Source organism: Elephas maximus, chromosome 13 (genome assembly GCF_024166365.1).
Source record: "Elephas maximus indicus isolate mEleMax1 chromosome 13, mEleMax1 primary haplotype, whole genome shotgun sequence".
Lineage (NCBI taxonomy): Eukaryota > Metazoa > Chordata > Mammalia > Proboscidea > Elephantidae > Elephas > Elephas maximus.
Genome location: NC_064831.1, coordinates 27,267,583 through 27,411,761, shown reverse-complemented (window position 1 = coordinate 27,411,761; position 144,179 = coordinate 27,267,583). Strand labels below are relative to the sequence as shown.

Genomic DNA, 144,179 nt, shown 5'->3' with positions numbered 1-144,179 from the left:
GCAGAAAATTAAAATACAAACAGAAAAATTTAAATTATTACCATGTGTAGAACTGATGGAAATCAAAATTAATTTACACTTCTCAGAGCAGAAGGGAAATAAATCATACTATTTTAAGAGTATGATTTATTCTACTAATAATATGAAATATTTTCAAAAACAATATTTTTATAAAGAAATACCCTGTATCATCTTAATGAGAGCTGGAATAGAAGACCAAAATGAAATTATTATGAATGATATTATTTTTGGTTAACACATAGTATTACATACTCTACAATCGGAATTTAATTTATGTAAAAAGTTGAACTGCAGAACTAAAACATGAAGCAAAACTCTATTTTTTTCTGTCAAAACTGAAAGCGAAACAGAGAAAATATTTTTAGCGCTATTCGAATCATTATAAAAGTAACATTAAAAATATTTAAAACACACTGAAACAAATGTGCTTGTACAATATATACAAAGATATTAGATTCCATTCACACTAAAACTGATGTTGGTTATTATTTATTCATTCTTGCATCCATTCAACAACTGATATTGCCTATAGTGTGTTAGACATGGTGGTATACACTAAAAGAAAGTGAAAATTGACCTGAATTCCATTTCCAATCATGTAAATAATTAACTGAGGACAATCAAAAAGTGCAGAACTAAGAAAATGACCTAAGAGTTATAGTTCTTTACTTATTAATTTATTCTTTCATTATGTTGTCAGTGTGAAAATGGCTTGAAGGAGGTGTCTGACCTCCTCCAACCCCACAAGGGGGAAGGAAAACCAAGATCAATAGCCCAAGGCCTGTTCCTATGAGGTGAAAATCAGACAAGCCTCCTCTTCCCATCATCTCTACCAATTCTGACACCAGCTGGTCCTCCCACAGCATTCTCTACTGGGTTTGATAATTCGTTGCAATGGCCACACAGAACTCACAGACCATACAATTATGGGGTTTATTAGGGAAGTAATAGTTACAATTCAGGCTCAAGAACACTCAGTATACAGTTCTTCCATCCAAATAGGCTCTCCCCAGCTGTGCTCACAGGTGCGCCTCTCTCTGGTCTTCAGCCTCTGCCCAAAGGCACTCAGCTTTCTCTTTCCATAGGCCAGGAAGCCCACAGCACTGTCTCCTGCTGCTAGATCTCTGCTTCATGTCTTTCCTTCCTTGTCAGTGGTGGGCTCCTCCTCTTTCCTCTGGAATTGGCTCTCTTTTAAGGCAAAACTGACCAATCCCCTTGGTAGGTCTCAATTACCCTATCACACAATCACCTGGGTGGGAGTTACAAGACCATGGCTATAAATACCACACAGAAAGTAATTAATCAGCACCACAGTCAGCATGTGTTATATGTCCATTGTCTTAGTTATCAAGTACTGCTATAACAGAAATACAAGTAGATGGCTTTAACAAACAGAAATTCATTCTCTCACAGCTTAGAAGGCTAGAAGTCCAAACTCAGGGAGCCAGCTCTCTGGGAAGGCTTTGTTTCTCTGTTGGTTCTGGACGAAGGTCATTGTCATCAGTCTTACCCTAGGTGTTTTTCAGTGCAGTGACCCGGGGTCCAAAGGATACGCTCCACTCCCAGCACTTCTTTTTTGGTGGTATGAGGCCCCCCTACTCTTTGCCTGCTTCTTTCTCCTTTTATCTCTTGGAAGATAAAAGGTGATGCAGGCCACACGCCAGGGTAACTCTCCTTATACCTGATCAGGGCTGCGACCTGAGTAAGGGTATTGCAACCCACCCTAATCCTCTTTAACATAACCTAATCTTGCCCCATTAACCACAGGCAGAGATTGGAATTTACAACACGTAAGACAATTATATCAGATCACAAAATGGAGCAGAATCACATAACACTGGGAATTGTGGCCTAGCCAGATTGACACATATTTTGGGAGGACGTAATTCAATCCATGACAGTCCACTTTACTGGAATACAGTACAAAATATGAAGTCACTTTCCTGCCATCATGAAGCTTACAATCATTGCAAGAAGAAGCATTATCCAACCCTGCAGGTACCACTGAGAATCTAAGCATATAATGTCTTAGATACATCACCCTGCACCGGTAAATGGAATGAAGCAATTATATTACGACTAATGAATCTGAAAAAAGAAGTTCAGCTTCACAGAGCATCCAAGAAATGAATGTGATAACAAGAGTTATCTTTGCCCACCAAATAGGAGGAACTAGGAAATGTTGGAGCAACTGACTGAGAATGTGGAGATACAGGCATGGTTATAAAAGCTACCTATGACTATCTGTCATAAGTGCAATTGTGCAGAATAATCAGAAATGTGGATGTATTTTAACCTGTCAATTCCACTGCTAGGAGTTGATCATGAAAAAATAGATTAATCTGAAGATGACTGAAATAAAACAAGACTCATCAATGAGACTAAAAGGGTACAGCAGCCCAGGACCAAGGATGAGAAGGCAGGGGGAGACAGGAAAGCTGACAATGGAGAACCCAAGGATGAGAAGGGGAGAGTGCTGACATGTCATGGGGTTGGCAACCAATGTCACAAAACAATACGTGTATTAATTGTTGAATGAGAAACTAATTTGCTCTGTAAACCTTCATATAAAGCACAATTTAAAAAAATTGTAAAATTTAATTAAAAAAGAAAAAAACAAGATTCATCATACTCGTAGCAGTCATAGCCTGAAAAACAGTCTGTCATCTGCTACAGGGTTTTTAGCTAGGGGACAACTAAACTGTAGGGAACTGCCCAACTTAACTAAGGCAAATTTCTAAATGGAATACATTGAAAACAATATTATAAGAAAATATTTATTTACATGGTAAGATAGTATGATATATCACTGAAAAGTAAAAGCTGGCTACAAACAATATTTAGGTATGGTGTTGTTGAGCAGAAAAATATATCAGTAAATAGGAATGGGTTTGAAAAGAAGTTTGAAATGCTACCAGTAGTTAACTTTTGTTGGGTATAATAGCTATATTTATATTTTTATTTTTCTGTGTTTTTCAAGTGGGTTACAATATATTTGGTTGCAATTGGTTACAATATATAAATGTATGTCTGTATGGAGCCCTGGTGGCACAGTGGGTTAAGAGCTTGGCTGCTAATCAAAAGGTCAGCAGTTCAAACCAACCAGCAGCTCCTTGGAAACCCTATGGGGCAATTCTCCTCTGTCTATAGGGTCGCAAGAAGTAGGAATAGACTTGACAGCAATGAGTTTTTTTTGTGTGTGTGTGTTTTTAATTTTATGTATATATATATATACACATACAGAGAGTTTTTTTTAATTAGTAGAAAAAAGTACTAAGTAAGCAAATAAAACTGTCTTACCCCATACTAAGGGTATATGACAAAACTGCTAGAGTTCCCTAGCACATGTTATTTTTCTCTTTCTTAGTGATAAAATGCCTGCCCTTTTTTTTTTTTTAACTGGGCATTAAAACTCAGAATAAATACTTTATTGCTGGAGGCGGAGCCAAGATGGCGGACTAGGCAGATGCTACCTCGGAGCCCTCTTACAACAAAGACACGGAAAAACAAGTGAATCGATCACATACATAACAATCTACGAACCCTGAACAACAAACACAGATTTAGAGACAGAGAACGAACTAATACGGGGAAGCAGCGATTGTTTTCAGAGCCTGGAGCCAGCGTACCAGTCAGGTACGGCACAAGCACAGAGAACTGCTCCACCCCCCTGAACTAACCCCGGGAGGGGGACCAGCCGGTTCCGCAGGCGGCGTGGGACGCAGCCGGTAGGAGAAGTCCCCGGGAGGCAGTGACTGGTCTTGCAACGGGGAGAGCAGCGTCCCAGCCGGGAAACCGTCCCGCCGGGATTTGGACTGGACGCAGGTACGGCATAAACACGGAGAGCTGCTCCACCCCCCTGAACTAACCCTGGAGGGGGTCCAGCTGGTTCGGGAGGGCAGCGTGGGACGCAGCCGGTAGGAGAAGTCCCCGGGAGGCAACGACTGGTATTGGAGCGGGGAGAACAGCGTCCCAGCCGGGACACTCGGTCATGGCACAAGCATGGAGAGCTGCTCCACCCACCTGAACTAACCCCGGGAGGGGGCCCAACCGGTTCTCGGAGGCGGCACGGCAACGCGGCTGGAGGGACGAGAAGTCCCTGGGAGGCAGCGAATGATTTTGGAGTCAAGAGTGCACCATCCCAGCAGGGGAGCCTTGACGCTGGGAGTGGTGCTGGAAGTGGAGGATCTGACCGTGACTCCAGTGGGCCAGACGCCCCGGGGGCAATCTCCACACAGCCAGCATACATAGGCGACGCGCCCCACGGGAATCTCAGATATAATAGTCATTCCAAGCAAGACAAGCAACTCTGGCTATATTCTGAGGTGCTACTCTCCTATCTCTCTGTTCCCTCCCCCACCCTCCCCAGGCGGCTTCATTAACATCTGAATAGCCTGAGCCAGAGGGAGAACTCTGATAGGGATCTGACTGCATTTTTTTTTAGCGGATTTTCTGGAAAAACTAGTTTCCCAGTGATGGCTCGGAGACAACAATCCACATCTAACCACTTAAAGAAGCAGACCATGACAGCTTCTCCAACCCCCCAAACAAAAGAATCAAAATCTTTCCCAAATGAAGATACGATCCTGGAATTATCAGATACAGAATATAAAAAACTAATTTACAGAATGCTTCAAGACATCACAAATGAAATAAGGCAAACCGCAGAAAAAGCCAAAGAACACACTGATAAAACTGTTGAAGAACTCAAAAGATTATTCAAGAACATAGTGGAAAAATTAATAAGTTGCAAGAATCCATAGAGAGACAGCATGTAGAAATCCAAAAGATTAACAATAAAATTACAGAATTAGACAATGCAATAGGAAGTCAGAGGAGCAGACTCGAGCAATTAGAATGCAGACTGGGACATCTGGAGGACCAGGGAATCAACACCAACATAGCTGAAAAAAAATTAGATAAAAGAATTAAAAAAAATGAAGAAACCCTAAGAATCATGTGGGACTCTATCAAGAAGGACAACCTGCGGGTGATTGGAGTCCCAGAACAGGGAGGGGGGACAGGAAACACAGAGAAAATAGTTGAAGAACTCCTGACAGAAAACTTCCCTGACATCATGAAAGACGAAAGGATATCTATCCAAGATGCTCATCGAACCCCATTTAAGATTGATCCAAAAAGAAAAACTCCAAGACATATTATCATCAAACTCACCAAAACCAAAGGTAAACAGAAAATTTTAAAAGCAGCCAGGGAGAAAAGAAAGGTTTCCTTCAAGGGAGAATCAATAAGAATAAGTTCAGACTACTCAGCAGAAACCATGCAGGCAAGAAGGGAATGGGACAACATATACAGAGCACTGAAGGAGAAAAACTGCCAGCCAAGGATCATTTATCCAGCAAAACTCTCTCTGAAATATGAAGGTGAAATTAAGATATTTTCAGATAAACACAAGTTTAGAGAATTTGCAAAAACCAAACCAAAGCTACAAGAAATACTAAAGGATATTGTTTGGTCAGAGAACCAATAATATCAGATATCAGCACAACACAAGGTCACAAAACAGAACGTCCTGATATCAACTCAAATAGGGAAATCACAAAAACAAACAAATTAAGATTAATTAAAAAAAAAATACACACAACAGGGAATCATGGATGTCAATAGGTAAAAGATCACAATAATCAAAAAGAGGGACTAAATACAGGAGGCATTGAACTCCCATATGGAGAGTGATACAAGGCGATATAGAACAATACAAGTTAGGTTTTTACTTAGAAAAATACGGGTAAATAATAAGGTAACCACAAAAAGGTATAACAACTCTATAACTCAAGATAAAAGCCAAGAAAAATGTAACGACTCAACTAACATAAAGTCAAACACTATGAAAATGAGGATCTCACAATTTACTAAGAAAAACGCCTCAGCACAAAAAAGTATGTGGAAAAATGAAATTGTTAACAACACACATAAAAAGGCATCAAAATGACAGCACTAAAAACTTATTTATCTATAATTACGCTGAATGTAAATGGACTAAATGCACCAATAAAGAGACAGAGAGTCACAGACTGGATAAAGAAACACGATCCATCTATATGCTGACTACAAGAGACACACCTTAGACTTAGAGACACAAACAAACTAAAACTCAAAGGATGGAAAAAAATATATCAAGCAAACAATAAGCAAAAAAGAAGAGTAGCAATATTAATTTCTGACAAAATAGACTTTAGACTTAAATCCACCACAAAGGATAAAGAAGGACACTATATAATGATAAAAGGGACAATTGATCAGGAAGACATAACCATATTAAATATTTATGCACCCAATGACAGGGCTGCAAGATACATAAATCAAATTTTAACAGAATTGAAAAGTGAGATAGATACCTCCACAATTATAGTAGGAGACTTCAACACACCACTTTCGGAGAAGGACAGGACATCCAGTAAGAAGCTCAATAGAGACACGGAAGATCTAATCACAACAATCAACCAACTTGACCTCATTGACTTATACAGAACTCTCCACCCAACTGCTGCAAAGTATACTTTTTTTTCTAGCGCACATGGAACATTCTCTAGAATAGAACACATATTAGGTCATAAAACAAACCTTTGCAGAGTCCAAAACATCGAAATATTACAAAGCATCTTCTCAGACCACAAGGCAATAAAACTAGAGAAAAGAAATCAAATACTTGGATAATGAACAATACCCTCCTGAAAAAAGACTGGGTTATAGAAGACATCAAGGAGGGAATAAGGAAACTCATAGAAAGCAACGAGAATGAAAATACTTTCTATCAAAACCTATGGGACACAGCAAAAGGAGTGCTCAGAGGCCAATTTATATCGATAAATGCACACATACAAAAAGAAGAAAGAGCCAAAATCAGAGAACTGTCCCTACAACTTGAACAAATAGAAAGTGAGCAACAAAAGAATCCATCAGGCACCAGAAGAAAACAAATAATAAAAATTAGAGCTGAACTAAATGAATTAGAGAACAGAAAAACAATTGAAAGAATTAACAAAGCCAAAAGCTGGTTCTTTGAAAAAATCAACAAAATTGATAAACCATTGGCCAGACTGACTAAAGAAATAAAGGAAAGGAAACAAATAACCCGAATAAGAAACGAGAAGGACCACATCACAACAGAACCAAAAGAAATTAAAAGAATCATTTCAGATTACTACGAAAAATTGTACTCTAACAAATTTGAAAACCTAGAAGAAATGGATTAATTCCTGGAAAAACACTACCTACCTAAACTAAGACATTCAGAAGTAGAACAACTAAATAGACCCATAACAAAAAAGAGATTGAAACGGTAATCAAAAAACTCCCAACAAAAAAAAGCCCTGGCCCGGACGGCTTCACTGCAGAGTTCTACCAAACTTTCAGAGAAGAATTAACACCACTACTTCTGAAGGTATTCCAAAGCATAGAAAATGACGGAATACTACCCAACTCATTCTATGAAGCCACCATCTCCCTGATACCAAAACCAGGTAAAGACATTACAAAAAAAGAAAATTATAGACGTATATCCCTCATGAACATAGATGCAAAAATCCTCAACAAAATTCTAGCCAATAGAATCCAACAACACATCAAAAAAATAATTCACCCTGATCAAGTGGGATTTATACCAGGTATGCAAGGCTGGTTTAATATCAGAAAAACCATTAATGTAATCCATCACATAAATAAAACAAAAGACAAAAACCACATGATCTTATCAATTGATGCAGAAAAGGCATTTGACAAAGTCTAACACCCATTTATGATAAAAACTCTTACCAAAATAGGAATTGAAGGAAAATTCCTCAACATAATAAAGGGCATCTATGCAAAGCCAACAGCCAATATCACTCTAAATGGAGAGAACCTGAAAGCATTTCCCTTGAGAACGGGAACCAGACAAGGATGCCCTTTATCACCGCTCTTATTCAACATCGTGCTGGAAGTCCTAGCCAGGGCAATTAGGCTAGACAAAGAAATAAAAGGTATCCGGATTGGCAAGGAGGAAGTAAAGTTATCACTATTTGCAGATGACATGATCTTATACACAGAAAACCCTAAGGAATCCTCCAGAAAACTACTGAAACTAATAGAAGAGTTTGGCAGAGTCTCAGGTTATAAAATAAACATACAAAAATCACTTGGATTCCTCTACATCAACAAAAAGAACATCAAAGAGGAAATAACCAAATCAATACCATTCACAGTAGCCCCCAAGAAGATAAGATACTTAGGAATGAATCTTACCAAGGATGTAAAAGACCTATACAAAGAAAACTACAAAGCTCTACTACAAGAAATTCAAAAGGACATACTTAAGTGGAAAAACATACCCTGCTCATGGATAGGAAGACTTAACATAGTAAAAATGTCTATTCTACCAAAAGCCATCTATACATTTAACGCACTTCCGATCCAAATTCCAATGTCATATTTTAAGGGGATAGAGAAACAAATCACCAATTTCATACGGAAGGGAAAGAAGCCCCGGATAAGCAAAGCACTACCGAAAAAGAAGAAGAAAGTGGGAGGCCTCACTCTACCTGATTTCAGAACGTATTATACAGCCACAGTAGTCAAAACAGCCTGGTACTGGTACAACAACAGGCACATAGACCAATGGAACAGAATTGAGAACCCAGACATAGATCTATCCACGTATGAGCAGCTGATATTTGACAAAGGACCAGTGTCAATTAATTGGGGAAAATATAGCCTTTTTAACAAATGGTGCTGGCATAATTGGATATCCATTTGCAAAAAAATGAAACAGGACCCATACCTCACACCATGCACAAAAACTAACTCCAAGTGGATCAAAGACCTAAACATAAAGACTAAAACGATAAAGATCATGGAAGAAAAAATAGGGACAACCCTAGGAGCCCTAATACAAGGCATAAACAGAATACAAAACATTACCAAAAATGATGAAGAGAAACCCGATAACTGGGAGTTCCTAAAAATCAAACACCTATGCTCATCTAAAGACTTCACCAAAAGAGTAAAAAGACCACCTACAGACTGGGAAAGAATTTTCAGCTATGACATCTCAGACCAGCGCCTGATCTCCAAAATCTACATGATTCTGTCAAAAGTCAACCACAAAAAGACAAACAACCCAATCAAAAAGTGGGCAAAGGATATGAACACACATTTCACTAAAGAAGATATTCAGGCAGCCAACAGATACATGAGAAAATGCTCTCGATCATTAGCCATTAGAGAAATGCAAATTGAAACTACGATGAGATTCCATCTCACACCAGCAAGGCTGGCATTAATCCAAAAAACAGAAAATGATAAATGTTGGAGAGGCTGCGGAGAGATTGGAACTCTTATACACTGCTGGTGGGAATGTAAAATGGTACAACCACTTTGGAAATCTATCTGGCGTTATCTTAAACAGTTAGAAATAGAACTACCATACAACCCAGAAATCCCATTCCTCGGAATATACCCTAGAGATACAAGAGCCTTCACACAAACAGATATATGCACACCCATGTTTATTGCAGCTCTGTTTCCAATAGCAAAAAGCTGGAAGCAACCAAGGTGTCCATCAACGGATGAATGGGTAAATAAATTGTGGTATATTCACACAATGGAATACTACGCATCGATAAAGAACAGTGACGAATCTGTGAAACATTTCATAACATGGAGGAACCTGGAAGGCATTATGCTGAGCGAAATTAGTCAGAGGCAAAAGGACAAATATTGTATAAGACCACTATTATAAGATCTTGAGAAATAGTAAACCTGAGAAGAACACATACTTTTGTGGTTACGAGGGGGGGAGGGAGGGAGGGTGGGAGAGGGTTTTTTATTGATTAATCAGTAGATAAGAACTGCTTTAGGTGAACGGAAAGACAACACTCAATACTTGGAAGGTCAGCTCAATTGGACTGGACCAAAAGCAAAGAAGTTTCCGGGATAAAATGAATGCTTCAAAGGTCAGCGGAGCAAGGGCGGGGGTCTGGGGACATGGTTTGCGGGGACTTCTAAGTCAATTAGCAAAATAATTCTATTATGAAATCATTCTGCATCTCACTTTGAAATGTGGCATCTGGGGTCTTAAATGCTAACAAACGGCCATCTAAGATGCATCAATTGGTCTCAACCCACCTGGAGCAAAGGATAACGAAGAACACCAAGGCCACATGACAACTAAGAGCCCAAGAGACAGAAAGGGCCACATGAACCAGAGACCTACATCATCCTGAGACCAGAAGAACTAGTTGGTGCCCGGCCACAATAGATGACTGCCCTGACAGGGAGCACAGCAGATCAGTGGGATACAGACCCCAAATTCTCATAAAAAGACCAAACTGAATGGTCTGACTGAGACTAGAGGAATCCTGGCGGCCATGGTCCCCAGACCTTCTGTTGGCACAGGACAGGAACCATCCCCGAAGAAACTCATCAGACATGAAAGGGACTGGTCAGCGGGTGGGAGAGAGACGCTGATGAAGAGTGAGCTAATTATATCAGGTGGATACTTGAGATTGTGTTGGCAACTCTTGTCTGGAGGGGGGATGGGAGGATAGAGAGAGACGGAAGCAGGCAAAATTGTCAAGAAAGGAGAGACTGAAAGGGCTGACTCAAGAGGGGGAGAGCAAGTGGGAGTAGGGAGTGAGATGTATGTAAACTTATATGTGACAGACTGATTGGATTTGTAAACGTTCACTTGAAGCTTAATAAATGTTAATTAAAAAAAAAATACTTTATTGCCCAATTTTGCTTGAAGCAAGTGGCCATGTGACAAAATTATGGCCAATGAAATATAAGCAGAAGAATCGTATACAACTTCCAGAAAAATTGTGGAGTCTTGTAATATTAATGTTAGTAATCATTTAGGATATCAGAAGACATTTTTAAGAATAGAGAGGAAATGATTAGAAGAAAGTGGCTTAAGCTATAGAATTTTTTTATACAACTAGCTAGAGAATCTGAAGCATTTGTATCTGGAAAGGTACATTTCCTATGCTGTTTCTTTTGTTAAATAATGTAAAAGTCTCCAATAGCATTTTGTTTATAAAGACAAATATGAAATGTTGGCACTGTCGAACACTGATCTCAGGCCCACCTTTAGACACTACAGAACTTGTACTGAGTTCTCCCGAGTCCCTGGCTGCCTAAGGACAACAGGGGAAGGGCATAGAAATTCTAATGATGCTTTTAGCTGCTCATTATGGAAAATCTTACCCAAAGTATTTTAACCAATAAGAATATATGTTATTTCATATAACAGAAGGTCTGGAAGTAGGTGGTTCCAAGGTTGGTTAAAACATTAGCTCAATACAGCCAAAGATCTAGCTAAAAATTCTGTGATACTATTGGCTTTTCCCTCTTGGTCTCAAGATGGCTGCAACTGCTCTAATTATCAGAGCCTCACATAGCAATGTCCAAAGGCAGGAACAAAAAAAAAAAAAGTTTTTTTTTTTTTGAACAGGAATCTTTAAATTCTACTGTCCAGGACACCCATGCCTAAACCAATCATTGGTGAGCACAGTAGAATGATCTTAATTGGCTTAGATCAACCTACATTCCACCTGGAAAACTGGGGTGGGGCCTGAAATGTATAGGGATGCCCAATATCTTTTAAAATTGTTGGACTAAAATAAGGATGGGACATCTAACTGTGGGGTTGGTTATGCTCACTGAACATCGATATAAAGAACAGAAATTGGCCCATCTAAGTTTCTCCCCAGTCCATGTACCCAACTGCTGTTGAGTTGATTCTGACTCATAGCAACCCTATAGGACAGAGCAGAACTGCCTCATAGGGTTTCCAAGCCTGTAAATCTTTACAGAAGTAGACCAACACATCTTTCTCTCACAGAGCAGCTGATGGGCTTGAACTGCCAACTTTTCAGTTAGCAGCCAAGTGCTTTAACCACTGTGTCACCACAGCTCCTCCAAGTCCATGTAAGTATCTTCTAAGTATAATTATTGAAAAGATTTATTAGGAGATTCACAGAGAGGGCAGAGCCAACATGGCTCTATAGACAGTAACACCACACCATTCCTCCACAGCAAAGACCCAAAAAACTAAATAAAATAGACACAAATGTCAGTCCTGGAACGCTAAGTGTCAAATGCAGAGATAAAGAACTCAGCCAAGCACTGAATGTAATAAGAAACTGACAGAGAACAGAGGGCAGGGAGAGATACATGCAGAGGTCCCCTAATGCAGCAGGGATTGGCCATCTTGAACTTTTGTCGGAGATCAGTGGACAGGAAGTATGGGAAAGCAGCTTCACAGAGCTGCCAGCAGGAGACAGAGCACCCAGTAACCAGCAATACACGCTTTTCCATCCCCCATCTTTCTCCCCCCTGCTCTACCTCCACTGCTTTCTAGCTGGCTGTGGTTGCTCAGTCGGCCAGGAAGTGCAAGGTCTGTGCCACTTGGATTTGCCCTGCCCACATCAGATTTCTGCATACAGGTAGTACGGGAAAGCAGTTTCACAAAGCTCCCAGCAGGAGACAGAGCACCCAGTAACCAGCCATATATGCTTTCCCACCCCTCACCCTCCTTCCCCCCACCACTTGGGCTCTTCTGCTTCCTGCTGGCTGCAGTCTCTTGGCTAGGAGGCACTGGCTTCGGCCCTGTGTCTCTTGGATTCACCCTGCCCACACTGGCCGACTCCCTGAGTGCCATTTGTTTGTTACCGATGTTGCTTTTTCCCACTTCTTATGGTTTCTTCCATGCTTCTCACCACCTCCCCCTCCTTTCTCTTGAATACCTGGCTCTGTGTGACATCTTTGCTTCTTGAAATGCTGTGAAATGCTGCTGAACTGGGGAACTGCTACCTTGGCCTGCAAATCCATGTTGGTGGGGTCCCTGGGGCTTTTTTGTGTTGTTTCGTTTCTTGTTTTGTTTTGTTCTGTTTCTCCATTTGTTTGTTTTCTTTTTCTTTTCATGGCTTGGGAGCCCCTTCTAGCCGGGCTGCACTACACAGCTTTGGAGCCACTTCCCTGGTCTGCACAGCTGCATCGGTAGGATCCCTGGGGGCATTTCTTTTTTTCTTTTTGCCTTTTTGTCTTTCTTATTTTTCTCAGATTCTCGTCTCTCTACACTTACCTTCTTTTCCTGTCTCTTGAATACCCGGCACTGTGTGACATCTCTACCCCTTCTAGCAAGGCTATGCTGCATGGCCTGGGAGCAGCTGCCCCAGTATTCGCAGCCGCACAAATGAAATCCTTGGGGGCTTTTCTTTTTTCTAATTTGTATTTATTTATTTTTCTTTTTCCCCTTTTGTTTTTTTCTCCATTTCTCAGTTTCTTATTATTCACTCCAACGCCAAGCTCCCTTAGCACTAGTTTTTTGTTTGTTTTTTATTTCTGATTCTCTCTCCTCTTTCCCATACCCATCTTAGCTCCACACATCACAATCTCACCTCTCCTTCCAGCGTACCTGCACCATGCACTGAATATAACACCCCCGAGAAGCACAAGCACAGCCTACTGGAATTGCCCTACACTGAATCCCAGCCCGCCCTTTCAACCCTAGTGCATGCCACAAACAACTCATCCCAATCCCTCTCCTTCTGCTGGACCTGCCCTGCTGCACCATAACTGAGCAACTGGCCCTCCCATTGGACAAATAGGTGAAAAGTGTCATGCTCAAGGATGAGCAAACAACAAAGAGTGCACAGCCTGCCTGCTCAGTCACAACCAAATAAAACAAAAACGCAGGACAAAACAAATAAATCTACAGTCCATAAATGAAGGGAATAACTACTGAATGTCCTGAAGACAGCAGACGATATCAAAACATTTTTTTTTTAAAAAGGACAGGATGGTTCCATTAGGCATACAAAATAAAAAACCAGATGATTTTCTGGTGGAAGAAAAGGCACCAGAACTACCTGATAGGGAATTCATATCTCAAATATTCAGAGCTATCCACGGGTTTTGAAGCAAAAAACAGACAAAAATCAGAAGAAAAAAAATAGACAAATTCATGGAAAATACAGACAAAAAATGGAAGGACTCAGGAAAATAATACAAGAACTAAGTGCCAAAATAAATACACAACTAGGACAATCATACAAAAACAACAATTAGAAATCCCAAAGATAAACAGCAAGATTTCAGAAACGGACAGTGTCATAGAAAGGCTGAGGAGCAGGTTTAAAATGATGGAAGACAAGATCTGTGAAATTGAAGGCAAACACTTGGATACAACTGTGTTTGAGGAAAAATCTGAAAAAAAAGAATGAGGAAATCCTGAGAATTGTGTGGGACATAATCTTAAGAAAAAAATTGCAAGTGAGTGGAGCTCAGAACAGGGGAGAAAACAGAAAACACAGAAAATTTTGAAGAATTGTTGACAGAAAACTTCCATAATATCATGAAAGATGAAAAGCTGACCATCCAAGACTCAATGAATCCCATATAGGATAGACCCCCAAAAGAAAATCTCAAACGCATATCATAATCACACTCACTAAAACCAAAGAAAGAATCCTGAGAGCAGCTCGAAAAAAACAAAAAGTCACATACATAGGGGAAATAATAAGACTAATTTCTGATTATTTGGCAGAGACCATGCAGGCAAGAAGGTAGTGGGATGACATATATAAAAACTTGAATGAAAAAAATTGCCAACCAAGAATAATATATTTTGCGTAACTCTTATTCAAGCATGATGGTAAAATTAGGACATTTCCAGGTTAAAAAAACTAAGGAAATATGTAAAAACCAAACCAAATTTACAAGAATTATTAAAGGGAGTCCTTCGGTCTGCAGACAAACAACATTGGACCACAGCCTGAATCTAGGACGCAAGATTGTACCAGCCAGGTACCAAACTAGGAAATGAATTCTCAGGGACTATCCAAAACCAAAAGAACTACAACAGGGAACCAGAAAGTTTAATCTATAAATGACAACAATGTCAAAACAATAAAAGAGGGAATAAACAGTATAAGTATAGAACTTTATAATGGAGAGGAAGGAAAGGTAACACCAGGTAATAGTAGACTGGTTCAGTCTATCTACCCTGGAAGATAAGGGTAACTTTCAAGGTAACCACAAAGATAGTTAACAAACCTACTCACCAAAATAAAGAAGAAAACATAAAGTCTCAGTAAAAACAAAAGAAATGAAAAAAAAAATCCACAAACAAAATGAATTCACCACAGAAGAATAAGAGGAACAAAGAAAGTGTCAGCAGCACACACACAAAAAAATAAACCTTTTTTTCAAAAGCACTACAAAATGACAGCAATAAACTCACATCTATCAATAATTACACTAAATATACATGGCCTAAATGCCCCCATAAAAAGAAAGTGACAAAATGGATAAAAATAAAAAACAGGATCAATCAATATGTTGTCTGCAAGAGACACACCTTAGAAACAAAGATGAAATTTATTAAAAATCAAAGAATGGAAACAAATACATCAAGCCAACAGCAACCAAAGAGCAGGAGTAGCAATACTAATCTCAAATGAAATACACTTTAAAACAAAATCCACCATAAAAGACAAAGAAGGGCACTATATAAGGATTAAAGGGATGACCCATCACAAAGACTTAACCATAATAAACATCTATGCACTGTATGACAGGGCTCCAAAATACACAGAACAAACTCTAACAGCACTGAAAAGAGAAATTGACAATTCCACAATAATAGGAGGAGATTTCAACACACCGTTCTCAGTAAAGGACAGAACATCTAGAAAGAAACTCAGCAAAGATACAGAAGAGCTAAAGGGCACAATCAGCCAAATCGACCTCATAGACATATATAGTACACTCCACCAAACAGCTGCAAAGTACACATTCCTTTCCAACACACATGGAATGTTCTCCAGAATAGACCACATCTTAGGCCACAGAGCAATCTCAACAAATTCCAAAACATTGAGATAATACAAAGTATCTTCTCTGACCACAGTGCTATCAAAGTAGAAACTAACAAGAGGAAGAACAAGGAAAAAAAATCAATTACATGGAAACTGAACAACACCTGCTTAAAAACCACTGGGTAATAGAAGATATCAGAGATGGAATGAAAGAATTCTTAGAATCAAACGAGAATGAAAATACATCATACCAAAACCTTTGGGTCACAGCAAAAGCAGTGCTCAGAGGTCAATTCATAGCAATAGATGCACACATCAAAAAGAAAAGAAAGGGACAAAATCAAAATATTAGCTACACAAGTTGAAAAAATAGAAAGAGAAAAGCAAAAGAAGCCCGCAAACACTAGAAGAAAGGAAATAATAAAGATCAGAGCAGAAATAAATGAGACATACTTTTCACAATATTGAGACATACTTTTCACAATAGAAAGAATCAACAAAGCTAAAAGTCTGTTCTTTGAAACGATCAACAAAATCCACAAACCACTGGCCGAACCATCAAGAGAAAAACAGAAGAGGATGCAAATAACCCAAATAAGAAATGCAATGGGGGACATTACAATAGACTCAACAGAAATAAAAAGAATCATAACAGTATTACAAAACACTATACTCTAACAAATTTGAAAACCTAGAGGAAATAGACAAATTTCTAGAAACACACTACCTACCCAAACTAACACAAACTGAAGTAGAAAATCTGATCAGATTCATAATAAGAGAAGAAATTTAAAAGGTAACTAAAAAAAAACTCCCAACAACAAAAAAAACCCTGACTCAGATGGCTTCACTGGAGAATTCTACCAAACATTCAGAAAAGAGCTTTCACCAGTACTAATCAAAATATTTCAGAACATAGAAAAGGAAGGGATACTTCCAAATTCGTTCTATGAAGCTTGCATAACCCTGATACCAAAACCAGGCAAAGACACCAAAAAAAAGAAAACTACAGTCCAATACCTCTCAAGAATATAGACGAAAAAATTCACAATGAAATTCTAACCAATAGAATTCAGCATCATATCAAAAAATAATATAACACGACCAAGTAGGATTCATACCAGGTATGGAAAGATGTTTCAACTTCAGAAAATCAATCAATGTAATCCACCACAAAAATAAAAGGAAAGAAAAGAACCACATGATCATCTCAATCGACACAGAAAAGGCATTCAACAAAGTCCAACACCCATTCCTGAAAAAAACTATAATAGGTATAGAAGGTAAATTTCTCAACATAAAAAAGGGCATCTATGCAAAACCAGCTTCTCGGATTATTTGCTCAGCATACAGATTAAATAGGTATGGTGAAAGAATACAACCCTGACGCACACCTTTCCTGACTTTAAACCAATCAGTATCCCTGCCTCTTGATCTATGTAAAGGTTCCTCATGAGCACAATTAAGTGTTCTGGAATTCCCATTCTTCGCAGTGTCATCCATAATTTGCTATGATCCACACAGTCGAATGCCTTGGCATAGTCAATAAAACACAGGTAAACATCCTTCTGGTATTCTCTGCTTTCAGCCAGGATCCATCTGACATCAACAATGATATCCCTGGTTCCACATCCTCTGCTGAAACTGGCCTGAATTTCTGGCTATGCCCTGTCGATATACTGCTGCAGCCGTTTTTGAATGATCTTCAGCAAGATTTTGCTTGCATGTGATATTAATGATATTGTTCTATAATTTCCACATTCGTTTGGATCACCTTTCTTGGGAATAGGCATAAATATGGATCTCTTCCAGTCAGTTGGCCAGGAAGCTGTCTTCCATATTTCTTGGCATAGACGAGTGAGCACCTCCAGCGCTGCATCTGTTTGTTGAAACATCTCAGTTGATATTTCATCAATTCCTGGAGCCTTGTTTTTCGCCAATGCCTTCAGAGCAGCTTGGACTTCTTCCTTCAGTAACATTGGTTCCTGATCATATGCTACTTCTTGAAATGGTTGAACATCAACTAATTCTTTTTGGTATAATGACTCTGTGTATTCCTTCCAACTTCTTTTGATACTTCCTGCATCATTTAATATTTTCCCCATAGAATCCTTCACTATTGAATTTTTCTTCAGTTCTTTCAGCTTGAGAAACACCAAGCGTGTTCTTCCCTTTTGGTTTTCCATTTCCAGCTCTTTGCAAATGTCATTATAATACTTCACTTTGTTTTCTCAAGCTGCCCTTTGAAATCTTCTGTTCAGTTCTATTACTTCATCAATTCTTCCTTTTGCTTTAGCTGCTCGACTTTCAAGAACGAGTTCCAGAGTCTCCTCCAACATTCATCTTGGTCTTTTCTTTCTTTCCTGTCTTTTCAACGACCTCTTGCTTTCTTCATGTATGATATCCTTGATGTCATTCCACAACTTGTCTGGTCTTCGGTCACTAGTGTTCAATATGTCAAATCTATTCTTCAGATGGTCTCTAAATTCAGGTGGGGTATACTCAAGGTCATATTTTGGCTCTTGTGGACTTGCTCTGATTTTCTTCAGTTTCAGCTTGAACTTGCATATGAGCAATTGATGGTCTGTTCCACAGTCGGCCCATGGCCTTGTTCTGACTGATGATATTGAGCTTTTCCATTGTCTTTTTCCACAGATGTAGTCAATTTGATTTCTATGTGTTCCATCTGGCGAGGTCCATGTGTATAGTCACCGTTTATGTTGGTGAAAGAAGGTATTTGCAAAGAAGAAGTTGTTGGTTTTGCAAAATTCTATCATTCGATCTCTGGCATTGTTTCTATCACCAAGGCCATATTTTCCAACTACTGATCCTTCTTCTTTGTTTCCAGCTTTTGCATTAAAATCACCAGTTATTATCAATGTATCTTGGTTGCATGTTCAATCAATTTCAGAAAGCTGGACTATATGAAGAAGAACGGGGCATCAGGATTGGAGGAAGACTCGTTAACAACCTGCGTTATGCAGATGACACAACCTTGGTTGCTGAAAGTGAAGAGGATTTGAAGCACTTACTAATGAAGATCAAAGACCACAGCCTTCAGTAAGGATGCACCTCAACATAAAGAAAACAAAAATCCTCACAACTGGACCAATGGGCAACATCATGATAAGCGGAGAAAAGATTGAAGTTGTCAAGGATTTCATTTTACTTGGATCCACAATTGACAGCCATGGAAGCAGCAGTCAAGAAATCAAAAGACACATTGCATTGGGTAAATCTGCTGCAAAGGACCTCTTTAAAGTTTTGAAGAGCAAAGATGTCACCTTGAAGACTAAAGTGTGCCTGACCCAAGCCATGGTATTTTCAATCACGTCATATGTGTGTGAAAGCTGGACAATGAATAAGGAAGACCGAAGAAGAATTAATGCCTTTGAATTGTGGTGTTGGCGAAGAATATTGAATACACCATGGACTGCCAGAAGAAGGAATAAATCTGTCTTGGAAGAAGTACAACCAGAATGCTCCTTAGAGGCAAGGATGGCGAGACTTCATCTTACATACTTTGGACATGTTGTCAGGAGGGATCAGTCTCTGGAGAAGGACTTCATGCTTGGCAAAGTACAGGGTCAGTGGAAAAGAGGAAGACTCTCAATGAGGTGGATTGACACAGTGGCTGCAACAATGGGGTCAAGCATAACAACGATTGTAAGGATGGCGCAGGACCAGGCAGTGTTTCATTCTGTTGTGCATAGGGTCGCTATGAGTTGGAACCAACTCGACGGCACCTAACAACAACAGCATGCAAAACCCAAGACTGACATCATTCTTAATGAAGAGAGACTGAAACCTTTCCCTCTGAGGACAGGAACAAGACAAGGATGCCCTTTATCACAACTCCTATTTAACATTGTGCTGGAAGTCCTAGCTAGAGCAATAAGGCAAGAAACAGAAATAAAGGGTATCCAAATTTGGTAATGAAGAAGTTAAACTCCCCCTATTTGTGGATGATATAATACTATACACAGAAAACCCAAAAGACTCCACGAGAAAATTACAGGAACTAATAGAAAGATTCAGCAGTGTCAGGATACAAGTTAAACATACAAAAATCAGTTGGATTCCTATAGACCTATAAAGAGAATGATGAAAAGGAAATTACAAAAACAATGCCATTTAAAATAGCCCCTAGAAAAATAAAATACTTAGGAACAAATCTAACCAGGAATGCAAAAGACCTATACAAAGAAAACTACAAAACACTACTGCAAGAAACCAAATGTGACGTACATAATTGGAAAAACACACCATGCCCATGGACAGGTAGACTCAACATCATGAAAATGACAATTCTACCCAAAGTGTTTTACAATACAGTGCAATCCCGATCCAAATACCACAACACTCTTCAAAGAGATGGAAAAGGGAAGAAGCCCCAGATAAGTAAAATGCTACTGAAGAAGAAGAACAAAGTAAGAGGACTCACACTGCTTGACCTCACAGCTAAGGTAGCCAAAACAGCCTGGTACTGGTACAAAGACAGATACTTTGGCCAGTGGAAGAGAAATGAAAACCTAGTTAATAAATCCATCCAACTATGGTTGTCTTATCTTCAACAAGGGCCCAAAGTCCATTAAATTAGGAAAAGACAGTCTTTTTAACAAATTGTACCAGCTAAACTGGATGTCTATCTGCAAAAAAATGAAATAGGACCCATACCTCACACCTTATACAAAAACTAATTCAAAATGGATAAAAGATCTAAATATAAAGCCAAAAACTATAAAGTTCATAGAAGAAAAAACAGGATCAATGCTAGAGGCCCTAATACACAGCATTAACAGGATACAAACTATAACAGATGACACACAAACTCCAGAAGATAAGCAAGATAACTGGGATCTTCTAAAAGTTAAACACTTATGCTCATCAAAAACATTACCAAAAGAGTAAAAAGAGCGAAAATTTTTTTTGGCTATTACAAATGAGACAAAGGTCTAATCTCCAAAAGCTACACGAAAGTCCAACACCTCTACAATAAAAAGACAAATAATCCAATTAAAAAATGGGCAAAGGAAATGAACAGACATTTCACCAAAGAAGACATTCAAACAGCTAACAGACACATGAGGAAATGCTCACGATCGCTAGCCATTAGAGAAATGCAAATCAAAACCATAATGAGATACCATCTCACCCCGGCATTACTGGCACTAATCAAAAAAAAAAAACAGAAAATAACAAATGTTGGAGAGGCTGTGGGGAGATCAGAACTCTTATGCACACTGGTGGAAATGTAAAATGATACAATCATTTTGCAAAACAATATAGTTCTTCCTTAGAAAGCTAGAAATAGAAATACTATATGATCCAGCAATTCCACTCCTAGGGACATATATCAGAGAAAGAAGAACCATCACACAAATAGATATATGCACACCCATGTTCACTGAAGCATTATTCACAACAGCAAAAAGATGGAAACAACCCAGATGCCCATCAACAGATGAATGGATAAACAAACTATGGTACATACATGCAATGGTACATACACACAATGATAAAGAACAAGGATGAATCTGCAAAGCATCTCATAACATGGATGAATCTGGAGGGCATTATGCTGAGTGAAATAAGCCAATCCCAAAAAGACAAATATTGTATGAGACCACTACTGTACAAATTCATGAAAGGTTTACACACAAAAAGAAACCACCTTTGTTTCTTTGTTTAGGAGGGATTGGAGGGGTAGGGATGGAAAAATAAGAGATAAGTGGTAACTTTGGTGAAGGGTAGGACAGTACACAATAGTGGGGAAGCCAGCATAACTTGTACAAGGCAAGGTCATGGAAACACCATAGACATATCCAAGCTCCCCGAGGGGCTGAATTGCTGACCTGAGGGGTGAGGGGACCATGGTCTCAGGGAACATCTAGCTCAACTGACATAACATAGTTCATAAATAAAATTTTCTGCATTCTTTTTTGGTGAATAGCGTCTGGGGCCTTAAAAGCCTGTGAGTGGCCATCTAAGATACTCCACTGGTCTCACCCCTTTGGGAGCAAGGGAGAATTAAAAAAAAACTAAAGATTCAAGGAATAGATCAGTCCAAAGGACTAATGAACCACATCTACCACAGCCTCCACCAGATTGAGTCCAGTACAAGTAGATGGTGCCCATCTACACCACTGACTGCTCTGACAGGGATCACAATAGAGGGTTCCAGACAGAGCTGGGGAAAAATGTAGAACAGAATTCCAACTCGAAAAGAAAGACCAGACTTGGTGGCCTGGCAGAGACTGGAGAAACCCTGAGAGTATGGCCCCCAGGCTCCCTTTTAGCTGAGTAATGAAGTCACTCCCAAGGTTCACCCTTCATCCAAAGATTAGACAGCTCCACAAAACAAAATGGGACTAAAGAGGCACACCAGCCCAAGGGCAAGGACTAGAAGACAAGAGGGGAAAGGAAAGCTAGTAATAAGGAGCCCAAGGTCAAGAAGGGAGCGTGTTGACATGTCGTGAGGTTGTTAATCAATGTCATAAAACAATATGTGTACTGTTTAATGAGAAGCTAGTTTGTTCTGTCAACCTTCACCTAAAGTACAATTAAAAAAAAAAAAGAAAATGTGATTCACAAAATTTAAAAAAAAGATTTATTTTTTCTAAGATGGAAAAAAAATACACACATTTACAGACTAAAATGTGTGTAATACACAATGAATATAAATAAATTGTCACTATACAAAATGTTTTATAGTATGACAGAAATATAGAAAACAACAATTATTCTTGAAAGTAATGACAGTTTTAATGATATTTATGTAATGGAAAACAAAATCACAAAGACTTTTAGATAGACCTTTTTGAAAATCCGTGCCATAAACCTGACCTCTCTTAATGCTATCACTTTTGTGTTGTTTTGCTTTGTAAAGTACAACTAAAAGCAAAATGTTCAGCTAAGTGACATTTTATGGGTGCTGTCCCTGCCAGGGCCTAAGTTTGATCCCCTGGGAGCAAGTAATGATGTCTGGGAATTCAATAAGTTGCACTGGGCCAAGCCTGTACTTTTCCCTCAGTGCTCCATTCCAGTGAGAGACTTCAGTGCTAGGAGCAGTCTCAACTTTGTCTGAAGTTTTCTACAATAATAAGTACAACAGGATCTACAAAAACAGTTAATAATCAAAATGTTACAAAGGTTTTTCCATCTGTTTTTAATAATATAAAATAATGTGTGGCCTTATGAGGGTTCATTTGAAAGATTTTTTTTTTAACTCGTAAGCTTTCATGTCTGAAAGATGTCTTAGAAATGACCCAGTCAATCTCCTCAATTTATAGATGAATAACTTGAGGACCAGAAATCTCAAAGACCACACAGTAAGTGCAAGAGGCAAGAAGCACACCGGGTCTTCTGGTTCGGCATTCTTTCCACTTCTGCCTGCTATTTCAATCATTTTAGTAATTTTATTTATACATGTTAGCAATGCCAAACTTTAGAATGGCAAAATCTAAATGGTATTGTATTACAAATAAATCACTCTTTGTTTTCAAAGAAAAGCAACCATAAATGATTTTTGGAAACAAGAAAAATTATATTTTATGTAGGTACTTTATCTGTTACAATAAAGCTTAGGGCAGAGGGAACCAACGCCTTCATGAATGTTGAGAAATTTAAGAAAAATTAAGTTTTATTACTCAGAATATTTATGCACATATTAAATAAAATTTAAATACATATATTTGAATTTTATTTTATAATCTTTTAAATTTTAATTACTTAATAGTATCTATATTCTAAATTTCACAATTCTATGAAACTCTCCTTTCTGTCAATAATAGTGGTGGCCATCAAATAGCTGAGTTCCAACCAGGTGCCAGGTGCTTTATAATGAAGTCATATCACGAGTATATTTACTTTACATGCACTCGACTTTTAGCTAAGACTTAAATAACATTTCCAGGTACTTTTCTATATATGCTAATTTACTGCTCACAAACCCTTCGGAGACTGGTATTGTTACTATCCCTATGGATGCTAATGGTTACAAGGTGGCTTCAGCAGCATGGAGCTTCATATCCTTCAAAAAAAAGCTCATAACATGGAGGAAGAGAGAAACTTCTTGTGAGAAGTTCCCAGAAGTCTTTCCTTGAAGCCCCACAGAACAGCACTGGGTTATACACCCTGAGAAAGCAAATGTATGGGAAGTGGGCCCTGCCAAAAAGGAAGGCCGAGGGATGGAAGAGCCTTTGTACAAGAAGAACTCTATCACTAGCTATGGCTTCATAACAAATCGCTCCAGAACCCTGTGGCTTCAAATACATATTATTTCTAAAGAATGCATGATCTGTGCCAGATTCAACTTCTCTAGGCTCAGTTCACTAATGCATTCACAGTTCACTGTACATCAGCTTTTGCAAAATTAGTAGAGAACCACTGAGAATCCTGGGTCAATTTCCTTTGGAGCATTTCTCCTTATTCTTCTTTTTCATTTCCATCATTTAGGTCTGGAACCAGATATTGACCTATGTTTTGTGAAGTTCAGAATCCTGGCCACCTCGTAGTACCAGTCCCAGGTGAAGTACATGTTCAGGAATGATTTCGGCTTCAGTTCTAGCACCTGGCATTTGGTTGTAGGAGTAACTCATTTTCTGGGTAGAGTAACCATGGATCCAGTTCACTGCCAAGTTGCAGCTCCATTTCTGATCATTTTGATGGGTGAATGAGAAGAGCTCCTTTGAGAGTTTTCTATCGACTGACCTAGTTCGCCTAAGGAATTGGAGCATGTAAGTACATTACTGTTCAAGTGGAGGCATGCTACGCTAATCACAATAGACAGTGTATTCCTATGAAATATATATTATTTTAAAGAACAAAAATAGGTCAGTAACTGTAGTTCTACAAAATTTTTTGTTTGTAGAACTTCTCACTTCTTCAGTACATCATACTTGCCATGTTTTAGAAGGTAGTTACGGTTCTTTCCTTACTAATGTAATCCACAATTTAATTCCTGCCTTTGGTAGCCCTATTTCTATTAGATTGATGTAGTTTTGGTTAATTTTTACCACTGAACATGGAAATAATATGAAGGTGAAGGTATTGTCAAATCCCTACACAGATGCTCATTTAATCTCCCTTCTTTGATGATATAAGAAAACTGAGACTGAAAAAGGCTAAGTGACATATCTAAGACTGAACAACTAACAACGAGAACATGAAACCAGATTCCAGAAATGTCCTGCCTTTTGCAAACATTAGGAAAGGAAAACAGCCCTTAATGAACATATATGTCTTCACTGATATCCATATTAACGCTATGGCCACATACCCCTGTCTGTGGAGAGAAGAAAGAAAGAAGGGGCTGTAAGTTTATTAACTCTAACAAGTTGGAATAAGTAAAAGTCTTATAGCTTCTTAACTTGCTTTATCATGTGTGAGGAAAAACACTGGAAATCCTGGTGGCGTAGTGGTTAAGTGCTATGGCTACTAACCAAAGGGTCAGCAGTTTGAATCCGCCAGGTGCATCTTAGAAACTCTATGGGACAGTTCTACTCTGTCCTATAGTGTCGCTATGAGTCAGAATCAACTCGACAGCACTGGGTTTGGTTTTTTGTTTTGGGGGGGTTTTTTTTGGAAAAACATGGAGTATGCTGGAAGAGGTGGGAGTTTGGTGGGGAGAATGAGTAAGTTGCACCACAGGAAGCTTGTTGTTAAGTGCTATCAAGTCAATTTCAACCCATAATGACACCATGTCACAAATTTGAATTGCCTTATAGGGTTTTTTAGGTTCTAATCTTTACAGGAGCACATAGCCAGGTCTTTCTCCCTTGGAGCCCCTGAGTGGGTTTGAACCACCAATCTTTCAATTAGCAGCCCAGAGCTTAATTGCTTGTGCCACCAAGGCTCCTTACAGGAAGCTTAGTCATGGATATACAGTGCTCAGACCAGAATATCTATTTTCTCCATCTAGTAGCCATCCTAGTAACTGCTTACCTATCTATAAGGAGGAATAGCTAGAGGAAGAAGTGTCGGAGAGATTTTTGTTTGTTTGTGTATTAGGGATGACAGAAAAACATAGCACACAGTTATAATTGTGGGAATAATGTAGTAAAGAGGATTATATTGATGCCACGGGATAAAGAAAGAGAAAGGAAAACTGCCAGACTGATACAGTGCTGTCCCTGAGCAGGTGAGATGAAGAGAATATAGGATCTAGTGTACAAGTGGGGGATTGGCCAGTTGAAGTACATGCTTCATCTCTGTATCTGGTGGGAAGGCAGGCATTTCATCTCAGTAACGGGAAGGGAGGAAGAATACATGGGTACAAATGCTGGCATGGGTGGTAGATGTGGTAAATGGAGTTTACAGAAAGTCTCTTCTGATTCTATTTAAATTCTGTTTTATGATTTTTTTTTAAATCCATAAAACTGTAATGTTTTCAGACAGCAAATAGTTAGGGAGGGTTTCGGATATGGATCTTCTCTCATCTATAATTAATGTGAATTATAGATCACATTGCAGAGTCCTTCCAAGACCCTCCCCAAAGATAATTAAGTATTCACTTAATTTTAATGACGCATCTGTGACTTATTAGTCCTGGGTGGGTGACTTATTAGGGGAGCTCTCTTCTCCATGTAATAGAAAAACAGCCATCATGAAATTTAGGTATTATTTCCCACCATTTCCATTTATTATCTTTGTTCTACTTGCATTTTTACTGTTACCCTTTATGCTCAGTGATGAAAAGAAGCTGTTCTCTAAAGCCATTGATTAAATCATTTTAATTAATCTGAAAAATATTATAGTGATGTCTTTGAAATGGCAACCCTGGTGGTGTAGTGGTTAAGTGCTACAGCACTTCAAATCAGCCATTCAAATCCACTCCTTGGAAACTCTATGGGGCAGTTCTACTCTGTCCTGTAGGGTCACTATGAATCGGAATCGACTCGACGACAGTGGGTTTTGGTGTTTTTTGGGGGGGGGGTCTTTGAAAAAGAATCAGTTTAATTTAATAATAATAATAGTAACAATAGCAACAGAATTAATCGTGTACTTATATACTGCTTAACACTTTACATGGGTTACATTAATCTTCACAATAACTCTGTGAGTTAGGTACTGTGGTACAATGGGTTTCTCTTACATGGTCTTTCTGGCCCAGTTTGCAATTACCCCAAAACAATTGGTTAGGCCACAATCAACCAAGTGATTGGTTAGTGTGCTATCCACATAAGGGGCTTGCAAGATTGGTCAGTTTACCATCACCTGTATAAGAATTGGCTGGGGGAGGCAGCACCCAGTGGTAGATCTTTACAAGGATTGGCTGGGGAGCCCCACTTAGCAGCTGACTTTTACCTGGATAGGAGTCAGAGTTAGGGAGCCCACCTTGTAATTGGCAAGGAGTACATGGGGTAGCCTGTAAGAACCCTGGAACCTGAGGGCAGAGCTATCCTGATCAAGAAGAGAGCTGCCCTAGCGTTGCCCTAAGGAAGACCTGTTTCAGTTTCACATAAGCTGCCCTGGTTGGCAAAGGGAGAGATGCACTTTATTCTTCAGGGACCTTCCCAGACCTTGCCCTCAGACCTTTCCCTGAGTTGTATCCTGAGTTTCCTGACATTTACCTTAAGTTGCATCCTGAATTGTGTCCTGTTACTTCTGCATTGGCACCCTAATAAACCATGTAACTGTGAGTATAGTTTCTGAGTTCTTTGTGGTTGCTGCAGCAAACCCAGGAGAAAAATAGAAAAAGCGAAATAATAGAGAAGTGGGAAGTTGGACGGCAATGGGTTTCGTGTTTTTGGGTTTTGGAGAAAGTGGAGGTCTATTTCACCTCTGCTAACAGGGATCAGCTTTATGCTGATTCTGGTTCACAATGTTGTCCTCATAGGTACTTTATAACACTCATTAGGGAGTGAGGTTTTAAATGGCTACATAACTTGATCAAGTTCACACCTATTAAGTCATGGAGCTGGAATTCAAATGTAGGTGGTCTGAGTACTCTGTATAACCACTTTAGCTTAAGGAGAGACCCAATGAAGGGATCTACCCTTTGAAACTGGTAAAATCTAGGTGGATTGTTGGTGGCAGTGATATTGTCAGGTGTGTGTATACATGCTTGTGGAAAGTGGCTAAGAATGCTCTCATATGTAGGTTTCTATTTTTTTGCAAGTGCATATCTAATGGTTTGGAAAAAACAGCCTCCCCTTTTGTTTGATCCTGAAATCTAGTTCTTTTTATTAACACTTTGTCTACTTAACAACTGGTCCTTGGAGAGTTAGAGGGGTTATCTATGAAAATATTTCTATCCAACTATCCAGACATCTATTTTAGTGGGTAGAGAAGGAAATCATATTCACGGGTATTTGTTGTGATGTGATAAATAATTCCTAGATCACTGCAGAGAAAATATACTGAGTGTTGGAGATAAGACAGTATGAGTTACTCTTAAATGCCGCTACATGGGGATATTTGTTCAGGGCAACAATAACCCTTCATGTATTTTGTTTAATATGACTCCTATGTTTGACATGTATGGAAATTCATGGTCTTAAAAACTTAGGCTTCGTATCTACATAGAGAGAGCCTTGTTGGCACAATTGTTAAGTGTTTGGTTGCTAACCAAAATGTCAGCAATTGGAACCCACCCAGCAGCTCTGCAGGAGAAAGACCTGGCTGTCTGCTTCCATAAAGACTACAACCTAGGAAACCCTATGGGGCAGTCCTACTCTGTCACATGGGGTTACTATGAGTCGAATAAGCTTGACAGCACCTAACAACATATATGTATGTATGTATGTGTGTATATGTGTGTGTGTGTGTGTATATATATATATATATATATATATATATATATATACCATTATTTTTCTAGAGAAGCCTAAGACACTTCCCCTGTGTGGCACCAGTGCTGGTCACCATGAATGTATATGTTCTCTAGACCAGTAGATTATAAGCTCCTCTTTTACTTATCTTTATATCCCCTAGAAAATGTTTTGCATGTAGTAGGTTGTTGTTAGGTGCTGTCAAGTCTATTCTGACCCATAGTAACCCTATGTACAACAGAACGAAACACTGCCCAGTTGTGCACCATCCTCACAATTGTTGCTATGTTTGGCCCCATTGTTGTGCCACTGTGTCAATCCATCTCATTAAGGGCCTTCCTCATATAGTAGGTGCTCATTCTTTATTCGTTTAATTGAAACTGCAATGAAAAAAACATTATTATCTTTAAGGAAAGATATTTTCTGCCTTTTTACATTCTATAGTACACTGAGTATACAAGCAATATACACTTCAGTTAAATTGTGCCTAATTAGTGCCACTATTTAATGGGTTAAGGGAACCCTTCCTGAAACTTTTAAATTCTGATAAGGAATGTAATCTATACTACTCATCCATTTACACATGATATGAAAATTTATTTAATATCTATAATGTAGCATAAAATACACTGATTGCTAGGGATTTCTGAAAAAAATACATAGTCACTGATTGTAAAGAACTCACCATCTAATGACGCCAATAGATAAGCAGAGCAATGATTACAACATAGTATAATAAATACTGTAACAGATACAAGCACATGGGCTGGATGGGCACGGAGTCAGAGCACCCAGTCTGAAGCCTTCCTGGAAGAGTGTTGCCTAAACTCAATTCCAGTGGGCCATTAGATATTATAAAATAAAAAATGTAGGGAAGTGCTATTTGAGTAGAGAAAACAGCACAAGAAAATGTTTAGAAGAATAAGAAACATGACTTTCTTAAGGTATGGAAGTTATTCAGTATGGATGGAGTATAGGGATAAAGAGAAAAATGAAGAGAGATGAGGCTGGTGTCTTAGGCTGGGTTCTCTAGAGAAGCAAAACCAGTAAAGCATATAAATATATATACAGAGAGATTTATATCAAGGAAACAGATCATGCAATTGTAGAGGCTGGAAAGTCCTAAGTCCTTGGATCAGGATAGAGACTTCTCTCGATTCACACAGCCGCAGGGGCTGGCGAACCCAAGATCGGTAGGTTGGAGGGCAGGGCTCCCCCTCAGAGACTGTGAAAATTGACGAATCCCAATATCAGCAGATAAGTTGATAGCTCAAGTCCCAAGAAACTGAGGTCAGACAAACAGGAGGCAGCCACAGGATACAGAGCGAGCAAAAAGCCAGAACAACTGCTTATATTTGGATGCAGGACACACCCCAAAGGAAACTCCCCTTCAGCTGACTGGCTACTCACAGCAGATTCCATCAGGGGAATAATCACATATAAATGCTGAGAATCATGGCTCAGTCAAGTTGATACACAATCTTAACCATCACAGCTGGATAGATGACCAAATTATGATGTACTCTGCCAAGAAATTTAGAACTTATTCTAAACCTATGGTGAAACTCTGCTGCTAACCAAAGGTCAACCGTTCAAATCTGCCAGCCACTCCTTGAAAACCCTATGGGGCAGTTCTTCTATGTCCTATAGGATCACTATGAGTCAGAATCAACAGCAATGGGGTTGATTGGTTTTTATGGTGAAACACTGAATAATTTTAACCATGGAATAACACAATCAAACTTACATCTAGAGAATTTTTTTTTTTTTTTATGGGGAGGTGAGGAGAATAGAGTCAGTGACAGAAAATTCTCAATATTTCCATTCACAGTTCATAATTTAGGTAGACCTCTTCATGTCTTTCTGGAAACCTTCTCTTTTCTATGCCTGCCTATACAGAACTATATATTTTGGTCCTCCATGGATTTCCCTCTTCAATATGTTCTCTGCTAACTGCTCATGGATAGCTTGTTTCTGCTATGCAAAGAGGACCATGTGCTCCACCTCTCTCTCAAATACATAAATTTCTCTCCACAGTATGTCATATTTCTCTTTGCCATGGTTCAGAAGTGGGAAGGAGGAAAGTTTACTTCTCTCTTTTTGGTTGGGGAAAGATATTCAGAGCAAGTCAGAGCTAAAACTGGCTTCCCAGTTGTATGTTGTTGTTAAGTGCTGTCAAGTCGGTTCTGACTAATAGTGCTCCTCTGTAAAACAGAATGAAACACTGCCCAGTCCTGCTCAATCCTCACAATCATTGCTGTGCTTGGGTCCAAGCTGCAGCCACTGTGTCCATACATCTCATTGAGGGTCTTCCTTTTTTTTTTTTTTTGCTTTTTGCTGACCCTCTACTTTACCAAGCATTATGCCCTTCTCCAGGGACTGGTCCCTCCCGATAATATGTCCAAAGTACGGGGGAGACAAAGTCTCACCATCCTCACCTCTAAGGGACATTCTGGCTATACTTCTTCTAATACGGATATATGTATTCTTTGGGTAGCCCATGGTATAGTCAATATCCTTCACCAACACCATACTGCAAATGCATCAATTCTTCCTCAGCCTTCCTTATTCATTGTCCAGATTTTGCACATGTATGAGGTGATGGGAAATACCATGGCTGGGTTAGACTTGCCTTAGTAGTCAAAGTGACATCTTTGATTTTAATGCTTTAAAGAGATCTTTTGCAGCAGATTTGCTTATTGCAATACCTTGTTTGATTTCTGGACTGCTGCTTCCATGGGTGTTCATTGTGGATCCAAGTAAAATGAAACCCTTGACAACTTCCATATTTTCTCTGTTTAGCATGTTGTTATTTACTGGTTCAGTTTTGAGGATTTTTGTTTTCTTTATATTGAGGTGTAACCCATACCAAAGGCTGTAGTCCTTGATCTTCTTCAGTAAGTGCTTCAAGTCTGCTTCACTTCCAGCAAGCTAGGTTGTGTCATCTGCATATCACAGGTTGTTAGTGAGTCTTCCTCCACCTGATGCTGCATTCTTCTTCATATAGTCCAGCTCCTCAGAAGATTCGCTCAGCATACAGATTGAATAAGTAAGACACACATCTTTCTTGACTTTAAACCACACAGTACTCCTTTGTTCTATTCAAACAACTGCCTCTTGGTCTAAGTACAGGTTCCTCATGAACACAATTACCAAACCCAGTAACCCAGTGCCTTCGTGAACACAATTAAGTGTTCTGAAATTCCCATTCTTCACAATGTTATCCATAATTTGTTAGGATGCACGCAGACTTATACCTTTGCATAGTCAATAAAACACAGGTAAACATCTTTCTGGTATTTGCTGCTTTCAGCCAAGATCTGACTTCACCAATAATACCCTTCATTTCATGTCCTCTTCTGAATCGGCTTGAATTTCTGGCAGTTTCCTGTTGATGTACTGCGGCAACTGTTTTTTTAATTATCTTCAGCAGAATTTTACTTGTATGTGATATTGATATTGTTCAATATTTCTGCATTCCATTGAATCACCTTTCTTTGGAACGAGCATATATATGAATGTCTTCCAGTCAGTTGGCCAGGTAGCTGTCTTCCAAATTTCTTGGCAAAGACAAGTGAGCACTGCTTCTATTTGTTCAAAGATCTCAACTAATATTCTGTCAATTCCTGGAGACTTGTTTTTCACCAATGTCTGAGGTGAAGCTTGGACTTCTTCCTTCAGTACCATCTGTTCTTAATCATGTGCTACCTCTTGAAATGGTTGAACATTGACCAATTCTTTTTGGTACAGTGACTCTGAGTATTCCTTTCATCTTGTTTTGATGCTTCCTGAATCTTTCAATGTTTTGCCATTGTGGTTATTGTTAGGTACTATTGAGTCAGTTCCAACTCGTATGTACAACGGAACAAAACACTGCCTATGTACAACAGAACAAAACACTACCTGGTCCAGTGCCATCCTCACAATCAATCCATCTCATTGAGGGTCCTCTTCTTGCACATAGAATCCTTCAATATTGCAACTCAAGAGTTGATTTTTTTCTTCAGTTTTTTTAGCTTGAGAAATCCCATAGGTGTTTGTCCCTTTAGGTTTTCTAACTCCAGGTTTTTGTACATTTCATTATAAAACTTTACGTTGTTTTCTCAAGCTGCCCTTAGAAATATTCTATTCAGTTCTTTTACTTCATCATCCCTTCTGTTCTCTTTAACTACATTCAAGAGCAAGGCTCAGAGTCACTTTTGAGATCCATTTTGGTCTTTCTTTCCTGTCTCTTTAATGACCTTTTGGTTTCTTCTCATATGATGACCTTGATGTTATCCCATGACTGATCTGATCTGTGGCCATTAGTGTTCAATGTGTCAAACCTATTCTTGAGATTGTCTCTAAGTTCATGTGTTGTATACTCAAGGTCATACTTTGGATGGCATAGAACAAAAATAACAATACCACAGATATGGACAATCATATGTTTTACTATGCTGGGAATAACAAATTGAAGAGGAACATCATCACATGCATCATCAAAAAGAACATTTCAAGATCTATCCTGAAGCACAACGCTGTCAGTGATAGGACAATAGCCACACATCCACAAGGAAAACCAGTTAATATGACTATTATTCAAATTTACACACCTACCTCTAATGACGAAGACGAAGAGATTTAGGATTTTTACCAACTTCTGCAGTCTGAAATTGATCCAAACATGAAATCAAGATGCATTGATAATTACTGGTGATTGGAATGCAAAAATTAGAAACAAAGAAGAATGATCAGTAGTTGGAAAATATGGCATTGGTGATAGAAATGATACCAGAGATCATGGGATAGAATTTTGCAAGACCAGCAACTTCTTCATTGCAAATGCCTTTTTTCAACAACATGAACTGTGACTACACAAGGGTCTCACTGGATGGAGTACACAGGAATCAAATCAACTGCATATGTGCAAAGAGATGATAGAGAAGCTCAATATCATCAGTCATGACAAGGCCAGGGGCTGGCTGGAACAGACCGTCAATTGGTCATATGCAAGTCATGCTGAAGCTGAAGAAAATTAAAACAAGTCCACGAGAGCCAAAGTACAACTTTGAGTATATCCTAATTGCATACTTCACTAATAAAAAGATTCTTCTTTTATAATACCATAAACCCTCGCCCCTGGCTGCAGCACAGTGTTTACTATTTAAACATGCACTTAAACATGAATTCTCTCTTTCAAGTTGTTGTTGTTGGGTGTCCTTGAGTAAATTCCAACTCCTAAACAACCCCATGTGACAGAGTAAAACTGCCCCATAGGGTTTTCTTGGCTCTAACCTTTCTGGAAACAGATCCCCATGTCTTTCTTATGCAGAGCCACTGGCAGTGGCATCACTGGGGGGTGCAGGGGGTGCAGACTGCACTGTGGGAAACTGTTAGAGGGGATGACACCAAAATGACTGTTCTTAAAATTCTGTGCACTGTTTCAGCAGAAAAATATATATCTGTAGTTAGTTATAACAACAAAAACATTTTTCGTAAGCCCAGCTTACATGTTCAATATACCTACAAAGCTAAAACTCCATGCAAATTTACTTTTTGAACCTACTAATGCCCTCCAGTCAGAGCTGTCATTATAACCAATTACAATGATGCTTCGAACCATGAGGTTTCATCCGCATGTGCTACAAGCACATGCTTTTTTTTGTTGTTGCTGCTGGTGTTTTCATAGTCTCTGATTTTGTCATATTTTCTGGTGTTTAGCTGAAATACTGTGGTAATTAGTATTTGTGAAGCTATATCAATAACTTTTTTGAGAATGAAGTAAGAATTAAAGGAAAAGAAGGAGTGATATTCTGGAATTACAATTTATGATTAACATTAGTGCAAAACCACTACTGAGGATTCTGTAGGGTCTGGCCCAGGAGGAGGTCCATGGAGGGTGGGGGTGAAACAATGAGTTATTCCACTTGTTGACACCAACCCTAGTGACACCACTGGCTGCTGGGTAGGGTTAAACCACCAACCTTTCAGTTAGCTGCCAAGTTCTTAACCATTATGCCACCAGGGCTCCTTCTCTTTCATGTAGGATATGTTATTTCCTTGATATCTAGAGTACTAAATGTTGGTAGTAGGGGTAAAAGGAAAAAAACCTGTTCCTGTTGAGTCAATTCCAACTCATAGTAACCCTATAGGACAGAGTAGGTCTGCCCCATAGGGTTTCCAAGGAGCGGATGGTGGATTCCAACTGCTGACCTTTTGGTTAGCAGCCAAGCTTAAACACTATGCCACCAGGGCTCCAGTGGAGCAGCAGTACTCCATTATTGTGATGGGTCCCAGGCAGATGACCCTGTAAAGACATTATTGAGTCACTCAGAAGGCACAACCTAAAGAGGCTATTCTTCTGGGAAAGTAGCCAAACCTCTTCATGAGATACAGTTCTAACCCAAGGAAGCAATTTGCATGCAGGCACACAGTCCCATTCTACCTACAAAACAAGCACAATGGAGCTGTAGAAATCCACTTAATCAGTTCTATTGCACACTCTCTGGTTTGTTTTCCTGAAAATCCTTTTCAAAAATTTCTAATTTCAGCTTCTGTGTTGTTTTTCTTTTCCTGGACTTTCTCAGTTCTCCCTTCTTGCTTTTATAAAAGCACAGACTTTTAAAATGTCCACATACTAATGCACCAATAAAGAGACAAAGAGTTGCAGAATGGATAAAAAAAGTATGATCCGTCTATATGCTGCCTACAAGAGACACATTTTAGACTTAAAGACACAAACAAACTAAAACTCAAAGAATGGAAAAAATATATCAAGCAAACAAAAATCAAAAAATACCAGGAGTATCTATACTAATTTCTGACAAAACAGACTTCAAACTTAAATCTATCACAAAGGAGAGGTGGGGCCAAGATGGTGGAATAGCTAGAAGCTTCCTGTGATCCCTCTTACGACAAAGACCTGAAAACTCAAGGGAAACAATTATATTTATGACAAGCTAAGAGACCTGAACATCAAATGCAAAGCTAGAAAATGGACTGAGCAGCAGGCTGACAGAGATACGGTTCAGAAGTGGAGAGGATTTGCTGGACCTGAATCACCGAAATCCCTCAAGCACCATTCCTGGGAGTGGCTGTGGTGGGCTTGTAGTAGTGTTCTGCCACAGTTTCCTCAGGGAGAAGCAGCCAGCCATGCAGCCTACTCACGCCTCTGGAACCAGAGAAGAATGGTGCTCTCGGCAAAAGCTAAGTACTTGCATATATTTTACCGCTCTCTCTGCCACCAAGCCAGCTTCAGAGGCAGTTGATTTCCCTGAGCCTGAGATAGGCCTTATTGAGCACCTGGAGCCATCCTCCCGGCCTTAGAGTAGGAATAAATTCACAGTTGGGGGAAAAGACACTTTGCCAGCTCCACTAACTGGGGAACCTCAGGACAGAAGCGGCTCCTGTCCAGGGATAAATGGTCCGTGAACATTGAGTACCTTCTCCCCCCTGCTTGGACCTGTGTTGGCCTACTTCAGGAGAATAGGCCCTTGTTGGCAGACTGCAACTGTTTCAGCTGTGCAGTGAAGAGGTGGGTGTTTGATATTTGACACCACTTTGCCTATTAAACAGGGTCCTCACCTATCCACATCAGGGGCCTAAGAACTGATGGCTCCAAGCAGGTCACCCATCCACACATGACAGGGGTCCAAGGATAACTGGTACCTCCCAGTCATTACAACCAAAAGTACTGGGTGCCCATGGTCCGTCAGCAAAACCCACCCACCTGTACACTGTAGAGAACAGGGACATGCTTTGCTCACAGACACTCGGGGGACAGTTCTCAGCCCCCTGCTTGTTCAGGGCATGGCCCCCTGCTGCAACAAGATACTGCTGCCTATGCCAATCATCCCTCCCCCTCTAAGACTGTAGGAAAGAGCCTGTGCCACTCACTTGATGACCAGCTACTTGGACACCTGAGCTGAATTCATACAAGAAAAGTGAATGGACTCCTAGACTGATATACCTGATAACAACTCCAGCCAGCTGGTGACAGGACATCAGGGCTTCAAAGGTGAAAATAATCAAGCTAGCTCACTCAAGGAAACCATTTGGGGCCTATCAAAACAAAACAAAGCAATAAGCTAGGATACAGTAAGCAAACATAAAATAAACTAATACAATAACATATAGATGGCTCAGAGACAAGAGTCAATATCAAATCACATAAAGAAAGAGACCATGATTGACTCAGCAAGCTCTCAAAACAAAGAATCAATGGATCTTCTGGATGAAGGGGCCTTCCTGGAATTACCGGATGCAGAATTCCCAGAAGATTAATACACAGAACTCTTCAAGACATCAGGAATGGGATTCGGAAGGAAATAAGGCAATACGCAGAACAAGCCAAGGAACACACAGATAAAGTAGCTGAAGAAATTAAAAAGGTTATTCAAGAACATAATAAAAAAAAAAAATTTTTAATTTTTATCGAGCTTCAAGTGAACGTTTACAAATCAAGTCAGTCTGTCACATATACGTTTATATACACCTTACTCCGTACTCCCACTTGCTCTCCCCCTAATGAGTCAGCCCTTCCAGTCTCTCGTGACAATTTTGCCAGCTTCCAACTCTATCCTCCCAACCCCCCTCCAGACAGGAGATGCCAACACAGTCTCAAGTGTCCACCTGATACAAATAGCTCACTCTTCATCAGCATCTCTCTCCTACCCACTGTCCAGTCCTTTCCATGTCTGATGAGTTGTCTTCGGGAATGTTCCTGTCCTGAGCCAACAGAAGGTTTGGGGACCATGACCGCCGGGATTCCTCTAGTCTCAGTCAGACCATTAAGTATGGTCTTTCTGTGAGAATTTGGGGTCTGCATCCCACTGATCTCCTGCTCCCTCAGGGGTTCACTGTTGTGCTCCCTGTCAGGGCAGTCATTGGTTCTGGCCGGGCACCAACTAGTTCTTCTGGTCTCAGGATGATGTAGGTCTCTGGTTCATGTGGCCCTTTCTGTCTCTTGGGCTCTTAGTTGTCGTGTGACCTTGGTGTTCTTCATTCTCCTTTGATCCAGGTGGGTTGAGACCAATTGATGCATCTTAGATGGCCACTTTGTTAGCATTTAAGACCCCAGACGCCACATTTCAAAGTGGGATGCAGAATGTTTTCATAATAGAATTATTTTGCCAATTGACTTAGAAGTCCCCTTAAACCATGGTCCCCAAACCCCCGCCCTTGCTCCGCTGACCTTTGGAGCATTCATTTTATCCCGGAAACTTCTTTCCTTTTGGTCCAGTCCAGTTGAGCTGACCTTACATGTATTGAGTATTGTCCTTTCCTTCACCTAAAGTAGTTCTTATCTACTAACTAATCAGTAAAAAACCCTCTCCCACCCTCCCTGCCTCCCCCCCTCATAACCACAAAAGTAGGTGTTCTTCTCAGTTTATACTACTTCTCAAGATCTTATAATAGTGGTCTTATACAATATTTGTCCTTTTACCTCTGACTAATTTCACTCAGCATAATGCCTTCCAGGTTCCTCCATGTTATGAAATGTTTCACAGATTCATCACTGTTCTTTATCGATGCGTAGTATTACATTGTGTGAATATACCACAATTTATTTACCCATTCATCCGTTGATGGACACCTTGGTTGCTTCCAGCTTTTTGCTATTGGAAACAGAGCTGCAATAAACATGGGTGTGCATATATCTGTTTGTGTGAAGGCTCTTGTATCTCTAGAGTATATTCCGAGGAGTGGGATTTCTGGGTTGTATGGTAGTTCTATTTCTAACTGTTTAAGATAACACCAGATAGATTTCCAAAGTGGTTGTACCATTTTACATTCCCACCAGCAGTGTATAAGAGTTCCAATCCCTCCGTAGCCTCTCCAACATTTATTATTTTGTGTTTTTTGGATTAATGCCAGCCTTGTTGGAGTGCGATGGAATCTCATCGTAGTTTTAATTTGCATTTCTCTAATGGCTGATGATCGAGAGCATTTTCTCATGTATCTGTTAGCTGCCTGAATATCTTCTTTAGTGAAGTGCGTGTTCATATCCTTTGCCCACTTCTTGATTGGGCTGTTTGTCTTTTTGTGGTTGAGTTTTGACAGAATCATATAGATTTTAGAGATCAGGCGCTGGTCGGAGATGTCATAGCTGAAAATTCTTTCCCCGTCTGTAGGTGGTCTTTTTACTCTTTTGGTGAAGTCTTTAGATGAGCATAGGTGTTTGATTTTTAGGATCTCCCAGTTATCTGGTTTCTCTTCGTCACTTTTGGTAATGTTTTGTATTCTGTTTATGCCTTGTATTAAGGCTCCTAACATTGTCCCTATCTTTTCTTCCATGATCTTTATTGTTTTAGTCTTTATGTTTAGGTCCTTGATCCACTTGGAGTTAGTTTTTGTGCATGGTGTGAGGTATGGGTCCTGTTTCATTTTTTTGCAAATGGATATCCAGTTATGCCAGCACCATTTGTTAAAAAGACTATCTTTTCCCCAATTAACTGACACCGGGCCTTTGTCAAATATCAGCTGCTCATATGTGGATGGATTTGTATCTGGATTCTCAATTCTGTTCCATTGGTCTGTGTGCCTGTTGTTGTACCAATACCAGGCTGTTTTGACTACTGTGGCTGTATAATAGGTTCTGAAATCAGGTAGAGTGAGGCCTCCCACTTTATTCTTCTTTTTCAGTAATGCTTTACTTATCCGAGGCTTCTTTCCCTTCCATATGAAGTTTGTGATTTGTTTCTCCATCACTTTAAAAAATGACATTGGAATTTGGATCGGAAGTGCATTGCATGTATAGATGGCTTTTGGTAGAATAGACATTTTTACTATGTTAAGTCTTCCTATCCATGAGCAAGGTATGTTTTTCCACTTAAGTAGGTCCTTTTTAGTTTCTTGTAGTAGTACTTTGTAGTTTTCTTGTATAGGTCTTCTACACCGTTGGTAAGATTTATTCCTAGGTATTTTATCTTCTTGGGGGCTACTGTGAATGGTATTGATTTGGTGATTTCCTCTTCGATGTTCTTTTTGTTGATGTAGAGGAATCCAAGTGATTTTTGTATGTTTATCTTATAATCTGAGACTCTGCCAAACTCTTCTATTAGTTTCAGTAGTTTTCTAGAGGATTCCCTAGGGTTTTCTGTGTATAAGATCATGTCATCTGCAAATAGAGATAATTTTACTTCCTCCTTGCCAATCCGGATGCCCTTTATTTCTTTGTCTAGCCTAATTGCTCTGGCTAGGACTTCTAGCATAATCTTGAATAAGAGCAGTGATAAAGGGCATCCCTGTCTGGTTCCCGTTCTTAAATGTAATGCTTTCAGGTTCTCTCTATTTAGAGTGATGTTGGCTGTTGGCTTTGCATAGATGCCCTTTATTATGTTGAGGAATTTTCCTTCAATTCCTATTTTGGTAAGAGTTTTTATCATAAATGGGTGTTGGACTTTGTCAAATGCCTTTTCTGCATCAATTGATAAGATCATGTGGTTTTTGTCTTTTGTTTTATTTATATGGTGGATTACATTAATGGTTTTTCTAATATTAAACCAGCCTTGCATACCTGGTATAAATCCCACTTGGTCATGGTGGATTAATTTTTTGATATGTTGTTGAATTCTACTGGCTAGAATCTTTTTGAGGATTTTTGCATCTGTGTTCATGAGGGATATAGGTCTGTAATTTTCTTTTTTTGTGATGTCTTTACCTGGTTTTGGTATCAGGGAAATGGTGGCTTCACAGAATGAGTTAGGTAGTATTCCGACATTTTCTATGCTTTGAAATATCTTTGGTAGTAGCGGTGTTAACTGTTCTCTGAAACTTTTGTAGAACTCTACAGTGAAGCCATCCGGGCCAGGGCTTTTTTTTGTTGGGAGTTTTTTGATTACCATTTCAATCTCTTTTTTTGTTACAGGTCTATTTAGTTGTTCTACTTCTGATTGTGTTAGTTTAGGTAGGTAGTGTTTTTCTAGGAATTCATCCATTTCTTCTAGGTTTGCAAATTTGTTAGAGTACAATTTTTTGTAATAATCTGATTTGATTCTTTTAATTTCAGTTGGGTCTGTTGTGATGTGGCCCATCTCGTTTCTTATTCGGGTTATTTGTTTCCTTTCTTGTATTTCTTTAGTCAGTCTAGCCAATGGTTTATCAATTTTGTTACTTTTTTCAAAGAACCAGCTTTTGGCTTTGTTAATTCTTTCAATTGTTTTTCTGTTCTCTAATTCATTTAGTTCAGCTCTAATTTTTATTGTTTGTTTTCTTCTGGTGCCTGATGGATTCTTTTGTTGCTCACTTTCTATTTGTTCAAGTTGTAGGGACAGTTCTCTGATTTTGGCTCTTTCTTCTTTTTGTATGTGTGCATTTATCGATATAAATTGGCCTCTGAGCACTGCTTTTTCTGTGTCCCAGAGGTTTTGATAGGAAGTATTTTCATTCTGGTTGCATTCTATGAATTTCTTTATTCCCTCCTTAATGTCTTCTATAACCCAGTCTTTTTTCAGCAGGGTATTGTTCAGTTTCCAAGTATTTGATTTCTTTTCCCTAATTTTTCTGTTATTGATTTCCACTTTTATGGCCTTGTCGTCTGAGAAGATGCTTTGTAATATTTCGATGTTTTGGATTCTGCAAATGTTTGTTTTATGACCTAATATGTGGTCTATTCTAGAGAATGTTCCATGTGCACTAGAAAAAAAAGTATACTTCGCAGCAGTTGAGCGGAGAGTCCTGTAAAAGTCAATGAGCGCAAGTTGCTTGATTGTAGTAATTAGGTCTTCCATGTCTCTATTGAGCTTCTTACTGGATGTCCTGTCCTTCTCCGAAAGTGGTGTGTTGAAGTCTCCTACTATAATTGTGGAGGTGTCTATCTCACTTTTCAGTTCTGTTAAAATTTGATTTATGTATCTTGCGGCCCCGTCACTGGGTGCATAAATATTTAATATGGTTATATGTTCCTGGTCAATTGTCCCTTTTATCATTATGTAGTGTCCTTCTTTATCCTTTGTGGTGGATTTAACTTTGAAGTCTATTTTGTCAGAAATTAATATTGGTACTCCTGCTCTTTTTTGCTTATTGTTTGCTTGATATATTTTTTCCATCCTTTGAGTTTTAGTTTGTTTGTGTCTCTAAGTCTAAGGTGTGTCTCTTGTAGGCAGCATATAGATGGATCGTGTTTCTTTATCCAGTCTGAGACTCTCTGTCTCTTTATTGGTGCATTTAGTCCATTTACATTCAGCGTAATTATAGGTAAGAACGTGTTTACTGTTGTCATTTTGATGCCTTTTTATGTGTGTGGTTGACAATTTCATTTTTCCACATACTTTTTCGTGCTGAGACATTTTTCTTTGTAAATTGTGTGTTCCTCATTTTCATAGTATTTGACTTTATGTTTGCTGAGTCGTTACGTCTTTCTTGGTTTTTATTTTGAGTTATGGAGTTGTTACACCTCTTTGTGGTTACCTTAATATTTACCCCTATTTTTCTAAGTAAAAACCTAACTTGTATTGTCCTATATCGCCTTGTATCCCTCTCCATATGACAGTTCTATGCCACCTGTATTTAGTCCCTCTTTTTGATTATTGTGATCTTTTACATATTGACTTCAATGATTCCCTGTTTTGAGCATTTTTTTTTTAATTAATCTTAATTTGTTTTTGTGATTTTCCTATTTGAGTTGATATCAGGATGTTCTGTTCTGTGACCTTGTGTTGTGCTGGTATCTGATATTATTCGTTTTCTGACCAAACAATTTCCTTTAGTATTTCTTGTAGCTTTGGTTTGGTTTTTGCAAATTCTCTATGCTTGTGTTTATCTGTAAATATCTTAATTTCGCCTTCATATTTCAGAGAGAATTTTGCTGGATATATGATCCGTGGCTGGCAGTTTTTCTCCTTCAGTGCTCTGTATATGTCATCCCATTGCCTTCTTGCCTGCACGGTTTCTGCTGAGTAGCCTGAACTTATTGATTCTCCCTTGTAGGAAACCTTTCTTTTCTCCCTGGCTGCTTTTAAAATTTTCTCTTTATGTTTGGTTTTGGCAAGTTTGAGGATAATATGTCTTGGTGTTTTTCTTTTTGGATCAATCTTAAATGGGGTTCGATGAGCATCTTGGATAGATATCCTTTCATCTTTGATGATGTCAGGGAAGTTTTCTGCCAGCAGATCTTCAACTATTCTCTCTGTGTTTTCTGTTATCCCTCCCTGTTCTGGGACTACAATCACATGCAAGTTATCCTTCTTCATAGAGTCTCACATGATTCTTAGGGTTTCTTCATTTAATTCTTTTATCTGATTTTTTTTTCAGCTATGTTGGTGTTAATTCCCTGGTCCTCCAGATTTCCCACTCTGCATTCCAATTGCTCGAGTCTGCTCCTCTGACTTCCTATTTCGTTGTCTAATTCTGTAATTTTATTGTTAAACTTTTGGATTTCTGAATGCTCTCTATGGATTCTTGCAACTTACTAATTTTTCCACTACGTTCTTGAATAATCTTTTTGAGTTCTTCAAGTGCTTTATCAGTGTGTTCCTTGGCTTTTTCTGTAGCTTGCCTTATTTCATTTCTGAGGTCATCCCTGATGTCTTGAAGCATTCTGTAAATTAGTTTTTTATATTCTGTATCTGGTAATTCCAGGATTGTATCTTCATTTGGGAAAGATTTTGATTTTTTAGTTTGGGGGGTTGTAGAAGCAGTCATGGTCTGCTTCTTTTTGTGGTTTGATATCGACTGCTGTCTCGGAGCCATCACTAAGATATTGTAGTGATTTATTCTATATTTGCTCACTGAGTCTTATCTTGTTTTGTTTTCTTTCAGTATACATAGATGGGCTACTAGATTGTGCTGTCTTGATTGTTGTAGCCCTTGACTCACTTATGACCTATTACCAGCTGGTTTGGGCTGTTACCAGATATATATGCCTGAGTCCATTCACTATTCTTGAGTAGAATCTGATTTGGGGTCATCAAGTGTGTGATGCACACTGTCACCTATCCACCTTGAGAAATAGTGGTGATAGTTGTGTGCACCAGATTCTAGTAGCAGCTGGGGTTCACACTCCAGGGGGTGCAGGATGCTGACAGGCTTCCCCCAAGTGTCAGTGAGGTAGGTGTGTCTCTATTCCTAAAGCACCTTGGTGGGTGGGCTCTGCAGCTGTACCTTAGGCCCCCAATGCAAGTACCTCTACAGATTGGTAGGTGTCACCCTCCTTAGACCCCTAAGGCAGGAGGCTAGGTGGTCTGGGGGGAGCTTCAGCCCTCAGTTTCCTGTTGCGGGTCAATGAGGGCTCTGTTGAATACGCAGAGATATCAGACCTGGGAAACTTGTCTTTCCAGTAAATCCACTAAAACAAATGCAGTCAGATCCCTATCAGAAAGGCCTTTGCATTATAATAGCCACCTTGTTCCCTGTAGAGATGAAAGCCCGAGACTGTGGATCACATATGCTTGGCTCGAGCTCGTTCTGTGTTTTTAGTCCAATTAGGGAAGGATTTTTGGTCCCTGGGTTTTTTGTGGTTGCTTCTTTCAGGCCAGAAGAGTGGGTTAGGAAAAGACCAAAAAAAGGAAGAGAAAAACCGTGGAGCAGTTCTCCCTCTGGCTCAGGAAATTCCATTGTTAATGAAGCCGCCTGGGAAGGTCAGGGGAGGGTTCAGAAAAACAGGAGAGAGTAGCACCCTTGAATATAGACAAAGTTACTTATCTTGCTTGGGATGACTGTTTTATCTGAGATTCTGTGCACTGGCTGGGTAGAGATTGCCCCCGAGGGTCAGGCCCATGTCCCGTGTTTGTGCTGTCTCAGAAGCTGCGGTTAGTTCCTCCGCTCCCAGTCCAAAGCCCAGCGTCAAGGTTCCCCAGCTGGGACGCTGCACTCCCGGCTCCAAAAATGGTCGCTGCCTCCCGGTGACTTCTCCTCCTGTCAGCCGTGTTGCTGCACTGCCTGTGTGCACTGGCTGGGCTTCCCCCGAGGTCAGTTCAGGGGGCTGGGGCTGTGCCCTGTGTTTGCACCGTCACAGGATGTCGTGCTCAGCTCCCCCAAGCCCAGTCCAAAGCCCCGTGCCAAGGTTTCCTGACTGGGACGCTGGCTCCAGGCTCCGAAAACAGTCACTGCTTCCCTGTAGTTGTTCGTTCTCGGTCTCTGTCACTCAGGTCAACTCTTTAAATCTGTGTTTGTTGGTCAGGGTTCGTAGATTGTCATGTATGTGATCGATTCACTTGTTTTTCCGAGTCTTTGTTGCAAGAGGGATCCGAGGTAGCATCTACTTAGTCATCCATCTTGTCCCCCTCCCTGCCATAATAAAAATTTTAATAAGCTGCAAGAATCCATAGAGAGACAGCAATGAGAAATTCAGATGTTTAACAATAAAATTACAGAATTACACAACTCAGTAGAAAGTCAGAGGAGTAGGATTGAGCAAGAGGAAGGCAGAACTAGTGAGCTTCAAGATAAAGCACTTGGCACCAATATATTTGAAGAAAAATCAGATAAAAGAATTTAAAAAAATGAAGAAGCCTTAAGAATCATTTGGGACTCTATCAAGAGAAATAACCTATGAGCGATTGGATTATGAGAACAGGGAGGGACAACAGAAAACACAGAAGATTTGTTGGCAGGAAACTTCCCTGATATTGTGAAAGATGAGAAGATATCTCTCCAAGATGGTCATCGAACTCCACATAAGGTAGATTTTAAAAGGAAGTCACCAAGATATAATCAAACTTACCAAAACCAAAGACAAAGAGAGAATTTGAAGAGCAGCTGGGATAAATGAAAAGTCACTTACAAAGGAGAGTCAACAAGAATAAGCTCAGACTACTCGGCAGAAACCATGCAGGCAAGAAGACAATGGGATGACTTATAAAAAGCACTGAAGGAAAAAATTGCCAGCCAAGAATCATATACCCAGCAAAACTGTCTCTCAAATATAAAGGTGAAATTAGCTCATTTCCAGATAAACAGAAGTTTAGGGAAATTCGTAAAAATCAAACCAAAACTACAAGAAATACTAAAGGGAGTTCTTTGGTTAGAAAACCAATAATATTAGGTGTCAACCCAAGACTAGAACACTGGACAAAGCATACAGATGTCAACCCAGACAGAGAAATCACAAAAATAAATCAAGATAAAAAAAAAAAAACACACTCACAACAGGGAAACAACGATGTTATTATATAAAAGAAGACAACACTAAAACAATAAAGAGGAACTAAAAAATGTAGTCATAGATTTTCATATGGAGAGGAAGACAAGGCATTATAAAGAAATAAAACATAGGTTTAAACATAGAAAAATAGGGGTAAATATTAAGGTAACCACAAAAGAGACTAACTATTCTACTCATCAAAATAAAATACAAGAAAAAAATACAGACTCAGCAAAAACAAAATCAACAACAACGAATAAGAGGAAAAGACAATATATAAAAATAAACTACTCAGCACAAAAAATTAAGTGGGAAAAAGAAACTGTCAACAACACACAAAAGAAGGCATCAAAATTACAGCACTAAGCTCATACTTATCTATAATTACACTGAATGTAAATGGACTAAATGCATCAATAAAGAGACAGAGAGTGGAAGAATGGATGAAAAAACACGATCCGTCTATATGCTGCCTACAAGAAACACACCCTACACTTAGAGACACAAACAAACTAAAACTCAAAGGATGGAAAAAAATACATATCAAGCAAAAAACAACCAAAAAAGAGCAAGAGTGGCAGTATTAATTTCCAACAAAACAGACTTTAAAGTTAAATCCACCACAAAGGAAAAGGAAGGACACTGTATAATGATTAAAGGACAAGACACCAGAAGGATATTACCATATTAAATACTTATGCACCCAATGACAGGGCTGCAAGATACATAAAACAAACTCTAACAGCATTAAAAAGTGAGATAGACAGCTACATAATTATAGTAGGAGACTTCCACTTTCGGTGAAGGACAGGACATCCAGAAAGAAGTTCAATAAAGACAAAGAAGATATAAATGCCATAATCAACCAACTGGACCTCATAGACATATACAGAAAACTCCACCCAACAGCAGCCAAGTACACTTTCTTTTCTAGTGCACATGGAACATTCTCTAGACTAGACCACATATTAGGTCATAAAGCAAGCCTTAGCAGAATCCAAAACATCTAAACATTACAAAGCATCTTCTCTGATCATAAGGCCATAAAAGTAGAAATCAACAACAGAAAAAGCAAAGAAAAGAAATCAAACACTTAGTAACTGAATGATGCCCTCCTCAAAAATGACTGGGTTATAGAAGACATTAAGTGTGGAATAAAGAAATTCATAGAATCCAATGAGAATGAAAACACTTCCTATCAGAGCCTTTCGGACAAAGCGAAAGCAGCGCTCAGAGGTCAATTTATATCAATAAATGCACACATCCAAAAAGAAGAAAGGGCCAAAATCAAAGAATTATCCCTACAACTTGAACAAATAGAAAGAGAGCAACAAAAGAAACTCTCAGGAGCCAGAAGAAACCAAATAATAAAAATTAGAGCAGAATTAAATGCAATAGAAAACAGAAAAACAGTTAACAACACCAAAAGATGGTTCTTCGAAAAAGCAAGAAAATTGATAAACCATTGGCCAAACTGAGAAAGAAAAACAAGAAAGGAAGCAAATAATCTGAATAAGAAATGAGATAGGCGATATTTCAATAGACCCAGCTGAAATTAAAAGAATCATATCAGCTTACTATGAAAATTGTACTCTACCTAATTTGAAAACCTAGAAGAAATGGATGAATTTCTAGAAACACACTACCTACCTAAACTAACACAAACAGAGGTAGAACAACTAAATAGACCCATAACAAAAGAAGAGATTGAAAAGGTAATCAAAAAACTCCCAACAAAAAAAAGCCCTGGTCCGGACAGCTTCACCGCAGAGTTCAACCAAAGTTTCAAAGAGTTAACACCATTACTACTAAAGATACTTCAGAGCATAGAAAATGACGGAATACTCCCAAATTCACTCTATGAAGGTAGCATATCCCTAATACAAAAACCAGGTTAAAAAAAAAAAAAAGGTAAAGACGCCACAAAAAAAAAAAAAAAAAGAAAAGAAAATTACAGACGTATATCCCTCATGAACTTACATGCAAAAATCCTTAACAAAATTATATCCAATAGAATTAAAAAAATATACATCAAAAAAATAATTCACCATGAACAAGTGGGATTCATACCAGGTACACAGGGATCATTCAACGTTAGAAAAACAATTACTGTAATCCATCATAGACATAAAACAAAAAAACAAGAACCACATGATTTTATCAATTGATGCAGAAAAGGCATTTGACAAAGTCCAACACCCATTCATGATAAAAACTCTAAGCAAAATAGAAATAGAAGGAAAATTCTTCAACATAATAAGGGGCATTTACACAAAGCCAACAGCCAACATCATCCTAAATGGAGAAAGTCTGTAAGCATTCCCCCTGAGATCGGGAACCAGACAAGGATGCCCTTTATCACCACTCTTACTCAACATTGCACTGGAGGTCCTAGCCAGAGCGATTAGCCCATATAAAGAAATTAAAGTGCATCCAGATTGGTAAGGAAGAAGCAAAAGTATCTCTATTTGAAGATGACATGATCTTATACACAGAAAACCCTAAAGAATCCTCAAGAAAACTACTGAAACTAATAGAAGAGTTCAGCAGAGTATCACGATACAAGATAAACATACAAAAATCGGTTGGATTCCTCTACACCAACAAAAAGAACATCGAGAAGGAATCATCAAATCAATACCATTTACAGTAGTTCCCAAGAAGACAAAATACTTAGGAATGAATCTTACCAGAGATGTGAAAGGTCTACAAAGAAAACTACAAGGCACTACTGCAAGAAACCAAAAGAGACCTACATAAGTGGAAAAACATGCCTTGCTCACGGATAGGAAGAATTAACATAGTAAAAATGTCTATTCTACCAAAACCGATATACAGATACAATGCAATTCCGATTCAAATTCCAACGACATTTTTTAATGAGATGGAGAAACAAATCACCAACTTCATATGGAAGGGAAAGAGGCCCCAGAAAAGTAAACCATTACTGAAAAAGAGAAACGAAGTGGGAGGCCTCAATTATACTGCCACAGTAGTCAAAACAGCCTGGCACTGGTACAACAACAGGTATGTAGAACAATGGAACATAATTGAGAAACCAGACATAAATCCATCCACATATAAGCAGCTGATGTTTGACAAAGGCGCAAAGTCGCTTAAATGGGGAAAAAACAGTCTTTTTAATAAATGGTGCTGGCATAACTGGATATCCATCTGCAAAAAAATGAAACAAGACCCATACCTCACACCATGCACAAAAACAAAGTCAAAATGGATCAAAGAACTAAATGTAAAATCTAAACGGATAAAGATCATGGAAGAAAAACTAGGGACAATGTTAGGAGCCCTAATACATGGCATAAACAGTATACAAAACATTACTAACAATGCAGGAGAGAAACTAGATAACTGGGAGCTCCTAAAAATCAAACACCTGTGCTCATCCAAAGACTTCACCAAAAGAGTAAACAGATTACCTACAGACTGGGAAAAAGTTTTAGCTATGACATTGCTGCTCAGTGTCTGATCTCTAAAATTGACATGATACTGTAAAAACTCAATGACAAAAAGACAAATAACCTAGTTAAAAAATGGGCAAAGGATATGAACAGGTGCTTCACTAAAGAAGACATTCAGGTAGCTAGCAGATACATAAGGAAATGCTCACGATCATCAGCCATTACAGAAATGCAAATCAAAACTACAATGAGATTCCATCTCACTCAACAAGGCTGGCATTTAATTCAAAAAAACACAAAATAATCAATGTTGGAGAGGTTGTGGCGAGGCTGGAACACTTCTACACTGCTGGTGGGAATGTAAAATGGTACAGTCGCTTTGGAAATCAATTTGGCGCTTCCTTAAAAAGCTAGAAATAGAACTACCATAAGACCCAGCAATCCCACTCCTTGGAATATATCCTAAAGAAGTAAGAGCCTTCACACGAATGGCTATACGCACACCTGGGTTGATTGCAGCACTGTTTACAATAGCAAAAAGATGGAAGCAACCAAGGTGCCCATCAACAAATGAATGGATAAATTGTGGTATATTCACACAGTGGAATAGTATGCAACAATTAAGAAAAACGATGAATCTGTGATTGATCCAATAAGCAGGTATCCCACAGAAGTGACCAAAACTAACCAAGTCTGTGTCCTGATGGAACTTAAGTTCAAGGGAATGAGACAAAAATATACAAAAACACATCAGGAATTCATAAGTCTTATATAACGCAAAGTAAGAGAATAAAGAATACTGGGGTGGGGGAGATGATATTTTACATGTTCTTTATGATTCGGGATCAGATCATATCTAAAATAGAGGTCTCAGGATCCCTGTTTTTGACTTATGGAGTAGCTAGTTAGAATTAGGGATAAATATTTCCTACTGAGAAATGTTAACAGCTGACTTGGTCTTTACTAGGGAAAAATATTGCAAAACTGGGTCTTCTGGTTTAGCTCCTGATCCCAGTTTTTTTTTCTGCCATCATTTATCAGTGCACATCATTAATTTCAGGGCCATAGTTTGGGCTCAGCAAATAGGCTGTTGACCATCCTGGTCAGCCTCCCTGTACACCAGACTTTCTGGACCTTCAAACCCAAAGACTTGATGATAACCATTTCCTGGATTACACTGCTATCTTCCCATTCTCCTGAAGGAAAAAAGTACTGGGTAACTTCAGTCTCTGGAGTCCCTGGGTGGTGCAAAAAGTTAGTGCTCACAGGGTTTTTTTCAAGTCATATGCCTTGAGTCCACCCAGAGGCATCTATGAAGAAAGGCCTGGTGATCTACTTTTGAAAAACCAGCCATTGAAAACCCTGTGGAGTACAGTTCTACTCTGACACACATAGGGTTCCCATAAGTCAGAAGCAACTCTATGGCAACTGTGTTTTTTTTTTTTTTTTTAGTCTCTTCCTGTAGTGAATTCAAGGTCGTCCAGAATTGAGCAAGGAAAAAGATATGACCACTAGATGGCAGTGTTGCACAATCTTTATATTGGGTCCAACCTTGTTGACAATTTGCAACCCCTCTCAGCCTGAAACCATCCGTAGGCTAGTTGCTAGGAGATACCAGAAGGGGAAGAGGGCAGGCGATGGAACTCCGGAACTCAGGAAAAAAAAAAAAAAGAGGAAGAAATTGGAAGGGGGATTTACAGGTCTAGGTGTTGTCCCTTAACACGAAGGTGGGGAGCAGGGGCGGATTAACTGGTAAACACAACACGGTATGCACGGGTTTACAGTAAGCAAGGTACAAGAGAGCTTAATTGGGTTTACTTACTAACTTGTAGTGAACAATTTCGTCTGGTGAAAAGCAAAGTTGTAATGAAACCGAGGTGGAATTTTTCAGTACAGATGAGTAAGTGAGCACAATCAAGCTCATGCCTACCTTGCTTATTGGGTAATTGGTCCCTGGGGGGGAGTCTCTGGGTCAGAGAGTGCCATTTAAGGGTAGCGGTGGCTTGGGGTCCTTATAACTACAGAATCATAAGGAACCGTGGTTGCGTAACGGTTAAAGTGCTTGGCTGCTAACTGAAAGGTCAGTGGTTCAAATTCACCACTGGCTGGAGGGAGAAAAGCCTTGGCTGTCTGCTCCCTTCCCTTAAAGATCACGGCATTGGAAACCCTACGGGCAGTTCTACAACAACACAATAGCAGACAGTTGGTTACAATTCTGCAGAGTATGCAAGGCAGGCAGGCTCTGAGTGACTTGAAATCTGCTTATTTGGCTATTTTTCAAACAATTGGGTATGTAAAAATTTGATTTTGGCAGCATAATGGCCTAAGCCTATTATGGAGAAGTAAACTGGGAGAACACACATAAGCAGTCTTTGACTCATTTATACAGCACCTCCCCATGCCCCTTTCCAAATCTGGCAGATTTTCCTAATAAACCCAAATACAACGTTCACACACTTTGCATCCTGGACAATAGCATAATTCATGCAGTCTACAAGAGACAGTAAAGGCACTTCAGCCCCTCAGAAGTGATCTCTGCCTGGGGCAACCAAAGACTTTACAGCGGCCCTTTCACTAGCTAATGCAGGAAAATCAGCCAGAGGAACTTAATCTCCCAGGACACCTCTGTGCCATTATAATAACCAAACCAAAACCTGTTGGTGTCGACTCGACTCCTAGTGACCCAATCAGACAGAGCAGAGCTGCCCCATAGAGTTTCCAAGGAGTGGCTAGTGGATTCGAACTGCCGACTTTTTAGTTAGCAGCCGCAGCTTGCTGTAGTTCCTAACCACTGCGCCACCAGGGCTCCTCACCATTATAATAGCCCTACTATTTTCACATTCTCGCATCTTACCAAAATGTTACAAAGCCTCTACATTTTACAGATAAGAAAACTGAGGCTCACAGATTTTTCAAGTCGTGTGACTATTAAGTAGAACTGTGCTTTAAATCTAAGTTATTCTGATTCCAAAACCTGTATTCTTTGCAATTTGTGTTTACATTATTACATGCTAGTACCAATCACCTTTTCTTCATGGGGATAGAGGGGTAAAACCTAAATGCTTTGACTTTTATTTTTTCATGGAAAATGCAGTCATCTGTAGTGATATCAGAATGAAATACATAAGGAATATAAATATGATCTAATGTAGGTTTTCGGGGGGGTTAAGTAATTATTACAGTTTTTTATTCAAATGTTCCTTTCAGAGAGAGATCATTAGGGAAAAGGCTAAATGGCATCAATTATTCATTTTTATTTCAACATTAAGAGGAACTATTTTACTAGTTTATTATTTCCCTTTCTGGTTTTATACGCTTGATCAGTTCAGTTCGCTTCAGAGATAAGACCATTGTAGATAGAAAATAAGTCAAATTCCAATTTACTTTGTAGAATATTAACTATTTTACCTTGTTTCAGTTGCTCGATTAAGAGGTTTCTTTTTGTTGTTTGTTTTTTCTGATTAAAGGATTATAATTTCAAATGCAAAAATAAAGTTTCCTTCCACATTATTTCACAATCCATCTCTCTTCTCATCCACATACATCATGAGGCTGCTCTAACCCTGGGTTTGGGGAACAGTAGTTGGTACATCGCTTTGGAAAACTAAGCCATGCCTCAAGGCACTTCTGTCCCCGACCTTCTCAACCTAGAATTTATCCTGAGTATTTCAGAAAATTCAGACTAGGTATTTGTTATGGATTGAATTGTGTCCCCAAAAAGGATATATTAAAGTCCTATAACCCCTGGTAACTGTGAATGTGACCCTGTTTGGAAATAAGGTTTTCGAAGATGTCATCAGTTAAAATGGGTCATACCAGAGAAGGATGGGTCCTAATCCCGTCTGAGTGGTGTCTTTATAAAAGAGAAGAAGAGACACGGAGACAAACACAGCCAGAGGGATGATGGCCAAGTGAAACTGCAGCTACACAGCAAGGAACACCTGGGCTACCAGAAGCTGAGAGAGACAAGGGTGGGTCTTCCACTAGAGCCTTGTAGAGCACATGGCCCAGCCAACACCCTGAATTCAGACTACTAGCCTCCAGAACTGTGCGACAATACATTTGTTTTTATAAATTATCCTATCTGTGATCATTTGTCATGGCAGCCCTAATAAACTAATACAATCTTCTATAGAAGAGTGGGGTTTGAAGGCAGAACCGAAAACCCCTGTATAAACTCAAGTTCATCCAAGGTGCACTCATGCAGATTGGCCTGTGGTTGCTGTATTCTGGTGGTTCCTTATCATGTGACTGCCATGAGCCTACTGAAGCTGTGAGCCCCTCTGGTTGTCACTGGGTCACCCCTGCTCAGGTGGGAGGAGAGAAATGGGAGATCCTTATGGCACCCTATCTAGTGCGGTTATAACAGAAAAACCACAAGTGGGTGGATTTAACAAACAGAATTTTATTTTCTCACAGTTAGAAGGCTAGAGGTCCAAACTCAGGGTGCTGGCTCTAGGCAAAGGCTTTATATCTCTGTTGGCTCTAGAGGAAGGTCTTTGTCTCTTTTGAGCTTCTGTTTTTGAGCTTCACATCAACGATCGATTGCCAAGGAACAGATCTTCTTTGGTGTATTTCCCCATCTCTGATTGCTTGCTCCTCCCTGCTTAATCTGCTCACTTATATCACTGATTTAAGACACACCTGTACTGATACTACCTCATTAACATAACAAAGAAAACCCGTTCCCAAATGGGATTATAATCACAGCTATAAAAACCCAAAACAAAACCCATCGCCAATGAAGTCGATTCAGACTCATGGCAACCTTCTAAGACAAAGTAGAACTGCCCCAGAGTTTCCAAGGAGTGGCTGGGAGATTCAAACTGCGGACCTTTTGGTTAGCAGCCACAGCTATAGGGGTTCAAATTTACAGCACATATTTTGGGGGGATACAATTCAATCCATAACACACCCTACTGCAGCACTGCCACCTAGCAGCAGGATTCAGCTTCACAGCAACAAATTAGAAGGTAAAGTTTAAAATTCTCTATCTCAAGAAAGGTTCAAATGTAAATAATTTTTTTTTTTTTTTTAACTAGAACTGTATATTTGAGAGGCTGGTCTCTGAGGTAGTTCAGGAGTGGTTGGTTGACATGATAGAATTTTACAGAGGAAGGGATCATATAAGACCACATAGTACAATTATTTTTAAACTTCAAAAATACCTAAGAATTACTCAAAGATGCTCATTAAACATGCAGATTCCTACGTCATATTCCAGTGACAATAAGTTTCTCTTATGGTAACAGGATCTGCTTAGTTAACAAACTTCCTAACTATCTGAGTAGGTGGTAAAATGATGTAATGAACCTCTAAGGCCATAGAATTCAAAGATGACAGCAAATAATTCCTGAATGATAGTTATAGTAATAGTAGCCTAGGTACAGCCTAACCAACGAATGACTCCAATTCTTTTACAGATTAAAAGTCTATTCTGCTTTCTCCTAAATGAATGGGTTGTGACCAAATTGTGACCTGATTTGATTTTGCCTTTTGCAGACAAGCTGTGGCTGTGACCTGGGGAACAGACAAAAAGACATGGGGAAAACATCATTCTAGATGACGGCTTCCATCGTGGTGAAAGTTGCCTCTTCTCATCTGATTTCATGCAAGCAGAACCGTATTCAGGAGACAATGAAAGATCTGCTTCTAGGGTCACTACTCCCCAGTTCTTGACAGATTGCATCTAAAAAGTCAAAGAACTGCTTCCCTCATGATTCTAGTACAAATGAAGAGGGATGACTTTTCATCATTAATTTATCCTAATGTGCCTATTCTAGTATCCAATTACTGCAGTAACTGGCACCATATAAATATGCAGACAGCTTGAGAGAAATCACTTTATTCAGATAATCTAATTTCTCCTTGGTCCACCCAATGTTAGCAGTGCCTAAAGCTCTCATTCATTATTTAGACCAATAATATTGTGATAGTTGAGGTTGTGTGTCAACTTGGCTGGGCTATGATTCTCAGTGGTTTGTCAGTAATGATATAATTTGGCAGTTACTTAATGATGTAATCAATTCCATGATGAGATCTGCTATGGGAATTTCCTTGGGAGTGTGGCCTGCCTTAGGTATATAAATCAAAGTTCCAATAAGGCTTTCACTCTGGATCCTGCATCCAGCTCATCATCATCTGACCTCTGGTTCTTGGTACTTGAGCTAGCAGCTTACCTTCTGATCTTGGGATTTGTCAGCCTGTGTGAGCCAGTGCCCTGCTATCTGAACTTCCAGTCTTGGGTTCATCAGCCCCTGCAGCTACGTGAGTCAGGAGAAGCCTCCAGCCCGACGCCTGATGCCTAACCCACAGACTTGAGGCTTGCCAGCCTCTACAAACCACTTGAGTAATTTCCTTTAGATAAATTTCTCTCTCTCTCTCTTTCTATACATACATACATATATGTGTATGTATCTTTTACTAGTTTTGCTTCTCTAGGCAACCCAGGAGAGGTCAGAGTCTGGGTTCAAATGCAAGCTTAGAGACACTAAATCTAGTTCTCTTTAAAGGATGTAAGGGCATATGCAATCAGTTTTTTCCACCCCCAATTCCAGCTGTTATAGGGGAAATCCAAATCTCTGATTACAATAATAGTGTTATTTAGCTCTAACCCTTGCCGGAATTTGGAGAGGCTATAAAGTCACTCTTACTTCTCATCAATGCTTAGATCTTCCTGAAAAACACCCTACGATCTCCTTTGTCTGTCTAGAGGTTGGGGCAAATCATTTAATGTGGAACTAAAGCCCAGAGTCTGCATATGATTCATTCCTTTATTAAGTCCCTTATTCAGAAAAAATATGTATTTAGCATATACTAGGAGTTGGACAGCATTCCTAGGTGGTGTAAAAAGTTAAAATGCTCAGTTGCTAACCAAAGGATTGATGGTTCACATCCACCCAGAGAGAAGAAAGGCCTGGTGATTCACTTCTGAAAAATCAGCCATTAAGAGCCCTATGGAGCAGAGTTATACTCTGACACATACGGGATTGTCATGAGGCAGAAATGACTCTATGACAATTGGTGGGAACTGAGCACTCTGCTAAGAACAGAGAATGTAATCAGGAAAAAGAAGACTTCTGTGCCTTTTTTAAGCATAGAGTAGGGGGTACAGAAAAGTTAAACAACATGTTACGTCTTGGTTATAGTGGTGTAGGACAGCTCAGGAGGACACAGAAGTACAGATATAAATGGCCAGTTCAGACTGGCATGATCAGAGAAAGCTTTCTGGAGGAAGAAATCTCTAAGCTGACCCGTATAGGATAAGTAGGAGTTGGGTAGGTAAATGGGGATGGAGAAAACCTTCCAGTGAGACTAGCACACTCTATGAAGACCTGGAGCTAGGCAGTGTGGTGAGAGCTAGAAACTGAAAGTATTTTTGTACAGTTTATATGCAGGTCCCTGATGTAATGCCACCACAGACCCCCACACTTGTGTGCATCCTTTCCCCATTCTGGCCCTACTCCTTCCTTCTGGTTGCTGCCGTTTCTTACCCCTGCTATGTTCCCTGATACAAGTCTTATACAAACGGCTTTTTACATCTACTTCTACCCTTCATTTCAAGCAAATCTGTGATAGGCAGGATAACTCACCCTCCTTTGGAGAGGTGTCCTTGCACTAATTCCCAGAGCCTGTGAATATATTAGGTTACATGGCAAATGGGATTTAAGGTTGCAGATAGAAATAAGGTTGTTAATCAACTGACTTTGTGATAGGAAGATTATTTTGAATTTTGGGGGTAGAACTAATCTAATCACATGAACTTGCTTACTCTCTTTAAAAATAGTAATCAGTTTTTATTACTCTTTTCCATTTATTTATTGTTGTAAATATATAAGTGACACATTTGCCAGTTCAATGTTTTTCATGTATAAAATTCAGTAACACCAATTACATCAATTATGTTGTGCAACCATTACCATATCCATTGCCAAACTTTCCATCACCATAAACAGAAACTCAATAGTTCCTAAATAATAATTTCCCCTTTCAACTTCCCTCTCACCTCTGGTAATCACTATCAAACTCTGATCTCCAAATATTTACCTATTGTAGTTATTTTGTATTAGTGAGATGAAACAATATTTGCCTTTTTGTGATTTACTTACTTCACTCAGCATAAAAGCTAAACAGGGAGGCAGAAATGTGAGTAGGACTCCACCTACCATTGCTGGCTTTTAAGATGGAAGAAATGGACCAGAAGCCAAAGAATGTGGTGCTCTCTGGAAGCTGGGAATGGCCCTCATCTTACAACCAGCAATTTAATTGGGACTTTGATCCTACAAGCACAAAGAGATGAATTCTGTGAACAACCTGAATGAGCAGGAAATGGATTCTCTTCTGGAGCTTCCAAAAACAAAGGCAGCCTACCAAAATCTTGATTTTAGGCTGATGAGATCCATACTGGACTTCTGATTCACAAAACTGTAAGATAATGAATGCGTGTTGTTTTAAGCTAAGTTCATGGGAATTTATTAGAGCAGTAACAGAAAACAAATACAAAGACCTTATCTTGGAAAATGACGTATCTTCTAGCAGACACGGGATTGCCTAGATTTCAGGGTCACTTCATAGTTCATATGAACTGCACCCCTAGGCACGAGTAGTGTGCAAATTCTGAAGCTGTGCATAGCTACCTTGCTATATGCAAATGATATCAGAGCACTTTTAGACACGCAAAAGTTATTATTTCTTTTTAATATCCTTGTTTTAGGAATGGTCTCCAGGAATTTCAAGGGAAAGTCATTGGTGTGGTTCTAAAATATGCTTCACCCCTAAAATACTGGGTGTGCTCCCAAATTAGGCCCATTTCTTTTAGGTTTCTCCCTTACAGCAGGATGCATTCTCTGCCTTTCTAGAGCATTCTCCCCAAGACTTTGTGAGGAAGCTTCTATCTCTCCTCTTTAACACTGTGGTGTTAACCTTCATGCCTTGAAACCTAAATACAGTCTCCAATATCCTCTATTTTCTCGACTTTGGGGAGAGCAGGAGTGGGGGGACCAGTAAAAGTGATAGAATCTTAACTAGCTAGGTTGTCTGGTGGTATCCTGTGACCTCTTAATGTTTCCTATAAGTGATTCACATTAGGATTTCTTCCCATCCTGCCTTACACACTTATGGAGGAGATGGGAAAGGAAGAAAGTCTTTAAGATAAAAAACATGTTTGTGTACTTCAAATTTTAATATGATGTCTTAAAGACACCTCTGTCATTTTCTTCTTCTTGTGGAAATCATTCCAAAATGACAAAAATTCAAAGGGGGAAAAAAAAATCTTTGATGACTCTAGGAATCATTTGTGCTCCAAACAACAAACAAAGAAAGAATAACAAATACAGCAAAGATTACATTACAGTATAAGAAGACTCAGAGTTTTCTTCATGCCACTGGGGTACATGCTGCCCTAGAGCTCAAATAAAGCTGGAAAACCACCACAATTTTCCAATGTAAATGGTATACAATAAGGCAAAACCATTTAGTCTTTTAGATCACAGGGACTAAACAGAACAGGGTCCTTTCAAAAGATGGGGATTACCCCTGAACATTTAGTGGTTTCACAGAGTATTGGAGAGTTAGATTTAAGTAAGAAAATATGAAAATGACACCATTGCACAAAGTAGTATATCAATGACACAGAAAGGTGAAGAGAAACTCTATATTATGAGCATCTTACAAATGTCAATCTCTGGAGTGCAGTGGGAAAATGTGCTTTAAAAAAAAACCCACACATATATGTGCAGCTCTTTAGCATAAAATATTTCACTCTGAACAGGAGTGAAATCCTGCTAGCTTTGTATTCTGTAGGCCCTCTCATACACTAAATTCCTAAAACATCTGAATTAGGTTTGGCTGAGACCATTTAAATCGAACAGTAATAAGTAAAAATAATCACTACAGATCTACACATGGTACCACTACTAGGAGAAAGAAAGGAAAGAAATAGGAACAAGAAAGACGGTAGACAAAAATATCACTACTGAGGATATAACAGTGTATAAAAATCCGAACTCTAAAGGCTTAGTGAAATTAATTTTTAAAAACTCAAAAAAAAAAAACTAAGAGCTTAGGGAATATATGGCAAGATTAGAGGAGAAGATAAAACTGTGATAGAGCTCAGGATAGAAATGGAACAAAAGCATTACAAAAATAAAGACCACATTGGAACCAACTCAAAGGAGAATAAAATAGATAATACTAAAGCACAGTAAATGATACAGAGCACAGGACTGAGAAAAGTGGGGATAATAATATGTAGTGAGAAAGGATAAATAGGATTAGAGAAAAATAATAGATATGAAGACAGACAGGAAATACAACACGTGCATAATTGGTGTCACTGAAGAAGAAACCTAAACAAATGGAAGACAAAAATATTCAAATATACAATTCAAGAAAACTTTCTAAAACTAAATCTAATTAGAGTCCATATATTGCAACAAAGTATTCTGTTCCAGAAAAAACTTATATAGAATGACCAAGGCAACACATATCCAAATACCTTATTGGAGTCAAACAACAAGGAAATAATCCTTGTAGTATTTGGCTAAAGGAAAAATATGTAAGGAATGAAAATTCTGTTCAACCACTTACTTCTCCGTTGATATTAGAAGACAGCAGGCAATACTATACAGTCCTAAAGAAAAGAATTAAAAACCCATTAATTTTATAAGCAAAAAAATCACCATTTAGGTGTTAAGGCCATAACCCTACATCTTTTTAAACATATAACTCAAGGAATATAGCTGGCATCAACTTTTTGTCAAATGTACTACAGGATAAACTTCATAAAACCAAGTAGTAGATGGTTAAACCATGGCAAAAATGATCAGCTCTGAATCCATTTAACTATAGGATTAACACTAAAACTGTGTTATAGTTAAAGAATAGAACATAAATGTTTCAAATAATGACAATGTAGAACTAACATAACACAAATTGGGAGTGGAAGAAATAATGTATGAGGTAATGGTGAAGACTGTATTTTTCTGATTATAAACGAAAAAAGACACTGCCAATAAAACAACACTGAAAATACTGAGTGGATCACATATTTTACAACCTGATCACTGGGTGTTAGAGAAACAAAACTGAAATAATTTAAACAATTTTTGTCTTAGACAAAAGATGACCACATTTCAAATTAACCTTTTAAAAAACATTCCGCGTTGGAGGAGACTAGATAAATCTCTGGCACTCGTTCTGTTGTTATGTGCCATAAAGTCTGGTCCAGCCCATAGAGACCCCCATGTACAACAGAATGAAACACTGCCCATCTCTGCACCATCCTCACCACCCTTGTATGTTTGAGCCTATTGTTGCCACCACTGTGTCAGTCCACTTCATTGAGGGTCTTCCTCTTTTTCACTGACCCTCTACTTTACCAAGCATGATATCTTTTTAAATTCTTCCTGGGACAAGGCAAAAATATTAGTGAATCAATGAAAACCTTAAAAAAATCAATATTTATTTAAAACTTTTTTTTTTTTTCCCTTATTGACACTTCAACTTTCCTCCAAACACCCTCATTTGGTTAAAGAATTGAGTCCAATTTTTAATTACTTCCAATGTTATTATCTTTAAAAAATAGTGCACATATTTTTGTAAAGAATTACTTCTTTTTTGGCAAACTGTGTCTGGTAATGCACACTGATAGAACTCATAAAAGACTGCATACTAATTTTGCATTGAGCACTCATATACGTAGTTACACACTTTGATAGACTGTGGAATAATCCCACACTTTAAAGAAGTGTTTCTTGTTAAACAAAGCTAGCATAAGAATTTTTGCAAAATTCACTGCATTCTCGTCCTGTGTGGTTGATATTTTAAATAGCTAGCAATAGTCTATTCACGGTGGCTACAGGCAATGGTATTTATGAAATGACAGGTTAATATTCATAGCTACCTAATTGGTTTAAATATGATTTGTGATAGAAGCTAAGTCATCCGCATTTACTTTGGGACACACTCTGTGAAAGCAAAAAAGAAAAGAAAAATATGCCAAGGATCTCTTTCTGGTAAAAAAAAAAAAAAAGTCATCTATAAAATACACATATGATTCAAAGCTTAAAGGCTGATAATGTGGTGGTAAATTTATTTTAAATTGGTTGACACATGTCAAGTATTATTCCTTTTTTTAGTTCTAATAGAGTATGTATATAACTTTATTATGAGCCTCATGGACACAAAATTCAATAATAAAAACATAAATAATAAAGTAAAAATGGCAAAAAAAAAAAGTTGAATAGACACTTCACAAGAGAAAAGATACAAATGAGCCATAAGCACATGAAAAAAAAAAGTGCTTTCCCATTGTTAGTCATCAGGGAAACGCAAATGAAAACAGAAATGGGCAACACTATGAATCCACTGAAACGGCTGTAACGAAAAAGACCGATAATGCCAAATCTCGGAAGGGCGATGGAGCAACCAGAACACTTACACACTACTGGTGGGGTGTAAAATGGGACAATCATTTTGGAAAATTCTTTGGCAGTGTTTAAATAGTTAAATACACATCCACTTTACAATCTAGCAATTACAGACATAGGTATTTATTCAAGAAAGAAGAAACTATATGTCCACAAAAACAATGAACAAGATGCTTATGTAAGCTCACTAGCAAGCTGCCATCTAAGATGTATCAGTTGGTCTCAACCCATGTGGAACAAGGAAGAATGAAGGACATCAAAGACACAAAATAATTACAAGCCTAAGAGACAAATAGGACCACATAAACCGGAGACTACATCAGCCTGAGACCTGAAGAACTAGATGGTGCCTGGCCACGACCGGTGACTGCCCTGACAGGGAACTCAACAGAGAAACCCTGAGGGAGCAGGACAGCAGTGGGATGCAGACCCCAAGTTCTCGTAAAAAGACCAGACTTAATGGTCAGACTGGGACGGGAGGTACCCCAGGGGCCATGGACCCCAGACTTTGTTACCCCAGGGTAGGAACCATTCCCAAACCCAACTCTTCAGACAGGGATTGGACTGGAATAGGGGATGGAAAATGAGACTGGTGAAGAACGAGCTTCTTGGATCAAGTTTACATATGGGACTATGTTGGCATCTCCTGTCTGGAGGGGAGATGAGAGGACAGAGGGGGCCAGAAGCTACCCAAATGGACACGAGGAAGGGAGGGAAGTACTGTGCTATCTCATCAGAGGGAGAGCAATTAGAAGTATATAGCAAGGCATATGTAAATTTTTGTATGAGAGACTGACCTGATTTGTAAGCTTTCACTTAAAGCACAATAAAAAATTAATTAAAAAAAAAAAGAATGCTTATGTAAGCTTTACTCATAATCACCAAAAAATAGAAACAGCTGGATGTCCATCGACAGGAGAATGAACAAAGCACTATGTATCCATACAGTACTCAGCAGCATTCTACTCAGCAATAAAAAGAGAACCAAACTGATGACACGTGTAACGACACAGATGAGTCTCTTTCCTGAATCAAAGAAACAAGAAGCAAAAAGGTGTATACAGCACGTTTCCATTTATATCTAATTCTATAATGGGCAAAGCTAACCACGATGCTAGAAATCATATTGGTGATTTGGGAGGGGTTTTGACCTGGGAGGTACACAAGGGAACTCTCTGGCATGATGGAAATATTCTAGTTTAAGTGTCGAGAATGTGTACATTTCTCAAACTGATTGAATGGTATTCTTAAGACCTGAACATTTTACTGTATATAAATTATACTGCAATAGAAAACACATTTTTTTTTAATGCACTGACAATTACCCCCTGTAAATTTCACCTGACTTGGTTACCAATTTTTAAAATGCATGCATGAATTATAAGTATCCACGACTTGAAATCATTAAAATTAAGAGGTTAAGCCCTGGTTTTATAAGCTGAAATTCTAGACTACCAATAACCTGAATATCTCTAAGTAATTCAGTGTCAGTTTCACTCAGGTCAGACATGTATGAAGCTGAGATGCTAACATTTACCAAATTCATTGGAATGTCTGGAGAATAGATTAATTAAAGATGTCTAAAACAGTAATAAAGGCAAATTATTCTTCATAAACTATATAGTATAACTTGACAGGCCAAATGAAAAGTCATTACTCATTTCCACAGTGTGGCCTAATTTATGCTACATTTTAACTTTAGAGAAGTGAGACTAAGTAAGATGTATGTAAAAGAGAACAGATCATTGTAATTTTGCAGATAATTGATTTTTTGGTAAGCAGAGAACCTTTCTGGAGGTCAATCTGCGTAAACAGCATAGCATTTCGGATAACATAAAGAAGAGGCCAATTTATTGAATTAGACAGCTAAGGGAAGGGGAAGGTGCTTCACCAACCAGGCAGCAGATTGGCTTTAATTGGTAGTTTATGGAATCATTACTGCATTTGGCTGAGTTCCATTTCATATAGGACTCAAGTAGAGTGCTATCTCCAAGGGCAATAATACTTATCAGGATCAGGTATGATGTAAACCATCAAGTTACTGCCTAATTCCTTATGAAATAAATTCAAATAAAGCAGAAACATCTGAGTCTAACTGTAGAACCAAGTATTTAGAAATAAAAACATTTTCATCTATAATAACCCTGAAAACTACCTCAGTTTCTAGAAGTACATACAAGACAGTGGGCAGATGGATATAGGGAAGAGACACTTGGGAGGAAGAACCTGACAGTGTCTATGGTACCCATACCATACCCATTGCCGTGGAGTCAATTCTGACTCATAGCAACCCTATACGACAGAGTAGAACTGCCCCGCAGAGTTTCCAAGGAGCACCTGGTAGATTTGAACTGCCAACATTTTGGTCAGCAGCCACAGCTCTTAACCACTACGCCACCAAGGTTTCCATTTATTGTACAGGTGAAATCGATCCATATTGTCTAGTCTTTCTATGAAGATGACACTTAATCAGCCTCCACAGTGCTCTTGAAAAATAGAGATGTTTCAGGGCAAAGAAAGATTCCTATCTTCAACACTTGTTGACTCTGTTTTCTTGGACAAGTTACTTAAACTCTCTGAGCTTTAGTATCTCTATCAGGAAAATATAGACAATGACAGTACCTACATCATAAGATGTTTAAGAGGATTAATAACAAATGCATGCAAAGCATTTAACACAATGCTTAGAACAAAATGATGCCCAACAGATGCTAAAATATATAGTTGATTAGATAGATAGATGTATAAACAGTTGGATGGCTGGGTGGGTGGATGGACGGACGGACGGACAGACGGACGGATGTGCAGACAGATACACAGTGAGATATTTAGCAAAAGAAAAAGTTGACAGACACATCAAAACTCTACTTGTTACTTATGACAGAAATTGGCTATTTACCAAACAAATGTTTCCTTTTCCTCCTGTGTCCACATCTAGCTTACATGCCCTAAACCCGTTGCTGTAGAGTCAATTCCAACTCATAGCGACCCTATAGGACAGAGTAGAACTGCCCCATAGAGTTTTCAAGGAGCGGCTGGTGGATTCGAACTGCAGATCTTTTGGTTAGCAGCATGAGCTCTTAACCACTGTGCTACCAGGGCTCCTTACATGCCCTCCTTCAAAGTGAGGTGGTTCCAGGTACTGGGTTCCTGCTGCTGGAGAGGGCAGAAGCAATGTGTGCCGCCACTTGCAGGATAGCATGTGAAATCCTCTCATGAGTTATATTCTCTACACGTTCTCTTCCCCTCTGCTACCTGAATGTTAGAAGTCACTTGCTGAAGGCTGGCAGGTCCTGAATCTCTGACTGCAGGAGCTGAGGCCACCATCACCACTATTTGCACTCCCTCGTCACACTTCACAGAGCTTTAAGGGCATGAAAACTAAACTTCTTTTGAGCTAAGGTCACTGAAATTTGGGACGTCACTTACTGCAGTAACTAGCATTACCTTGACTCATACACTACTGAATCTAAATATTTCATATTACAGAACGCCAGTTTCACACTTCTGCTGTATTAATAGCAGGAGAGCGTGTCAGTCAGAATTTCTTTGGTCCCAAGTAACAGAAAACTTTTTCCAGCAGCTTCAACCTAGAGGTATTTGTTCTATTTACAAAAAAAGAAAAGTCCATAAGTAGCGGTTATTCTCATATTTAAGCATGCAGTTTCTCTGGGAGGCTCTTGGTCATTCCCTCATGATTGCAGAATGGCTGCTGTGGCTCCCACCCTCATCTTCATATTCAAGGCAGGCAGAAAGTAGAGAAGCTCATTGCATCTGTCTCCTTTTATCAGGAAAGTTAAAGTTTTTCTCAACCTCTCAGCAGAAATCAACACAAATATCAAACTGGCAGAAGTGTATCATTTTTAGCCCCAAGGGATGAGAGGAAAATGAGCACTTAAATGGACACATGTCGCCCCACACAAAACTATGGTCCTATTACCAAGGAAGAATTGAGGAATGGATATTGGCTAGGTAATCGGCAATGTCAGTTTGGAGCCCTGGTGGTGCAGTTGTTAAGAGCTACGGCTGCTAACCAAAAGGCTGGCCATTCAAATCCACCAGCTGCTCCTTGGAAACGGAAAGTTCTACAATGTCCTATAGGGTCACTGTGAATTGGAATAGACTCAACAGCAACAGATTTTTTTTGTTGTTGTTTAATTGACAATGTCTGTCACACATAGGGGTAACACTGAAGCCTGTCCTGGGTGTTCTTCTGTACAGGGGATATGCAAATCCAGGAAAAATCAACAGAGAGAATATTTTTTACTGAATACCTAAAGTTAGCAGAAATAATCATCTCTCTGAAAAGGCTCTGTATTTTTACCTATTTATAACTTCTGCTTCCACATGGAAGGCTACTTGCCAACTGAAAACCCAGCTCTTTCTTGTGTGCTTTTTTCCTTGTTTCCCATACAATGAGAAAGAAACAAAAACATCTGATATCTATATGAAGGCTTTTCAAGTTATGGGGAAAAAGAAAGCGAGATTGTGTATAAAAGTTTTCTGGTTTAAAGCCTCAGAATTTCCCATATGCCAGTTTATTTAATCAGATTTTTACACTTCCATTTAACTTTTAATTTTAATTAGATAATTATCTTCTCATTGAGTTTTGAGTGCATAATAGCAATGAAGAATACACTGACATCTTTTCTGATTTATCTTACCTGGAGTTTCTAATTAAGCAACTCTCCTGTGTGAATCATATATAAAATAGATTTTTGCCCTGGCAAAAACAATTGGAAACTACTTTTATATATTGCATTTATGATAGATTTCATTTGTTCTGTCATGACTCATGGATGATAATAATTATCATTTATTTGAAGGCTAACTTTTTTTTTTTCTTTTTTTGATATGGGGGTAGTTCAAGCAGAGAAGTTCAACAACTAAAATTTTTTTTATACATGTATTCACAGTATTTATGTATTCTATTTATTTTCCTTGCAAATGTTACCTTCAAAACAAAAAATAAGTGTGTGAAGGTTTATGTTATGGATTGAACTGTGTCCCCCAAAAATATGTGCCAAGTTGGTAGGGCCATGATTTCCGGTGTTGTGTGGTTGTCCTCCATTTCATGATTGATGTAATTTTCCCATGTGTTGTAAACCCTACTCTCTGCCTGTGGTTAATGGGGCAAGATTGGGTTATATTAAAAAGGATTAAGGTGGGATGTAACACCCTTACTCAGGTCACATCCCTGAGCCAATGTTAGGGGAGTTTCCCTGGGGTGTGGCCTGCATCACCCTTTATCTTACAAGAGATAAAAGAGAGAAGCAAGCAGAGAGACAGGGGAACCTCATACCACCAGAAAAGCAGTGCTGGAAGCACGGCATGTCCTTTGGACCCAGGGTTCTGGGGGAAGAAGCTCCCTGTTGAGGATGATTGATGAGGAGGACCTTCCTCCAGAGCCGACATAGAAAGCCTTCGCCTGGGACTGATGTCCTGAATTTGGACTTCTAGTGTCCCAGACTGTGAGAGAGTAAACTTCTGTTTATTGAAGTCACTCACCTGTAGTATTTCTGGTCTAGCAGCACTAGATAACCAAGACAGTATATTTTCATAACACATTTTCTGTGATTACATGTTAATACTTAGTGAAATTTCCACATAAATGTATTTGTTACTTAGGGAAATATATCAAAAGCCTTGCATTTATTTTCTGTAAATATTTCAAATAAACATTTATTAATGCTGACTTTTATAGCTGGCTAATACAATATTTTGTGTGTGTGTCTATTTTAGCAAGAGCAGAAATGTGTACTGTTGACCTGAAAGAACCACGACAGATATCAAATAATCTCCATGATATATAGGCATTGCATTTTAATTTTATTACTCAAGATATTTTTTCCTTATTAGATTGTGCTTGATAAAGAGGAGAGCATTCACAGTAGTACCGGAACGGCAGAGATAATTTTAATCTAAATTAATTTATTTCTGCAATACTAAAATATGTACTCCCTGCAACTCATATAAGGTGCAATTCTGTTTCGTTTTGCTAAGTAATTATTACAAGCAAGCTATAAATTCTCCCATTTTAAAAACAAACAAATGAACCCTCCCTTGATCTCACATCCCCTTCAACTATGCCCCCACTCTGCGTTTCTCTGTTTCTGGCTGCAGCAAAGCATCTGCAATTTTCTTCTGATTTCTCTTGAAAACACTTTAATCAGGTCTTCATTTCCATAAATAAAAAAAAAATCATTTCCGTAGTTCTGTTGAAATCTTTTTTCTTAGGTCACCACTGCACTCTGTATTACCAAATAGGTCGATCATCAGTTCCCTGATTACTTGATCTCTCATTTGGCACTGTTGGTCATTCCCCTTCTTGAGATACTTTATGTCATTGACTTCCAGGGAGCCCACCTCTCCTGGATTTCCTCTTGCTACACAGGCCAGTCTTTCTCAGACTCATGTGCTGTGTCTTTCCTCCTCCTTAACTCCAAAGATTAGGTTGCCCTAGGGTATAGTTTAGGACTCCCTATTTTTCTTAATCTATATTCACTCATAGGTGATCTCCTTTATCCCATGACTTCACATGCCATCCGTATGTTAATGACTCCCACATTTATATTTCTGGAGCTACTCTCCCATCACGTGACTATCCAAACTAGTTACATTATATCTCCCTGTAGAATTAATATTTCCACGAAAAAAAGAAATTGGTTTTCCTTTTCAAACCTGACTTCCCAGTGCTCCCCATTTTGGTAAATGGCACCACATTCAGTCAGTTGCAAGTCTGTTAATGCCTGTATTTCTTCTATACCCTCATTCAACCCATGAGTAAATCCTAGAGCTTCTACCTCAAACACATCTGGAATTTGACAGCATGGCACCTCCTTCAACCACTATCTTTCTCCGGAACAACTGCAACTTTTCAGTTTCCAAGGTTTTCACTTTGGCCTTCTAAAGTCTATTTTATACTCAACAATCAAAGAAAACCTTCTAAGTAATAAGATCTTTTGAGGCCTCTGCTCTCAATTCTCCGATTTTATACCATAATACTTAGAACGTAACCAAAGCCTGTGTCACGCCCTATGAGGTCCTACTGGTCCAAATGCTATTTCCCTAGGGTTGTGCACTGAATTGTGTCCCCCCAAAAGATTCTGAAGTCCTAATCCCTATACCTGTGAATGTGGCTTGTTTGGAAATAGGGATTTTCTTTTGTAATCAGTTAAATTACACAAGGTCATACAGGAGTAGGGTGGGTCCCAATCCTAATCCTTTCTGAATGGTGTTTTCAAAAAGGGGAGGACAGGACTGAATCAGACAGAGGGAAGATGCCATGTCAGGACAGAGGTAACCAATACCCAAACCCAAACCCATTGCAATCAAGTCAATTTAACTCATAGTGACCCTGCAGGATGGAGCAGAACTGCCCCCATAGAGTTTCCAAGGATGTAATCCTTACGGAAGCAGACTGCCACATCATTCTCCCGTGGAGCAGCTGGTGGATTCAAGCTGCAGATCTTTAGGTTAGCAGCCCATCACTTAACCACTGTGCCACAAGAGCTCCTTGAAGGCAGAGGTAGATGCATCTATAATCAACAAAGAATGCCAAGGATTGCCAGCAGCCACCAGAAACTAAGAGAGAGGCACAGAACAATTTCTTTCTCAAAGCCCTCAAAAGGAATTGACCTGGCCGATGTGCTAAAGTCTGAGTTCTAGCCTCCAGAACTATGAGAGAGAAAGTCTGCTCTTTAAAGTCACTCAATTGTAGTGTTTCAGTTACAGCAGCACTAAGTAATTAAGACATACCTCCATAGCTAGTGTGTGAAGAAAATAAGTATAGTTGGATAGATCTCCTTGGAGAAGAGTAACTTCGTCGTTGTTGTTAGGTGCCTTGGAGTCGATTCCGACTCATAACGACCCTATGTACCACAGAACATCAAGCAGCTAAAGCAAAAGGATGAGAAACTTTAGGATTCCCTTTTGGTTATGCATGTCGAAGAAACGAGGTAGCCACTGTTTCGGAGAAGGGCTGAGCTGAGTGTTCCGAGATTTTTCATATGGCATCAGAGAACACAATATTATCATTGATGACACTGATTGCTTAAGGTATTTGTATCAGGCTTGGTTAAAGAAAAATATTATTATTTTCCGATTTAAAAGTAAAAAATACAAACTATTAGGAAATTATTTTAAAATTAGAAACTTGAATTTGCTTTTAAGGGCTTGAGTTTTTCATATCAGGTTTTATATTTGAGATGTCACTATAAATTGCTATTGAAATTTTTAATAGTAGTCTCATCAAATTCCTGGACACTCCTGTAGACGAGATATTTGGTTAGCATGTTGTTAGTTGCCGTTGAGTCAGTTCATAAATGGGAGATAAACTTTTGAAAGCATATTTTGCACCATTAAAACCTTGTAATTGGCATTATATTTAAAGAATCAAATAGCTTTCTTATATTTTATTAACAGTCATAATGTTGAAATTTCTTATGACAAAGCAAATGGACTTCAAATCATATAGAATATTTTCATCTCAAATAGCATATATCAAATGAATTGTGAAGCTCTGCTTTGCAAAATGGCATACATATGGTTAGAGCAGTCACTCTGCAGCTAGCTTGAAGGCTACAGAAAGTGCACACAAGCTTCAAAGGGCAGCACATACTTGAAGACAGAGAAATGTGCTCTGTAGGAGAATCCACCTAGCCTCCAGGCACCACCCGTCTTCCACTGGTCCTACAGGGGCTGCCCACTGTCACTGTGCTTTTTAGGCACCTGAGATATAAGCTCCTCCAGCAACTCATGATGGGAAGTGGCCTACTATGCAGCTGGCTAGTGAAATAGACTCCAGGTGATTGAGGCTCCTTATGACTCACTGGGGCAGAGCAATGAGTGCCAGGTGTTCCACATTGTGTAGCAATCAGTAGTATGCCATTAGACTCATGTCCCCCTGTGGCACCCTCCTCAGAGCCTAGGTGAAGCAGCTTACAGCAGAGATGACTCAGTGGGGGCTCTTCCCCAAGCCTCCCCTGACTGCCTTGACAAAGAACAACATGCCCATAGCCATTAGTAGCACGAGTGTGCTTTGGCACATGTACACGTCTTGCCACACTAGTTTGGAATTTCTGGAGTACAGAATGCAACCAGGAAGCTTGTGGGCTAATTTACGGATCTGTTTTATGTGGGCCTCACAGTGTTAACTGTAAGAGTTTTGTTTGTTTAGTTAAAATAGCTGTGTATTGTTTTAAATACAAATTCTGTCAAGGCAACCACTGGCTGTTGCTAAGGAAGAGCTAGGTTCAGTATCCCAATTTAGAGTTATCCTAATCCCTCGTTTTTGTTTCTTCCATAATGGGTCACATGTCAGTTACATTTACCATCATACTTTTCAATGATTTTTCTTGTGGTAGAGTCAGAAAGAAAGTCATATATTTCTTTTAATTATGTCTGCTAAAACTGGAAATCTGAAGATAGAGACAGCTCCATGCTTTAAGAAAAATAGGAGCAATCATATTTCTAGGTGGAAGTGAAAATATTCCTATGTGTTCTAAGTGAAGTGAGAATGTACTGAAAGAATAAAAATTAAAAGTGATTTAGAGGTAAAGAGAAAATGTTTGGTAACATTGTGTAGGCAAGTCTGTGCTGCCTAGTCAACACTGCTGGTATAATATGGTGATATTTCTCAATATTAAAAGTGCACGTATCTTTTGATCCAGAAATTCCATTTGTCAACACTTATGCTACACATATACTCTCCCACGTGTAATATGATATGCACAAGATGATCCCCTGTGACACTGTGAGAAATGATGATAAAGGAAATATTGCAGACTTGGTCTGATTAAGACAAAAGTGTTAACCAAAGATGCTGACAGTGGTTCTTTTTAGAAGTAGCTTGTCATGTATACTTTACAGTTAAACTCTCAAGGTTTTTCACCTTAGGAAACTCAAAAAGAGAGAACAAATTAAATCCAAAGTACGAACCATGAAAGGAATAATAGAAATTAGAGCAGAAATCAGTGAAATTGAAAGAAAAAAATTAATAGAGAAAATCAGTGAAACCAAAAGCTGGTTCTTTGAAAAGGTCAATAAAATTGATAAACTTCTAGTCAGGCTCAAGCTAATCAGGAAAAAAAGAGAGAAAACATATATTACTAATATCAGAAATAAAAGAGGTACTATCACAACCAAACCCATGGACATGAGACGGATAGCAAAGGAATGCAGACTCAGACTGACTAGAAAGAAGAGCTCAAAATAATAAACTTTATAGTAAAAAGATTAAAATATTCATAATAGTTACAATATTCACAATTTGTAATACCATTTTAAAAATATTTATAATCAAATTATTTACATATCAAATAACATTGTCCTTCATATGCATTATACGTAATATATATTCATTGTATCCTTCTTCATATGCATTATATGTAGATATGTATATACGTGTCTGTATATATATATAGCATCCTTTTCATAAAACATCTCAATTGGTATTCTATCAATTCCTGAAGCCTCGCTTTTTGCCAATGCCTTCAGTGCAGCTTGAACTTCTTCCTTCAGTATCATCAGTTCTTGATCATACTCTACCTCCTGAAATGGTTGAATGTCAACAAATTCTTTTTGGTACAGTGACTTTGTATATTCCTTCCAGGTTCTTTTGATGTTTCCAGGACCTGACAGAATACCAGTTAAGATGTTTCAACAAACAGATGCAACCCTGGAAGCACTCACTTTTCTATGTCAAGAAATTTGGAAGACAGCTAACTGGCCAATCAACTGGAAGAGATCCATATTTATGCCCATTCCAAAGAAAGATGATCCAACAGAATGCAGAAATTATTGAACAATATCATTAATATCACACACAAGTAAAATCTTGCTGGAGATAATTCAAAAATGATCACTGCAGTACATTGACAGGGAACTGCCAGAAATTCAAGCCAGATTCAGAAGAGGACATGGAATGAGGGATATCATTGCTGATGTCAGATGGATCTTGGCTGAAAGCAGAGAATACCAGAAAGATGTTTACCTGTGTTTTATGGACTATGCAAAGGCATTCAATGGTATGGATGCTAAAAAGTTATGGATAACACTGCAAAGGATAGGAATTCCAGAACACTTAACTGCACTCATGCACATCGAACCTGTACATAAACAAAGAGGCAGTTGTTCAAATAGAACAAGGGGACACTACGTGGTTCAGGGATCAGGAATGATGTGTGTCAGGGTTATATCCTTTTACTGTACTTATTCAATCTGTATGCTGAGCAAATAATCTGAGAAGCTGGGCTATATGAAGAAGAATGCATCAAGGATTTGAGGAAAACTCATTAATAACCTGCAATATGCAGATAACAAAAACTTGCTTGCTGAAAGTGAAGAAGGCTTGAATCATTTACTAATGAAAATTAAAGCCTTCAGTATGGATTATACCTCAACATAAAGAAAACAAAAATCTCCACAAATGGACCAATAAGCAACATCATGATAAACAGAGAAAATATCAAAGTTGTCAAGGATTTCATTTTACTTGGATCCACAACCAATGCCCATGGAAGCAGCAGTCAAGAAATCAAATAAGGAGGAGCCAACATGGCACTATAGACAGAAGCACCATGCTGTCCCTCTAAAGCAAAGACCCAAACACTAAGTAAAACAGATAGAAACATCAATCCTGGAACCCTAAGCACCAAAAGAAGGAATAAAGAACTCGATCAAGCACCAAATGAGATAAGAAACTGACAGAGAACAAGAAGAGCTACAGAATGGAGGTTCCCTACCAGGTAATAAGGCATAGATTCGCCATCTTGGACTACAACCACCAAGGAATGCAGACAGGGAGTACAGAAAGGCAACTTCACGGAGCTCCCAATAGGATATAACCAGGGATACATGCTTTCCCAACCCCCATCCCTTCTTCCCTGTATGGGGCCTCTGCAACTTTCCAGTGGGCCATGGTCACTCAGCTGGAGAAGACACCAGCTCACCACTGCCCAGATTCACCATCTTAGACCTCAGTCACCCAGGACTATGAACAGGGAGTACAGGAAGACAACTCCACAGAGCTCCCAACAGGACACAGAGCATCTAGTAACCAGGGATAAATGCTGTCCCACCACCCCACCCCCGACCCCACACTTCTTCCTTATACTTGGCCTCTGCTGCTTTCCGATGTGACATGGTCACTCAGCCAGAGAGACACAAGCTCACTGCCACCTGGGTCCACCCCACCCCCATCAGCTGGGCCTTTCAGTGACATTTTTGTCTGTTTATTTTGTTTGTTGTGGGTTTTTTTTGTTGCTTCTCTCTCTTTCCCTTCCTTCCTTTCCTTTCTCTCACCCAACTAGCCCTGTGTATCATCCCCTCCCTCTCGACAGACTGTGATTTTTCGGTTTGTTTGCTTTCTTCTTTTTTTTTTCTGTTTCTTTTTCCTTTCCTTCCTCTTGCCCACCCAGCCCTGTGCATCAACCCTGCCCCTTATCGAGGAGCCATTCTGTACCACTCAGCTGGAGAGTCACTGCACGCGGCCTCCCCAGGTCTGTATCACCATCACCAACTGGCTCCCTCAGTGCCATTTTATTTATTTATTTCTTGTTTGTTCTTGTTTTTGTGTTTTTTTCTTTTTCTTCTTTTGTTGTTTTTGTTGTTTCTTCTCTCTCCCTTCCTTCCTTTCCTTCTTCCCACCCACCTAGCCCCATGCAATGGCCCCCTCCCTTCTTGGTGGGCTGTACTGTACCACTTGGCTGGACAATCTCTGGCACGTGGCTACCCCAGTGACCTTCCCCCAGAGCTGACAGAGAAAGCCTTACCCTGTGGGACATTACAACAGACGCAACTGAAATAAAAAGGATCATAACAGAGTACTATGAAAAACTATACTCCAACAAATTTGAAAACCTAGAGGAAATGGACAAATTTCTAGAATCCCTCTACCTACCTAAACTTACACAAACTGAGGTAAAAAATCTGAACAGACCCTTAACAAGAGATTAAAAAGGTAATTAAAAAAAAAACTCTCAAAAACAACAAAAAAACAGGCCAGATGGCTTCACCACAGAATTCTACCAAACATTCAGAGAAGAGCTTGCACTAGTACTACTCAAATTATTTCAGAACATAGAAAAAGGGATATTTCTGAATTCACTCTATGAAGCCAGCATAACCCTGATATCAAAGCCTGACAAAGACATCAAAAAATAACGAAATTGCAGCCCAATATCTCTCATGAATATAGATGCAAAAACTCTCAACAAAATACTAGTGAATAGAATTCAGCATCATATAAAATAAAATAACACACCCCGACCAACTGGGATTCATATCAGGTGTGCAAGTATGGTTCAACATTAGAAAATCAATCAACATTCTCCACCACAAAAATAGAACAAAAGAAAAGAGTCACATGATCATCTCAGTTGATGCAGAAAAGGCATTCAATAAAGTCCGACACCCATTCCTGATAAAATTAACTCTCAAGAAAATAAGAATAGGCAGGAAATTCTTCAACATGATAAAGGGCATCTATACAAAACGAACAGCCAACATCATTCTCAATGGGGAGAAGCTGAAAGCATTCCCTCTGAGAACATGTACAAGTATGACCTTTATCACTACTCCTATCTAGAGCAACAAGGCAAGAAAAAGAAATAAAGTGCATCCAAACTGAAAAGGAAGAAGTAAAACTATCCCTATTCACACATATGATCCTATCCTTATTCATTACTGTTGAGTCAGTTCTGACACATAGTGACCCTTTAGGACAGAGCAGAACTGCCCCATAAGGTTTCCAAGGAGCAGTTGTTGGATTTGAACTGCTGACCTTTTGGTTAGCAACTGAGACTTACCCGGTTTTGCCAATGTTGTTTGTTAAAAAGACTGCCTTTTCCCTTTTTAGTGTACTTGATTCCTTTGTCAAAGATCAGATGATCATAGGTGGATAAATTTACATCTGAGTTCTTGATTCTGTTCCATTGGTCTATAGGCTGTTTTGACTGCCATGGCTGTATAGTAGGTTCTGAGATCAGGTAGTATTTTATTTTTTAAGGGCTATTACATATGATATTTTATATATATACATACACACACACATACATATATGACACACATATATGTATATATGTATATGTATTTATACATATATATATCATATGTAACATATACACACACATGTATATAATAGCCCCTAAAAAAAATAAAATACTTAGCAATAAATCTAACCAGGGATGTAAAAGAACTATACAAGGAAAACTACAAAATACTACTGGAAGAAACCAAAGGAGACCTACATAAATGGAAAAACATACAATGCTCATGGATAGGAAGACTCAACATTGTGAAAATGTCAATGCTACCCTAAGTGATCTACAGATATAATCCAATCTCCATCCAAATACCAACAGCAGTCTTTAAAGAGATGGAAAATCTAATTACCAACTTTATATGGAAAGGAAAGAGGCACCAGATAAGCAAAGCATTGTTGTTGTTAAGTGCCATAAGTTGGTTCCAACTCATAGCAACCCTATGTATAACAGAACAAACTGCCCGGTCCTGTGCCATCCTCACAATTTTTGTTATGCTTGAGCCCCTTGTTGCAGCCACTGTGTCTATCTCCTTGGGGGGTCTTCCTCTTTTTTGCCAGCCTTCTACTTTACCAAGCATGATGTCCTTCTCCAGGGACTGATCCCTCCTGATAACACGTCCAAAGTATGTGAGATGAAGTCTTGCCATCCTTGGTACCAAGGAGCATTCTGGCTGTACTTCTTCCAAGAAAGATTTGTTTGTTCTTCTGGCAGTCCATGGTATATTCAATATTCTTCGCCAACACCATAATTCAAATATATCAATTCTCCTTCAGTCTTCTTTATTCATTGTCCAGCTTGCACATACATATGAAGTGATTGAAAACACGATGGCTTGGGTCAGGCGCACCTTAGTCCTTAAAGTGACATCTTTGCTAACATTTTAAAGAGGTCTTTTGCAGCAGACTTGCCCAATGTAATACGTCGTTTAATTTCTTGACTGCTGCTTCCATAGACATTGATTGTGGATGCAAGTAAAATGAAATCCTTGACAACTTTAATATTTTCTCCATTTATCATGATGTTGCTTACTGGTCCAGTTGTGAGGACTTTTGTTTTCTTTATGTTGAGGTGTAATCCATACTTGAAGCCTGCAGCATTTGCTCTTCATCAATAAGTGCTTCAAAGCCTCTTCACTCTCAGCAAGCAAGGTTGTGTCATTTGCATATTGCAGGTCGTTAATGAGTCTTCCTCCAATCTTGATGCTGCATTCTTCTTCATATAGTCCAGTTTCTTGGATTATTTCCTCAGCATACAGGTTGAATAAGTATGGTGAAAGATACAACCCTGACACACACCTTTTCTGCTTTTAAACCATGCAGTATCCCCCTGTTCTGTTAGAGTTACTGCCTCTTCATGTATGTACAGGTTCTGCAGGAGCACAATTAAGTGTCCTGAAATTTCCATTCTTTGTAATCTTATCCATAATTTGTTATGATCCACACAATTGAATGCCTTTGCATAGTCAATAAAACACAAGTAAATATCTTTCTGGTAGTCTCTGCTTTCAGTCAAGATTCATCTGACATCAGAAATGATATCCTTCATTCCACATCCTCTGAATCCAGCTTGAATTTCTGGCAGTTTCCTGTCAGTGTTCTGCTGCAACTGCTTTTGAACGATCTTCAGCAAAAATTTACTTGCATGTGATATTAATGATATTGTTGGATAATTTCCTCATTCTGTTGAATCATCTTTCCTTGGAAAGGGCACAAATATGGATCTAAAATCTATAGTATACTTCAACACCTCAACAACAAAAAGATAAAAAATCCAATTAAAATATGGGCACAGGATATGAACAGACACTTCACCAAAGAAGACATTCAGGTAGCTGACAGACACATAAGAAAATGCTTGTGATCATTAGCCATTAAAGAAATGCAAATCAAAACCACAATGAGATACCATCTCACCCTAACATTACTGGCACAAATAAGAAAAACAGAAAATAACAAATGTTGGATAGGCTGCCCTGATTGTGGAAATATAAAATGGTACAACCACTAGGAAAACAATATGGCACCTCCTTAAAAAGCTAGATATAGAAATCCCACTCCTGGAAATATATTCTAGAGAAATAAGAGCCATCACACAAATAGAAATATGCACACCCATGTTTATTGCAGCATTATTCACAAAAGCAAAAAGATGAAAATAACCTAAGTGCCCATCAACAGTTGGATGGTAAGCAAATTGTGGTACATACAGACAACGGAATACTATGCAATGATAAAGAACAATGATGAATCCTCGAAACATCTCACAACATGGGTGAATCTGAAGGGCATTATGCTGAGTGAAATAAGTCAGTCACAAGAGGACAAATAATGTATGAGACCACTAATATGAAAACTCAAGAAAAGGTTTATACACAGAAAAGAAAAAAAAAAACTTTTGATGTTTACTGGGGAAGGCGTGGGTAGAAAGGTGAAATCACTAACTAGATAGTAGACAAGTGTTACCTTTGGTGAAGGGAAAAACAATACACAATGGGGGAAGTCAGCACAACTTGACCAAGTCAAAGTCATATAGGCTTCCTAGACACATCCAAACACCTGGAAGGACCAAGTTACTGGGGTTGAGGTCTGGGGACCATGGTCTCGGGGGACATCTAGGTCAATTGGCATAACATAGCTCATAAAAAAATGTTCTACCATCTACTTTGATGAGTAGCATCAAGGTCTAAAAAGCTTGCAAACAGCTATCTAAAATACATCTAGTGGTCCCATCCCATCCGGGGCAAAGAATAAAGAAAACCAGCCACAAGGAAAATATTAGTTCCAAGGACTAATGGACCATTCGAACTTCAACATCCACCAGCCTAAGCACAGAAGAGCTAGATGGTGCCTGGCTACCAGCACTGACCTCTCTGACAGGAATCAAAGTAGTGGATCCCAGACAGAGCATGAAAATAATGTAGAAGAAAATACAAATTCACAAAACAAGACCAGGCTTTCTGGTCTGACAGGGACTGGAGGAACACCCGCTTCTATGGCCCCAAGCACCATGCTAACTCAGAACTAAAGTTCACCTTTCTACCAAAGATTAAACAGGCCTATAAAACAAATAATAACACACATAAGGAATGTGCTTCTTAGTTCAATCAAGTATACAAGACCAAATGGGTAACACCTGCTCAAAAGTAAACACACGAAGGCAGGAAGGGACAGGAAAACTGGATAAATCAACACGGAGAACCCAAGGTGGAAAGGGGGTGATTGCTGACACATTGAAGGGATTGCAATCAATGTCATAAACAAATTTGTTTAAGATTTTTGAACGAGAAACTAATTCGCACTGTAAACTTTTACCTAAAAACCAAAAACCCATTAATGCTGAGTCAATTTCAACTTATAAGGACCTATAGGGCAGAGTAGAGCTGCCCCATAAGTGTTTCCGAGGATTGCTCAGGGATTCAAGCTCCCAACATTTGCGTTAGCAGCGGAGCTCTTAACCATTTCTCCATGAGGGCTCCCTAACACGGATTAAAACCAAAAAAAACCAAACCCAGTGCCATTGAGTCGGTTCTGACTCAGCGACCCTATAGGACAGAGTAGAACTGCCCCCATAGAGTTTCCAGGGAGTGCCTGGTGGATTCAAACTGCTGACTCTTCGGTTAGCAGCCGTAGCACTTAACCCCTATGCCACCAGGGTTTCCTAACACGGATTAGATGGGGAAATTAAGGCCAGGATTCTTGAGGAATTTGCACGTCAGCCCGGTGATCCCTCAGGCTGATTTGGGATACAAAGCATTGTTTCACAGAGGAGTGCCCGGCTCAGGCACAAAATAATTACAATAATATCCAAGAAAATAGAATCCATAACGAGTTATTAGAAGATTTAGGTGGCAATGTTGCTTTCTTACTCTGCATCCAACCATGGTTTATGCTCATCAGCAAATGGCATTTTTCCAGGAAACATTATTGGATCAATGATTAGTCACCTGGGATGAGCAAGTTGGTCAGACCAAAAGAAAAGGCAAATTCTATGAGCAGGGGAAAATCTTTCTTGATATCTCCGTGTATGAACAAAGAAGCACTATTCCCAATTACTGTGGGCAGCTGTGTTGCCTCCAGGAGGCAACTCAGTCTTAGGATGGAGGCACGTGCTGTGGATGACAGTATGAGAGCCAAAAATAAACTTGGTCAATGACGACACCACTGTACTGAATCATTCAACCCCAGGCCCCCTCCATTACCCTCACTTAAGAGATTTCCTCTCTTGTGAGAAAATACTTCTGTCTTATTGTTCATACTTGTTTGAGTTAGAGCTAGCTACATACTGGTTCCTTCTGAAGATAATTTGCAATTCTAACCAGTTTCCAGGTGATGATAATGCTGCTGCTTAGGAATCACTAGTAGACCAGTGGGTCTTGAAATTTATTATACATAAGAGTCACCTTGGGATCTTGTTAAAATGTAGATTCTCATTCAGTATATCTGTGGTGGAAATGCAAATTCTCAGCAGGGGTTTGAACCAAAATGAAAGGCTTGAAGTCCTGAGTTAAAAGTCTTATGGAATTTGTCAGTAAAACATCCTATTAGAGGAGGATCAGCCCCTTCCATGCATTAAAGTCAGTGCTCTGAGTTCTTTCCTTATGTCTAATCATTTCTGTTTGATTCTATCCAGTTGTTTGCTAAAATATTTTTACCGTTCTATGTGATCTTTAAAGTAATACATACTAAAGTAGAAACCTTGAAAAATGCCGAAATATATTAAAAAGTCATAAAAACTCCCATAATTCAAAAATAACTGTCCTTAATATTTTTGCATATCTTTTATTATATGCATATTTTTGTATCTTTATAGTTTTAATAATTGGCACAATCTTGTATATATACTTTAAATGTTTCTCATTAAATCATGACCCTTTCAATGTAAAAATAATTTATCTAGAGCCTAACCTTTAAAAACTCTAATTATTCTATGAATATACCAAATTTTATATCGTGATTACACCACTATTGAACTTTTCGTTTATCTCCAAATTGTTTTGCCTTCCTTGTACACAGATCTCTGAAAAAATTCTGGATTATTTAATTAGAATTGATTCTAAGTAAAATTACCAAATCTAAATGCATTTTTAAAAATTTTAATAGTCCAGCTGGATGCATTTCAGTTGTATTTCTTTCATAACAGGACAACACATCTTTGTTCATATTTTTATTTTAATTTTTTCTAATTTTTGATCCTTTTAAATTTTTGCAAAACGTTTTCATCTTATTTTTAAGGTAATTAATTGGACTTTTAAATGGAAAATTACACAACTGAATTTTAATTTTTGATCCAGATTGAAAGCGAACATTTTAATCAGTGATATTTGAATTTACATGGGGGAAGTATGTAGGTTAAATCTTCTTGTATTACAGTTTACTTTTTTTTCTTTTTATTATTTTCTTCATGTTGCCTGACTTAATCACATTTTTCTTCTTTTATCTTTCCCCTCCATTCTGATCTTTTTGATTATCTATGTCTCTTTTCTACTTGTGGTCATCTTCATAAATTTACCAATTACTAAGCTTGTATTTTTCTCTGATAACTAGTACTAAATCTACCCTCATTCACTCTCCTTCCAACACTAAAGACATTTTAAAATAATTTGTAATTATATTCTAAGCTATTTTATTTCTAAAAATTATAGCCACTAATTATATATAAGGATCCCTGGTGGCACAGTGGTTAAGGGCTAGGCTGCTAACAAAAAGGCCAGCAGTTGGAATCCACCAGCCACTCCTTGGAAACCCTATGGGGCAGTTCTACCCTGTCCTATAGGGTCGATGTGAGTCGTAATCAACTCAATGGCAACTTTTTTTTTTTTTAATAATATATAAAACCACTATATACATAATAATACAAAGGCTTTAATTAAGATACAATTATGAACAAATTGCTTGTATTGGACTTTTGGGGGACAGCCCCAGCAAGGAAAGACCCTCGCTGTGCATCCTGGCAGATAATCTGAAGAACTGACACATAGCCCTTTCCAGATTCATACGTTTATTCAGGCAAACTTACTAACATGGGCAAGCAGCTGCTCTCCAGTGGCGGCCAGCTGGAGTACTTTTCGCAACCATCTAGCAAGGGGCCCAAGCTTAGATGCTGTTCCAGTTGGAACCAAGGCTCATTGTTTCCTCCCACATCCTTGGGCAGTCATTGCTCCCAGGGACTTCACATCCAGGCCCAGATGTTTTCCTTTGTGTTGCTAAGACATTCTTCAGCCTTGGCCGCTGGCCCAGTCATGCCACTCCTGGCCTTGTACCTTAGCCCAAGTCCATCCTGAATTTATCCCCAGCATGCTTCCGGGAAGAGCAAAGCTGATTCCATTAGGGAGGGGATGCATATAGCTGAATAGCATTACCCTACAGGACTAACAGGAAATAAATATAAATGCTAGACATAACACATAAAACAATTGTTTCAAGATATGGAGGCAGTAGATGCAGGAAGGACTTGAAAGGCTCTTAGCCCCAAGAGACGGGATGTACAACAGGGTTGGCTCCACATTCACCCCTGCTTTTCCCCTACAAGAATTTACCAATTTGTAGCATGTGGGAAGGAAGTCCTATTAGAAAACAGTAAGAGAGATTAAGTGCTGGCTTCCTCTGGTTAAGAGAGTGGTGAAATGTTGAAAGGTGTGGTGACAAGGTCTAACCTATGGTAATTAGATTTCATACCAATATTAACCAACTGTTCGGATTACCCAGGACTGAGATGGTGTCCAAGAATGTGGTATTTTGGATTTTAAAACTGAGACAGTCCCAGGCAAACCACCCCATTCTGCCTGGGACTATGGAAGTTTCTGGTCATGGGAGTTTCAGTGATAAAACCAGGAAAGTCTCAGAAAAACAGGGATGAGTTAGTTCCCCTACAAGGAGGAGAAGAAGAGAATGGGATAGAAGCAATAACAACATCTGCTTTTTTTCTAAAACAAATGAAAGATACACTGCTCAGATTCAAAAAGCTAAATGAATCCCAAGTAGAATAAACACCAAGAAAATCACCAAGGAGGTAGGAAGCTAAAGTAGACAGCAAAGGAAAAAAAGTGCTTTTAACACTTCCTGGATGATGCAAAAAACCTTAATACAGTTTAAATTCATTTATCCCTTCCTAATTTTTGAGCAACTGTTGTCTTATAGCTTTTTGTTGTTGCTATCTGCTGTCTAGTCAGCCCTTGGCTCATGGTAACTCCATGCACAACAAAACGAAAAGGTGCTTGGTCCTGTACCATTCCTATAATCAGCTGGGGATCCATGTGTGATCCCTTAAAGTGTTAAAAAGCAAAGGTGTCACCTTGAGGACTAAGGTGCACCTGACCCAAGTCATGGTACTTTCAATCACTTCATAAGCACATGAAAGCTGGACAATGAATAAGGAAAATTGAAGAATTGATGCTTTCGAATTTAGTGTTGGGGAAGAGCATCGAATATACCATGGACTGAACAAACAAACCTGTCGTGGAAGAAGTGCAGCCAGAATGCTCCTTGGAAGCCAGGAGCTACTTTCAACATTGTCTTAGTCATCTAGTGCTGCTGTAACAGAAATACTACAAGTGGATGGCTTTACAAAGAAAAATTTATTCTCTCACAGTCTAGGAGGCCAGAAGTCTGAATTCAGGGTGCCAGCTCCAGGGGAAGTCTTTCTCTCTCTGCTGGCTCTGGAGGAAGGCCCTTGTCATCAATCTTCTCCTGGCCTAGAAGCTTCTCAGCCCAGGGACCCCAAGTCCAAAGGACCTGCTCACCTCCTGGTTCTTCGTTCTTGGTGGGATGAGATTCCCCTCTCTCTCTCCTCACTTCTCTCTTTTATATCTCAAAAGAGATTGATGCAAAACACAACCTAACTCTTATAGATTGAGTCCTGCTTCATTACCATAACTGCCTCTAATCCTGCTTCATGAACATCATAGAAGTAAGATTTACAACACATAGGAAAATCACATCAGATGACAGCATGGTGAATAATCACATGACACTGGGAATCATGCACTGGGAATCATGGCCTAGCCAAGTTGACCTACATAATTCAATTCATAAAATTCCACATTTTGGCTTCCAAAAATTCATGTCCTTGCCACATGTAAATACATTCACCCTATCATATCATAGCAAAAGTCTTGACTCAACTCCAAGTCCCAAATTAAAAAAATTCCCCTTCATCTGTGAAATCTAGAATACAAGTTATCTGGTTCCAAAGTATGATGGTGGAACAGAACAAGCTAGACATTTCCATTACAAGTGCAAGAAACTGGAGGGAAAGAGGAGATAACAGGCACCAAACTAGTCAGCTGAACACATTACATTAGCTCTCAAGGCTTGAAAATAATCCTCCGTTCCCTGGAAGCATTTAGGCAATGGCCCTGCCCTCCAGATTCTGGGTGTTGGCCACACTCTCTGGATTCTCGCTGGAGGCCCCTCAGCCCTGGGTTTCAGCTCCACCTTCCAGACCCAGTGGAACAGCAACTCTGCTCCCTCAGCTTTGGGTGGCCCCATTCTCCTATTCCACCTGATTGGCAACCATACCCCCTTTGCCCTGGCAGGCTCCATTCTTCTGCCCATTGGGTATGGCAGCCCTGCCTCCACAGCTTTGGGCAGATTTGGCCCCATCCCACTGGTACTTGTGAAAGACAGTCCCACACTCCGGAACTCAGTTGGTGAAAATGTGACTCTTCAAAACCTAGGAGGCTGTGGCCCCACTCCTTGAAACCCCAGAGGCCATGGCTCCACTCTTTGAAACCCCAGAGGCCATGGCTCCACCCTTACAAACTCCAGAGGTCATGGTCCTGCCCTTTGAGACTGAGGCAGCTCTGCTTCCTGTGTTCCTTGTCTCTTCAGCTTCTTTTTCCTGGTTCTTTGGCCTCTTGGCCCCTCAGGCCTTGCTGCCCACATCTGCCCTGCTGGGGCAAGTGTTCCAAAGCTCTTTAGCTCCACCAATAAGTGCCTAGAGGCACCCCATTCCACCAATAAACTTCAACCAGAAGGCACTCAGCTCTCTTGCTCCATAGCTCAGCAAGCCTAGACACCAATAAGTGCTTGGAGGCACCCCACTCAACCAGGAAGCCTCACGTACAAAGGCACTCAGCTCTCTTGCTCCGTGTGTTGGCTCTAGCGCTGTCTCACACTGGTCTCCTAGTGCTGTTGCTGCCATTTCTCTGCTGCTGCTTCTCACTGTCTGGGCCATCTCCAGAGTTACAGCTATCCTCACTTCCTTCTGAGTCCTCAACAGAATTGTCTTTGATGTCCATAATTCCACCAACAGGCTCCTTAAGATGATATTCTAGGCTTTTACTATCACGCATTTTAAAACACTTCCAGCCTCTATTCATTCACAGTTTCAAATCTGTTTCCACATTTTAGGTATCTGTTAGAGCAGCACCCCACTCTCAGTACCAAATTCTGTCTTACTTATCTAGTGCTGCTATAACAGAAATACCACAAATGGATGGCTTTAACAAAGAGAAATTTATTCTCTCACAGAATAGGAGGCCAGAGGTCTGATTTCAGGGTGCCAGCTCCAGGGAAAGGCTTTCTCTCTGTCAGCTCTGGGGAAGGTCTTTGTCATCAATCTTCCCCTTTCTAAGCACGGGGACACACTCCCCTCTTAGTTCTTCATTCTTGGTGGCATAAGGTTCCTCTGTCTCTCTTTTTGCTTCTCTCTTTTATATCTCAAAAGAGATTGACTCAAGATACAACATAATCTTGTAGACTGAGTCCTTCCTCATTAACATAACTGCCTCTAATCCTGCCTCATTAACATCATAGAGGTAGGATTTACAACACAGAGGAAAATCACATAAGATGACAAAATAGTAGACAGTCACACAATACTGGGAATCATGGCCTAGCCAAGCTGACACATCTTGGGGGGATACAATTCAAGCCACAACAGACACATTATCACGAGGGACCAGTCCCTGAAGGACATCATGCTTGGTGGAGTAGAGGGTCAATGAAGAAGACCCTTAATAAGACAGATTGACACAGTGGCTGCAGCAATGGGCTCAAACATGACGACTGTAAGGATGACACAGGACTGGACAGTGTTTCATTGTTGTACATAGGGTTGCTATGAATCAGACTCAATGACGTCTAACAGCAACTACATGTGATCAATAGGGTTTTCATTGGCTGATGTTTGGAAGTAGATCTCTAGGCCTTTCTTCCTATCTTATTATTACAAACCCCATAAGAAATCATTACTGTTTTGTTTTAAAGTCAGATTCGCAATCTTAGTCCCTGAACTACACTTATTATCAGAATGACACTGAATAAATATTAAATCAGACTGTGGAGTTGGAGTGTGTAAATTAGTCTTTCATGGCACTGAAAACCTTGAGGGTGTTATAATCGCACTGATTCTACTTTCTCCTACCAGATGAAGGCATGCTTTGTTGATGGTTAATTTCATTCCAGAACTTAAATTCTTGTAAACATTCCCTTAAAAGGAATCATGTATGTTTGGTGTTTATTTTTCTGGAATGGTAATGTGGCTCTGTTGTGTATAGGGTCGCTATGAGTTGGAACCATCTCAACAGCACCTAACAACAACAATGTGGCACAGGAAGAAGAATAGGACTTGTCAGAACTTCTTAAAGCCTTACATTGCACAGACAGCATCACTGGCAGTTTGCTTGTTTGGGATTCTGGAGTCTGAGGTCAGGAGTGCTCAGATGTGCTGCATCTGTCCCTGCCTGGGTTATCACCACATTCTTGATAAGATTTTGTTTGGCTGTTCCGGCCAACATGGCACCATAAACAGAAGCACCATGTTGTCCCTCCACAGCAAAGACCTGAAAAAGTAAAACAGAGACAAATGTCAATCCTGGAACCCAAAGTGTCAAATGAAGAGGTAAAGAACTCAGCTAAGCATCGAATGGAATAAGAAACTGACAGAGAACAGAGAGCAAGGAGAGACACGTGCAGAGGTCCCCTATCACCTAACATAGCACAGATTTGCCATCTTGGACTCCTGTTGGAGATTGGCGGACAGGGAGCATGGGAAAGCAGCTTCACAGAGCTCCCAGGAGGAGCCAGCGCACCTGGTAACCAGTGATACACACTTTCCCACCCCTATCCTTTCCCCATTGCTCTACCTCCATGCTTTCTAGCTGGCCATGGTGGCTCAGCCATCCAGGAAGTATTGTGTCCATGCCGCTTGAATTCACCCCAACCAAATCGGAGATTGGTGGACAGGGAATATGGGAAAGCAGCTTCACAAAGTTCCCAGCAGTAGACACAGCATCCAGTAACCAGCGATATATGCTTTCCTAACTCCCACCCTTCTTCCCTCCAACCCCCAGCCTTCCACTACTTCGACCCCAGGCTGCTTGGATTCACCCCGCCCACACTGGTTGGCTTCCTGAGTGCCCTCTGTTGCTGATGTTGCCTTTTTCTTTTGTTTTTTTCATGCCTCCCACCACCTCCCCCTCCTTTCTCTCAAACACCTGGCCCAGTGTGCCACCTTTCCTCTTGAAAGGCTGGGAAGTGCCACCGGACTGTGGAATCATGCCCCCGGCCCGTGACACCACACTGGTGGGATCCCTGGGGCTTTTTTTTTTTCCCCCTTTGTTTTGGTTTGCTTTATTTTTCTTTTTGCAGCTTGGGAGCCCTTTCTAGCCGGGCTGCACTGCACAGCTTAGGAGCCATCTCCCTAGTCTGCACAGCTGCATCAGTGGGATCCCTGGGGGCTTTTTTTTTTTTTTCTTTTTTTCCTTTTTTGTCTTTCTTCATGTCTCAGTTCTTGTCTCTCCATACTTACCTTCTTTTCATGTCTCCTGAATACCTGGCACTGTGTGACCCTATAACCCCTCTACCAGGCTATACTGCCCAGCATGGGAGCCGCTTTCCAGTCTTTGCAGCCACACTGGTGGAGCCTCTGGGGTTTGTTTGTTTTTTAATTTTTATCTAGATTTTTTTCTTTTAACCACCTCTGTTTTTTTTTTGTTGTTGTTTTTCCTTTTTGTTTTTCTCTATTTCTCAGTTTCTCATCTCTCCATTCCAATGGCAAGGTCCCTGGGCACTCTTTGTTTTTTGTTTTTGACTCCTGTTTCTCTCTCCTCTTTCCCATACCCATACTAGCTCCACACATCACAACCTCCCCCCTCCTTCCTGCCTACCTGCACCGTGTGCAGAACATCACACCCCCGAGCAGCACAGGCACAGCCCACGGGAATGCCCCCAGCATTGATTCCTGGCCCACCCTGTTGGCCCTCATATGTGCCACAAACAACCCATCTCAGCCCCTCCGCTTCAGCTGGGCCTGCCCTGCTGCACCATAGATGAGCAATTGGCCCTGCTCATTGGACAAGGAGATGAAAAGTATTGTGACCACAGATGAGTAAAAACAAAGAACACACAGACAGCCTGCTCAGACATAACCAAATAAAACAATAAAGCAGGGAAAAAAAACAGATCTACAATCAATAAACGAAGAAAATAACTACTGAATGTCCTGATGACAGGAGACACTAACAAAACATAAAAAACCAGGACAGGATGATTTCAGTAGGCATATACAATAAAACATCAGATAACTTTCCAGTAGAAGAAAAGGCACTGACAGGGAATTCAAATCTCTAATATTCAGAGCGACCCAAGAGTTGAAACAAAAAGAAGACAAAAAAGAAAAAAATAGATAAATTCAGGGAAAATACAAAGAAATGGAAGGATTCAGGAAAATAATACAGGAACAAAACGCTAAAATAAATTAAAAACTAGAAATCATACAAAAACAGAAGTCCAAAAGATAAAAAACAAGATTTCAGACATGGACAGTGTCATAGAAGGCCTGAGGAGCAGGTTTGAAATGATGGAAGACAGGATCAGCAAAACTCAAGACAAACACTTGGATACAACTTTGTTTGAGGAAAAATCAGAAAAAAGAACGAAGAAAAATGAAGAAGCCCTGAGAAGGATAGGGGATACACTCAAAAGAAAAACTTGCAAGTGATTGGAGTTCCAAAAAAGGGGGAGAAAATAGAAAACACAGAGAGGATTACTGAAGAATTGCTGACAGAAAACTCCCCTAATATCATGAAAGATGACAAGCTGACCATCCAAGAAGCTCAACGAACCCCATGCAGGACCCCAACCCCCCCCCCGGCCCAGTGCCATCGAAGAGCCCAAAATAAAATCACTAAGGCATACCATAATCACACTCGCTAAAACCAAAGTTGAAGAAAAAATCCTGAGAGCAGCTCAAGAAAAACAAGTCACATACAGAGGAGAAACAATAAAACTAAGCTCTGATTATTTGGCAGAAACCTTGAAGGCAAGAAGGCAATGGGATGACATATATAAAACCTTGAAAGAAAAAAATTGCCAACCACAAATAATATATCCTGCAAAACCTTCGTTCAAATATGATGGTGAAATTAGGACATTTCCAGATAAACAGAAATTAAGGGAATATATAAAAACTTACAAGAATTATTAAAGGGAGTCCTTCACTCTGAGAACAAACAACATCAGACCACAGCCTGAATCTAGGATGCGAGATTGTACCAGCCAGATACCAACCTAGGAAATGAACTCTCAAGGACTACTTATAACCAAAAGAATTACAACAGGGAAACACAGAGTTTAATCTGTATATGACAACCACGTCAGAACAATAAAAGAGGAAATAAACAGTGTGGGTACACAACTTTCTAATGGAGAGGAAGGCAAGGCAAATACACTAGTTCAAACCTAGGAAGATAAGGGTAAATTTCAAGGTAACCACAAAGATAGTTAACAAACCTACGCATCAAAATAAAGAATAAAAACAGAAAGTCTCAATAAAAACAGAATCTACAAAAACAAAACAAATGAAAAAGAAACCCACAAACAAAAAGAATTCAGCACAGGAAAGTAAGAGGAACAAAGAAAGTGTCAGCACCACAAAAAAAAAAAAAAAAAAGTACTACAAAATGACAGCAATAAACTCACACCTATCAATACTTACAATGAATGTAAATGGCCTAAATGCACCCATGAAGAGACAGAAAGTGACAGGATGGATAAAAACACAGGATCCATCAATATGCCATCTACCGGAGACATACCTTAGTTAACAAAGATGTAAATTTATTAAAAATCAAAGAATGGAAAAATATTTATCAAGCAAATAACTACTCCAAAAAATCAGAAGTGGCAATACTAATCTCAGATAAAATAAACTTTAAAAGACAAAGAAGGGCACTATATAATGATTAAATGGATGATCCATCATGAAGACTTAGCCATAATAAACATCTACACACCCAATGACAAGGCTCCAAAATACATAAAACAAACTCTAACAGCACTGAAAAGAGAAACTGACAGTTCCACAATAATAGTAGGAGACATACATACCACTCTCAGTGAAGGACCGAACATCTAGAAACAAATTCAACAAAGATACAGAAGATCTAACAGGCACAATCAGTCAACTTGACCTCATAGACATAAACAGAACACTCTACCCAACAGCTGCAAAGTACACATTCTTTTCCAACACACATGGAATGTTCTCCAGAAGAGACAACATTTTACGCCACAGAGCAACCCTCAACAAAATCCAAAACACTGAGGTAATACAAAGTATCTTCTCTGACCACAATGCCATCAAGGTAGAAATTAACAAAAGGAAGTGCAAGAAAGAAAAAAAAAAAACAATTACATGGAAACTGAATAACACCCTACTTAAAAACAACCAGGGATTTGAAGAAATCAGAGATGGAATCAAAAAATTCCTAGAATCAAACGAGAATGAAAACACATCATACCAAAACCACTGGAACACAGCAAAGGCAGTGCGCAGAGGTCAATTTATAGCAATAGATACACACATCAAAAAAGAAAGGGACAAAATCAAAACATTAGTTACACAACTTGAACAAATAGAGAATAGCAAAATAAGCCCACAGCCCCCAGAAGAAAGGAAATAATAGAGATCAGGGCAGAAATAAATGAAATAGAGGCTAGAAAAGCAATAGAAAGAATCAACAAACCCAAAACTTGGTTTTTTGAAAGGATCAACAAAATCAACAAAGCACTGGCCAAACTGACAAAAGAAAAATAGGAGAGGACAGAAATAACCCAAATAAGAAATGAAATGGGGGACATAACTACAGATTCAACTGAAATAAAAAAGACTGTTAATAGAGTATTATGAAAATCTATACTCCGACAAAGTTGAAAACCTAGAGGAAATGGATAAATTTCTAGAAACACACTACCCAAACTAACACAAAATGATGTTGAAAATCTGAACAGACCCATAACAAGAGATTGAAAAAGTAAAAAAAAAAAAAAAAAAAATGCCCAACAAAAAAAAAAGCCCTGGTCCAAACATTCAAAGAAGAGCTTACACCATTACTACGCAAACTATTTCAGAACTTAGAAAAGGAAGTGATACTTTTGAATTCATTCTTCATTATATGAAGCCAGCATAACGCTGACACCAAAACCAGGCAGAGACATCACAAAAAAAGAAAATTACAAATATCTCTCATGAATACATATGCAAAAATTCTCAACAAAATTCTAGCCAATAGAATTCAGCATCATATCAAAAATATAATACACCATGACCTAGTGGGATTCATACTAGGTATGCAAGGATGGTTCAACATTAGAAAATCAATCAACATAATCCACCACATTAATAAAAAGAAAGAAAAGAATCACACGATCATCTCGATGCAGAAAACGCATTAGAAAAAGTCTAACACCCATTCCTGATAAAAACTCTCAATAAAATAGGTATAGAAGGGATATTTGTCAACATAATAAAGGACATCTATGCAAAATCAAAAGCCAACATCATTATTAATGGACAGAGGCTGAAAACTTTCCCCTTGAGAACAGGAACAAGGATGCCCTTTATTATCACTCCTATTTAACATTGCGCTAGAAGTCCTAGCTAGTGCAATAAGGCAAGAAAAAGAAATAAAGAGCATACAAATTGGTAATGAAGAAGCTAAACTGTCCTTATCTGCAGATGATATGATACTATACATAGAAAATCCAAAAGAATCCATGAGAAAACTACTGGAATAGAAAGATGCCACTGACTAGCACGATACATGATAAACATACAAAAATCAGTTGGATTTCTATACACCAATAAACAAAATGATGAAAAGGAAATCACAAAAACAATACCATTTATATCCTAAAAAAATAAAATACTTACGAATAAATCTAACCAGGGATGTAAAGGACCTATACAAAGAAAACTACAAAACACTACTGCAAGAAACCAAGAGATCTACATAAATGGAAAAACATACCATGCTCACGCATATGTAGGCTCAACATTGTGAAAATGACAATTCTACCCAAAGCTATTTACAAATACAATGCAATCCCGATCCAAATACCAACAACATTCTTTAAAGAGGTGGAAAAACACCTTAACTTTATATGGAAAGAGAAGTACTCCTGGATAAGTAAAGCACTATTGAAGAAGAAGAATAAAGTAGGGGGACTCGCACTACCTGACCTCAGAACCTACTATGCAGCTACAGTAGTCAAAATAGACTGGTAGTGGTACAATGACAGATACATTGACCAATGGAACAGAATTGAGAACCCAGATGTAAATCGATCCAGCTATGGTCACCTGATCTTTGACAAGGGCCCAAAGTCCATCAAATGGGGTAAGGACAGTCTTTTTAACAAATGGTGCTGGCAAAACTGGATGTCCATCTGCAAAAAAAAAAAAAAAAGGAACAGGACCCATACCTCACACCATATACAAAAACTAATTTAAAACAGATCAAAGACCTAAATATAAAGCCCCAAACTATGAAGTTCATTGAAAAAAACCGGATAAATGCTAGGGCCCTAATACACGGCATTAACAGGATATAAACCACAACCAAGAACACACAAACTCCACAAGATAAGCTAGATAACTGTGATCTTCTAAAAACTAAACACTTACGCTCATCAAAAGATTTCACCAAAAGAGTAAAAAGAGAACCTACAGACTGGGAAAAACTTTTTGGCTATTACAAATCAGACAAAGATCTAATCTCTAAAATCTACAAGAAAATCCAACACCTCTACGGCAAAAAGACAAATAATCCAATTAAAAAATGGGCAAAAGAAATAAACAGACACTTCACCAAGGAAGACATTCAAGCGGCCAACACATACAGGAGGAAACGCTCATGATCACTAGGCATTAGAGAAATGAAAATCAAAACCACAATGAGATATCATCTCACCCTGGCATTACCGGCATGAATCAAAAAAACAGGAAATAACAAATGTTGGAGAGGCTGCTGGGAGATCAGAACTCTTATGCACTGCTGGTGGGAATGCAAAAATGATACTACCGTTTTGGAAAATGACATGGTGCTTCCTTAGAAAGCTAGAAATAGAAATACCATGTGATCCACAATTCCCACTCCCAGGAATATACCCTAGAGAAATAAAAGTCGTCACACAAATACACATATGCACACCCACATTCATTGCAGCATTGTTCACAACAGCAAAAAGACGGAAACAACCTAAATGCCCATCAACAGATGACCAGATAAACTACGTTACATACACACAATGGAGTGGTACGCAACGATAAAGAACGATGAATCTGTGAAGCATCTCACAACATGGATGAACCTGGAGAGCATCATGCTGAGTGAAATAAGTCAATCACAAAAAGACAAAAATTGTATGAGACCACTACTGTAAAAACTTATGAAAAGGTTTACACATAAAAAGAAATAATCTTTAATGGTTACAAGGGAGGGTAAGGGTGGGGATGGAAAAAGAGACAAGTGGTAACTCTGGCAAAGGGTAAGACAGTACACAATACTGGGGAAGCTAGCACTTGTACAAGGCAAGGTCATGGAAGCTCCATAGACACATCCATACTCGCTGAGGGACTGAAGTGCTGGCCTAAGGGGTGTGGGGACCACAGTCTTGGGGAACATCTAGCTCATTTGGCATAACGTACTTTATAAAGTACATGATCGACGTTCTAGTTTGGTAAGTAGTATCTGGGGTCTTAAAAGGCTGTGAGCGTATATCTAGGATACTTCACTGGTCTCACCCCTTCGGGAGCAAGGAAGAATGAAGAAAACTAAAGACAAAAGGGAAAGATTAGTCCAAAGGAATAATGGACCACATCTACCACAGCCTCCACCAAACTGAGTCTAGTACAACTAGGTGGTGCCCAGCTACCACCACTGACTGTTCCAACAGGGATCACCATAGAGGGTCCTGGACAGAGCTGGAAAAAAAGGTAGAACAAAATCTAACTGAAAAACCAGACTTTCTGGCCCGATAGAGATTGGAGAAATCCTGAGAGTCTGGCCCCCAGACGCCCTTTCAGCTCAGCAATGAAGTCACTGCTGAGGTTCACCCTTCAGCCAAAGATTGGACAGGCCTGTAAAACAAAATGAGACTAAAGGGGCACACCAGCCCAGGGGCAAAGAACTAGAAGGCAGGAGGGGACAGGAAAGCTGGTAACAGGGAACCCAAGGTTGAGAAGGGAGAGCGCTGGCATGTCATGGGGTTGTTAACCAATGTCATAAAACAATATGTGTACTAACTGTTTAATAAGGAACTAGTTTGTTCTGTAAACTTTCATCTAAAGTACAATAAAAAAAATATTTTGTTTGGCTAAGAACATTGGGAAATTAATCTAGTCTTACCTGGGTATGGGAGCATGGTCTGTCTCTGAAAATCTATGCCACATTGCAAAGAGATTTTTAAGTACCTTAAAAATGAAATTATGTCTTATGATTCTTTGTGTATTGATACATGGTAAAATACAATATTTTCTAATTCTGATCTTTCAACAAAGTAAGTTATATAGACATCAGGTAAAACAGAGACTTTAGATACACTATGTCATTTCAAATTCCATACATTGTATTTGAGCTCCCCAAAAATGCTAGTATACACATGTATACCTTTATAAGTGTTCATGTGTCTGACTTTAAACAATGTGTACAAAAATTCTCAAAAAAATTAGAAGTTAACTGTCACCACTAATCTGTAAGCTTCACGAAGACATGTCTTTCTTGTTTAGTGCTGTACTCTTGACTCCTATATACCAAGGACTCAAAACAAATTTGTTGAATGGTACAGATTCAAAAAGAATTCACAGATGGTCATCTCAAGCAGCTCAGTCTACTACATTTAAAATGCCTAGCTATCAAGGAGCCCTGGTGGTGCAGTGGTTAAGCATTCAACTGCTAACCAAAAGGTTGGCAGTTCAAAGTCACTGATAGCTCCTTGGAAATCCTATGGGGCAGTTCTACTCTGTCCTACCGGGTCACTAGGAGTCGGACTTGATGGCAATGGGTTTGGTTTTGGTTTTTTATCAACTTAATTGAGAAGGAAATACTAATTGGCAATAAACATGAAAAGATATTCTACTGCACTGGTATTTCATTTCAAAATTGACAATGTGACACTAATTTTCAATATCAAACTGGAAAAGATTTAAAAAATGAAAAAAAGGGCAGCTGGAAAATATATATCAAAAGCCTTCAAAGGGAGTTTGCCACTTAACCCAGTAATTCCACTTTTGGAAATCATGTTAAAGAAAAAGAACATACACAAAGATATGGCCACAAGGGTATTAACTGTATCATTATTTACCATAGTAAAATATTTTAAAGAAAACAAATTACCCAGTAATAGGTTAAATAAATTGTAGTTGCAGCACCAAAGATTATTAGAAAGGTATATTAGTGTGAGAGTATGTTCATGATACATTATTGAATGGAAAATATGGTTACCAAAAATTTAGTTTGATCTCATTTTTATTTCAAAGAATTAAAATGTATGTACGTATACAAGTTGGAATCAAATTGACCACATTTTTTTTAATGTATATATGTTTGTTTGCATATATGCACATGTGCATGTGTTTATGTTTTATATACATATATGCACACATTTAGACCTATAAATGAAAAAAGAGACAGAGAGAGAGGCTGTATCTCTTCTTCATTCTCACCTTAATTTTAGCTACAGGGGAAAATGCACTGGAAACTAAAATAGAAGGAAGGATATATTTTAAAAAAATAAACCTGTTGTCATTAAGCTGATTCCGGCTCATAGCAACCCTACAGGACAGAGCAGAACGGCCCTATAGGGTTTCCAATGAGTAGTGGTAGATTCAAACTTCCCACCTTTTGGTTAGCAGCCAAGCTCTTTAACTACTACATTGCTAGGTTCCTTAAATGTGTTAACTACAATTGTCTTGGGTGATGGGATCATAAGTGACTTCTGCTTATTTGTATTTTCTGATTATCAATTACATAATTATCTTTTTAATTTGTTAAGCTTTTTAAAATAAAAAAAAATCAGTCATATACACAAATTTTCAGTCATTTATAATGGAAGGTGTATCATTATGTTTTATCTTAGTCCACAAATAAAACTTAACACCACAACATTTTTTAACACTATGAAATAAAATTGTGGCACACAGCCAAACATATCACCCAACAAAATTAAACCTGAACGGCTGATTTTAACAAGCACTGCATGAAAACATGCTAGTAAAGAAGCAGACATTAAATACATCTTTCCAAATAATTCTTAAAACAGCATCCTAAATACAAGACCAAGAAATTTGTTCACCCAATATTACGTAATTACATGGAACACACATACTTCAGAATAATAGAGCCACATGAAATTTAATGTAAAAGGGCTCAGGGAAATCCCCAGGTTAGCATTTACATACAAAACCCACTGCCGCTGAGTCGAGTCCGACTAATAGTGACCCTATAGGACAGAGTAGAGCTGCCCCATAGTTTCCAAGGAGCGCCTGGCAGATTTGAACTGTTGACCTCTTGGTTAGCAGCCGTAGCACTTAACCACTACGCCACCAGGGTTTCCAGCATTTACATTGCATTTATTATTTTATCTGTCAAAGTAACCAGGGAGCAGGAAAGTTGATATATAGTATCTTCACTTTGTGTAGAATGGAAGCAGATATGTTTAAACGCCTTTGATACAGCACTACTGAAATCAGAACCAAGATTAAATTAGGGAAATCTAAGTTTCCTGTGCTAATTTATTCTTGAGAACTATTCTAACATGCAATATATTCCATTTTGTGAAATTTCTTTTCTCAGCTGCATCTTGACAATGACCAAAATTTAAGAAGCTAGTATTTTCCCACACTTTACATGGTAGTGTAGGCTCCTGAATAGCTTTGATCTGGTGGATAGTTACAGAGAAGGAAGTGGAGGAAGAAGGGCACAGGTGAGACAACAAAAATCACCTAAATTAATAATGGTTACAGTAACAAAGTTACAGTGAAAGCTTTATCATATTGTCGAAAGTGTGGAACGGTGGGCAGAATACAACTGGGAAACGATACCTGAGTTGAGTCTAGATTCCTTACAGTTAGTTATATGAACTTGGGCAAGTCAGTCTTTGGAAATTACTTTCTCCAACTTAGTTTGGACCAGGTAATTTTTAAAATCTTTAGCAGCCTAACCACTGTGTCACCAGTGCTCCTATTTTGATACAGGAGAGGTTATTTTATTCAACTAATTTCAGCACAAGCTGCTGTTGATGAGAAATAATGTTATTATTTACTGGAATAAGACAAAAATCCCCGTTCATATCTGAGGGAAATGACATGTTGGACCATTCCAAACACCTCAATTTCCCATCTCATCCTACCTTACAAACAACCTTAAAAATTAGTATCTTGTTTTCTTTTTTAGGAGGCCCGATCATAGGGCCTTGGTGGCGCAGTCGTTAAGCATTTGGCTGCTAACCTAAAGGTCAGCACTTCGAATCACCAGCCACTCCTTGGAAATTCTATGGGAAAGTTCTACTCTGTGCTCTAGGGTCACTATGAGTGAAATCTACTAGACAGCAATGGTTTGGGTCTTTTTGGTTTAATATAGGCCCTACTACCCTCCTGAGTAGTAGGGCCTAGACTGGCCAAGGAGGCAAAGAATTCTTGTATGCTAAAAACATCAATGTCAAATAACCATTATCAACCCTATGTTAGCCTACATCTACATACATTAAGTGATGAAAAGTGGGGCTCATGATAGCAAATAAATGATGACAACAATGAACATTTAAGTCCTGATTAGTACATAAGTGTTTAATTTTTAGAAGATCCTAGTTATGTAGCTTATCTCCTGGAGTTTGTGTGTTTCTGGTTGTGGTCTGTATCCTGTTAATGCCATGTATTAGGGCCCTAGTGCTGATCCTATTTTTTCTTCTATGAACTTCATAGTTTTGGTCTTTATATTTAGGTCTTTGATCTATTTTGAATTAGTTTTTGTATATAGTGTGAGGTATGGGTCCTGAGAGTTAAAATGGTTTTGTAAAGTTCATATTTAATACAGTGGTCTTAACAGAACCTACAGTTCTCTGAGGCCATGTGGGAGCATGAAGAATAGCACACTGATGCTGGAGGTAGGCAGACTCAGGCGGATTTAATCAGTCTAAGCCTATCAGTTAGTCAAGTTACCTAATTTCTCTGAGCCTAGGTATTTTTATCTGTAAAATGAAGCTAGTAACACTTAACCCTGATTGTTGTAAAGATGAGAAACTACACTTGTAAAGACGCATCAGAAAGGATACAATAGTCACTGTTAATTCTCACCCATCATCTCTGTATTTCATTATTGGCTAAAGCAGCATTTTAACTCTGAAAGCATACAGTTGACCTGCCATAAATTAGCTGTCAAGGTCAAGTATGAGACCAATTAATACAGGATATGCAGACAGAAAGTAAATAAAGATTCTTCAGACATTTTCTGCAAATTTACCTTCCCATGCAGCTATCACCTAAATATAAACTGTGAGAGTCTGGATTACTTAAGACAATAATTGCCTTAATCACTTTTCTGGCTTTATTCTGGAAAATAATAATAGTTATAGCACCTTTCAACTCCTGTGGAATTTCCATAACAAATGTGTAAGTATATAACTACCATGAGATGGACATCTTTTGGTATCACTGAGATGATAAACAGAGATAGAACATAAAAAGAAAAATTTCTGTGGTGGACTCATTATAAAGAGCCTATGATTGTCACTTAAGCCTGGAACAGATAAAGTACACTCATTTTAAAATATAAGGCAAAAATTCCTAAATTAAAATCCTTCTATGATTATCGTTCTCCTGAACTACTGCTTCCATTGGCCAAAATTATAACTTTCACAGTGCAAATGCAACTGCTTTGAGTTAAAGGTAAGTTTTAAAAGAAATAATACATGCCTGCTTTCCAATGACTATTCATTTTAAAGCCTGAATCTATCTAGACACACAATCACTCAAAACTTCAATTATTTTCTATAATGATGGCACCAAGATGATTTCCTTTTTACTCTTGGAATTAAGCACACTTCAATAACATATATAACTTAATGAAAATAATCATGTACCATCTAGCTGTAAGAATTACCAGAACATGATAAGGAGTTATATATTTTAATGGACGTGACAGAGTTATCTATTTAGCTTCTCATCTGAAGCAGTTTGTTTATCTATAGTTCACTAGGTAAACTCTACAGTATCTTTTCCACTGTCAGCTGACATTTCTGGCAGTGAATGAAAATTGATTGTTCTGGCTATAAATAAACAAATAGTTTTCAACTCATGGCTATAACGGCTATTTGATAAATAATAACTAGATAAGAACTGGAGGTATTAAAACACTTTTGAGAATACAGTTCTACTTGGAGGGCTCCATGGAGGAAGTGTCCCATTTTCAAGAAAGGAATGACGTTTCTTTTGTTTTCGTTCAATTCTTTCCTGTCTTTCTTTCTTTTCCTAAAAAAAAAAAAAAAAAGTTAGAAGTGTTAAGTTTACATACTTACATGGACATTATTTTCAAATCTAGCTGCTTGCTGAAGTATAAAGTACAAAAATCATTATTAGATATTTACATGTCATCTTTCAGCTTATTTGGTTATAAAGGAATATCTGCTAATGAATATTACAAATTTCTAAGCATATTATCAATAGATATTAAGGTACCAATTAAATTGGGTCTCATTTTACTTCGCTTATTGTTGACCTTGAGCATAGTGTCAAACAACCTTTTAGCCCTTTTGTGAATTCTATGCTTGCGTTAGTGGTTAGCCCATCTAACAGCAATTTGCATATTTTCATATACTAAATATTAATACTATCCTGCAACAAACATTTTATCTACAGTGCCTTTTTTTAGTCCTTAATTTTCACAAGAATGTATGAATATTCCAGTCATGGAAAACTGTTTAAAGGGTAGCCACCTTACACAATAAAACATGACCATTACCGTCCCCTCACTGTATGGCCCTCCCTCCCCACACGTGAGGTAACCACGTGACACTGTAGTGCATCTCTTTACACTTCTACTGCAACTGTGCTCATCCCTGGATGATAAACAATTGTCTTTCGCAGTTCTTTAAACTTTGTAATAAAAGGTATCATGCTATATACTCTTTTACAACTTCTTTTCATATTGTTGTTATAACATTCCTAAGATCCATTTCCATGGATCTGTAGCTCTAATTCACTCATGTACAGAACTCCATTATATGAACACACCAATTTATCCATCTAGTTGTTGGCTGAAGACAATGTCTTTGTTTCCTTGTGCACATAAGCCAAGGCTTCTCTCTGTGGATATGCTGGTAGTGAAACTGTTGATCTGTGGGGTGTGCACACGTCCCACTTCACTGACGATGTCAGCGTAGTCCCCAATGTGGCTGCAGGGCTCTACACTCCCAAGAACGCCTACACCAACTTTTTCATTATATGCTGTTTCAAATTTTGATTCCTGCTCATCTTTTTGTGATTTTTCCTAGCACTTACAAGTTTTAAAAAAGCATGCCCATTCTCAAGAGATTTAGAATATTGAAAAAATATTAAGTTCTGTTTTTTTTGTTTTTCTATTGTTTGGCTTTTTACATTGAACACTTTAATTCTTTTAGAGTTTCTATTGCTGTAACGCAATGCTCTAAAGTGATTTTATGTCCAAATGTCACACAAATAATACCAATAGTTATTTCTCTGCCTCCATTAATTTGTAGTCCTTTGTCATATTCCACATCTTTACATGTGAAGAGTTTTGAAGTGTCCTGTGGGTCTATATTCTACTGGTACTATACAGCTTCAATTTGTGTTTTTTTCATTGAATTGTTAAACACTAGATCCTATTCTGGGTCAGGCATAAAGTGATTATAAAATCCAAACTTACAGATAGGTCCCTGCCCCCAAGAAACTTTCAAAAGGGACAGATAATAAACAATATATACTTGCAAATTGTGTGACTTTCTACAAAACACATAGACAAGCTGTTGTGACTGAGAATAAAAGAATATACTTACTTTAAAAGAAGATTTAAGGAATGTCACTTTAAAATCAGACATCTCGGATAAGGGAAGCCACACATGATGCACACTAAGCAGAGGGCATTCCAAGAAGAGGGAACAGTATGTGTGCTAGCACTCTTTGGGAGAAACTTGGACCGTGGAAGGAAACACAAGATGGCCAGTGTGACCACAACTCGGTGGGGCACTGGGGAGGGACACTGGATGAGAATGCAGACCGAGGAGACGTAATATCATACGGGGTCTTACATGTTGACATTTAGAAGAAAAGAGATGACATTTAGAGTTTAGGTAAAAGAGAAGACACCAAGTGACGCTGAGAGGAAGGGCAGAGAGACAAGAGGAAGGTGAGGGCAGCATGACAACTGCAAGAAGGCGGGGAGCACCTGTGGAGAACGTTGAGAGGTCTTGTGAATGGGGCAGAGAAGCACACGCCCAATTGGCTAGATGGATGGCGAAATTGCAATTTTAAAAGTATCATTTGGGTGTAAATGATGACGCCAAAGGCAAGGCTGGATGGATTACGGTTGAAGAGGATTGCGGGGCGGGGGGGGGGGGTGTTGGGGAGTAGAGAATACAACCAGAACTTTAAGTTCAGGTATAAAAAAAAGTAGACAAATGTGTAACCGCAGTTTTAGGGAACTGCAATGTTAAGAGAGTTTAACTTTACGATGATAGATCCTAGAACATCATGGGAATATCCAGGAAGACGGAAAGAATGCTGAAGCCTCAGTGGAACGGAATAGTAAGTTTACATTTTACTGCTTGATGGAAACAGTTCTGCTTCGTATTTTTTTTTAACACTATCTTCCATTTTCTCACATTATATCAGGTGAAGTTTAGAACCTTTTGCCTCCCTGCACATACTCCCTTCAAGAGAATGACTGAGAATCTGAGGATATATAGGAAGCCTAAACTTAATCAAGGAAGACCTGAAATGTCAATAGCAGTTGTTCTTTCCACCTGCAACTTGGGACTGTCTCTCCGTTTCCCTACTTGAAAGCAGATTTGAAGTCTTTGCTAACATTCAAGTTTGCTGGTTTCCTCACAGTCCTCAAAGGGCAGCAGCATCAGGGAAGCCCTGACAACCCTGACTCTGTGGGCTCAAAGGACAGGAGGTGGAGAGCTTTTTGATGAATTATTATGTCTATACTTCTTTCATCAGTAAACACATGGATTTGATAATTGTCCCTAGAAAAATACGGTAATAGGAGCTTTCCATTCTCAAAAAATTTTTCACATACAACAAAAAGCGGTAAGATAAATACGAGTTTTTTTTTTCAGTCAGTATAGATAGACTTCATGAGTCTTTTTTGCTTCATGAGAATTTTTGCACACTTGCTACTTGGCACTATTTCCATTAGAGCCAAGAGTGAATCCCTTTTCAGAATTCTAAATTAGGAAAGTTGTAACTGGATCGTGTCAATAATTTAAGATTAAGGGAGAGTGAGACTGCCAGTCGGATGACTGGTAGTGTTCATGGAAACTGACTGGGGACAAGCCTCTTTTTGTCCATCCTACTTACACTTCACATCAGAAGGATGGAAACTTAAAAATGCAAAACATGGGACCTTGAAACAGAGGGCTTAAGAGCCAGGAAATAGGCAATTAACTATTCAACATTAATAGCGGTTAAGACGAATCAATGCTGTCTTGAGTAATAATAATAAATAAAGCATTGCTGAAGTCCTTCTGACCTGATGTCTGCTGGAAATTACTCAAGATATTTACTCATATTCTTAGTAAAAGAAGCTATGAATCAATAAGTGCGCTGGCATAAAGAAGTGAGTCTCCCTTGATCTCTGGCTACACATTCCCCCTAAAACAATTACCCATCAAATGCTCACTACCCAAGCTGGGTTGTTTATCAAAATTTTGAGTTCTTACTGTACAGTACAATTGAAGTCAATAGACTTTCATAGGGAGGCATTTTCCTATTCCATCTGCAAACACATTTTAATAAATAACTGGTGAGATGGGGAACAGATCTGCAGCCTGCTGTGTGTTTATGTTTTTATCGGCAACACTCTATTTGTAGATGTTATACTACATAGTGAAACACATTATATTGTCTTAGGTTTTTGACTGATGGGTTTTTATTCTCCAGTGTACTGATGAGAATGAGAAAGTGATTAAATTCCAAGCTATAATAAAAAATAATGTATCTAACTATGACTTAGTTATTAGGGATTCTAGTCTATTTTCACTAGAACATGAAAATAAAACTGAAAACACCAACAGGTAAATTTAATTGCCCTAAATGATCCTAACAGAGTAGGCTATATTAACTTAAGATACTTTAAAAAAAAATTTTTTTTTTGTTAGAACAAAGCTCATTATTTAAAATTCATCTAAGGAATCATTATGAAATACTACCTGCATCGTTCAAATCATTGGACCAATTTTGACCACATTATATTTCTAATTCTCTGGGTAGAATTAGCATATAGTAGTGCTAAAGACCAATAAGCAACATCATGATAAATGCAGAAAGTACTAAAGTCGTCAAGGATTTTATTTACTTGAATCCACAATCAATGCCCATGGAAGCAGCAGTCAAGGTATCAAATGACGTGTTACACTGGGCAAATCTGCTGCAAAAGACCTCTTTACAGTGTTAAAAAGTAAAGACATCACTTTGAAGACTAAGGTGCACCTGACCCAAGCCATGATATTTTCACTCACCTCATGTGCATGTGAAAGCTGGACAATGAATACGGAAGACCAAAAAAGAATTGATGCCTTTGAATTATGGAGTTGGTGAAGAATATTGAATATATCATGGACTGTCAGAAGAATAAACAAATCTGTCCTGGAAGAAGTACAACCAGAATGGTCCATAGAAGGAAGGATGGTTAGACTTCATCTTATGTACTTTGGACATGGTATCAGGAGGTACCACTTCCTGGAGAAGGACATCATTGCTTGGCGAAGTAGAGGGTCAGTGAAAAAGAGGGATACCCTCAACAAGATGGACTGACACAGTGGCTGCTGTAACAAGGGACTCAAATAGCAACAACTGTGAGGATGGCGTAGGACTGGGCAGCGTTTCGTTCTGTTGTATGCAGGGTCACCATGAGTGGGAACTGACATGATACCTAATGACAACAGTGCTAAAGTCAACACATAAACAACAACGATAAACCTGTTGGTATTTTACTAGGATTGCATTAGATTTGTAAATTAAGTCAGGGTTGCATTAGATTTGTAAATTAAGTGTGCTACTATTTGAGAAATGATATTATCATGTTGAGCGCTTCTATTCACCATTTTCTCAAGCCTTCATTTGTGTCCTTCAGGAACGTTCTAAAGTTTTCTTTATATCAGTCTTGTTCATTTTTTAAGTTTACTCCTAAACTTACTCCTTTTCTCCTATCTTTAAATAGCTCACTTTGGGTCCCATGTGCCTCTCTACCAAGTGTTGATTCTAAACTTTACACGAAAAAATTAGCAAACAAGGATACTTAGAAATACTCTAAGAATTATGAAGGAAGGCTAATCCAACCACTTATAAAAATGTATAAACTCCTAATAATTAAAGTGTACTACTGGAATATGCACAATGAGACTGACGAATGAAACAGAAAGTCTAAAATCAGACCCAAAAAGACACGGGAATATATCATATGATAAACATAGCATCCACACTGGTAAGTAAAAGATGGACTATTCTAGAAAAGATGCCTTTGGAAAAATTAAAGTTGGAATCACGTTTCCCACCATATATCAGGATAAATTCTAAATAGAGTATCACAAAATTAAAATCATAAAGTTACTATAAGTAAAAATGGGGACCTTTCTTTAACATCAAATCATGGAGAAGGGGCTTTCAACTACACCTGAGAATTAAAAACCATAAGCAAAAAAATTGATAAATATTATACTAAAAATAAAATTCTACATAGCACAAAGTGCCGTAAGCAATGTTAAAAGACCGACATATATTAGGAAAAATACACGCAGCCATTATTTGATAAGGTAATTTTTCTAATATATAAAAAAGCGTCTAGAAATAAATAAGAACAGCAACCCAATAGAAAACCAGGCAAAGTCTATAAACTGGCAGTTTACAGAAGAAAAGAAATACAAATGACTGTTAACAAATGAAAAGATACTCAGTGTCAGTCTAACCAGAGAAATGCAAATCAGAGAAACCCTGGACACAACTAAGAGATAGGCATGAATTAAAAAAAAAAAAAAAGTTTGGTAACAAACTCTATTGAATAGACTGTGGGGAAATTCTCTCCCATATCAATTGCAAAATTATACAACCCCTATGTAAGGCATTTCTGGTAATAGCTATCAAAATTTACAATACATATACCTCTAACCCAGCGATTCCACTCTAGAAATTTATCTTACTATATTCTGTACATGTGCAGAAAGACTACACAGAGTTACTTACTGAGATTTCTTAGTAAAAGCAAATAATGAAGATATTTACCTGATAGCAGACAGGTAAATAAGTCATGGCAAGTCCATATGATAGAGTAGTATGCACTGTTGAGGAGGCTCTATATATACCAATAAGGAAACACCCCCAAGATGTACTGTCAGGTGAAAAAAAGGTGAAGAGCAGTGTATATTATAAACCCATTGCTGTCGGGTCAATTGCAACTCATAGCAACTCTATAGGACAGAGCAGGGCTTCCCTATAGGGTTTCCAAGGAGCCCCTGGTAGATTTGAACTGCCAACCTTTTTGGTTAGCAGCCATAGCTCTTAACCACTATGCCACCAGGGTTTCCAGTGTATATATAGTGTGCTACTATATATACAAAAGAGGACAAAAAAAATTCATATTTGTTTCTAGAAGCACTAACTATAGTGGCTTCTTATTTGGGTAGGAAGGTAGAAATTAAGTGATTGGGCAGCAAGGGTGGCAGACTTTTTCACTATACATAATTTCATACTTTTCACCATGTATAATTTTACACTTTTAGATTAATGAATCATGTGAATGTGTTGCCTGTTAATGGGAAATACCTATTTATATGAATTTATAACTTGCTCAAGTTAATAAAATGAACATTTACATTGATAATCTAAAATGGAAAATAGCATTTTTCTTTACATTAATGAAATGTAACTATAAACATAAAAGTGCAGGAGAAAGATGTGGCAGTCTGCTTCCGTAAAGATTTACAGCCTTGAAAACCCTACAGGGTAGTTCTACTCTGTCCTTGAGGGTCGCTGAGTCTGAATTGACTCGATGGCAGTAGACAGCAGGCAGTATAAATATAAGTACACTGAAACAAACAAAAACTCTAAGTCCAGCTTTACTCAGCTTTCCTCCCAAACCTCATACCTGCTCTTTTTTCATTAAAAAATACCTAAATAAGACTTTCTCCTTGGGGTCATAAGAAAGACTGAAAGAGAATAAAGAAGGGAATAACTTTTCACCATTAAATTCAATGTTGTAACATATTATCGCTGAGTTCCACCTAAAATCATCTGGCAAACCCTAAGTAGTATAATTGTTTGCTTTCTACGCTTTCAGACGTGAGTCACTGCAAAGGAAAAATAGGCATGACTGCTAAGTGACCAAACGTGGGGACTCAGGGAGGGAGGATGTTATGACTTCGAAGTTTTAAGTCTGAGTGCTTGAGGAAACAGCAGACGCATTCACAGAAACGAGTAAACTAGGAGAAGATACGATACGTACAGGAGGGGAGCATTAATTCAACAGGCAGCTTCTAGGTATAAACAACCAGTGGACACAAGGCTAACAGAACTGGAATTAGAGGCAGAAAAGATAGGTATTGAAATACAGATATGAAATATCACATGAAGCTAAGACCTCTTCTTGTGAAAGGGAAGTGATCTCTATGGAGAAAATGAAGATTAAAAAAGATTTAAGATTAAAAATAAATTTCAGAAAACTTCTGAAGAAGATTAAAAATAATAATAATAAAACAATAACCAATGAAATGGAATAGGTCACAAAGATAAGATTTCAGATGGCATGGTTCTAAAGAATGGCAGAATTTTAAGAAAGAATACTTAGAATTCTTCCTAAGACTTGCAAGAAGAAAAACAACAAATGAGAAAGTGTGTGTGTGTTTGTGTTTAGAATTTAGCAGAGGGAGAGTCTGAAGACTGAATGAGAGGATAAATTAGAGTGAAAGTCTGTGGGAGGGACACGATGTAGGCTCTTAAGTAACTTTTATCAACACCGAGCATTTTGGAAACCCTGGTGGTATACTGGTTAGGTGCTATCTATGGCTGCTAACCAAAAGGTCAGCAGTTCAAATCCACCAGGCACTCCTTGGAAACTCTGTGGGGCAGTTCTACTCTGTCTTTTAGGGTCGCTATGAGTTGGAATCAACAATGGGTTTGGTTTTTTGGTTAGCATACTGCTTATCTAAGAAAAGGTTCACTATTCAATAGTTGATTAGCCTGATGAATGACCAGTATAAAAGCTAAAGGAGATCTGTAAAGATATAAAACAGAAGAGCATTAAAAAAACGATACTTACCAACCATCTTTCATACTCATCAAGAGCTTGCTTATCTTTATCTTTTTTCTCAGCTCTTTTCAGTTCTTCCTTTTTTTTCTCATTTATTTTTTCTTTTTCCTTTTGCTTGAAAAATGCTTCCTTTTTTTCGATCCTATTTAGGATAGTATAAAATACTAGAAAGTTATAGAAGATACAGTAAAGATTCCCTAATTAATCTTCGGCAATAACGAGATTAAAATGTATTAGTACACTTCAAGGAAATCAGCTCTAGTGAAGTCTGAAGTGTTATTAGTTTAAAATCTATCAAAATAGTTATTATTTTGGATTACCATTTTTCAACTGCCGTCAAGTTATCTTTCTTTTTCTCAGCAACAGTTTCCTCCTCTTTCTGCTTCTTTGCTCTTTCATATTCTTTTTCCTTTTTACTTTTCTCTTTAAGATACTCCATCTTTTTCTCCTTCCATTTCTCAAAAGCCTAAAAAAACTCAGAATGGTTTTCTTATTTACTGCCGTAAATTTTCCTTTTTACTTATTTTATAATATTCACTATGAAGGACAAAAATACAGCTGATCACTAATACAGATTTTAAATGTTTAGAAATAATTCTTAAGAAAAATATTCAAAACTCTTGAATACCTGTAATGCTTCTCCTTTCCTCACAGCATTTTCCTCTTCAGTTTTCTTCTTGCTTTTCTCCTCGAGCCTCTGTTTTGCAGCCATTTTCTTGGCTTCCTTTCCTTTCATAGCCTTCCAAGCTTCAAATGATGCTAATGCTTCTTCTCTCTTAGCCACTCTTTTCTATTTTGGAAAAATAATTGGCACATCTGTACGTGTACATTAGCATACATACACATAGACAATATACATAGATACCACATTTATCTTTAATCACCTTGACATTCATAATTAAGAAATTATGTTTCAAAACAAATAATTTATTTAGAATGATTTGGACAAGATGATTTATAAAACAGGTCATCTGAATTATCCATTGTATTTTAAGGTGCCTTTTAAAAAAGCATTTTTCAGTTATTGCTCTACTGCATTTGTGAGAAGAAAATCAACTATTTCTTGTTTACAAGTGTACTAAGCAAATGTTATGAAAATAAACTGTAATAAGATGAGTGATACTATGAAATGTTCCATAATAAAATATTTAGGAAAAAGAAAAATATCAGGGAAGTTACAGGCATCTAAGGTAAGTTAGAGTAAGCTAAACTGGCCAAATTCCCACAGCTAGTGCAGATCTTTTGCTTGAACTCTAGTACTGGCTGACATCAAGGCATCAGATTCTTCCTACTCACAAATATTCCAAATGTTTAAAGCATCTACTGTACTGGAAAACATGCAGGTTACTGTATAGCAAGCAAGCATGTTGTTTTACTTACTTCAATATCTAATTCCATAAACTTCTCTATTTGCTGCATAATACTGTTCAACATCAAATGAGATAAAACATTACAGAGATAAATCAGTATAGAAGTAAAATACTACCTACCTCACGGAGTTATGAGGTTAAACAAGAAGGCTGACAACACTGACCAGAGCAGTGCAATGCTACCAATGTGGTAACAGGAACAGGTATGGAGGCACATCCCATGTGGGGCTGTCCCACACGGTACTGACTCACAGTGCCGCTCACTGTGGGAATCTTTCTTTCTAAGTCCATTTTGGCAATGAACAGAACAATGAATGTTTTTTTTCACAGCCTTTATTTTTACTGTACTTCAGAAGGCTTACAGAACAAACTAGCTTCTCATTAAACAGTTAGTACACATATTGTTTTATGACATTGGTTAACAACCCCGCGACATGTCAACATTTTCCCTTCTCGACCTTGGGTCCCTATTACCAGTTTTCCTGTTCTCTCCTGCCTTCTAGTCCTTGCCCCGGACTGATGTACACCTTTAGTCTCATTTTGTTTTATGGGGCTGCCCAATCTTTGGCCGAAGTGACTTCATTACTGAGCTAAAAGGGTGTTTGGGGGCCATACTCTCGGGGTTTCTCCAGTCTCTGTCAGGCTAGTAAGTCTGGTCTTTTTTTGTGAGTTAGAATTTTGTTCTACATTTTTCTCCAGCTCTGTCCAGAACCCTCTACTATGATCCTTGTCAGAGCAGTCAGTGGTGGTAGCTGGGCACCATCTAGTTGTACTAGACTCAGTTTGGTGGAGGCTGTGGTAGATGTGGTCCATTAGTCCTTTAGACTACTCTTTCCCTTGTATCTTTAGTTTTCTTCATTCTTCCTTGTTCCCAAAGGGGTGACACCAGTGGAGTATCTTATATGGCCACTCACAGGCTTTTAAGACGCCAGACACTATTCATCAAAATAAAATGCAGAACATTTTCTTTATAAACTACGTTATGCCACTTCAGCTAGATGTTCTCTGACACCATGGTCCCCACAGCCCTCATCATGGCCTTTATTTTTGAAGATGGGTGAGATCTGAGCATGTCTGCAGGCTACCAGGCAGAGGTTAGAGGAAGAGACTGAAAGTGCAGATGAGAATGAAACAAGGCTACAGCTCTCATCAGTGGGAAAGGGTATGGGATCAAGAGCGCAGGTTGGGGTTGATCTTAAAAGTAAAGATAAAATTCAAGACAGAAAAGAGGAAAACAAAAGCTGGTGTCTGAGGAGCTTTTATACTCTTGGCCAAGTTGTAAATGCGGTCAAGTCTCAAGAGTGATCTCTGAAACACCTGCAACTGGGAACAGAAACATCAACAGCTCAAATGCATCAAGTGCTTCTTATGTGCCAGTCATATAATCTATATGCTACACTTGTATTTCTTCGCATAATCCTCACAACAACCCTATAGATAGGTACTTTTTCACAGATGATGAAACTGAGAAATAAAGGTTAAGTTACTTGCTCAAAGTTACATACTGAGGTCTTAAACTAAATAATAGTTACAAAAAATTTCTGGAGCAGCAATGTATTCTCAGATGTAGACTTAGATGATAATTTGGGGGCAAAGGAAATTAGCATGGTTGATCAGACCACCCCACCTCCTGCCCCAGCTTTACTTGGTAGTCCTTTGTCAAACAGAGGAAAAGCATCAGGGGCAGAAAAATGGTTGTTTGGAAAGTGTGATATTACTGCAGAAAGTAATTTAACTTGAGAAAGTCTGTAAAAGCATAGATGAAGTGACTAATAATGATATTAAGAATGGATTAGAACAGCGAAGCCACGCAGTTGATGGACGTAAAGCAGAAAAGGTTAAAGAGATGGAAGTCGCGATGACAGTTAATAAGTCCGCACTCTCCTGAACAATCCATGCTGGTTCAAACTGATCTTAGGGAGCTCAACGCAAATTCTCAGCCATTTCAGGTTTCCATTTCTTAGTGTCTTGGCCAACGTGGAGTTAAACAGCTTCTATCAGCACATGCATCTCATCCCAGGCTAGCCCCATATTTAACCAAATCCTTTCTGGGTAGGCCTAAACTTGCCTCTAGGGTACACAAATTTCTCCTAGTTCAAAACCTTTTTTTCATAATTTCTGGAGGTGCCTCAGTATAATAAATGACAGGAAATTAAGATGGCTGGTAATGTTATTAAAATAATAGCTTCATAATCAGTAATGCTAAAGAAAAAATATAAATGTGTGTTTTTATGTAAAAAAGCTGTATTTATATCAAACTAAAAATTTATAAAGTAACAGAGAAATAAAAATCAGAAACCAATTCTTTCATATGCAAGTTATTCTGCCATATAAAAACAGTTGATTTAGAAACATTAAATATTCATAGATATTTTACTGACATAAAAGTTCACAATCTGTTTTACTTCTATATTTCATAATACCTGTTCATTTTGGATCCTTAGGTTTTCACTTTCAATCCTTTTGATTCTGTGCATTTCATATAAATACACATTTTTCTTTTCTAACCAGTCCTGTGAGAACAAAAAAAGCATTATGATATTAAACATTTGAATTCTTATCTACCTTTGAAATACCTGGTTAAAACTTCAAAAAAGAATTTACAAATTCTAAATAAACTAGTATAATTTCTCTTTTTTCTGATAGGATTCTAAATATATAAAGATAAGTGCTAATTAAGAAAATTATATGTATGCTATTCTGTTAGTATTAACAACAGCCTTCAAAAGTCAAATGTAATGCTTAAATACATTAACAATTTCTCTCTGAAATCCTCATGTAACATTTTCTAAAATGTACTATTCCGTATAGAAAAAAATGCCAAATAATGCCTTTTTGAGGGATAGTGGAAGACTATATAAAAGGACTAGTAAAATCCTTTCCTGTATAAGCCCAAATAAAGCCCAAATACAAAGTCTTTGGCAAGGAAAAATTTACAAACTTTTTTCATTATAATACAAACTTCAAGGAAAAAAAACCCTGTACACTTTTAACATTTTTTGCTTTTATATTTTTATAAACTACAGTGACATATTTTCTTTCTTTAAAAACATCTGTAATCTCATTTACACCAAATGAAGAAGTAAATAAATTAGTAAAAAAGGCTTTGGATTGCTCATGTATTACAAAGGAAGATCTTCAATAAAATTAAGTATTAACCATCATCCCTGATAACACTACTTTATTCTGTGGGAAACCGGTTGTCTTCCTTATTAGTTTTTCTGCTTTTCCTTTTTTAAATATGTTCATTTCTACCTGATAAACAGCTGCCCTTATATCATCCGCTTTGTCAGGCTCTCTGCTCTGGTTCTGTGAGAGCTTTTGGTCCAAGACTTTCAAAGTCCCTAAATAGTGAGAAGAGGTAGCTGTCGACTGAGTTTGCCTTATAGATCCAGGTTTCTTTAAAAATGCAGAGGTCATTAACCTGAAAAGATCCAAGTAAATAAAGACCAAACGTTACAACTGCATTCTGCAGAACGGAGATCCATTAGAATCGGCAACTACTACATCTGGAAAACTGCATTCTAATCTAATTTATTATAATTATCTTAAAAATGGTGTAAAGAGTACAGTCTTTTCTTAGGATACAAAAAGTCCCTATTCAACATCATTTAAATTATGTGCTTTAAAATGATTTCTTCTGTTTAGATACTTGTAATTAGAACATTTTTTAAAAACATGGACCACATCTCAAGTTAACTGGAAAAGTAATATTAATGAAGTGAAGTTTAATCATTCTTTTAGTAATCTTGTTGCATTTTTTTACATGAACAATTCTAAATATAAAGTTGGAAAGAAGAGTAACCTCTATTTCAGGGGTCAGTGGGAAAATCTGGCCCACCATCTGTTTCTGTAAATGAAGTTATGCTGCAACACAGCCATGTCCATTCATTTACATACTGCCAATGGCTGCCTTCCCCCAACGGCAGAGTTCACTAGTTACAACAGAGACTGTATGGCCCAAACTCTGCTCTACTTGATTAAAAGTAATTCGATTAATGAGAATTTTAAAAATTCAGGTTTTGATTAGCATTTATCACCAGTGATTAGCGTACATTATCACCAGTGTAGATAAAACTATCAATTGTTATCATAAACAAACTTAGTCCATAGAACCGGAGGGTTTTAAGTACCTTTTCTCCCCACTTTTCAGAAAAGGATTAGACTGTCTATGACTATAAAATAAAAAACAATACTCATGAGGAATATGATTTTTAGTTCAATCAGATACATGAGACCAAAGGGGCGGCTCCAGTCCGGAGGCAAGATGAGAAGGCATGAAGGGGCAGGAACTGGTTGGATGGACATGGGAAATACGGGGTGGAAAGGGGGAGTGGCCTGTCACATTGTAGGGATTGCAACTAATGTCACATAACAATATGTGTATAAATTTTTGTATGAGAAATTAACTTGAGCTGTAAACTTTCACCTAAAGCACAATTTAAAAAAAAGTACATTTTCTCATGTACTTAGTAAATGTAAAATGCTGGACTTAAGCTTCATTACTGTATCTATAAAAAACCAGAAAACAAAACCTGTTGCCTTTGAGTCAATTCCAACTCATAGCGACCCTATAGGACAGAGTAGAAGTGTCCCATGGGGTTTCCAAGAATCGGCTGGTGGATTCTATCCACTGATCTTTTGGTTAGCAGCCATAGCTCTTAACCACTACGCCACCAGGGTTTCCGCTATACTACAGCACCAGGAAAAAAACAGGACAAAGGAGCTCTATTACAAGAGCAGCGCAGAGTATGAGGAATCCCTACTCATTGCCATTAGGGGAGAAGAAAAATATCCCTGAAGAATGAAGATTCTGGAGATGAAAAGGTACTGCATAAACATTCCACGTATTTAAACAAACAACCAGTTAGAGACAACCATTTTACTAATTCCTTCTTTATAAAAAAAATATAATTAAGTGAGGGGTTTTATCATAAGTATCTCATTAATCTCATGAGATAGAAATGATAAAAAAAAAAAAAACCAAGCACCACCTGTTACGGATTGCATTGTGTCCCCCCAAAATGTGTATCAATTTGGCTAGGCCATGATTCCCAGTATTGTGTGACTGCCCACCATTTTGTTATCTGATGTGACGTTCCTGTATGTTGTAAATCCTAACCTCTACGATGTTAATGAGACAGGATTAGCGGCAATTATGTTGATGAGGCAGGACTCAATCTACGAGATTAGGTTGTGTCTTAAATCAATCTCTTTTGATATAGAAGAGAGAAGAGATCAGAGAGACATGGGGACCTCATACCGCCAAGAAAGCAGCACCAGAAGCAGAGTGCCTCCTCTGGATTTGGGGTCCTTGCGCCTGAGAAGCTCCTAGACCAGGGGAAGATTGATGACAAGGACCTTGCTCCATGGCCAACAGAGAGAGAATGCCTTCCCCTGAAGCTGGCACCCTGAATTAGGACTTCTAGCCTACTGGGCTCTGAGAGAATAAATTTCTCTTTGTTAAAGCCATTTGCTTGTGGTATTTCTGTTTCTGCAGCACTAGATAACTAAGACAACACCAAATGGAATTTACTTCACAAAAGCTAAATTTACAACCAGCTTTGCTAGAAAGAAAACACAAATGAGAGAGACTGATAACTTGATTACCTGCCAGATGCGCTGGATGCTCTGTTATTTGTTGAGTTTTTATTCTTTATATTTCTATCTTCAATTATTTTCTATTAAATAGAAAAAGTCATAGATGGATCATTCATAATAATTATTACAGGTTTAGAGACCAGACTGTCAGTAAACCAGCAGTTTTTAAGCAATTAATGCGGGTTAATCACAGTAGGCACTAGGAAAAAAAAATCAGTGAATAAAATGCCCTGAAAGATACTAAATATCACAGAAGATCAACAGGTAATAAAGTCATAAACAGATGTGACCCCCGAGGAGGTAAACTAGGGCACAGTAACAGTCTGGAGCGGGGTCTGAGGACTGCTTCAATGAGCATGATCAGAGAAGGTCCCTGAGGGGCTGGCTTCAGAGCTGAGACACAAATCATGCACAGACAGGGGCTGTATGGAAGTCTGCAGAAAGGAAGAAAGATCTCAGAAGGGAAAGCACTTGGTACTTTTTGAGAAAGAGAAGGAGGTCATTGGTTCTGAAGCAGAGTAAACATGGAGGAGAAGGGAAAAAATACATGGGCAGAAAAGAACCAGGTCAGATCTTTAGGCAAGGGCAAGGAGTCTGGATTTTATTGCTGTGACGAGAAACCAACAAACAGACTTTAGCAGGGGAATGACTAGATTTATACTTAAAAAAAAGATCACTCAGTAGAAAGTGAGAACAAAGCCAAAGAACTAGTCCAAAGTTTTATGTTCTCGTTTGTTATATATTACTTACCTGTTCTAATTTACAACTATCTCTTTTAGAGACTTCTAAAGTACGGTCCATGATTTCCAAAATAATCTTTTAAGAGGCCCTTCCTACAAGAACTTTGAAAACCTTCCCACAACATTTTCACTTTACAGGGACAGGTGGGCGTTGGTATTAAGGTGAGAAAACACATCCCTAACCTGGCAGTAGTTTTTTCCTAAGGAGATTCACTAAGGATGATACACACAGAACATGGCTTAATGACCCATCTCTATAAACTTTAATATAAGGCTAATATTTGACACTATAAAAGTCCTGCTCAACACATTTTCAGCTAGCAGTGCTGTCTTCCCCAAATAATGAGTACACAGAGCTGCTAGCTAACTACAGGGTAAGAGATAAAGACTAAAGTCAAGAGAGATAAAGGTTAAAAATGCATATACCACACATTTTAAAAGTATAGTATTCTTGGACAATATAGTGTAGGGTCAAGTAATCCCACATACTATAAACCTGGTTCTCAAGACGCTATTATTATACAAGGTCATAACAATTACCTGATTATAATGATCACCCTGTTCACCTATTTTAAAAAAAAGTATGGATTTTGATAATTATTAAAGGTTTTTATTAAAGTTGTTAAAATGTTGTAAAATGGCATCCAAAAGAATAACTATCACTAATTAAAACCTCAGATATTGTTCCAGATACCTGCATTTTTATAATATGGAAGCCTATAGAGCCCTATACACTTGTAGGAATGTGCTCCTAAAATATTTAAAATACATTATGAAAACATACCTCTGATAATTTTTAACAAAACATTAAAAACTCATTGCTGTTGAGTCGATTCCAATTCGTAGAGACCCTATGGATAGAGTAGACCTGCCCCATAGGGTTTCCAAGGAGTGGCTGGTGGATTTGAACTGCTGACCTTTTGGTTAGCAGCCGAGCTCTTAACCACTACACCACCAGTGCTGGTTCCACTACATTCACTCCAAATCTTTCCTGAAGTTAAAATTCTATTGAATTATGTAAAATGCATTTGACAATATAATATCTGCAGATGGGTTTCTGCAGGTAATTTAGACATACATAAAATGGAAGACAAAATATTTAAAAATTCTATTTCAAGTTTTAAGCTATGTAACAAAAGGTATAAATTTATATAAATACCTTTGCAGATTCCGTTGCACCGACAGCTGTCAGGACACTCTGAGATTTAAATAGCAGTGGATCAGGTGTTAAGTCATCACCTATCATCAGTTCAGCTTCCTCCTTTTCTCCTTCAAGGGCATCAGCAGTCGCTGGGCTTTGCTTGGGTTTCTCAAGTGCAGAAGGAACAAAGTCTATCAAAAATGAATTCTCTTTGTTTTCTTTTGATTTCGAGGAATCACAGTTTTCAGTGAATTCTTCATTCTGATCTATTTTGAGATAGAGTAACAACATTAAAATTCCCTTCTGATTTAATCAGGTAACAAATTCACTTGTTTTCCTTGCCACGAGGACTGTCTATAATCCATTTTGTCTTGCACAATAAGACATAAAGAAAACCATCACATTAAACTCCAGTTTTTTGCAACTGTGATCCACAAGAGAAAATTGCAACAGTTAATCTACTGAAGCATTTGATATATCTAATAAAAAAAAATTTTTTTTTTTTATTATAGCACTTTAATAAATAGAGTATAGTAACTATCCAAAAACAAAGATGCATCAAAAGACCTTGTTGATGTATAAACCAAGTACGTTAAGACAGCAAAATCTGTTCTGTATAAAGCCTTGTTCCTTAGCGGGAACGATGGGTGGTATAAGTGGGCGGCATACCATCTCTATGCCACTCCAGTTACTAGCAGTGCAGTTAACAGAATTGTACAGACGCAGAGAATTCATGCAACTGTAGAAGGGTGCAGCCCCTGGAAGTTCCATCCCCACACGTGAGGCAGTGCCGCCTCCTGTACCTACAGGGACGGCAAGAATAGGCCCATTACTCACCCGTTCAGCACTCCCGGGCCTGGCAGGAGAAATTTAGTTTTATTTTTACAGGATCGCTTCTATTATTCTGACTCTACCACACTGTGTAATGCTCAACAGAAGTTAAACAGTGTTTTTGTATGGATCTCCAACTTTCCGTTCTACTAGGACCCACCTCTTGGCCAACCCTGTAACTTCACTGACAAATATTTCAGTCCCACTGCTTTCATTACAGCCATTTTGTGTGAACTCTTTCTGAGGTAAGCTAGATTTAAAACAACTTTTTTGTTACAATTATACATTCCCATCTCAGAGAATACTCATGACATAAAATATCATTATTGGATTCTTGACTGCTGTTAATAAATCTATTCAGTAAAAAGAACAAGGACTTTGGTGCCAAAGGTTCAAACTGTGGCTCCACCACTGACCTTGGGTATGTTTCCCAATCTCTCTGCACTTCAGCTTTTCTCGTCTGCAAAATGACAGAAATTATACTACATTGTAAGCACTTAATAAATGTTAGTTACACGCCCTGGTTTTAGAAACAGCTATGCCTTTCACTTCTCAATAAGCTACAAGTCATAGCTCTCGGGAACGAAAAAATGCTAACAACTCAAGCCTGACACTTACTACGTGCTTACTATGCTACTGTTTTCAGCACTGTACATGCATGAACCCATTTAGTTCTCACGACAACCTGTATGGTAGGTTACTCTTAACATCCCCAGTTTAAAGGTTAACATATAGGTTCAGGGAAGTTATTTTGCTCATGTAGTTGTGTGTGGACTCAAATCCAGCTTAGTCTTACTCTAAAAGTCCTTCTAACCATTATGTTGTACTACAGATTGCTACACTAACCCATAACCAAAAACCAAACCAAACCCATTGCCATCCAGTTGATTCCGACTTACAGAGACCCTATAGGACACAGCAGAACTGCCCCATAGGGTTTCTAAGGAGTGGCTCGTGGATTTGAACTGCCAACCTTTTGGTTAGCTGGTGAGCTCTTAACCACTGTGCCACCAGGGCTCCACATTAACCCATACATAATAATAATTTGGGGCCCTGGTGGCAAAGTGGTTAAAGGACTTGGCTGTTAAGCGAAAGGGCAGCAGTTTAAACCCACCAGCTGCTCCGTGGGAGAAAGATGTGGCAATCTGCTCCCATAAAGATCTGCAGCCTTGAAAACCCTATGGGGCAGTTCTGCCCTGTCCTATAAGATTGCTATGAGTTGGAATCAACTTGACAGCAATGGGGTTTGGTTTGGTTTTGGTTAATAATAGTTCACATTCAGTGATCACTTTATTTGTGTCAGGAAGTAGATTAATGGCTAAAATGAACCGTGTCATTTAATTTAAACAACAGCCTTATAAGGTAGAAGGAGTTACTGCTGTTGTTATGAAATAGGGAAACTGAGGCACTGAGAGATTAATTACTGTATCTAAGATCACATGATTAATAAACTGCAATCAGGATTCAAACTCAGGCAAACACATATATTTTTCCTGTAATTATGCACAGTAATATTTCTTTTACAATAGGATTTTAAGCAACAGAGGCTTCGCAAATAAAATATGATACAATAATTAGACATTAAGCACCTGTAATGGATGTTTTTTCCCCAGATTCTGGCGAAAAAGAATCTCCGAGACTTTCTCTAAAGGATGACAATGATGGATTTGTTAACGATGGACCCTGTTTAAAATAAAATGTGAGTTTAATTCTAAAGATTTGTGGTGGCAATAACATTATTAAGACTTTTCATAACTCTGGAATCTACATTAGTAGGAGTTTGCTCCTGAAACACCAAAATTGTTAAGGCAGTGGGGGCTCATATGCTTTCCTTTAAAGCTCTGATGTCTCAGTGACTAAAAAAAGTCACTAAAAGACCTACTGCAGTTCTTTACCTAACTGCTACCTCTGCATTTGTTTGTAGCAATTTTCAAAACTCTCACTGCTCTAAAATAAAATATCTTACAAGAATCTAAGGCAAAGATTTGAGGCCTTTTTCTCTAACTCTCCTTCCTTAGAATGTATCAAGAAGACAGTGGGTAAAAACATTTATTTCAAACAAATATTACTAGCTGTTCCAATGAAGACAATTTATACAAGCAAGTAGACAGCTAATCCCAAATATTTAGGATAGAAGCAATACTAGACTTCATGCTCCTGAGTCGTTTGGAAAATTCTGAGCATTGTATCTGAAATAATTTACATTTCTATGTCTAGATAAACAACTCTTTAGAGAGTTATAATCTAGTCCAAAGGTGTTAATATAGTATAAGAAGTTTTTTGTACACATTATACATTTTTTCTATACATAATAAACACATTTTCTGTACATATATTTTAATTTTCTGTCCCACAATATTTTATGAGTATAAAGAAAATTATATGTCAAAAGTAAGGGATAGAAACCATGCAGGAAAATGGCAGAAAGGCTGAGACACTGAAGTCCACCTTAAGAGACAAAAGCTTCACCTGAGGACATATGGAGTTAGCATTTTTCTGCACGAGGGTGTTGTCCAACCTGTGTAGCTCAAAGTGGTAGAAGGCTGAAGCCTCACCGGACTGGATTAAAGGGTTAAAAGACAGAGGACACGAACTTCCAAATATGCACATAAAATGCACCCAAACCCTTGGATTATCTATATGTGGCTTGGGGAAGACCTCAGAGGGTCTTGTGAAACTGCAGCAGCCAGAAACTGACATAACTAAGTGGCGATTTTAGCTGATCTCTCACAGGACAGGCAGAGTTGGGAATCTGAGTCTAGCCAAGACATTGCCTGCTAGAAAACATGTTCAGAGGGACACAAAGAATCACTCACAGAGGAACACAACACCACATTCGCGCTACCCAGTATACAATTCACAGTCACAAAGTATGTGAAGAAACAGAAAATGGCAACACATACTCATGAAAAACAAAACAAAAAACAGGCAGAAATAACTCAGAGACGGCCCAGATGTTGCAATTAGTAAACAAGAACTTTAAAGTAAATAAATACGCTCAATCACTTAAATAAAAATTCATGCATGATGGATAAACATACCAGAGATCTCACCAGAGAAATAAAAAAGTAGCAATGGAAATTCTAGAGTTTAGCACTACAATAACTGAAATAAGAAATTAACTAGATGGACTTAACATCAGATCAGAGATGACAGAAGTGAACCTGAAGATAGAGCAATACAAAGTATTCAGTCTGAGAAACAAGGAATAAAAAGGACTGAAGACATAGGGAACAGAACCACAAAGACCAGTGAATGTCTAACTGGTGTTCCAAAAAGAAAAAAAATGTAGATGGTAGCTCAATAAACTCCAAGTAGGATAAATACAAAGAAAACCAGACATAGGCATCTCAGTCAATTTGCTGCAATTCAAACAAAAAAGACAAAAACCTTAAAAAATTTTCTTAAAAGCAGTCAGAAAAAACCAATATGTTACATATACAAGGACAACAAAATGAATGATTGCTGAATTCTCAACAGAAACAATGAAAACCTATAAAGAACAGGTGGAGGGTATGAGGAACTGTCAGTCCACAAGTACAGATTCAGCTAAACCAGCCTCCAAAAATGACGATTAAATAATGATTTTTGAGATAAATACAAACTGAGAGAATCTATCACTGGCAAACATCATTACAAGAACTGGAAAAATAAGTTCCTAGGACAGAAGGCAAATGACACCAGATGATATCCTGGGTCACAGGAAAGAATGAAGATGCCCAGAAATGGTAAGTATATTTAAGAAAATCAAAAATGTTTATTCTTTTCTTCTTTTAATTTCCTTAGAAGCTTATGACAAAGAGTTTAAAAGGCTCTTTAAAGCAAAGTTGTAACACTGTATTATGGGGATGAGACCATATGCAGGTGTGATATATATGACATCAATACCACAGTGATGACGGAGTGTCTGGAACCATGTTGCTGCAAGGTTTCCTACATTAAATGTGAAATGATGCGATATTGACTCTCGGTAGATTGTGATAATTTTTAGATGCATACTGTCATTCTCAGAGCAACCATGAAAAAAATAATGCAAATAGGTTTAGCTAAAAAGTCAACAGAGAAATAATGAGGAAAAACTAAAAAATACACAACCAACTCTCCAAAAAAAGGCAAGAAAGGAGGAACAGAGAAATGAAAATACAGATAAAATAGAAAACAAACCGTAAACTGCTGGCCCTAAATCCAGCTGTATCAGTGCCTACCTCAAAAGCAAATGAACTAAACACTGGTAAACAGATTGCTAAAAAACAGTGACATCAAATGTTATTGTGCACTTAAAGACAAAGATACCAGTAGTTTGAAAAGGATAGAAAAAGATATTCCATGTAAACACTAATCATATAAGAAAGCTGACGTATCAGACAAAACAGACCATGATAGAGATAGAAATATTTAATAATGGTAAAAAGTGTCGATACACCAAGGAGACATAATATAATAAATGTGTATGTGTGTAATAACAGAGTTTAGAAGTACAGAACTAAAGGGAAAATGCAGATAAATCACAAACTTAACTGGGGATTTTAACACGCCTCAGGCTGGAAATGCTGGTGGCATAGTGGGTAAGTTCTACGGTTGTTAACCAATAGATCTGCAGTTCAAATCCACCAGGGGCTCCTTGGAAACTCTACGGGGCACTTCTACCCTGTCGTAAAGGGTCACTACAGGTCGGAATCAACTCAACGACAATGGGTTTGGTTTGGTTTTTGCTTTTTTAGGTTGGTAACTGATAGATCAACTAGACAAAAAACTCAGTAAGGATACGGAAGATCTGAACGACATTACCAGCCACCTTCTGACCAAACCACAATTACAGATCATGATACACAACACCTGCAGAACACACTGTCTTTGCAAATGGAGCTTTCACAAGATACATCAAAGCTGGGATAAAACAAATATCAACATTTTAAAAATTAAAATCATATAAGGCGCATTCTCCAATCACAATAGAATGAAATTACAAATCAATAACAAAAGCATATTAAAAGAAGCCCTAAATATTTAGGAATAAAATCATATGTCACCAAATAATCAATTGGTCAAATAAGAGATCACAAGGGAAATCAGAAAATATATTTAAAGAAATGGTAATATAAATAAAACGTATCAAAAAATCTGGGGTGCTGCTAAAACAGTACTTAGAGGAAAACAGGCTTGAGCATGGTCAAGTGTGGATGGAAAGAAACCAGTGGAAAGCAAATGCTGAGAGAGAAGGGATAGATAAAAATTAAATGAGACATCCCTGAGGAGGTGGGAGTCGAGAAGATCAGAGCACAGTCAGAAATATTTTTATAACTAGAAATATGGGAAATTTATATTGTTAAAAATAGAAGTATCCAAAACACCCAACACTTGGAGAATAATTCTAAGACATGGACTATGCTGTAGCCATTAAAGTGAACACGGTCCAAGGTCATCTAGCAACATGGAAACACTTCATGACCTAACACTGAGAAACAAACAAAAAGGATTATACAAAACATTCTGAAAGCTGACACGGAAAATATGATAAAACAAATGTACAAAACAGCTTAGAAAGAAATTGAGATGGTCACAGTTGTTAATTGATGATGGGATTCTCATTAGATACTTGTCTACTAAATTGTGGCATAGTATGATGTTACTGTAAAACTTCTAGGAGCATTTTTTTTTTTAATCAATGGACATAAAAATACTAGAAAGTAGCACTTAAAGTTAGGTATCCAATTAGCCAGATAATTCTATGAAGTATAAAACTGAGTTTAATAAATGATACCTTCTCCTCTCCTGAGATTCAGAACAAATTTACGAAATTAAAGTGTGAATCAGACAGCTATGGCTTAAGCTGTCACCTTCACAGGCAAAGCTGAACTGCAGAGCAGGATCTGAATCAGCAGCCTACTGTGCTTCCCAGTACTTGGGGTCTAGATTAGAAAGACTCATGCATTTAGGCCCAGTACGAAGGAGCTCCTCCTTTTGCACAACCCCCAGAGAGCAGACCCTTACACACCCATGCTGCAGAGGAGTAGATGAGGAAAAGGGGGTTAGCAGCTACCCGTTATTTCCTTCTCAGAATAAATCAGATCCAAAAAAGGCCTGAATTCAAGAACACAATTCAACGGTTGAGCAATGGTGCTAACCTTGGGATCCAGGTCTTCAAAGGAGGATCCTCTCTCAGCTTCTGGGAGGGAACAAGGTGCAGAACGTGTGTCTACTTCTTCACCGAGGATAATTTCTTTATCTTCTCCTACTGTGTCTTCTCCAGGGCTATTCTTTTTCAACATGCTCCTTGGCCGAGGTGAAGGTTTAAAGTGGGCATCTGTGTCGAGGCTGTTGTTTTCTGTTAAGAAATAAAATGCTTTAATGTGAGTGTACAGAAAAATGGCCATGGTCTCAACTATGTCCAGGGTCCCACAACATTCCCTTGCGGTGCCCATGCACCTTACTTCTGTCCCCTGGGGAGTCTAGATGAGACTCACCCTTCTCTACGCAGAGCTCCAGTAAGGCCCACACGAAGTCATAGCAGTTCACAAGCAAAAAACAGCTGTAACCCTGGAAGGAACTAGTATATTCTTGTGAGAAGTTAACTCTTCAACGTCATGAACCTCCAGAATATTTCATAGTATTCAAAGGTAGTTAATACTTTCATTCTCCTCTATGAAGTGAGGAGGTTTGTCCATCAAACACTGAGTACCTAATATACAGGTACACAGTCTGTACATGTTACTGAGATTACTGGAGTCTGTAATCAAGACAGTGAAAATGGCCCTGTGCAAGGACTCATCAGGTTGGTAAGGGAGAAAATTCTAAACAGAAGTACAAGACAAAGGCACATGCTAGCACGCAGGGCACAGAACCACTAGCGCTCATGGGAAGACACAGAACAAGACGACAGGTCAGCCATCATTCTTTAATCCCATAAAACTTCTCTATCAGTCTATTAACATTCCACGACCACTATTTCCATGACTCCTAAGTTTAAAAGAATTTATGCTGGTATGCTTCCAGTGCTAAAAACATGATGAGGGTGTGTTTTTCATGTATACGCTTTTTGCCTAAATTTTACCTGTCATCCATATTTATGTCTCCATTGTTGTACCGATGCATTTTTCCTGACAAAACTTCAAAACTGGGCTAATTGACACCTTGCTCCTCTGTACCTGTAACTAGATTTATGAATGCTGCTAGTAAAAAAGATTCCACAACCATACCAAATTGGTACCCCTAGAACTGTGTCATTGCTAATTTTAACCACGTCCTAAATTCTGATCAAATATTCAATCCAAAAATCCAAGAGCCCTCCTAGGTCCCTCGCTTTCTTCTACTGTGTCCAAAGCATCAGTAACCCTATTGAATCTACTTGCTAAATCTCTCACTGATCTTTCTCCATCTCCCCTGCCAGCTCCTCTTGGCCCTCTTTTCTAGATTACTGCCTCAGTGACATTTATAAAACACAAGTCAGAACATGTCACTTCCTTCCGCAAAATCTTTCAGTGGCTCCCCACCATTCAATTCTACAGAACAAACACCTACGTGCTTTTGAACAATACGAAAGACCTTCATGATCTTAGCCCGGGCTACCTGTGCAGCCTGGTTTACTGGCACACCTGTTTTGTAATCTGTGTTCCTGAAACGCTAAGCTAACAACAGTTTTGCAGGCAGGTCACCCAATGCCTCTGCCTAGAACATATGCCCCGTTTCTCCTCCTGACAAAAACAGATCTTTCAAAGCCTCCAAAAATGAGTTGGTAAGTCAAATTTGAATCTTGGCTCTGATGCTTACTAGCTCTGTAAAAAAAACAAAAACCAAACCCATTGTTGTCAAGTAGATTCCGACTCATGGTGACCCCACGTGGCTGTAATGTTTATGGAATCAAGTTGCCAAGCGTTTCTTCTACAGTGCTGCTAGGTGGGTGTGAACTGTCAACCTTTATGCTAATATTATTGTGTCGTATGCTGTCAAGTCCATTCTAACTCACAGCAACCCTGTATGATAGAGTAAAACTGCTCCATATGGTTTCCTAGGCTGTAATCTTCACAGGAGATTGCCAGGTCTTTTCTTCAGTGCAGCAGCAGGCAGGTTCAAACCAACCTTTTGGTTAGTAACCAAGCACTTAACCACTGTACCACCCAGCCATGTAACTCACAGATCATTTAACTTCCATACACCCTGGCTTTCTCACTGGTAAAAATTAAGAGCTCCACAGGGTCACTATGAGTCAGAATTGACTTGATGGCAATGGGTTTAGTTTTTTTGTTTTAAGGTAGCTGTGGAAACACTGGTGGCATAGTAGTTAAGAGCTACGGCTGCTAACCAAAAGGTCAGCAGTTCAAATTCACCAGGCGCTCCTTGGAAACTCTATGGGGCAGTTCTACTCTGTCCTATCGGGTCGCTATGAGTCAGAATCGATTCAACAGTAATGGGTTTGGAAGGTAGCTGTGGAGCCCTGGTAGTGCAGTGGGTTAAGTGTTTGACTGCTAGCCAAAAGGTTGGCAGTTCAAATCCACCAGCTTCTTGGAAACCCTATGGGGCAGTTCTACTTTGTCCTATCCTATAGAGTTGTTATGAGTAGGAATTGACTAAATGGCAATGGGTTTGTTTTTGGTTTAAGGTAGCTGTGAGACCCAGTGAAGTAATCAATATAAAATACATGTAAAATACATAATACAGCGTCTGATGCATAGTTAAGTGCTCAACAAACATGAAAAATTGTGGTGAAAATTTTTTTGGCCTGTTTCATTGGAGTAGTTTTTCCTCTACTCCACCCATGTGATTAACAAGTATCTCCTCCATACTCAGTGAGAAGGGCAGGATGCACCTCCCAACTTATCACAGAATCTCCGGTCCCCCTGTTCACAGCAGCTGGCCCAGAAGTGGGCATGGGAGGTCAGGGAAGTGTGCCAGTACTTTTCCACTGGAGTTGCAGGATACGAGACCATGCCTTTCAGATCATGAAGTTGGAAGGATGTCATATGGAGATTGCTGGTGAACTTCTGCCCAGCCAAGTGAAGGTCTGACTGAGAAAACGAAGCCAACCAACAGAGAAAAATAAGGCCAAGAAAACTGAGTGAGTGAGTAAGAAGGCAGGGAGAAGAGAGGGCCAGGCAGTCAGGGTGGTAGGGCAGAGTAAAGAGCAGAAAATATAATCCAGATGACCCCCAAAAAGTACTGATTTCCTAATTCTAATCACTCCTAAGGCAAGGACTTCTCACATCTTTGCTCAGTAAGATGATAAATTCCCCTTTCCACTTAATGTTTGTTTTAGTTGGATCACTTGCAACCATGAGTCCTGACAGTGGCTACTATAATCCACCGCTGTTATTACTGCTACCGTCATTCCCTCTAGGAAGCCTTCTGTGATTCTTTCAGGCAAATACATGTGCCCACTTGACTGTGTTTTTTCTGTACCTTGTATATATCTCCCCACTGAACCATAAAGTCTTGAAGGACCGGTACCATGTCTTTTCAATTTTGTATTCTTAGTTTCCAGTACAATCCTTGTAATATTAAAAAAAAAGGCATGCTAAATCAAGGAGTATTTACAAAATTTTGTCATGAAATATGGATTTTGATAGATATTATGTGGGGAACATATGTCCCTCTGGACTCTGGGGGTATGGTTCTGTGGGGCACATGTCCCTCTGGACTCTGGGGTAGGGTTCTGTGAGACACACATGTCCCTCTGCACTCTGGGGTGGTGTTCTGTGGCACATATGTCCGTCTACACTCTACAGTAGGGTTCTGTGGGGCACACATGTCCCTCTGCACTCTGGGGTAGGGTTCTGTGGCACACATGTCCCTCTGGACTCTGGGGTAGGGTTCCATGAGACACACATGTCCCTCTACACTCTGGGGTAGGGTTCTGTGTGGCACATATGTCCCTCTGGACTCTAGAGTGGGGCATTGTGGGGCACACGTGTCCCTCTGGACTCTGGGGTAGGGCTCTGTGGCACACATGTCCCTTCGGACTCTGGGGTAGGGTTCGGTGGGGCACATGTCCCTCTGGACTCTGGGGTAGGGTTCTGTGGGGCACACATATCCCTCTGGACACTGGGATAGGCTTCTATGGGGCACACATGTCCCTCTGGACTTTCCATCATCTTCTAGATCTCTTAAAAGGTGCATACAATGTATGGCGCCTGAAACTGCAGTATTTGCGTGTACATGGAATCATCAAGAGAAACGCCGATTCCCAAATAACCACCCCCCCGCCAAAAAAGTTGCCGTCTAGTTGATTCTGTCTCATAGTGACCCTACAGGACACAGTGGAACCGCCCAACAGGGTTCCCAAGAAGCAGCTTGTGGATTTGAACAGCCGACCTTTTGGTTAGCATTCAAACTTTTAACCACTATGCCACCGGGGTTTCCAAATAAGGAACCCGGGAATATACTTATAAGGCTTATCACACTGTACAAAAGCCAAAAGAGATAAAAGGTTTACAAAATCACACCTCCAAGATGCACCACCTAACACAACACAATACCCTGTAAAAACAGTATTTTTTGACCCACCCGTTTCTTCGGTTTCAACCAGTTACACAGGCAGAAAATGTAAGTGGATGAACATATATTCCATGAAAGAGATACTCAATGAATCCTCTGTGCCTGGAGAATTTTTATTTATTTTTATTCTCCAGGCCGAAAAACCTAAAAATATGACTTCTAATATATTTTACACCAAAATTTCACTTCCAAAAGTATTGTCAAGTTCTGAGAAAGGGAAAAAAAAAAAAAAAGCCTACGCATTTTTAAATGCTTTGTTTTACAACCAAATGTTTAAGATTATCTATTTAGGTAATTATTTTTATTTTATATACAGGATAGCAAATAGCTAATGATTGTTAAAAATGCTGAATTGCAAATTTATGTAAAATACTTAGAATCCTGGTGCCACCTGCTGGTTTAATTCATAACTCTGGCTTTTTTTTTTCAAGTATCATACAGATAATTATTGCTTTGTTATCTATTACAAATTTTTAACTATATACTGCCACTTGTCTCAGACATATTTTTAACTGCTATATGCTCATCATTTTCTTATTAATCTAATGAAACCTTTTTAGATCAAGGTAAATCAGAAAAAACACAATCCACAAAAATAAGTCCTTTTAAGCTCAAATAAAAGCAGGAAACACTGCCCACTCTAGCCTTCTCGAAGACTTGCCACGCAGACGTCCTTATTAAAAGCTCCAAGGAGTTCTGTCATAAAGAAATCAGCTTAAGTTTTTTAAAACCCTGCGTTCTCCAATAATACCAGGAACAACCTGCAGAATGTGTTTTGGGAAATACTGAATTACTGCATTCAACCACTGGATTTAAAAAAAATTTTTACCGAAGTTAAATTATGCTTCCTTTTTCTCCCATCTTTGATTCCACTCACTACGCTGGGAAGGTACACTCCTGGAAGTCCTTTATTAGGCCTTGTGCTTGCATTTTTGTAGCATTTTATAGCTTCTGAGACATCCTTCAATTCTCAAAACAATGTTATAAGACAAGAACAGGTTTTATCCTTGTGTGGACAGATACGCTTAACCATCTGCCAAGGTCACACATAACTAATAGACAGTGGGGTAGGAACTAGCACCAATTCTGTTTTTCCCAAGTCTACACTATTCAAGTGTTCTTTGCCTGGCTCATATCCTCTCCTAATCTGAAAGAAAATAAGACTCGTGGGAAGAAAGGATGGTTCCCTAAAACTTCAAATACCTAATGTATTTAGACATTTCTACAAATAACTTTGTAAGAATAAATGTCTGAAATAGTTTTGTCTGATGTTAACCAGTAACATTCAATATGCAAAATACGAACTATTTGTTGTTGTTGCTAGCTGCCCTGAGTCGGCAGGCCCCCACTCATGTGGCCCGATGCATAACAGAAGGAAACACTGCTGTTCCTCACCATCCCCGTGGTTGGTTAGGGGCTGGACCTTTGTGATTCACAGGCTTTTCCTTGGCTGATTTTCAGAAGTAGATCACCAGGCCTTTCTTCCTAGTTCTTTGTAGTCTGGAAGCTCTGCTGAAATCTGCTCGGCATCATGGCAACATGCAAGCCTCACTGACAGGCAGGTTATGGCTGCACATGAGGCACCTTGCCTGGGAATTGAACCAGGTCTCCTGCATGGGAGGTGAGAATCCTATCACTGAACCACCAATGTCCCATAAAACATTTACCAGCACTGCTCCTCTATAAAACCGAAAGAAGAGTGGAAGACCTTGCACATGCTTGTTTCTGTGTGGTAGCCCAGGGACCTCAGAGGAGTTGGACCTTGCTCCAATCCACTTTGCTCTCCTGAGCCAAAACCTCAGTGGAATTGTGGAAAGAACTACTGTGATCCCAGATCACAGGAACTTCCCCTCAGAAAACTGAGTGTTAGTGGGTTTTCCTAAGGAACAGAGACCATATGGAGAATTCCTTTCCTTTAACAATAGAAACAGAAGTCTCACCTTTCAAATAATACAAATGGCAAAAAAATTCTGGCAAAATGCTGGTATGGAAATCATTGTTTTAAATACTAATTTCAGTGTTGCTTTTACTCTAATCTCTGGATTATGAAGTGGATTAGAAAAGATTTCTTCGTAATTCTATCCTAAAAAGCAAAATTGAAACTCATGGGCCTAGGCAAGGCTGTGCCTAGGTGTTTCTGGAGCTTCAATTACAGATGACTGAAAGGTGCGCTGGCCTTCCATCAGGCACCAGAATAATTTAACAACTGACACCAGACTTAATGGCTTTTCTCGAAGGTTCTGTTACTTTGATTTGTCTGTAAAACTGAAAAGCCTAAGCCCTGAATTTTTTTTCCCCGTAAATATTTACAAAACATGAAATATCTATCATATAAAGCTATTTTGTGACTCATCTTAAAATATATTTTCAAAAGATACAATCATAAAAGAAGTTATTACCTGAACCAAATAAATGACCTGAAGATATGCTTTTGATTGGAAGAATTCTGGGTTTCGGTTTCACTTGCATTTTCTCTTTTTCAACTTCCTGATTTTTATTTTGAGGCTGAGATAAGGAATTTACAACAGTGTCTTCACAACCATCGGGTGCTACTTCCTCATTGTTTTTGATGGAGGATACTAGCTCACCTTTGATTACATCACTTTTTGATTTCTTGGTTTTCAAAAAAGACAGTCTTGGGGAATTCTTTTCATCATCATCTGATATGTGAAAATCATTCATGTTTTTCTTAACTGAATTTTCATCTACTGAAGTATCAGAGAAATCACCTAAGGACACTAAAAAATATAAAAGAAAAAAATGTCTTCAATGGCATATTTTAAAACATTTAAACACGTATGGGGTCACCATGAGTCAGGGGCCAACTAGACTGCAGCTAACAACAACAAAGTTACCTTAATCAAAATAAGTAAGATAGCCTTAAAGACCAGAAATGAATTTACAAGCATGAATAGGTACAAACTTATTTTAGAAATAGATCTATAGCTCTAGAAAACAGCAAATTTAGATAACTTTTATTGGCATTTATGAAATAAAAATTTCAATGTTATCAATTTATTCAAAAAATATTTGAGTGCCTAAAATATGTCAGGTATTGTGCTTGCTCCGGGAAAAGTTATCCAAGGGATGCTCAAACAATCAGCCCTGGGACATTTAAATTAGACATTGAATTCTATATTTTTATTTGCATAAAACTTGATCATATAAAATCAAAAATATTTGAAAATGGAAGATTTTTAACTAGTAACTTGCTAATTAGACTATTCTCCATAAAACTTTTGGAACTGCAATTCCACCGACACCAGAGCTTTAGACTCTACTAACAGAATAATAAAGAATGTTAACTTAGCCACTTATCAATCATTTAACTTCTGCTCTGTTTTTTTTTGTTTTTGTTTTTTTACATAGAAAATTAGCCAGTGACTGAATACTAAAGGAATAAAACACTGAACTTCAAATTTGGAACACTGTACACTTACACATGAAGGCTAAAATGTTAGTATTCTTATGAAATCAACAGAAACTGAAATGAATCGAGTAATTAAATCATAAATATAGTGCATATAAAACTTAAAAAATCTTTTTTTAACTGATATCCTATATCTGAGTCACTTGGGTTACAGCCAAAGAATTGGATTTATCAACATTCCAGGTGATCCTGATGTGTACCAAAATTACTTCTGTGGTCTCTAGTTACTAACTGTAGATGACCCCAGAAGGTTGACCTGAAAGCCAAACCTGTCATTTCCAAGGTGATTTACCAATGACAGTCATCTCTTTGCTGCAAACTTGCTGTCAGTTGATTTTTATACATTCAGAATCAACCAAGGGCAATTATACAACTTCCTGAAAATTAAGAGTGGCTTTCTACTCTTAGAGAGTTGGAAATCACAACCCAGTGAAATAATCTGTATTATTTTAAGTGATTTTTTTGAGAGTCTAAATCTGACAAAGGAAGAGAAAAGCAGAAAAGTGGTTTACTTTTCCATTTTCTTACATACCAATCTCATCACTGTCAAAGTCATCTGAGTATTCAGAGCTCCTTTGTCTGGCTGAGCGAGCTGTAATTGCTTTTACTAGTTCATCCTGAAATGAGATAATTATAATCAATTCCCATCTGAACTTGGAGGTCTCAAATTTAGAATTCATTATTTGAACAATAATGCTTAATGACTGCCTTCAAACTTAGGTTTCATCCATCTAACATTCACTGAAAGCCTACTTTACCAGGCACCCAAACCTTGCTCAAAGTCAGTGCAGAACATGACAGACAAGATCCCTACTGTGATTGGAGCTTAACTAGGAGGCAACAGACTACATCAAGTAATTACAGATTATACACGTTATAATTAGACATAGAGAATAATAAACAAGTGGGACTCAATTTAGACAGGATTTGCTATAAACTGGCATTTTGAAAGAAACTGGTACTTTTTAAGAGCTTTTCTTTCTGAATATTGCAAAAAAGAATATAACCAATACTGCAAATTTAGAGACTTAGTTCAAAATGACGATAGTCCCAAATGAGAAAACTTAAAATGTTATGTTCCAGCCACCACTCCCCCAAAAAAGGTTTTATATTTCTACCTGAAAACAGCGATTTAAAAGTTGATTTAACATTTAACTTACTAATAACATACATAATACTGTGCTAATGTTGCAGTCTGGAGCCCAGACATGATCAGATGTACTCTTCCTTTATATATGCACTGTTTCTAGAATCACTCCAAGTCCATCACTCCGATGACAGTGTTTAAATTGCAAAATCATTGAAAAATAAAAGGGCTTTGAAATACTTTACCTGGAAAGTGGTTCTTTTGGTGACTTTTGGACTCTTCGTATACGCCAAAGTTGTGCTAAAAACTTCATCAGACATACCGTAATTTTATTTTTTACTCTTTACATATATAAAATGTATAATAAATTATTCAAATAATTCAACTCCGATGGTGGCTGAAACACACAAAAAACAAATGAGACTGCACCACGAAAACACACTGCTTGCGTACTGCGCTACTGACAGGGAGTAATCATAATACCAAATTGCAAACAGCGTTCCCTTATTTTTCTAAAGCTACTCCTCCGTCTCACAGCAGCGTTAACAGAGCTACCTAACACACAACGAAGCATCCCAAGCGGTCTGCATTAAAATCCCTGCACACAGGGGCCCGTGAGCGCCTCTCGCGATTGCAGGAGTGGCCCCGGGCTCGGCCGCCCCGCCGACCGACCGCGCCCCGCCAGACCTGTCCAGGTGGCGCCCGCGTCCCCGTCCGCTCCGCACCCACCTGCCCACCCGCGCGGGCGCACACACCAGGCCCGTGCCCACCCGAGCGCGCCTCCGGCTCCGGTCCTCGCGTATTGTACCCACCCCCGCCACTCCTGCGGCAGGCTCCTCACGATCCCGGGGATCGAAGGCTGGCCTCGAGCTGGGCCAGCGCCTCCGTTCTTAGCCTTGGTCGGGCAGCGCTCCGAGGCCCGGCTCTGGACTCCGCAAGGGGGCGGGACTAAAAACGGAGGTGGGAGGCGGTTGCTAAGGAAACAGCGTCTCTGAGAGGAAGTGACTTCTCTGCCGCCGGGAGCTCTCAAAGTTTTTTGGCCAGACGCGTCGCTGGGGCAGCCAACCTCGTGAAGGAAGTGACATCACCCCTCTGGGTCCTGGGAGAGGGGTGTGCTATCCGCCGCCTGTGTTTTGGCTGTTGCCTAGGAGACAGGACGGTCTAGCTCCCACCCAGACTCCAAGAGCCTCGCCGTTTTCAGTGAAGCGAAGGGCTTTATCTGCAGAGCGGAGTTAACCAAAGAACATATATGGTTTAGTCGCATTTAAGACATGAAGTTATGTGAGTTGGAGTAAGGTTTCAGTAGGTGGGACAGAGTAGCATGATAGTAACCTTTGCAGGCTCTAAGAATCAAACTATACATTTGAATCCTGGTGCTCTTCCCTTATAACCCCTTTGATGTAGCGCAAGTTAATATACATCTATACTTTTACCTATATAAAGGGGATAATACTATCAATCACCTTAACGAGTTGCTGTGAGGATTTAATGAAATAATGCAGGTGGAATACCTAGAGGAGTGTCTGGAAATGCATCCAGTAAATATTAGATATGCTCTTTATGCAACTCGAACACCAAGGGCCAGGCCAGAAGTATCCCTTGTCAACACAACTGAAAACCTTTTTCATATCTATATTTACTGTAAAAATTTTCTCTTTACCTAATGGATAATGTGGCTAAAAGCAAACCAGTCAACAAACTGACCTACTAGGCCAGAGTACTATATGTTGCTACACTTCTGTTACAGAAGACAGCAATAGGCATATTCCCGTTTACTTTGTGTTTTCATTTTAGGCACTTGGTTACTGATGAGAATATTTACTTCTCCATGATTTTATGGTTATGCTTCTGTAGCACACTCACACACACACACAGACTTTAACATTTTTTGAATAGGATTCAAACTAGTGGAATAAGGACTTTTGCCACTTTAAACATTGCCTTTTTATTTTCTGGAGTAGGTTTTGCCGTACTTCTAACATACTAGTCTTGCCATATTTATTTTCAAAAAAAATCTCAACCGTATTTCCCACGTCTGTGAACTCCCTGGAGAAGGACATCATGCTTGGCAGAGTACAGGGTCAGCGGAAAAGAGGAAGATCCTCAATGAGGTGGATTGACACCGTGGCTGCAACAATGAACTCAAGCATAACAACGATTGTAAGGATGGCGCAGGACCGGGCAGTGTTTCATTCTCTTGTGCATAGGGTCGCTATGAGTCGGAACCGACTCGACGGCACCTAACAACAGCAACAATAACAATGTGAATACAAAGCTAAATGAGAAAAATAAATGGGGTTCTTTAATTTTTAAAAAACACTTTCAATGTGAATAAAATTTGGGGCAGATACAACAAGGACCATTATAAACTTGCTATTCTCTAGAAGTTCACAATTTAGTAGAGTGAGATAACGTACAGAAAAATAAAAACAGAAACTGATAGCTGTTTCAAATGATCAACAAGTCAACTAGAAGTTAGATAGCCTGTGAACTTCTAAAATGAAGGCAATACGGATATATGCAGAGTGGAAGAGCATGAAAACCGGGGTATGATACACAAAGGGTAGAAAGAAGGAGGCATGGAGGGAAGCAGTACACGCCTTAGACAAAATCAGGGAGTGTTTTGTTAGACACGCAGCGTTTTTCAGATTGTGAATGGTTATCCATTAATGGTCATTACATTAGTAGATTGCAACCATGATTAAAAAGAAAAGCCTGGAGTAAACTAGGCCAGAATAGTACAGAAATTTACAATGCATTGCAAATAAAGGCATGTATTGGATGTATGTATTGTAAATATTGCAAAGATATGTACGTATATATGTATGTGTGTATATCTGCGTATATACGTATATATGTCCTCATATATATGTATATCTGCATATACAAGTACATATATGTATATACGCAGATATACACACATATATACACACGTATGTATGTATATATGTATACTGGGGTTGCAGTGTTGATTTGATACGGTCAGTAGTGGCAATATCATACCCGTAAACCCATTGCCGTCGAGTCGATTCCAACTCGTAGTGACCCTATAGGACAGAGTAGAACTGCCCCACAGAATTTCCAAGGAGTGCCTGGTGGATTCGAACTGCTGACCTTTTTGGTTAGCAGCCGAAGCATTTAAACATTATGCCACCAGGGTTTCCAATAGTGGCAATAGTAGTGGCAAAAAGTTTAACAGCCACTGAGGGGGTGAATATAGGCTCTCTTTTAGGGCAGAGGAAGGTGGTGGAGAAATATAAGAATCTTCTAGGGAACACTCCACCCAATAGCAGCAAACTGCAATGTTCTTTTCCAATGCACGTGGAACATTCTCCAGGATAGACCACATATTAGGCCACAAAGCAACCCTCAATAAAGTCCAAAACATCAAAATAATACAAAGCATTCTGTTTGATCACAAAGCCATAAAAGTAGAAATCAAAAACAGGAACGACAAGGGAAAAAAATCGAAAACATGGAAATTGAATAATACCTTGCTTAAAAACAATTCGGTAATAGAAGAAATCAAAGAGGGAATAAACTCTCCCAGAATCAGATGAAAATGAAGGCACATCGTATCAAAACCTTTGGGGAACAGTAAAGGCTATGAGCAGAGGTCAATCTATCAAGAAAGAAGTAATGGCCAAAATAAAAACGTTAGCCATATTTATAGCAATCACAGCTAGCAGCTGCTCAGCCACTATCGAGAAAGACCTGCTCCTCCTGTCCATTATCATCAAGACCTTGAACACTGCCTGTAACTCAGCTTCTGCCTTAAATCAGCCAAACTGGTCAAAATCTGTTTACTAGCCTCAAAAATGTCCTAAAGTATCCTAAGCCTCATTAAGACCTAATCAAATGTTAAAATTTCCACCCAGGCCAAGACTTATCCTCCATCTTCTGTACATACTAATGGAAAAAAATTTTGCAATTTGTCTTACTGCGCCTGGGCACCATGTTAACCTATATAGTTCATGATGTTTGTATGTACTTCCTTGTGAAAGAGAAAAGGTTCTGCCTCCTTTTGTTCAGGGAGCTTGAGTTGGGGTATACACCTCCTTGCTCCTTGTTTGTCCACCCTTCAATAAACCCTCTTCCTCCTTCCTCACCTGGATGTATCTTTATTGACAAGAAACCACACTGGGCAGGACCTGCTTCAGGTAACAAATTCTGGCCACCCCAGCTGGGATCAGTGCTGCCTGGCTCCTGAGATCGCCTCCAGCTCACGAGAACTGACCACTTCTCCCAGTGCACACCAATGACCTTTCTCCTGGGGAGGCTCATTTCTGCCTTTGAGGCTGGAGCTGACCTTGGACCTCTCAGAGGCAGACTACCTGAGGAAGAGAGAGAACATTGTCAGGTGCCCCAGGAAGAGGGAAAAGACTCCCTTGGTGAGTACAGAAATAAATCCTTTTGTTCAGAAAGTGGATAGATGGTAGATCTGGTAGTGCTTAGCCAGAGAAGATTGTGTCAAACACTTCTGTTTTGAATAGGCATCTATGTCTCCAGGTTTGCTACAGAAATAACTCCTATCTGTAGAAAGTAGACAGGCTGTAGATCCTGGTAATGCTTAGCCAGTGAAGGTCAGGTCAAATACTTTCATTTTAAGTAGATATCTGTAGTTCTAGGTTTTGGTACCATGGGAAATAATTCAAGTATTCTAGAATGTAGTCCATTAGGGTGTATTTTGAAGAATTTATCTTATTTTGGGTATGACCCAATGAAAAAGGCTAAAATGAAATTGTTTTGTAACACCACCTGGCCCAATACAAACTCAGGAATGGCGAACAATGGTATAAGAATGGATCCTTAAACTATAAGACTATACTACAGTTAGATTTGTTCTGTACTAAAGAAGAAAATAGGGATGAGAAAATGTATATTGAAGCTTTTATGTCATTGTGGCAAAATAAGAGTTTGCAGAAACAATGCATAATCATGGTTCAAACTAAGGTTAAAACCCCTGTTTTGTTTAGTCTTCTGGAAGAGGACCCAGTTTTAACTGGAGGTCATAGATCTCCCCCCTCATCCTATAAACCCTCTGTCAGCCTCTGAGACCTCTGGTGCTCAGATACTTTCCTCAGTGTACGCTTGCAGTGGCGTCTGATTCATCCAGGGGCCCCAGGACCCTCAAAAGGGCTACACCCATTGAGGCAACTCCCTGTGACAGGTGAAGGTGAGAACAGGGCAGTGGGAGCCCAGGACATGGCCTGGGTACATAGCCCATTCATGATATCTCACTCATTCAATTGGAAAAACAATCTACCAGCATACCAAGAGGATCCTAAGCAAATGCATGATCTTTTTGCTTCTATTTTTAAAACCCACTACCCAAATTCGGCAGACTGCCGAGCCTTATATTACTCACTCCAGAAGAGAGCAAATGGTTTTTGAAAAGGCCAGGGAAGGAGACAGGCTTACCAACAAAATGCCAATGGCCATGCCCCTGTAGATTTGGCTACATTGGCCACTGAACCAGGTTGGGACCCAAACACCAGGCCGGCCGAGCCAGGTTAAGTCAGTACCGTGTGACTGCTTGCTCACTGGGCTCAAAAATGGGGCACCCAAACAAAAAAATTTAAATAAAGTGTATGAAGTGCAACAGAAACCGGAGGAAGGCCCCTCCACCTTCCTAGAATGAATTTTTCATGGTTTTCATACAATTTACTGCTCTAGATCCTGAGGCACCTGAAAACGCTTGTATGGTATATACAATTCTCATAGGGCAAAATGCCCCAGACATAAGAAAGAAATCACAGAAACTAGAAGGCAGCGTGGGAATGAGAATTTCACGGTTGGTAGAAAGAGCCTTCAAGGTCTATTCTAACTTAGAACAAGTGCAGGAGGGAAAGGTGAACCAGTGCGCCAAGCAGTAAGTAGATGCTTTCAGCCTTCCAACCAAAAGGAAACTTCCACCCTGGCCATCAGGGAAGTTTTCCCTGGGGTCTGGGACCTGGCCTAAGCTAGAGAAAAACTAACATGCATGGTGTAAACATGAAGGACACTGGAAGAGAAAATGACCTAAAAGACAGAAGGCCCCAAAGGAACCCAAAAAGGATATGATATGACAAGGGGAACGGCTGGACTGAGGGGGACTGGGAACCAATCTAATTCCAGTTTCCCCCAAAGAGTCCCTGGTTAAAGTAAAGGTCTGGAGAGAAATGACTTTCTATTGGACACAAGAGCCACCCATTCAGTTATTAACATTCTGAAGAGTATCTTATCAAAGAAATTAATAACAATGGTGGAAGTTACAGGACAAAAGGTTACTAGAAATTTTATCCAACCCATGGAGTGTTTGGTCAGTGACTCTACTTTGACTCACTCTTTTTCCTATATGCCGGAATGCCCAGTTCCTTTACTAGGGTGAGATGTGCTTTATAAATTACAAGCCCAAATCCACTTCTAAGATGGTAACCTAAATTGAACAGTACCAAAGGGCAAGGGTGGAGAATGCAGGCTCACCTGTTGACCCTCATGACGTCCACTGCAGCCCCTAATAAGACTGTGCCTAAACAGATAGAAGATGTTGTAGTCCCTTGGGCACAGGACCAAGGACAAACAGAGTGAGATAAAAAATGTTGTTCCAGGAAAGGTTGAAGTGTTACCAGAAATGAGCCCACCGCAAGTGAAATAATACTTTCTAAGGCTAGAGGCGAAGCTAGGCCTCCACTCACTTATCCACCAGTATCTAAACTCTGGACTCATAAGACCATGCCAATCTGCTTATAATATGCCAACTTTGCCTGTAAAGAAACCTCATTCTAACGAGTATAGGTTTGTTCAAGACCTCAGAGCAACTAATCAAAAAGTAGCTACAGTCCATCCTGTACTGCCAAAGCCATGTACTTTGCTAGCCACTCTTCCAGGAGATTTTGCCTGGTTCACCCTTCTGGATTTAAAAGTTGTCTTCTTTTGTATACCATTAGAGTTTAAAAGACAGAAGCTGTTTTTCTTTGAGTGGGAGGACCCTGAAAGGGGCAATAAACAACAGTTCTGCTTGACTGTACTCCCACGGAGGTTCAAAAATAGCCCCACATTGTTTGGTACCACTCTGGCTAAACACTTAAGAGAGTTAACCCTCTAAAACAGAGTTCTGCTTCAGTATGTGGATGGCTTGCTCATAGAAAGCAAGACTAAAGAAGAATCAGATTTAAACACTATCACCACTCTTAACTTCCTGGGCCAAGCTGGGTACAAAGTATCCAGACCTAAGGCCCAGATTTCCCAAGCCAAAGTTGCCTTCCTGGGTTTCCAGCTCTCTCAGGGAATAAGAGAATCACTCCCAGAGAAAAAAGAAGCTCTTTGTGCAACCTCATCTCCTGATCCTGTACACTGCTCCGAGGATTCCTAGGAATGGCAGGTTTTTGCAGAATCTGGATTTCCAACTTTGGATTAACAGCCAAACCTTTATATAAAGCAACTGAAGGAAAAGACTCAGATCCTTTTATTTGGACTGATGAACAACATCAAGTCTTGCAGATAATTAAAGAAAAACTCACATTGGCCCCAACGCTGGAGCTCCCCAATCTAGCAAAATCCTTTGAACCGTTCGCTCATGAGAGTCAAGGAATAGCCACAGGCACAGGCATCCTAACTCAAAAACTGGGTGACTGAATACATGCAATCTGGAGACCACAATCGGGTAGAAAGGTTGAAATAATGAACCAGACACTTAAAAGACACATAGCAAAGGTGTGTCGAGAAGCAAAATTAACATGGATACAGGCTCTCTCTTTAGCCTTGCTTAGGGTTAGGGTGGCTCCCAGAAGCAGACTTACATTAAGCCCTGTTTGAGCTAGTCCATAGAAACTCTCTCCTGAAAAATCATGGGCTGATGAATGGTGACTAATTGAGTGTAAAAGGTGGCAATGTCATATAAGAGTATTTGCATTCTTTGCTGTCCTTTAGTCTCTCCATAGATACACCCTTGCCAGATAATAACACCCTCTTGAGGTGATGGTCCACCAATTTCAACCTGGAGACTGCAGTCATGCTGCATGCCTGGAAAGATGAGCCCCTCCAGCCCAAGTGGAAAGAATCCTTCAACGTGCTTCTAATCACTCATATGGCAGTCAAACTAAAAGGAGTCAAGCCTTGGATTCACACCTGGCTAAAGACTTCACCTACTCCACACCTTGATTCACCAATGACATTCTCAAAGGACAACTGGAACTGTGAGCCCTTAAAGGACCTAAAATTTCTGTTCAATAAGCTATGAAGTCCTTTTCATTTTTATCCTTGTTCCTACCCCTAGCTCAAGCCTGGCATAATAAAAAAATAAATAAATAAAGCTCTTGTCAAATTAGCCCAATCAGTAGCAAGTGAGACCAACATGACTAAATGTTGACTGTGTCAATACATCAGAAAGCTACTTAACTTCATGTTCCTAACCAAAATAGGTTAAATATCTTTGACTGGCTCACCTCCTGGTTAAAAAAAAAAAAAAAAAAAATTGTTACCTAACTATAATTGGCTAAAGCATCTGTTTACTATTTTTATTTTCTTTAATTGTAATGGAAATTTTCTCTACTCTTCTATACAATATTTTCCTTTTTGTCTATCTCAGTGAAAGCTAAAAAAAAAAAGCATAGAAACTTATGTTCAGTACAATCCCCTACATCAAGAAGCCATTGCCCAATTTAGAAAGTGCACTCCACTACCAAGGGAATATGGCTTATCACCATACCCCCAGAAACAAAGAGGGACTGACAGCAAGAACAGCTAGCAGCTTTTCAGTCACTATCAAGCAAGACCTGCTCCTGTTCATTATCATCAAGACCTTGAGCATTGCCTATAACTCAGCTTCTGCTGTAAATCAGTCAAAATCAGTTTACTAGCCTCCAAATGTCCTAAAGTAACCTAAGCCTCATTAAGACCTAATTGAATATTAAAATCTCCACCCAGGGCAGGACCTTATCCACCATTTTCTGTACATAACCCATCGTCATCAAGTCGATTCCTACTCATAGTGACCCTATAGGACAGAGTAGAACTGCCCCATAAGGTTTCCAAGGAGCTGCTGGTGAATTCGAACTGCCAACCTTTTGGTTAGCAGCCTGAGCCCTTAACCACTGCCCCACCAGGGCTCCATACCAAGGTGAAAAAATGCAATTGTCTTACCACACCTGCACATCATGATAAACTATGTAGCCCATAATGTTTGTATGTACTTCCTCGTGAAGGGTGATATAAAAGGTTCTGCCTCCCTTTGTTCGGGAGCTTGATTTGAGGTATACACCTCCGTGCTCCTTGCCTGCATGCTTCCAATAAATGCTCTTCCTCCTTCCTCACCTTGATATGCCTTTATTGATGAGAAGCCACACAGGGCAGGACCTGCTCTGGATAACAATACAACTCGAACAAAGAGAGAAACGCAAAAGAAGCCCACAGCCACAGGAAGAAAGAAAATAATAAAGATTATAGCAGGAATAAACGAATAGAGAACAGAAAAAAAAAAATAGAAACAATTAACAAGACCAAAAGTTGGTTCTTCGACGATGTTAAAATTGACAAACCACTGAACGAACTGACGAAAGAAATATAGAAGACGAGGCAAATAACCCGAATAAGAAATGAGATGGGAGACATTAGAACAGACCCAACTGAAATAAAAAAGAACATTAACAGAATACTATGAAAAATTGTACTCCAACAAATTTAAGAACCTAGAGGAAATGGACTAATTTCTAGAAACACACTACCTATCTAAACTAACACAAACTGAGATAGGAAATCTAAACAGGCCCATAACAAGAAATTGAAGAGGTTTAAAAAAAAAAAAAAAACAGAAAAAAGCCCTGCCTGGACCGCTTCACTGGAGAATTCTACCAAACATTCAGAGAAAAGCTCACACCAATACAATTTTTTATAGTATTCTGTTATGATCCTTTTTGTTTCAGTTGGGTCTGTTGTGGTATCTCCCATCTTATTTGGGTTATTCATTTTCTCTCCTGTTTTTCTTTTGTCAGTTTGGCCAGTGGTTTGTCAATTTGTTGATCTTTGCAAAGAACTAAATTTTGGTCTTGATTCTTTCTATTGTTTTCCTGTTCTCTCTTTCACTTATTTTTACTCTAATTTCTATTATTTCCTTCCTTCTGGTGCCTGAAGGCTTCTTTTGCTGCTCTCTTTCTATTCGTTCTAGTTGCAGGGTTAGTGTTTCTATTTTGGCCCTTTCTTCTTTTTTAATGTGTGCGTTTATTGCTATAAATTGACCTCTAAGAACTGCTTTTGCTATGTCCCAAAAGTTTTGGTAAGATGTGTTTTCATTCTTTGATTCTATGAATTTTTTTATTCCATTCTAGGTTTCTTCTATTACCTATTTTTTAAGTAAGGTGCTGTTCAGTTTCCATGTATTTGATTTTTTTTCCCCTTGCTGTTTCTGTTATTGATTTTTACTTTCATGGCATTATGATCAGAGAAGATGCTTTGTATTATTTTGATGTTTTGGATTTTGTTAAGGCTTGCTTTCTAGCCTAAAGTGTGGTCTCTTCTGGAGAATGTTCCATGTACATTGGAAAAGAATGTATACTTTGCTGCTGATGTGTGGAGTTTTCTGTATATGTTTGTATATGAGGTCGAGTTGGTAGACTGTGGCATTTAGATCTTCTGTATCTTTATTGAGCTTCTTTCTAGATGTTCTGTGCTTCACTGAAATCTCTTCCTATTATTGTGGAACTGTGTATTTCTCTTTTCAATGCTATTAGAGTTTATGTATTTTGAAGTCTAGGGCTAGGGTTAGGGTTAGGTGTAGGGTTAGAGTTAGGATTAGCATTAGGGATAGGGTTAGGTTTAGTGCTAGGGTTAAGAGTTAAAGTTAAGGACAGGCTTAGGTTTAATCTAAGTTTAGGGTTAGAATATCGTTAAAATTAGGGTTATGGTTAGGGTAAGATATAGGTTAGGGTTAGTGTTAATGGTTAGGGTTAGGGATCGAGGTAAATTACATGAAGGTTTAGGGATGAATTTAGGTTTAGATTGAGATCTACTTTTAGTTTGGTATAGGGTTAGTGTTAAGAGTAAGCTGTTAGGGTTAGGATTCTGGTTAGACCTAGAGTTAAGGCTATGTTTAGTGTTAATATTATACTTATATTTGAACTTAAGAATAGGTTTATTATTAGGGTTAGGGTTTAATCTAGGTTTTGGTTAGGTCAATATTAGGGATTATTGTTGGGTTAGAGTTAGGTTTGTATTAGGGTGAGATCTACTATTAGGTTTATGGTTAGGCCTAGGATTAGGATTAGGTATTGGGTTTAGGATAGCATTAGTGTTTGATCTTTAGGATTAGCATTGCATTTAAGTTTAGATCTTGAATTAAGTTATGGTTAGAGTCTAAGGATATTGTTAAGTTTAGGGCTAAGGTTAGGGTTAGGGTTACAGTTACGAATATGCTTAGGTTTACTCCAGTTTAAGGTTAAGTTTAAAGTTAGATTTATGGTTAGGGTAAGATCAAAGATTAGGGTTAGGGCTTAGGGCTAGCGATTAGAGCTGAGCTAGGGTTAGCGTTTCAGAAAGGGATAGGAGTATAATTAGGGCTAGGTTAGAGCTAGGGATATGGTTAAAGCTAGCATTAGATTTAGCGTTTTTGTTAGGGTTGGGGTAGGTGTAGGCCTAGGGCTAGAGGTAAGTGGTAGGGTTAAGGTTACAGCTAGCATTACGGTTAAGGGTAGGACTAAGGCTTGGGATAGAATTAGATTTACATTTAGTGTTAGGGTTTAGGTAAAGGTTAAGGTGTGGACTAGTATTTTGGGTACAAACATAGCAAGGTATGTTTAGGGTTAGTGATAGGTTTGATCTACTGTTATGGTTAGAGCCAGGGTTAGGGTTATGGTTCACATTGGGGTTAGCAATAAGGTTTGAGTTATGGTTACATTTTTTTGTTGTGGTTGTTATGGTTAGAATAGAGTTAGGATTAGGTTTAGTCTAGCTAGGGTTGTGGTTAGGATTAGGGTTTTATCTAAGTTTAGGTTTAAATGGAAGGTTAGGGTTAGGGTTAGGGGTTAGCATTTAGGTTTACGGCTAGAGTTTGTGTTAGTTATCTAGTGCTGCTATATCAGAAATACCACAAGTAGATGGCTTTAACAAACAGAAGTTTATTGTCTCCTAGTCCGGTAGGCTAGAAGCCCAAATTCAGGGCAACAGTTTCGGAGGAAGGCTTTCT

General features: G+C 38.8%; 1 protein-coding gene and 1 long non-coding RNA gene across 5 annotated transcripts; both read right to left on the bottom strand.

Annotated features, from left to right (window-relative positions):
* Positions 1-52,253: 52,253 nt before the first annotated feature.
* On the bottom strand, positions 52,254-86,876 carry LOC126087691 (uncharacterized). The gene is made up of 3 exons (XR_007519825.1): positions 86,167-86,876; positions 59,687-59,729; positions 52,254-57,378 (listed from the first exon to the last, which is right to left on the bottom strand). It is a non-coding gene; the product is annotated as an uncharacterized LOC126087691 (long non-coding RNA).
* An 11,970-nt stretch (positions 86,877-98,846) lies between these two features.
* MAP9 (microtubule associated protein 9) lies at positions 98,847-133,086 on the bottom strand. 4 transcript variants are annotated; one of them, XM_049905264.1, is made up of 14 exons: positions 132,835-133,086; positions 132,268-132,419; positions 131,468-131,552; positions 129,905-130,243; positions 123,143-123,342; positions 118,607-118,700; positions 116,205-116,452; positions 114,315-114,385; positions 111,960-112,128; positions 111,128-111,217; positions 107,963-108,124; positions 107,655-107,800; positions 107,344-107,476; positions 98,847-99,320 (listed from the first exon to the last, which is right to left on the bottom strand). In XM_049905264.1, exons 2-14 carry the CDS (start codon positions 132,340-132,342, stop codon positions 99,198-99,200), a joined length of 1,935 nt encoding a protein of 644 aa, XP_049761221.1. In that variant the 5' UTR covers positions 132,343-132,419; positions 132,835-133,086; the 3' UTR covers positions 98,847-99,197. The 4 variants fall into 4 exon arrangements, 3 of the variants coding, with proteins under 3 accessions (XP_049761221.1, XP_049761222.1, XP_049761223.1); XM_049905265.1 differs by having other exon boundaries at positions 130,094-130,243; XR_007519824.1 differs by having other exon boundaries at positions 99,250-99,320; positions 103,553-107,476.
* Positions 133,087-144,179: the final 11,093 nt, after the last annotated feature.

What these genes read in the sequence shown, in the direction of transcription:
- MAP9 (XM_049905264.1), bottom strand. Translation starts at nt 132,342, where the DNA reads ATGTCTGATGAAGTTTTTAGCACAACTTTGGCGTATACGAAGAGTCCA. An exon ending in TTGAAGACCTGGATCCCAAG is followed by an intron (nt 118,701 to 123,142) that starts GTTAGCACCATT and finishes TATTTTAAACAG; the next exon opens with GGTCCATCGTTAACAAATCC. An exon ending in GGAAAAAACATCCATTACAG is followed by an intron (nt 116,453 to 118,606) that starts GTGCTTAATGTC and finishes ATCTCAAAATAG; the next exon opens with ATCAGAATGAAGAATTCACT.